The 137,967-nt window shown below is 37.3% G+C and overlaps 2 protein-coding genes across 9 annotated transcripts; one reads left to right on the top strand and one right to left on the bottom strand.

Annotated features, from left to right (window-relative positions):
• Window positions 1-19,986: 19,986 nt before the first annotated feature.
• Window positions 19,987-85,740, top strand: PPP4R3B (protein phosphatase 4 regulatory subunit 3B). Of its 6 annotated transcripts, none has more exons than XM_045446099.1 (16): window positions 19,987-20,635; window positions 21,988-22,043; window positions 31,990-32,088; window positions 40,561-41,184; window positions 47,214-47,291; window positions 48,556-48,672; window positions 50,065-50,181; window positions 61,593-61,724; window positions 62,787-62,889; window positions 66,378-66,419; window positions 68,467-68,625; window positions 72,043-72,212; window positions 74,750-74,889; window positions 75,290-75,474; window positions 77,321-77,523; window positions 84,083-85,740. In XM_045446099.1, exons 1-16 carry the CDS (start codon window positions 20,494-20,496, stop codon window positions 84,176-84,178), a joined length of 2,463 nt encoding a protein of 820 aa, XP_045302055.1. In that variant the 5' UTR covers window positions 19,987-20,493; the 3' UTR covers window positions 84,179-85,740. The 6 variants fall into 6 exon arrangements, with proteins under 6 accessions (XP_045302055.1, XP_045302061.1, XP_045302058.1 ...); XM_045446100.1 differs by having other exon boundaries at window positions 20,045-20,635; window positions 75,311-75,474; XM_045446105.1 differs by lacking the exon at window positions 84,083-85,740 and having other exon boundaries at window positions 75,290-75,473; window positions 77,319-77,431.
• A 2,121-nt stretch (window positions 85,741-87,861) lies between these two features.
• Window positions 87,862-117,420, bottom strand: CFAP36 (cilia and flagella associated protein 36). Of its 3 annotated transcripts, none has more exons than XM_045446107.1 (10): window positions 117,074-117,420; window positions 113,929-113,993; window positions 113,079-113,180; window positions 99,834-99,948; window positions 96,299-96,386; window positions 94,515-94,566; window positions 92,643-92,742; window positions 88,923-89,020; window positions 88,582-88,728; window positions 87,862-88,028 (listed from the first exon to the last, which is right to left on the bottom strand). In XM_045446107.1, the coding sequence occupies exons 1-10, from the start codon at window positions 117,186-117,188 to the stop codon at window positions 87,927-87,929; spliced, it is 984 nt and encodes a 327-aa protein (XP_045302063.1). In that variant the 5' UTR covers window positions 117,189-117,420; the 3' UTR covers window positions 87,862-87,926. The 3 variants fall into 3 exon arrangements, with proteins under 3 accessions (XP_045302063.1, XP_045302062.1, XP_045302064.1); XM_045446106.1 differs by having other exon boundaries at window positions 88,923-89,062; window positions 117,074-117,402; XM_045446108.1 differs by lacking the exon at window positions 113,929-113,993 and having other exon boundaries at window positions 88,923-89,062; window positions 117,074-117,339.
• Window positions 117,421-137,967: the final 20,547 nt, after the last annotated feature.

The following is a 137,967-nucleotide window of genomic DNA, read 5'->3' as shown; positions in this document are numbered from 1 at the left end:
TACCCTATGACCCAGCAATTGCACTATGAGGTATTTATCCAAAGAATACAAAAATGCTGATTCGAAGGGGCACATACACCCCAATGTTTATAGCAGCACTATCAACAATATCCAAAGTATGGAAAGAGCCCAAATATTCCTCAACTGATGAATGGATAAAGAAGATGTGGTGTGTGTTATGTGTATATATATAATGGAATATTAATCAGAGATCAAAAAGAATGAAATCTATTTGCAACAATGTGGATGGAACTAGAGTGTATTATCCTAACCGAAATAAGTCAGAGAAGGACAAATATATTATTTCATTCATATTCGGAATTTAAGGAGCAAAACAGATGAACATAGGGAAAGGGAAGGAAAAAATAAGAACAGAGAAGAGAAGGCAAACCATAAGAGACTATTAAATACAGAGAACAAACTGAGGGTTGCTGGAGGGGATGGACTAAATGGGTGATGGGCATTGAGGAGGGCACTTGTTGGGATGAGTACTGGATGTTATATGTAAGTGATGAATCACTGGGTTCTACTCCTGAAACCAATACTATATGTTAACTAACTTGAAATTAAATAAATAATTTTTTAAAAAGATGAAAAAAAGAAAAAAGCTACCATTTTAGATAAAATTAACCAGAATGGCCTGAGTAGGTAACATTTAAGCAGACACCTGAATGAAGCAGAGGAAGATGTGCCACTATTCTGGAAAAAGAATTCCAGATAAAGGCACTAACAACTTCATATTCACTCGGTATTTTATGTTATAGAGTAGCCTTTTCATTTTATAAACCAATTTAACATAGTCTTACTCCTTAATCTGTGCCTTCTCTTCACCAGAATTCACAAATTTTATTAAAGAAAACAAGTCAAGAGGAGGCAAGTGCAAAATGATATTTCAAAGCATTTAATCAGGCAAGAATATGTTTGTTTACTTACAAAAAGAAGGTAGACAATGAGATCATGTTAAAGCTCAAGAGGCTGTTACAAAATTCTAGGCTAATGAGAGTTGAGACCAGGTAGGTAGACAATGTAAATGAAAAACTAAGAATATGTCTTGGTATCAAAGGACAGAAACCAACATAAGCTAAAGCAAAAGAGGGAATTTATCCCAGGGACAGGAATTTGTTTCACAGAAGCCAAGTCACACTCCCTGTGGCAGAATGGCACCAGGACTGCTAAGTCATTATGAACTGAGGCAGTTCTCTCTCTACAGTTGTTTTGGAGTCTCCTGGCCTTATTTGTACTTTACACACAATAGCTTATTCTTCTATGCAAATGTTAATATGATGTATCTATCATTAATTGATTTGTGGATATTGACCATCCTTGCATCCCTTAGATAAATCAACCTCAGTCATGGTGTATGATTTTTTTTTTTTTTTTGGTCTATTTATTTTTGAGAGCAAGAGAGACAGAGCATGAGCAGGGGAGGGGCAGAGAGAGAGGGAGACAGAATCCGAAGCAGGCTCCAGGCTCTGAGCTGTCAGCATCAAGCCCGACATGGGGCTCAAACTCACAGACCACGAGAATAACCTGAGCCAAAGTCAGAGACTTAACCAACTGAGCCACCCAGACGACCCTTGTGTATCTTTTTAATGATGTTGAACGTGGTTTGCTAATATTTTGTTAAGGACTTTTGTATTTATGTTCATCAGGGTTATTGGCCTGGCCTGTAATTTTCTTCTCTTATGGTATCCTTGTTTGAGAAGGCTAGTATTACATCTTCTTTGCATGTTTGTTAGAAATTCACCAGTGAAGCCATGTGGTCCTGGACTTTTGTTTGTTGGGAGGTTTTTAATTATTGACTCAATCCCTTTGCTAGCAATTGGTTTATTCAAATTTTCTATTTCCTCAAGATTCAGTCTTGGATGATTGTATAGTTCTAGGAATTTATCCATTTCTTCCGGATTGTCCAATTTGTTGGCACATAATTGTAGTAGTCTGTTAGGATCTTTTGTATTTTCATAGTATCAGTTGTAACTTCTTTTATTTTTTATTTTATTTGAGGCCTGTCTTTTTTTTTAATTTGTGAGCCTACCTAAAGATTCATAAGTGTTGCTTATCTTTTCAAAGAACCAATTATTCATTTCATTTATTTCAACTCTGATCTTTATTATTTCCTTCCTTGTACTAACTTTGGGCTTCATTTGTTCTTTTACTACTTCTTTTAGGAATAGAATAAGCCAGATCTACAGGTAGCAGCTCTTAAGGTATATAAATATATAGTCTTGTGGGTCTGCAATCAATAAACCGTGCTGACTTTCAGACCAGGAAATCTGGAGGTAACCCCAGGGTAACAACTGCAAAACTCGTGGCTATAGACTTACATAAGCTCCTTTCTGGGAGGTATCAGTGAGCTGTTATGTGGCCATGGGAGAGCACTAATATGGTTATCTCCTGGCCCGTCTTCTGGGGGCATCTCTATAGTTTTTGAATATATGGCAAACCTGAATCCTGCACCTCAGGCTAAAGCTCTAGGACAAGAAAATATGCCTTTTTCACATGAACACTGGGGATATATTTCAGTCTGCTGTTTGTGCAGTGCCTTGGAGGTGGTAACCTGTCAAGGACTGATTATTTCAGTCCCAGGGGGTCCAGAAACACCGTCTCACCCTGGCCACCCGAGCCAGGTGCTCAAGGAGTGTCCCTGGTGTGAGCTATACATGCCCACTGCCTGGCAGGGTGGGCCATGGAGGCAGGGCACTAGCTAGAGCAGGGTAGGCCTTGGCTGAGAGGAGGGGGTATGTGTGCAAAAATGGCCATGGCCAGCACCAGTCCCAAGGCAGAAGGAGAATGCAAAAATGGTGTCTGCCAGCACCTCTGTCCCGAGAGTCCCAACAGGTTCCTGTCTCTCTAGCAGATGCTATAAGATTAGCAAACTTACTTTTGTGCTGGGTCCTAGGATGAGTGGGTCTGTGCATGAGCCCTTTAAGAGTGGATTTTCGGGGCACCTGGGAAGCTTAGTTGGCTAAGTGTCCGACTTCAGCTCAGGTCATGATCTTGTGGTTCATGAGTTCGAGCCCTGCACTGGGCTGTGTGCTGAAAGCTCAGAGCCTGGAGCCTGCTTCAGATTCTGTGTCTCCCTCTCTCTCTGCCCCTCTCCTGCTCATACTCTGTCTCTGTCTCTCAAATATAAATAGACATTAAACCAAAAGAAAAAAAAAAAAAAAGAATGGATTTTCCATTCCCTAAAGCCCTCTGGTTTTCCTGAAGTTGATTTTCAAGTGCTTTGGGGGCTCATCTCTCTGATATAGTTCCCAAATACTGGGGTGCCTGATAAGGAGCACAAACCTCTCACTCCTCAGGGACAAGCTCTGTATTAGGAGATCCTTTCCAGTTGGTGGTCTCTGTGCCTGCAGGGGGTGGAGGGGGGGGTGGTTCTTGCAAGACCATGTATTGCCTCTCCTACCCATCTCAATGTGGCCCTTTTATCCTTTCTTGTAGAGATGCTGTTCAGCTAGCTTTCAGGTCCTTTTCAGAGAGAATTGTTTCATATGTAGCTATAAATTTGTTGCGTTCATGGGAGGAGGTAAGTTTAAGATCTTTGTTACTATCTTGAACCTCCGCCCTATAAATTATCGTAATAAAATATTGACAAGATCTATTGGGACCAAGTAGATCTATGGGAATATAAGGATGGTAAGAATAAGAATATACAGTAATTCATTATAAAGATAAGAAAAGAAAAACTATATGATCACATGCAGAAGAGGCAATTTATAAAATTTGCACAAGAGAGTTTAAAATATTAGGAAATGTCCGTAACTTAAGTGGTATCTATCAGAAATTAAGAATTTGTATACAACACTGGAGACATTACCATTTAAGTAATGTTTTCAGGAAGAAAACAAGAATCACCACTATTACTATCATTAGTATTCTCAGGTCATAATCCACATAAGATTAAAAAGAGGTTGAGAAGAACAAACACATTTGCAGGGGATCTAAAAACCATTTAAATTGTTACAAAACAACTAGTTACAAATAATAAGGAAGCAGTAATCAGATAAGTATGCCAAAACAAAAAGGTTATCTTCTCTAGAAGTCAAAAGCTTCCATGGTGTAAGCTCATTTCTATTCTCCCATTTTCCAAGCTTTGAAGAGCTATGTTAGCAGTTAAGTATGCCCCATCCCCTCAGGTCCTGACCAGGGTTAAGTCTTCTGTTTCACAGGTATCCCAAGTCAACAAAATCTTAATTATCCAATCTTAACCTCCAGCCCCCTTGATCAAGGACCCTCAAAATCCAATCCCAAGTGTACTCCTCTGGCTCTTTGCTAGTACATGCTAGATGATTATTTCAATTCCTTCAGTGTGTAATCTCTTCCTCCCTTATCAGTCCCAGCAGTCCCTGGGCAGATGATGCTGAGATTTAACCCTAGCTACCACAGTCTCTCAGCTAGGAGAAAAAATGAGACCAACTATAGAAAGAGGTCTTTCTGTAAGCAGAGGGAATTGTTACTTCTTACTAGGATGTATGAGCCACTTCTGCAATTCCTGAGGGCCCAGAGGTGTCTGCAGAACAAACTTTTCAGGGGTACTCCCATTGTAGCTGTGACTCACACGGAGTCAGAACACTGAGGCTTTTCTTTCCAGGAAGCAGCTTTACTCATGTCAGCACAGGCTCAGCAGGCTAAGACCCAAAAGGCTGAGTCCCCAGCACAGTGGAGCTGGGCGGGGGGGGGCAGAATTTGTACAATTTTTGCCCCTTTGTCTCCCATATATGGTAATATACAGTCTGAATGGGCAGTCTATGTTACAGAGTTGTGAGGAATGTCACGCACGCACACATAGATTGACTTATCTTGTCTTGAGGTTTTCCCCACATTCCTTAAGAGGAGGGGCTCTACCGAATTCCCCCCCACCGCGCCTTAGATGCTCAGATACCCTATTTTGGGTCAAAGAGCATCATCTTGGTTTAGAGGTTTGTATTTCTGTAACATCTTAACATGCGGCCGTTTTCCTTTCAACCATTACCTCAGTGAGGCTGGCGATAGACCGTATAACCAGGGGAGCTACACAAGCTCTCAAAATCAAGAGGATAATACCTATGAGGGTTTTGAATCCCCCGAGAGTTGAAAATAACCCCCCAGGGTCCCAACTTTAGCAATCTTTCATTCGATCTGTGATCTCCTCTAGACTTTTCCTTTATCACCTACCTGTAGGCTTAGGTTAAACTTTCCACAGACTCCTCCCTCAGAAGCAAGTAAGTAATCTAAGTCCAAGCGATTTTGATAGACAGCATTGTGCATTTTCAGTTTGCTGCTTGGCTAGTAAGTTAAGAGCTCTGGCAGTTTCATTGGTTACAATTTCTATAATTGCTTGTAGTCTGATTACACAGTTTAGCATAAATGGGAGTGTGGTAGCCCCAGGACCCATCCTGTGCCCAGGGCTGTAATATTGGATTATAACTCAGGAGACCATTCATCATCTTTCCAATTGCCAATTTGTAGGGCACATCGTTTCCTTTGAGTCTCCCTGTCCCCATACATTTGGACTCCCAAATGTTCCCCTTTGGCAAGTGGGAGCAGGAAGATGGATGAATAGTTCCCAGCACACATGACCCTGACAAGACTAGGGCAAGTACTGTATAGGCTGTCCTTCCACCTGGGGCCTGCCATTTGATGGCTGTGTCAACATTGTCCCAGGCCTCTTGGAGATGAGAGAAGTTGGAAAAGGGGTAGGGATCTGGCTCAAGGTGATCTGGGGACCCCACCATTGGGTTTTCCAGGTGGTTGCGTTATAAAATCTTTGGCCTAGGCATGTTAACCTTCCAACAGAGATGGTAAACTTTCTTCCCCATCAAGCAAGGCAGTTTTTCTCAATAACAGGTTTTGAGGAGCCAAACCCTGATAATAGGACTTATTCTGTTCCATTATAAGGTTTCCGGGGATCTAATTCTCTAGCCTCCCATGGCCATTGACCCCCCAGGTTGATTCCCCTGCATACATAGCAAGAAGAGATCTTTAGAGTCTGGGCTAAAGTCTCTTCTAGGGCTAGAAACAAGTTGGTTCCTTGCTGTGACTGAAATGGGAAGGGGGCTACTTCTTATTTCTTCATAGAAGGAGTGGAAGACTTGATGGGACATGGTTGGATGGGCAGTAGTGACTCTATTGAAATATAGCACAGTTCCCTGGGTGTCTGCCTCGCCCATGGATCCGGATGCCACTTCGGGTGCCCCATTACCACTTGGAATCTCCTGGGTTAATGATGGTAAAATTAACAGGGTTATAGGCCTTTGATTGACAACCTGATGTAGCAGCCCCTTCTGAAGGAGCACTGTTGTGCTTTCTTGTTTCCAAGTAGCCCATGAAACACACCTCCAGCTGGGTCATAAAAACTCAGGTGTATAGGCACATAAACCATTTTCCTCACACATATATTTGTCATTGAGTTGTTATTCCCACTCCCAATCTAAGTCTCCACATGGTATATCGAGTCGCTGGGCCCTTTGTGACATGTGCCTGCTTTTTTCGTATGACAGATGCCTCTGGGCCAATACCTATAACTGCACATACGTCAAACAGCATTGACACCAGTCATTTGCAGTTAGTAATTTGTGTCCAGCTGACCAACCCACCCCTCTCCACCCCGCCCCGAGGGGGCCTTGGTAGGATCGGACTTCTAACCAATCTTCACTGGGAGAGTATTGTGGATCAAAGCAAGTATATTGACTCTCCCACTGGCAGATAAAATAGGTGGTCTGCAGGTCCCCAGGACTTTTCCTTGGCATGTGAAGTGGGTATGGTATAGTAAGGTCCAAGTGATTCCCTGCCCTGACCTGGTTTTGTCAATACATGGGTCATATGATGAAGAATCTAGGTCTACAGAAGAAGTCCAGATTAGAAGCAACCAATACCCAACGAAGCATCCTATCCACAAAGAGGTGAGTGCTAACAGAAATCTCTCACACTTCCAGCCAGCCGGGACAGCCTCTGCCAATCCTATGGTGAAAAGTAGAGCAAGAATCACAGAAACAGTGAGAAACAAGGGGTGGCAGTACATCACAGTAAGGAAACAGATAAAGAAAATAAGGACAGTCTGTTTGTTCCACCAGACCGTCAATTCCTCAAGCTTCTGCCATGTGTAGATTAATCAGGTTCCAGAGTGACTAAAGCAGGGCTGCAGTTTCCCAGAGCCTCTGTTGTTGCAGACTGCTTCCTCTGTGTGGTCAGCTTGCACAGCGTTGAAGGATCAGGAATGCACTCTCAGTTTTGAGATGCCAGCTTCCCTCTGCTGTGGTGAGGGACCCACCTTGGCTACCTTTACTGCAGTAGGGGGTGGACAAAATGACAGTGAACAGGCCCCTACAGAGGGGTTTTAGGGGTTGGACACTTCACTCCTTCATGCATACAGCATCTCCTGGTTTAAAGGGATGAGGGTCTGTGGTCAGATTAACAGGTAATCGCTCCCTAACCCAGTGGTGTGAGGTGGTCAGGGTAAAGCCAAGGGCCTGCATCTGTTGCCTCAGGGTCAGATTGCCTATCTCATTTAGATCCCCCTCTTATGCCCTTGATAATGTGGTAAGGGTGCCCATAAAGGATTTCATAAGGGGAGAACCCCATTTGCTTATTGGGGCTACACCTGATTCTTAACAAGCCGATTGGCAACACCTGATCCCAGTGTAGGTGGGTTCCTGACATAGTTTACTTAATTGCAGCTTCAGGGTTCAGCTCATTCATTCCACCTTCCCAGAGGTCTGGGGTCTGTATGTCGGTATGCCGTGTGTAACTTCCAGGTGATCTTTAACCCATTTGCCACCAGTCACACCACCTCCACCATGAACGCTGGCCCATTATCTGACCCCATAGTGATAGGGATCACAAATCGAGGAATAATTTCTTTTAGAAGTCGAGGGACTTCATGTGCCTTTTCTGTGCAAGTAGGGAAGGCTTCCACCCAGCCTGAGAAAGTGTACACAAAGACCAACAGATATTTACAACCTTGGACCTAGGGAAGCTCAGTGAAGTCTACCATCATATTTTCAAATGGGGCTCCCCCGACACTCTGCACAGGGGTCTTGGGTCCCTGACGTGGGTTAATCTGGGCACACGTTCCACATTGCTTGCATACTGCTCAGGCTATGGAGAGTTGAAGGATGTAGAAATGTTGGCTGAACGTAGTCTCAAAAGCTGTATGGCCAATATGGGTTTCCTGATAGAACTGCTTGACAAAAGCTGGAGCCAGGGCCTCAGGAATTGCTATTCTGCCACCTTCAAATTTCCACCATCCACCTTGAAGGTAGCTTCCATTTTCAGTCTTAAACCAGGTACTCCCGTGTTGTGAGTAATTAGGTTCCCATTCTACCAGTGGACTAGGGAACAGTGCAGCAGTTAAAGCCACTGATTCCATTGTTCCTTTGGAGGCCACAAGCTTTGCTTCTCAGTCTGCCTGGTTTCCCCATGCAGCCATGGTATCTCCCCTTTGATGTACCTGACAATACATGACTGCCACTCTTTCAGGGCCCCACACAGCGTCTAAGAGTTCAAGGATTTCCTTACCATACTTTGTCTTTTCCTCCTGAGTTTATTAGACCCTTCTCTTTATATAAAGCCCCATGTATATGGAGGGTGGGGAAGGCATACTTAAGAGTCTGTGTATATATTCACACTTATCCCTGCCGCCAGTTGAAGGGCTCGGGTTAGCATGATGAGCTCTGCCTTCTGTGCCAAAGACCTCTTTGGCAGGGGTTTGGTCTCAATGATAGAATTCAGGGTTACCATGGAGTACCCTACAAGGCATTCTCCCTCTTTCACAAAACTGCTACCATCAGTGAAATCCTCAGTGTTGGGGTCCTTGAGGGACTGGTTCCTCAAGTCTGGTCAGCTGGAGAACACCTCATCCATGATTTCAATGCAGTCATGATCTGGTTGACCTGGCCCGACAGGCAGTAGGGTTGCAGGGTTTAGAGTCCACACTACTTCTAGGTGAATGCACAGGTTCTGACATAGCATTCCCCAAGATCTGATCATCCAGGTGTTGGTTAGCCAGTATTGTCCCTTGTACTCCATTAATGTCAATACTGAATATGGCACTTGGACTGTCAGTTCTTCTCCCACAGTTAATTTGTCAGCAACGGAGACTAAGAGGGCCATGGCTGCAAGTGCCTGTAAGCAGGGTGGTCAGCCTTGGGCAACAGAGTCAAGCTGCTTGGAGAGATATGCCACTGGGCAATGCCATGACCCCAACATCTGGGTTAGGACTCCCACCACGATGCCAGTATGTTCATGAACATACAAGGACTTGGACATGTCTTGGAGCCCCAGACCAGGCACGTTGGTGAGGGCCCATTTGGTCCCTTCAAAGGCCCTTTGCTGTACTTGCTCCCATAACAGAGGTTCCCACTCTCCCCCTTTTGTGGCCTCATAAGGCCGAGAAGTTAGTTATCCAGATTCTACAGAAGCCTGCAGCCCCAAGAAACTCCTGAACCTGACGTCAGGTCGACGGGACCAGGATCAAACAAATGGTCTATTTTCTCTCTGGGCCGGGTTGGCACTGCCCCTGTGAGAGACGAAAGTCAGGGTACTTGACTTTCTTTTGACTGATTTGGGCCTTTTTCCTTGAGACCTTATCGCCAGTTTCCCATAGGATGGTAAGTTCCTTCCATGCAATCCTCCTGAGACCTTCCAGCTAGCAGTAAGTCATTTACGTACTGAAGCAAGACAGAGCCATGTTGATCTGCTGGGAAGGCTCTTAGGTCTGAGGCTAATGCAGTGCCGAAAATAGCTGGGGAGTTTTTAAACCTCTGGGGCAAGCTGGTCCAGGTTAACTCACCCTTGTCACCATTTTCAGGATTCTCCCACTAAAGGCAAAGATCGGTTGACTCTGGGGGGCCAGGCAGATGCAGAAGGCATCACTGAGGTCTAGGCATATGAAGAAGGCAGCTTCAGTGGGGATAAGACCCAAGAGAGTGTATGGGTTTGGGACAACTGGTTGCAGGGTGACAGCAGCCTGGTTTATTGCACACAGGTCTTGGACCAACCGATAGTCATCAGTGCCTGGCTTCTGGACTGGTAGGAGAGGCATGTTCCAACATGACTGACAAGGGTGAGAGGATCCCGTATTTTACAGGTCTCTCCAGGTGCTTCTGTATCCCCATCTGTGCCTTACAAGGGATGCAATACTGTTTTTGGCAGATGGGCCCTGCCCCTGGCTTTAGTTCTACAATTACTGGAGGCCAGTACTAGTGGGTTGTCCTCAGCTCACACCCCCGGTACTCTGAAGGGCAGCTCAGGTCTCTGTGGTAGCTCCTCCACGAGACTATAGAGATGCCATTCATCCCCTTGGGGAATCATGACAGTCATAATCTTTGCTTCCAGCTTTCGTAGGATCAGAGCAGCTTGTCCATGGGAGTTGAAAGTTCTCTTGGCCTGCTACTTTCCCAACAGGTCCTGGCCCATTAAAGCCACAGGGAAGTTGGAGAGATTGAGGAATTCACGGATGACTTCATGGCTGCCTAAACTGCACCCCTGGGGCAGCAGGAAGGGACAACGTGTCCAATTGCCCATGGACCCCACAATGGTGGCTTGTCTCCGTGAGAGGGGGCCCACAGGTTGGGTCACCACTGAGCGTTCTGCCCCAGTATCTACTATGAAGTCGATGGATCGGTCCCCCACATTCGTTTGGACCATAGGCTCTTGGGGGCCTAATAAAATAGAGCCCGGTCTGTCATAGTCCTACTCATAGCCTTCCATGGCATTTAGCCCCACAAATCATCTTCGGGGGCCCCATGAGGCAGTGATGCTGGTTGGTACTGGTCCTGGACCACATGGCCTTTTTCTTTCTGTTTGGGGCCTTGTTGAAAATTACCCAGCCACAGGGGACACTCATTTTTCCAGCAGCCCTCCTGATGACAGTGACCACATTGGTTCCATCCTAACTGTGGTCCTGGGCTAGATGATCCTCCCTGCCATTTCCCTTTTTGGCCCCTGCCCTGTCCCTGCAGGGCAGGCGTCTTTCCAGGAGCATTCTGACCACTCCACCAAGGCAGCAACTAACAAGTCTGGCTTTTTCTGCACCTTCTGGCATTCTTGCCTCCATGCCACCTGGTCACGGTCAACAAACACCTTAGTTGCTACTTCCAGCAACTGACTGGCATTCATGCCGGCGAAATCCTCTAGCTTTTACAGTTGTGCTGATGTCCCTTGGGCCTGACCTATGAAAGTCACATTGACCATCTGCTGGTTAACGGGCGCCTCTGGATCAAAAGGGGTGTAGAAACGAAATGCCTCACATAGTCTCTCATGGCATTGGCTCCAGCTCTCCTCAGGTCCTTGGAGCACTTCTTATGTTTTATTCATATTTATGGCCCTTCTTCCTCATTCCTTCGTGCCATTTAGAAGGGCTTCTTGATACGGTTCAGTCCTTGCAAGCCCTACATCTACACTTGAGTCATTTGGGTCCCATTGGGGGTTCTTCCCAGGGAAGTGAGACTGAGCATAAGCCTGGGTGTCTAGTGCCCCAGCCGGGGCATTCTCCTCTAACCATTTTAGGGCTGCCTGAGTATTTTGGCGACACTCCTCCATGTTGAAGAGGGTCAGGAGGAGTTGGCAGCAGTGCTTCCAGGGAGATTTGTGGGTATCAATTTTGGACTGCATTAGTTCAATCATAGCCTGGGGCTTCTCTGTATAGGAAGGAACACGGTGCTTCCAACTGAGGAGGTCCATGGTGGTAAAGGGTTGGTATACAAAAACATGCTGGCCTTCTCAGATCTGGCCTTCCTGATCATAATAGGTCCTTAGTTTCCCTCAGTGGCATCTGTAGGGCTCCCTGGTGTTGCTCCAGGGAAGGACTGTCTCCGCCGTCTGATCTTCTAGTTGCCTTCCAGGAGGGGTGTTATGGGGTTAGGAATGGTAGTCCGGGCGAGCCGGTCACATCCAGAGAGGCCAGTGGTGCTAGAGGTGGCAAGGCCTCAGGACTAGGGGCAAGCTCAGTGGGGTTTCAGTAGCTGCAGTGGCTGGAGGCACAGGTGGCCGTGAGGGGTACAGTGGGCATATGGTAGTGGGGTTCTCTCAGGCTCTCCCCCAACAGTATGGATTTTTCAGTTTTTGGCTGGCATTTGGAGAAAGCCATGACATGAGCTATCTCTTCAATACAGACTTTTAGCCAGGGCGGCCAAGATAGGACCAGGTCTTACCAACGGTCAATGTAAGGAAATTGGTCAGAGTGGCCTGCATCCCCCACAACGACCCTGAACACTCAGCCAACTAGTTCCTTATCAAGTGAGCCCTCAGAGGGCCAGCCCACCCCGAATGATGGCCAATCAATTTCACAGAATGTCTGGAGCTCTCCAGGAGTTAATTTCACACCATAATCTACTGAATATCCCTTTTTGAAATTCCTCAACATACACTCTAGGGGAGTCGGTTTACTCTGCTTTCCACTCATTTCCTTCCCCTATCAGACAACTTTCATGCACAAGAGAGGAAAAGCGGGGAAGGGAGGGATTAATTTGGAGAGGACGCACTCGCTTTGTCCGTTTCCAGCCGCTCTCCTCTCGGAGATATTTCAGGTGCCTCTTGACACTGTTGGGTTCAGTATCAAACCCTGACCCAGATCAGACTCCCAAGTCTGATGCTGCCCTAAGCCATATGAGGTCACAACGGAACCATAGATCAGGGCCAAACACTAGCTTCAGCCCATTGGTCAGGTCAGAACCTTTCCACTCTCCGTCTCATTCACACACAGTCACACAGTGACTCCAACCCACTGCCCAGCAGCACCTTGGAGTTGTGGTTTCGTTCTTCATGGAGGTGATCTGGGAGGTGATCAGGCTCCCCTTCTGCCTCTCAGGGGCAGGTCTACCAAAATGAATGCTGGCTCTTACCGGTCTGATGGGCAGTGCTCCCTGAGGTGGTTCCTGGGCCTCACCAGGTTCCTTTGTGCATTCAGGACCCCCACCCCAGCACACATGGATCAAGCAGTCCATTGGCACCAGGTGAGGTTGCCTCTCCTGGTTCATACCCCTGCAATAAGAGAGGTAAAACACCATCTCCACCTCCTGGATGAGAGGTACACCCCACGAGATGTAGTGGTGAATCACACACACAGAGAGTCTGGACACCAAGGCTTTTCTTTCCAGGAAGCAACTTTATTTGTGCCAGCACTGGCTCAGTGGGCTAAAACCCAAAAGCTGAGCCCTGAGTGCAGCGGGGGGGGGGGGGGTTGCCTTTTCTTCAATTTTTGCTCCCGTGTCTCCCATATATAGTAGCATACAGTCTGAATGGGCAGTCTATATTACAAAGTTGTGAAGAATATTGCACATGCACACAAAGCCAGATTGCCTTCCCTTGTCTTGAGGTTTCCATCACATTCCTTAGGGAGGGGCTCTACCACACCATCCCATATTTCAAGCTTCAGGATTTCCCAACCAGGGCCCTAACTGCACAGCAGACCTCTCCCCAACTCCCCCCGCCCACGGGCTAAGCATTCAAATATCTTTAGAGCTCTGTAACTCTGTCAAATCCCATATCTGTTCTTACACTGAAGGAAATAAGGGCCTTTTTATGAAGCCCAAAGAGGCCTCCTGGCTCCCAAACTTAGCTTTAACTGTGTGTTAAGTGTCAACTCAATATCCCCCTGCAAGGCAGTTGTACAACTTAAGTGGCCAGCTCTGCTATCCTTGTAGGCATTGTTTTCCCCATATTTTTCAAACGCCTAAATCACTGTCTAGACAACAGCATTCCCCTCTTACGGAAAGTTTTCCTAGGTCACTACTGGTCAAATCATTAGTCAAGTGGCCACCTTGTGCCAAGGACTGAGTCAACTATTCCCCAAACCCCATCTTACTGCCTGATTTCTTACACCACTCCCTGTACCACATATGTCAGTTCCAGCCCTCAGAGACACAGATGCCAAGAAGGGATTAAACATGTAAGATAATGACTGGAGGAAACATCTGTGAAGAATAAAATAGACAGGAATTGACAGAGAGAGCCTACAGACCATAATACAAGTTTGACCTCTGTAAAAGAAGGAAGGGAAGGAAATACTGAGTGGAAAGAGCTTCAGATTATAGTGTAGTTCCAAGAAAGTCTCTTCCAGACTGCTAAGAAGTTCCCCAAGCCATAGTTGCCCACAGAGAAGTTCTACACTGGACAGTAAAGGACAAGTATAGTAGTACTCCTGCTGTGCTCAGTTACTGGCTAGGAGCAGCTCAAGGTTTTTACAGCCTCAGCTCAAATGCAATGGACCCAAAGTAGTGGCAGCTGGCTGTCAGTCAAGTATGTTCCCCAAAGTAGGTCCTCTTGAAGGAGATCTGAATAGTGCACTGATATGGCCACCATATCAATTAAATACCAAAACAAGTAATAAAAAACTATGGCAATTAAAACTGTCACACTACAGTTAGCCAACTAAAACAATGAAAATAATGTAGTGAGTTCAGACTCAAACCCAGATACAGAGGCATCTGGGTGGCTCAGTCGGCTGAGTGTCTGACTTTGGCTCAGGTCATGATCTCACAGTTCATGAGTTTGAACCCTGCGAAGGGCTCTGCACTGACAGTGTGGAACCTACTTGGGATTCTCTCTCTCTCCTTTCTCTCTGTCCCTCCCCCACTCATGCTTTCTCTCTCAAAATAATAAAATTTTTTACAAATTTAAAATCCAGATATATTTATGTATATGTGACTGTAAACTTAGTAAAGAGTATGATTAAAATAGCACTTCAAATTATTTAATCTATAAATGATATTGACAAGTGGCTCTCCATTTGGAGGAAAAATTTTAAATTAACATCCTACTTCACATATACAAAAAATCCAAGTGGAATACAGAATTAAACATGAAATATGTTAGAATACCTTTGTCAAAAATGGAAAATTAGCCACATACAGTTAAATAAAAAAAGTTTTTAAGTATAGAGTCCAAAGGGCAAACATAACAAAAGAGACAATAGCCGATAAGATATTTTAACAAATGTCATTTGCATGGCAAGCAAATGGTAGGAGCAGTAGTGGACCTTAGGAGAACAGAGGAAGTTACAACCTAATTTACCACAGAGATGATCAGAGAAGAAGAGAATTAATTATCTCCACAACAAATCAGAAAGGATCAGGGCTGAGATTTTGAGGACAGGGTCAAACTATATAGAAAGGGTTCCCTTCCCAACCTCACATAACCAAAGGACTACCATCTCCCTCTACACACACTCATACCCATATAAGCCCTTTGCCTGTTGCCACCACCACCTCAGGAGACTGAGATTTATTTTCCGAATTAGGAGAGTCTTTTGACTTGGAGACACTAGTCACATTAGTGGGCCACTGTGAAAGCAGGGTTAAAAGGAGTAATTAAATGAAAGCCTGAATACCAAACAGATGGACCTCTTGCCACCTTCCTCTGCCTCTATTCTGTCAGGGTATGAGGGAACACCTGGAGAAATGACAATCACCCAGAGAAAAGGCTCCTAAGAATATTTGGTAAATGGTATGGGAAGAGCTATGATTGAAAAAATCACCCCAGGGAAAATCACAGTCCATAGCCTTGCTTTTGAGAGTAAAGAGCCAGGATTTGGTAGGGGCTAAACCATGAAGAGCTTTATGCCACCCTACAGAACTTTATCCTACAAGGAATCAGAAACTGTTAAAAAATGTAAAAAATATATCAGGTTTGTTTCACAACTTTCAGTAGTGCGTCAAAAACTGACTACTTAGAAATTAGACATACCAATCTGTAGCTTTCAAAGATGTAATTTAATCTCAGTTGATTTGATAGGGGAGTTATTAAATTACCTTCTAGGGAGCATGTCAAATTGAGTAGTAAACTTCTAAGGAAACTTCAATCTTTGAACAGTTATTTGAGTTCATGCTATATTCCACACCGTCCGCTAGGCACTACAGATAAAATGGTAAGAAAAAAACATAGATCCCTGAACTCAAAGAAATTTGTCATCTAGATGAAGAGACAATTATTAATCAGAAATCATACAAATAAAGCTACACATATGACAAATGCTACAATGGAAGGGTGCATGGTCCCGTGAATATGTAATAAGAAAATAAAACGGATACTCTGGTTGTCTTCCCACATGTTTTACCCATTATCACATGGTATATCCATGGGATTTGGGTGGGATTAAACCCATCCCCAGCCCCCAGGATGGGCCTTGATTTGCCTCCACCAATCAGTGCTTGACATTCCCTAGACTTCAAATCTCTAGGTTCAGGAGTAGACATGTGACCTATATTAGTCTAATTACAATGCAACTGGGAATATGTAAGGAAACTCTCTTTTGCTGTGAATGAAGAACTGTGGAAACTTGGGAGCTCTTGGCCACTGTCTTAAGATACAAAAGATCTTAAGCCTTAGATGAATTTGACAAAGCAGAATATAGAATTCAGAGGGAGAAGGAAAACAAGTTCTCACTGTTCATGTTGAACCAATCGAGTCTATCTGAGGTTTCCCTTTATCTCCAGACTTCCCATTCATGAGCCAATAAATTCTCTTATCATTTAAACTACTCTGGGGGCGCCTGGGTGGCTCAGTCGGTTAAGCGTCCGACTTCAGCTCAGGTCATGATCTCGCGGTCCGCGAGTTCAAGCCCTGCGTCGGGCTCTGAGCTGATGGCTCAGAGCCTGGAGCCTGCTTCCGATTCTGTGTCTCCCTCTCTCTCTGCCCCTCCCCCGTTCATGCTGTGTCTCTCTCTGTCTCAAAAATAAATAAACGTTAAAAAAATAAAAAATAAAAAATAAAAAATAAAAAATAAACTACTCTGAATTGGGTTTTTTGGTGTCTGTAACATTCCAAGAGGATATTATCTAGTCAGGGGAGTCAGAGGCTCCTCTATGAAAGTGGCAACTAGCAGCATCTGAAGGATAAAGCAAGAGTTGTCATGAGATGACTGTAGGGAACAAAGTTCAGACAAAAAAGTGTCAATTTTAACTTGGATCAAGTATGGGCGTCTGGTGACTCAATCAGTTATGAGTCTGATTGTTGATTTCATGTCAGGTTATATGATCTCACGGTTAGTGGGATGCCATGCTGACAGCACAGAGCCTGCTTTGGATTCTTTCTCTCTCTCTCTCTCAAAACAAATTAGCTTAGTTCAAGTAAAATGGGTTGAAAAATGTCCAGTGGCATTATTAACATAGATATCTTCAGTTAGTTTATAAAGAACTTTATGATGAAGGCAAGGCAGGAGGATGGAAGGGATAGAAATCAGAATAGGTTCAATTGAGGAATAAGTGAGAGGTGAAGAAATGAAGGGAATATAAACAACTTCAACACTTAGTTTGGCTGTAAAGGGGAAAAGAAATAGGAATGTGGTTGAAGAGGATATAGGTTATTAGTTTGATGGTTTATTTAAATGGCAAAGACTGGGGCGCCTGGGTGGCGCAGTCGGTTAAGCGTCCGACTTCAGCCAGGTCACGATCTCGCGGTCCGGGAGTTCGAGCCCCGCGTCGGGCTCTGGGCTGATGGCTCAGAGCCTGGAGCCTGTTTCCGATTCTGTGTCTCCCTCTCTCTCTGCCCCTACCCCGTTCATGCTCTGTCTCTCTCTGTCCCAAAAATAAATAAACATTGAAAAAAAAAAATTAAAAAAAAAAATAATAATAAAAAAAATAAAATAAAATAAATGGCAAAGACTTAATCATCCTAAAGAAAAAAAATGAGTGAATATAGCAAACTCTTGTTTATTAAAACATTTAACAGAATGGGAAGGGTGAAAACAGAAAGCCTCACATTTCAAGGGCATGAGTCAATCAAACGACAACCTAATTGTATATATTAACAACGTAATTTTTTAAACCTTCAAGAATTAAAAAATGTAATGTGCCTCTCAAGGACAATGGCAATGATGGTAGATGATTTGGGTGATCACAGCTGGACGAAAGGGTGCAATACTACTGGCATCAGATGGGTGAAAATAAGGGATGCTGCTAAACACCTTGTAATGCACAGAACAACCTCTCACAACAAAGAATTATCTAGCCCAAAATGTTAGTGCCAATGCTGAAAATCCCTGCTCTAGGAATTTAACTTCAAATATATTTTGAACACATGAAATAATTTCTGTAAATCACTTATTGTTGAAGGGTGGAAACTACTGGAAATGACACATACATAGAAAACGGTTTAAACTGGGGTACATCTGTACAACAATATGTATAGTATTACAAAATTTGGTTTAAAGACACTGGTTTCCTTATTATCCCTCTCACTCAGCATGCTACAGCCACAAGGCTTTGTACTTTGCTGTCCGGCTCCCTCATGCTCTCTTCCCTTGAGGAAATGCATGGCTGACTACCTCCCTCAGAGGCCCTCCTCAATAAACACCATTTTCCTTCCCAAGCTCACTGACCTTTTGCTACTCTTATTTTTTTGTACTCATATTTATCAGTATCTGGCATATATTTGTTCATTGTCTTCCTACACTAGAATGTAAGCTCCATGACAAGAGGGACTTCTATTTTTTCACTGTATGGAACAGTGTCCTAGCACATAGTATATGATCAACAAATACTAGGAATGATTGAGTAAATACAGGAAATAACTATTATTTCGCCGTTTTATCCAGAGTTAGTAGGGCCATTAACCTTGACACATATAGTATTAAAGAGACTTCTTTATAGTTGTCATTCCTTTAACTTATATATTACTTAGAGAGAAGCTCTTTTAGGCCAGTAACATATAATGACTTTGTTCCTCCTGTCCTCTCAGCCTTGAACACCTTCCCAAGCCAAAATGCAAATTCCCATTCAGGGATCCTCTAACATCTGGTTCAAAACTTCTGTGAAGCTTTCTTTGACCCATGACAGAAATATTATTTCCTCTGGGCTCAAAATGCATTTTGTCCACATCAATCACAGCAATTAACGGGTCCTATTATTACATATAACTACTTAATTCAAGTACATTTTCTGAGGTCTCCTTCGGATTAAAAAAAAAAATCCTATGTATTCAGATTTTGCAATTAGAATTTATTTTGTATCAGGCGTCTGTTCTTCTTAAGACTTTTCACGTTTTTAGTACACCTCCGAAGGGTGTCTACGTAGAAGATCTTGTCAAAACCACAGGTAAGTACTGACGACAACTCCCAAGATGCGCCGCAGGGGCTACGTGTGCAATTCGTCTGTTTTTCACTTTTCAGACTAATGGGTTAGAAAGAACTAAAGACAGAACAAGCTGAGAAAGTCTTTAAAAACGAATAAAAGGATTCCATCGAGAACGAACGTGGACCGAAATAAACGACTGCCTAGCAAATGGCTGGTAGCCACCCGGCAATGTTTGACAATCAATGTGAATGCCGAGAGAATTCACCTTCCGCTTATTCAGCGCAGAAGACCTCCCGATAGATAACGCAAGAAATGCCCGTAAGAAAAACTCAAAAATATCAAAACAATTATTTTAGATGTGTTAGGAACGTAGGTCCGCGCCACTTCCCTCAACTTCTCTGAAGATTTCTTTTCCGAGCTTACAAACACGGAAAGGCCACTGTATTTTCGTGAGGGGGAAAGGATGCTTTTCAATGGCCAGCTACCAAAAGCCTAACAGTGAAACGCTTTGGCGGGAAATAGGAATTTGTCAACACACTCCGTACCACGCACGTTATAATTGCCTGGAGATCCACAGAACACTTCCTGAGGAGATGCTTAACTTTAACAGATTCCATAATAAGTTTTGGTGGGTTTCGGGTCTCCTTAAAGGGATCACTGTTCCTACATGTTCACAGAAATTTAAACTGTTTTTCTCCCATAGGCTGACAGGGTTAGCTTCCAATTAACAGTGCGAGCACATTTCCTTCCCTCTTGCTTAGGGTTAGTCCCGCCCGAGGATGCGTACCTCCCAAGTTTGCTCTACTTTTTCCTCAGAGCTGGGTCCCACGGCTCGTCACACCCTCAGGGCAGCCCGCAACCACTTCAAGAAAAACCCAAAGCTCGGCTCTCGCCGCTGGCTCAGAAAGCAGTCTCGCGGCACTAAAGAAGACACAGAACTCGCGAGAGCCGACCACCCGGCCGAGATCCCGCGCCATCAGGCAGGGCCGAGAGAAGAGGAAGTTGCACGTAGACCCTCCCACTTCGGTCCAGTAAACTGCCTCGCGAGAACACCGACCACTGCGGGCTCGGAAGAGCGTGCGGAAAGCAGAAGTGCAGCGTGTTGGACTCGTCGGCCGCCGTAGCCCCTGCTAGGACAGCCCGTGCGAGTCTGCTGGAGGAGGAAGAGAAAGGCTTAGAGAATCGGGTTACAAGATGGCGGATCTGTAGTAGTTACCGCGGCGGCGGCGGCGGCGGGAGAGCGAGCGAGCTCTGGGGGGCAAAGGGAGGGAGGGTGGGTGTGTGCGGGGGTGAAGTGAGAGGTTACCGGGTCTCCGGGCGGAGAGGTCTCGGTGACTCTTGTTGCCCCTTCCCGCGGCTGAACCTTGGGAGCCATGGTGAACTCGGGCCTCTCTGGAGCCGCCGCCGCCGCTGCCGCCTCCGCCGCAACCGTCTCTCAAGAGTGAGGGGCGCGGACGACGTGAGCGAGGAGGCAGCGGCTGGAGCGGTGGGGACAGCAGCCACCATGTCGGATACGCGGCGGCGAGTGAAGGTCTATACCCTCAACGAAGACCGTCAATGGGACGACCGAGGCACCGGGCACGTCTCCTCTACTTACGTAGAGGAGCTCAAGGGGATGTCGCTGCTGGTTCGGGCTGAGTCCGACGGTAAGGTTATTGGAACATAGAATAGGGGACAGTCAGTGCCTCCGGTTTGGGCAAAGCCCTGGTGTTTAGGCCCTGGGCCGGGTACTGTTACTGCCACATCTTGGGACAGCGCATTGGTTTTGTGCCTGCACTTCTGTACGGTAAAAACAAACTACTTTGTCCGGATTTACCCTCAGTCAGACGCTGATGCTGTTCCCCCGCCTCCTATCCCTATTAAGGATTTGACCCCTTCCTCTCCAGTCTCGCCTCCTTTGAAAAGGGGCGAGTGAGAAGAGAGGAAGTAATGAGAAGACAGAGTAGTTATTTACTCGCCCTAGGGAGCTGACGACACCCCCCCACACACACTTAATTTTTGCTTTCTTACCCAATTACTTGTCTATTTCAAAAGTCTTAGTAAAACTTTACTTTCTCAGTGTTGTTGTTGTTGTTGTTGTTGTTATTGTTTTTAACCCATTTTACTAACGAATCCCGTTCGCCCCAGTCGACAGGTGCTAGGGAAAACCAAAAGGCACCTTTTCCTGCAGTTATTGCAGACTGTTGCCACGATACATGCACGCACAAGCATATCTATGTCGGGGATCCCTCCAGGCTGCCTTTGTAGAGGTTGCCATGAAAAAGTGGATACTTTACAACCTAAACAAGTTAGGACACCAGAGCAGATTGTAAACGTTTATCCGTTGATTTTTTTTGTAGGAGTCATGTGAAGTATTTTTAAATTATAAAATGTAGAGTCGTAATTAAAACCATTCTCGTTGTAATCTGAACGCCTCGGTTTGACCAGCTGTGTCCAGATAGTAGAAAAGTAACAATCTTAGATTTATTGTATTTTGAATTCTCGCACTGTCCCTATTATTTTAAATAGTTGTGGACGTTTATTTCTACATGAAGTGTCCTTCCTTTTGTTAAGGAGAAAAGGATAAATGCAGTTCTGTAATTTATGTACTAACTACTTAGATTCCTGTTGTCCTTTGTAATTTATTTGTTAAAATGGAAAAGCAATAAAATAACTTTGTTAAAAAGAGTTTGGCTTCAAGTAGTCATTTAGATCTTAAAATTTTCATTTCAATAAAACTTGAATGGACATCTAGCCTCTTTACATTTTGGGTCTGAATGTTGATCCTAAGAGGATTTTTTTCCTTTAAGGGCATATGGGGATAAGATGGTGTGTTCTAAATTAAATATGAAGCCCAGATCTGGAGAGAAAAATGCGAATCATAATACATTTGATTACTTCACCTCTCTAAATAAGGGAAGAGAACAGAAGTTTTTTTTTTTTTTTTTTAATTTATATTCTGATACTTTAATAGGTTTTATAAATTGAAACTTATAAATATTATTTTTTTATCTTTCAGGATCACTACTCTTGGAATCAAAGATAAATCCAAACACTGCATATCAAAAACAACAGGCAAGTAGTTTATCTTTAATTTGAAAGACTTCATCTGTGATCAAGAAAGTATTAATGTTACAAAGATGGGAAAATTTTCCTGATAAGATAAAACATGTTTGGTAAACAGAGTTACACACTGTATTTCCCTGGTAGGTCAAAAGTTTGAAACAAAAGTGAAAGTTTTTGTACTGGCAGTAATTTATTACCTTTGAATTGAGCCAGTGTTAGTTTATGTTAGAATATAGTGTATTCATTAGTCTTATTTAACTACAGATAGCCAGGTATCTTTTATACCCTGTACACTAAGCCTTTTTATTCTCAATCACATTTAAAGAAAATGGCATATAAGAAAATTCAAAGGGACACTCTTTAAAGCGAGGAAAACCTGTTTGTGGTGTGAAATTTGATCGTTTGACTCCAGCAAAAGTAGAGTTTTTGAAGTAGAAGCATTTAAATCCTGTTCTTTAATTCTATATTTTTAATATAAAAAGTGGTGTGGTATTTTATAAAAGTGTACATTGCCAGTCATGTAATGTTTTCTCTTAATATTTATTGTCTTATTGGGAAGAGAAAAACCTGTGTTTTTTTTTTAGTGTGTCCAGGTATTTAATCTGGAATTGGCAGCAGTGCTTGAACCTTTTCTTTTGTGAATATTTGCATTTTTATTATTATATATTTCAAAACTGAAAAGTACAGAAAATATAATGTGTGTCCATATAACCACCAAATTTAAAGTGTTAACATTATACCATATTTGTTTCAAATCTTTGTAATGTTCAACATTGTGGATAGAGTTAAAGTCCCCTTTGTACCCCCATCTCATTCTATCCATTCTCCTTCCTAACTGTAGGTAATCACTGTTCTGAAATTGATGTATTATTTCTGTACATGCTTATATACCTTTTTTGCATATGTATGTACTCATAAATAATATGTAGTCTTTTATGTGTTTTTAAACTTTATACAGTTGATCTCATACTCTTACATGTACTCTGGATTTTCATTTTTCATTCAACAGTTAATTTGAAGATTTGTTGATATTAACAATGTAGATCTAGTTTTTCGGGTTTTTTTTTTTTTTTTTTTAACTGTGTAGTATTCCATATTAGACATTTAGATTATTTCTAGGTGGGTGTGGGTGTGGTGTGGTGTGTAAAATGAATGTGGCAGAGAGTTTTCTAGGAAAATATAAGTTACTTTAGGATTATATTCACACCATCAATACCTACTTTCTTCAAGGTCAGTGAAAATTTGGATGCCCAGAAATAAATACTTCACAGTTGGAGGAGTGACAACATGTCTGTTGCACAGCTCATTATTAGTAAAAATCTTACTGTTAAACTGTTGTTTTGCATGTGCAATATATTCTTAACCACGTCTTTGAAATACTTAATTTTTCAATATTAATGTTTTTTTCTTATTGCTTAGAAAATATTATGTGTCTTTGTGATGGAGAACCAAACATTTGTCCTGTATTGAACACTTGAAAATGTTTCCTACAACTTGGATACTTAAGTAAATTTAATTTTTAAGTCAGCCAAGCAGATGATTGTCTTTGCACTGAATTTTACCAGATAGTTACCTTTTTTGTTTTGTACTTTTTTTTTTTTTTTGCTGCTTTGCTTGTGAACAAAGAAATTCCAATTTGTAATCTTTTTCCCTCCTATCTGTATGAATATAAAATATTCAGGAACTATGTTTTTAATGTGACTCCCTACAAATTAATTATAATGTGGATTCTTTTCAGATTGTGTATAAGATTCTTTAACTGTTGTTGCTGTTGAAAAGATCACATGTGATACTGGTTTGTGTATAAAATAGTCCTCCAACATTAGTCCAGAAATACATGATGGTTCATTAGAAACTTTAAAACATATCTTTCTTTGTAATATTACTCTCCTAGAAAGCTAAAGTATTGGAGAAAAAAGTACTTATTTTAAAAAATTCATGCTGTTGGGAAAATGTTTTCCATAATTCATCACGTTTAAATATATAACGTTAGGATTTTTAAGAACCTTTTTCTAAGTGAATTACTTTTACTAAAGAACATTAAAGTATAAGAGAACACTGGCACTGACAGTAATATGGAAAAACTCTGTATCTAAAATTGAAAAATGTGTAAATAGGGTCACTTGTTTTATTTTCTTTATTTTTGTTTAAATTGAGTACACTTTTCTAATAGAATCAATGAGCAATTTAGGGATTGTTTTAAACTTAGTTTGTTGTACATAACGGTTTTTCATTTTTTCACCAAAACATTGTTCATTTTGTACTTTTTGCCAGATTATACAAATTGAGATTTCCAGACACATAGATGTTTTTCTGTGTTCATTAGAATTATATTTTTTAATGTCATCATTTAAGTTATTCAATAAATTGGCCCAGAAAAGTATTCATTTCCAAAATTTATATGAAATATATTGATCAGTAGTGGGTTTTTAATTTTAAAAAGACTAGAGTGAATGACATGCTCATAGTTTATAGGACGTATTGCTACAGAATGCATTGGATAAATTCAAAGAAAATTATTTAACATTCTTTTTTTAACATTACACAGTTCTAAAATGAGCCAAGTTCTGATTTATGGGCTCAAAATAAGTTAGAATGAGTTGAGTTGAATGTGAAATGAGTAGGTCATCATTGATTCACAACACTTTCTTGATTACTGTAGGCAGTAGAACATGAAATAAAGTGCCTGATGATACATATGAAAACTTTAAGTTATTTAGAATCAGCCCTACTGATGTTGACTAAATCAAAAGCAGAGTCATAGGGATGTGTACCCTTTTATATGTAATACCATTGGGTGTTAATTGGGTTTAGGAAAGAAGTGTAAGGAAGTCCCCATGGGTTTTTTGGGAGACAAGATAATAACAGGTGAAACATTTACCTTATGATAATAAAACAACTGGTAAATGGTTTTAATCTAGTCCTTATTGAAAGCCCATGAAAGCATTCCACAGATAAGGCAGTTAAGGCCCAGAAAGGTCAAGTTTCTTGACTGAGATTATACAGCATGTATATGCCAATACAAAATTTATAAAAACAATTTATTCCACAGACTCAGGCAGTAGAAAATTAAAGAAGGAAGATTTGAGCTAGAATCATTAAGAAAAATTTCACTCTCCCTGGTCCTGTCTGCTGAAGGAAATGGTACACCTGACACAAAAGTTATTAAGCCTCTTTGCAGCAGAGGTTTATTATTTTTACATTTGTTTAGCTAAACAGGAGCTATTATAGATTCTTGAGGAGGGGGTTTAACATGATGAAAGTGATACCGTGTTTGGGAAGCAAGTGTGGCAGTGTCGTGGATAATGAATTGGGGGTGGAAAGGGAAACAGCTTTGGAGTAGCAAGACTATTTACTATAATTCAGATGCAGAAAAAATTAAAGTCTGTTGCAGTATAGTAAATGGAATTAGAAGAAAAAGAGCTCTAGTATATTTCCAAGAAAGTGCTGGAAGATTTGGTGAATGATTAAATATGAAAGAGAAGGAATCAAGGGTCACTAGAAGTGTTTAGAGTCTTGGGGCCAGGAAAATGATGGTTCTCTCCAGGAACTGAGAAGTTGAGAAGAAAGGTTTACATTAATGATTTGGTTATTGGCTTGTTTATTTAAAAAGAAAAAAAAAAGAAAAGCAAAAAAACTATTTTGGGTAGATAATACAGTCACATCGTTAAAAATTCAGAAAGTATTTGGTGAAGTCTCTCCCACCCTGGACTCCATCCATATGCTTTCCGTTGCTAGAGGCCACCAGTGTTACCAGTTTCTTGCATATCTTCCTAGAGGTCATGCATGTGTGAATGAGTAGGCATGCAATCACATATATATTTTCCCTTTTACTGGCATAATTGGTAGCATACTATATACTGTTTTATACCTTCTCTCCCCCCGACTTAGGCTTTGAAATGATGATAAGATAATTGTAAATGTCTTAAAATGAACAACTGAACTAGAGACAGTAAGAGTTGGTATGAAAGATTCTAATTTGAGAATCATTGCTACTTTTAGCTGTAAGAGGGGACCTCTTTCAAGGGAGTAGATAGAAATCGAGAAAAGAATAAAGCATAAGACCGAGCCTTGTTGAATTGTCCACATTTATTCATTCATCCAGTAATACTTGGTTGAGTGCTGCTTACGGGTTTGTAACTAACTGGTTTAGATTTTTAAAGTGCATTTGAAAGTTTTTGAAAATTTTCAGCAGAGCAGTGACATGATCCAAACTAAAGCAAAAATGTGTGGAATTGAAGAGGTGCAATAACTGGTAGAGTAGCTGAGAGATTACCATATAATTCAAGCAAGAGGTAATGTTGAATCAAGTTAGGGTAATGTCAGTGGAGATAGAAAGAGGTGGATGGGTTTGAGATACATATTGAAGATAGAGTTGACAGGGTATGCTGCTGGGTTAGGTGTTTGGTAATTAGGAAGAAGATCTAGTTAAGAGGAAGAATACACAATTGGAAGAGTAGAAAATCAGAAAAATGTGTTGTCTTGAAACCAAGGGAGAATAGAATTTTGGTAACAAAAGGAGGGTCAATGAATGGCTGTTCATATCCTGCAAGTGAAAGATTGAGACTATTTCTAGGTTGTAGTTAGAAGAACATCTGTGCTAAAGGTAGAGGTGATAGGTCCCTGGGTGGCTCATTTGGTTAAGCATCCAGCTTCGGCTCAGGTCATGATATCAGTTAGTGGGTTTGAACCCCACATCAGACTCTGTGCTGACAGTTCTAAGAACCTGGAGCCTGCTTCAGACCCTGTATCTCCCTCTCTTTCTGCCCTTTCACTCACACTCTCTTTCTCTCTCTCTCAAAAATAAACATTAAAAAAATTTTTTTAAAGTTAGAGGTGAGGGGCGCCTGGGTGACTCAGTTCTAAGTGTCCAACTTTGGCTCAGGTCATGATCTCACGGTCCGTGAGTTTGAACCCCGCGTTGGACTCTGTGCTGACAGCTCAGCTCCTGGCGCCTGCTTCAGATTCTGTGTCCTCCTCTCTCTGCCGCACCCCTGCTTGAACTGTGTCTCTTTCAAAAATGAAAAAACATTAAAAAAAGGTTTTTTTAAATGTAGAGGTGAAAATTGTCACAATGTATCTCTTAGTTGGCAAAATAAACCAATAAAATTAAGGATTTGGGGTTTTACCTGAGAGGCACTGTGGGGAATAGACTAACGTAAGGAGTATAGTATATAATGTAAGGGATATTTCTATCATATTGAATGCTGAGTTAAGATAATAGCATGAATGTGTAATGAATAGAGCCCACTCTGGCAATAGATTAGGAGCACAAGTGGAGGACATGGATTATTATGTTGGAAAGATTGGGCAGTCATGAGTACAGGTATATTCTAGGTGGTGGTTTGGAACGAGACTAAGGAATCCTTGGAAATCAGATGGAGAGGGATTTTATATAGAGGTTCGGACAGGTAACCTACATAAATATAATGCTGCAGGGCAAAAGGTTGGGAAGCAAGTTGTTAAGAACTTTGTGTTCTTTTAGAATTGTTCACGTTTTGGGGCGCCTGGGTGGCACAGTCGGTTAAGCGTCCGACTTCAGCCAGGTCACAATCTCGCGGTCCATGAGTTCGAGCCCCGCGTCGGGCTCTGGGCTGATGGCTCAGAGCCTAGAGCCTGTTTCCGATTCTGTGTCTCCCTCTCTCTCTGCCCCTCCCCCATTCATGCTCTGTCTCTCTCTGTCCCAAAAAATAAATAAACGTTGAAAAAAAAATTTTTTTTAGAATTGTTCACGTTTTTTATGGGGCATAGTATCAAGGACATGAATACTTTTATGGTATTTATTTCATTATTATAATTTTGAGCAGATTTTCTCTGAATCTTATCTTTTAAATGGAGGTACTACCTACATCATGTAATAGTTGTGAATTAATGTATAAAAAATGCTTTAGCATAGTACCTCACACATAAGCTCAATGAAAGACCTATAGTCATAATAATCTCATCATAATCCTCTTTTCCAATGAGGAAAGAAGAATCAAAGGGGTTAAATACTTTGCTGAAAGTCACAGAAATAGCGGACAGTGAAACTGTGAGTGATGCCCAGGTCCTAATTCTAGTCTGGGGTTATTCCCATTATATCCAAATATATCACAGATTTTAGGAAGATTTTAGTACTGTTTTTTAGCAGCGTCATCATGTGTACCTTGGACTATATGTTATATATACGATAGTATAGTTTAAAAATCCATCTCAGAACAAGTTAGGGTCAACTACTGTTAGGAACTACTAGAGAGCTAGATGTTATGTTGCACTATATGTCTGGTTAATCTCACTCATTTTCAGACTTCTAAATTGATTTTAAATCTGCAAATTGAATTCTCCAAATCTGGTATTTCTATTCTCCTTTTTCTTAAAAAATAACGTTCCTTTTGAAAAACTTCAGCTCTGTGTATATTGAATTTTGTCATAGCTGTTGGGGCAAAGATAGGGTTAGTCTGACAAGCAATAGGATCTCAAATATTTCATGAGCAGAGTTTATTCATGTTAATGTACTGGGGAGGAAAACAAACCAATAATTGGTTTGTTAGACTGTTTTAAATGTGTCACAAATGCCTTTGTGAATATAATGTAAAAACTGATAACCCTTTCCCTAGAAAAGATGTTAAGCACCAAGTTTTAGATAGAATTCTAAAGTGTCATTTAGGCCTTGGATTATTAAGAAATTTTGACTTAAACAATATTCACCTCAAGAATGTGTTTTTAATATTTAAGATTGAAAATGAGCATTTCTCATAAAACAACATTGTGAAAATCTGATTCTGTAAATGCTAAATTGTCAAGCTTTTCTAGCTCATGTCTTATTTCCATCTTGGCTTAGACATAATCACCTTTCTTATTTTTTTAAAGGACCAAACCAAGTATAACTGACTTTTTCTGTTCTCCCTGCAGGCTCATTTTAAATCTGATTTCCATAGGGACATAGTGGTGACTAAATGTTTCGTTGGTAGAGGAAAACTCTAAGCTTCTCTTGGTTTAAACAGGCATTAATAATGTCCCAAAGATATGTGTGCTACATACAAATGAGCAAAACCTAGAACACAAAGAGCACAGCAGTTGAAAACAGACGTTATTACAAAAATTGAACATGACTTTTTGGATGTGGGAGACTTTTTGGATATGTGGAAAACTCTGCCATTTAACACTTTGTATTTTATTTTAACTAGTCTCGTGCCAGCCTTGTGCTCTCTCACCTAAGAGCTTTTACTATAATACTCAAAACAAGCAGTTCTAAGAAGTACTTCTTAGGGTTATTTTTTGACTGAGATAGTAGGGTTCTGGGAGGGGAAGAAGGAAGGATGGGATTTGCTACTCACTTTGAGTAGATTTCATACAGCCAGAAGGTTCCTGCTGTGATAGCAGTTTCCCATCCTCTGTCAGCCAACCAGAGATACGCTTAGGCGCTTAGGTGATGTTTTCAAATTTGACTTATCAAAAGAATAACCTGAGGCCCTTCTTAAAAATAAGGATTCTTGGGATTCACCCAGACCTGTTCCCGAGGGAGAAGCATGAGAGTCTGAATTTTTAAGCATCTCTCAATGTCAGTCCTCTTTACATTGAAAAAGGATTCTGAATATAAATCCCATTTAGTTTCTGGGTTTTGCCTGGCTTGGGGAAGAAACAAACAAACAAGAAAATGATGGTGAAGAAGGGACTCAATTAATTACCTTAAATCAGACTTCATTGCTTACCTAGACTTTCTTTCAGAAGATAGATTGAAACCAAATTGGAAAGGGCCTTAGATACCTGGATAAAGGATTTTGGATTTTATCCTGTTGTACTAGTGATCTCCAAAATGAATGTACATTATAAAGTGTGGAAATATAAGACGAAACCTGTTTATGTATTTTAATCAAAAAAAGAAACTAAGTTTTGCTAATATTTGATAAGTGGTCAGAAGTAAAAAATATATGTAGAGATACCTTTTAAGGGTAACACTTCCATGAAAAGTGTTCCATAACTACTGTGAATTATAGTAGCCGGTATGCACAGATGTTTTTATTTACGAATTTAAACTGACGTGTAACCCTAACAAAATGAACACATGTCGTAAAAAGGGTTGAAAACAGTGATAAAAGTGCAAATTAACATGGTAATGGTAAAGCCAACATTTATACTCCTAGTTTAATCTGTGAGCCGGGTGACAATGCAGAAACAGTGGTAAATAGATCTCACAAGAAGTCGCTCCTCCCCCAAAATTCAGAATTATTAAAAGGGTGACATTAAATAGGAGCTTGTATCTACTGTCATTTGTGGGTTTACTGTGCTCTAGGTACATACTGGGTCTTTAAATGTTAACTAATAATGGTATGGAACCATAACCATTCAAACATTTAAAAATAGTGCTTATTTTATCTTTATTTAAGGCTTTTTATTTCTGTTTTACTGTATATTTTGTAAAGTATTGGTTTGCTGATATTGTATTTCTGAATATAATGCTTAAGTAATTTGAGAGACAAAAAAGTATTGGAGATCGTTGTTCATGAAGCTGTTTTGAGGAGAGCTCTAAGAAGTTGACTTGGGTTGAGGAAAGTACATGGAGCCTGAATGTGTGTCCTAGTGCTTTAACCAGAGGAGTTCTGTCTTTATCTTTTTCTACATGAAGATTCTTAGTAAAATTTTGTTTCTAAAAAGAGTTCTGCTGGATTTTTTAAAATATTTCAAAACCTCTTTTGTATATGGTGGGAGCCACAGAAGGTTTTTAAATGAAAGGAGTCACATGATGAAATTTTAGAATACCTGGTGGCAAATTTGACTTCCAGGAAGCATAGCTAGGCAGAAGCGAGAACCTTTCCAGCTGTTCTTCTTACCTGATCACACAACAAAAAACCTAAGGCCTGGGTTAGTTGAAGGATATTTTCACTTACAGATTAGAGCTATCAAAGTATTGAAGTGTTTTCATTCTGAAGACTTTGTAAATCTGCAGCTTACTTTGAGTTTTACATTTTTTTCATATCACATCATAATCAGAAGTATTAGGTGAATAATTCTTAATTATAAAGTATTTTTGTACATTATTGTACTTGACAATTGGGATATAAACTCATGTATTTTTTCAATTGTGTATTTTCTAAAAATCAAAGTTTTAGCCATATTAAACTTCGATTATTATATATCTTTTAAAAATTGGCATTTCATTTGAGTGTTGCATTATGATTTTTGTGTTTAAATTTGTCCATGTTTTAATTTAAACCCAAACTTTAGTTTTAATAAAGGGGTTGACAGCTTTTTCCAAAAAGTGTAATTAACTTTTTGGTAGGTATACAATTAAGAACATTTGTAGAAAAACACCTAACCCTGGGGTTCTTAGTTTTTCTACAACCTAAGCTGCTGAAATAGGTGCTAGACTTATTAACAATAAGAAACACCTTACTGGTAGGACTTAGAGTATCTTCATTTCATCATTGTTTTGAATTCCTTCATATCCTGAAGACTTTTCCAGATTCAGGAGAGGGGGGCAAAAATAGAAAGGGTTAAACTAAATTGTTCTCAGCTATTAGTCAGTCTGCTTGCAACCAGTTGACAACCAGGTTAAAGGAAAAGATAAAGTTGTAGGTGGTTAGTGGGTGAAATAGCTGACTTTCTAGAAACCAAAGATGTAGATGATTAGAATGTCTACATTACAGTTTGGCCAAAAGTGGCTAGACTTTCTGTTAAACATGATCTTAGTACATGAACCAGATTGCTAACCCGTTTTCATATTTTTTGTTTTAGAAAATTGCTCAATATCATTTTAGTACCAAAGCTATTCCATTGCCAGTATATTACTAAAGTTTCAAAGGATAACAAAATACAGTTACATGATGTCAATTGAGTATGCATTATTTGCACTTATCAGAGGGCATTTGTCATCGCTGTACTGTTTCCTGTCCTCTTGATTTCTGTTTATACTTAGTAGTTATTTCTTTTCTAGCTTTTCTAGTATGGTGATGTAGAAATCTTTGTTTTTAAACAGGATACGTTAATTGTTTGGTCAGAGGCTGAGAACTATGATCTGGCTCTAAGTTTTCAGGAAAAAGCTGGCTGCGACGAGATTTGGGAAAAAATTTGTCAGGTAAGGTTTTTTTGTTGTTGTTGTTGTTGTTTTAATAATGTTTAACTTAAGTGTGCATTTTTTATTTTTTTTTCTTGTTACCTGAAGATATATATTAGAATGTGGAGAGAGGCGCCTGGGTGGCTCAGTTGGTAAGCCTCCAACTCTTGATTTAGGCTTGGGTCATGATCTCATGGTTTGTGAGATTGAGCCCCATGTTGGGCTCTGTGCTGACAGAGCAAAGCCTACTTGGGATTCTGTCTCTGCCTCTCTCTCTGCCTTCCCCCCTTCCGCACTATCCCTCTCTCTCTGTTTCTCAAAATAAATAAATAAACTTTTTAAAAAATGTGGAGAGAGAATGTTTTACCACTCTAGATTTTTATAGTATATATTCATAATAAAAGGTCAGGATATTTTAAAAAACAAAAAAAAGATTAATTATGTTCTAAATCCTTGAGGTTTTTCCTTAATATTTGGTCACCTGTTTGCCTAATGTTTATGAATACTGTGTGCCAGACACTAATCATCAGAAGTACTCATGACTTCTGGGGTGCCTAGATAGTTCAGTTGGTTAAGCATTCAACTCTTGATCTCTGGGTTGTGAGTTAAGCCCTGAGTTGGGCTTCCTGCTGGGTATGAAATTTACTTTAAAAATTTTAAAAAAAAGGGGCGCCTAGGTGGCTCAGGTCATGATCTCCCAGTCTGTGGGTTGGAGCCCCGCATTGGACTCTGTGCTGATGATACTTCAGAGCCTGGAGCATGCTTCAGATTCTGTTTCTCCTTTCTGCCCTCCCTCCCCCCCACCCCCCACCCCTACACTCTCTCTCTCTCAAAAATAAATAAAGATTAAAAGTATTTTTTAAAAATTAAGGCAACAAAAGTGTTCATGACTTCAGTTCTTAAAGAGCTTACAGTATAGCAGAATATAAGAGGTGATAACTCTCAGGTAACTGGAACTTATTTTAATTAAGTTTTTATTTTAGAAGTTTCATATTTGCAGAAAATATGAGTAGAAAATACAGAGTTTCTATGTACTCCCCTCCCTAACACCTTCTCGCACACTTTCTCCTATTAGTAGTCTCTTATACTAGGATACAGTAGTCACAATTAATGAGCAAATATTCATACATTATTATTCATTATTGTTAGTCATACATTTATTAGCTAAAGGCCATACTGTATTCAGATTTCTGTTTTCTCTTGCAGGATCCCATTCAAGATACCACATTACATTTAGTAATTATGTCTCCTTAGGCAAACTAGTCTCTAATATCTGGTAACTGGAATTTTAAGTTAATCATAACATTAATTTTAACTACTATTCTGTAAATGGAATCACTGTGTTTTAGTGGTTGCCTAGCATAATACTCTCTTACAGTGTTTTTTATCTATTGTCATTTTCACTTCTATCAGCTTTTCATTCTAGTGATTCTGATCCCTGAAGGTTCTTAAGTTAGTTTATGCATCTGACCACAGTCATTTTTTTCCTTAGTCCTCCTAGGAACAGTGCCACACAGTGCAATAAAGTAGCCCAAGAAAGTATAATGTGAATCTTCCCATTCCATATAAAGCTTATTTGATGATGGCTCTGGGTCACAAAGGTAAACTGGAAGTAGATGGTTTGTTTCTTTCCACCTCATATTTTACTATGTGTGTATCATGTATTACGGGAGCATTATTGGTATATGGTTTTAAATAGAATTTCCATTGATGAATAGAGGAAAACACTGCTAAATATGATTTTTGCTTTAATTTGTAAAATATACATAAGAATATAATCCAGATTGGTTTGCTATATTTTGCTGTCATGTTTTCCCATTTTTAAACCTATAGATGGTGATGATGAGAAGGTCCTAATATTTACCTTTTTTTTCTTGTGTGCGCTCCATAGATTGAGATTGAATTTTATGTTTGCAAAGTTTTCTTTGAAGTGAAATGTAAGACCTAAAAATGACCTCTATTGCAGACTTAGACATATGCAGTCCACTAATATTTGCTGCTCTGTTCTAGATTCAATAAATTTGAATCCTGCAAGCACTTATCCACAAAATGGAGGAAAAAACTGATCCATAAAAATAATGAAAGCATAACAAAGGATATAAAACTTTCAAAATAAAAGGACAAGATTACTTTTCTATAACATTTATAACACCGTTCAGAATATTAATAGTATATAAAAACTAACCTTTTTACTATAAATTCCTGAAAAGTGGTATTTTGTATTCTCCCTCCTCCAGTATACCAGCATGGCACCTGGCACATGTTATGTGTGTACTCCATACATATTTAAAGAATAAGTGAATAAAATAGAAGGTAAACATCTTCTTTAGAACTAGAATGTTGAATTACATTTCTTCTAGAACATAAATTTGTGTGGTAGATAATATTTTCCAGTGATCATCACATTAGGTTATGCATACTCCATTTCTCCCCTCCCCTCACCTCAGAATGTACTGTGTAATATATGTTTCTGGATATATGTGTATTCTTAAAGACTTTGTACATTTGTCCTAGAAATTTTTGCTGAAATTTATTTTTTTACTGTTTTCACTCATGCAGTTCAGGAGGTCTCTTGACCAGGCAGGTTCACTAATTCACTAGAAAGACTCACAACTCCACAAAGCTGTTACATTCATCATTACAGTTTATTACAACAAAGTGATACAGATTAAAATTACCAGTAGGAAAAGGCACATAGGGCGGGGTCTAGGCATGAACTTCCAGTTTTCTTTTTTAGGATACTTAGGCAGACAGCACTTTCTTCTCCCTGCACTGATGTGTGGCAACCTGCACATAGTATCGCTGACCAGAACAGCTTGCCTAAACCTTTGTGTCCAGCATTTTTATTGGGTGTTATTCCTATAAGCAGGCTGACTGCCCTGTGGCAGACTTTAGTTTCCAGCACCTCCAGAGGTTGAGCTGATACTACGTGGCCCAAGACTTCCACTGTAAACCACCTAGTTACCCACACAGAGCATATCTGGCATAGCCCAAGGCTCCCAGGTACACATCAAACAGGATATTCAGAGTGCTTAGAGATTACCTCTTAGGAGCTAGGCAAGGGCCAGATCCATTTAGGCAAGACTAATCCTTGATTGCAAAGGACACCCCTTGGTCCATTGCCAAGACTCTCACAACAAAATGTTCATATTTCTCTAAATGTCTGTATTTAGTATAGCATTTATATGACAGAGCAACTATCAGTATGAATATGCCTAGTTTTGGAGGAGTAGTCCTGGAGTAGAGCTGGATTTAAGAAACAACTAATTTGTCTGATAAAGCCATGATTTACCTTTTATATTTTTATACCGATTTGATTACTCATTTTCCTCCTTGATCTGTAATTTGTACCTTATGATATACTTGTACAGGAGTGTTTCACATAGAAATTAACTGGTGGTTTACAAAATCCATTTCTTCCTCCTGCCAGTCATTTTCTATCAGCATTCATGTTGAGCAGCCTTTAACTCAGTCTCCCAATACATTTGATCATTAATACTAATTTTACCATGAGGCTTATGTACATAGGGTAGTTGGATCAACAATGCTAGTATTACACCATATTGTGGTATGGTAGTAGATGTATCTGAAAAGTACAAGTCTGGCACGTTACTAGAATCATTAATTTGGTCACTAACTATTGTTTCAGTGTATCATTATATTATATGACAAAATGTCTCCCAGAGTGGTGTAACTCATCAGGTTTAATTACAGGCCTCCATTCAACTTTGTCAAGTCCCAAGAATAGGTGATCTTGGCAAACATGGTTTTCACCCTTCCAGGCATCTGATAAAATTGAGCTAAGAGAATATCATCTCTTGCTCTGATCCTTTCTTGAGGCAGTAGTATTAATATTGGATGCTTCTTATTGCTTTACCCATTATTCATTCCTTTGCCCTTAGTTACTATTTCTTCTACCCATTTGCCAGTGATTTTTACTCATGCTTTTCTGCCTTTGGAAACTTCTGCCAAACGCCTTTGGAAGGGGCATTAGATTTGGCCACTCTCCTGGTCCAAGAAGTTTAATTTTTTGCTAAGCAACTGAGTTGTACTGTACTTTTTAAATCTATGCATGTTGCTGAATATACAGCTAGTTTATTGCTCCTCATTACTGCATGGTATTCCACAGAACTATATATTTTACTCTTCAGTTCTGAGATGTCATTGCTGACCTTTGAAAAAACAATTTCTTTTTTTTTTTTTTTAATTTTTTTTTTTAAGTTTATTTATTTTTGAGACAGAGACAGAGCATGAATGGGGGAGGAGCAGAGAGAGAGGGAGACACAGAATCGGAAGCAGGCTCCAGGCTCTGAGCCATCAGCCCAGAGCCTGACGCGGGGCTCGAACTCACGGACCGTGAGATCGTGACCTGAGCTGAAGTCGGACACTCAACCGACTGAGCCACCCAGGCGCCCCGAAGAAACAATTTCAACAAAAACATTACACAGTTATTTTTTTAACACCTTATAATGAGAAAGTAGAACTCCTCTCTGAAAAGTTTGACGGCTCAGAGAGCAATAAATTATAAGAAGAGCAAAGATAATTTCTGTGTGTGTGTGTGTGTGTGTGTGTGTGTGTGTGTGTGTATCTTTCAGAAAACATAAAATCAAAAGTGCATAGAAGTTTTAACCTCAGAAAATGGTAGGATAGGGACATTTTCTTTGAAAGAGATGATGGAAATGAGTGAAGATAAGTTTTAAGATGGAGAAGAAGGATGTTGGGAGTATGTTGCGTACTGGTGATCTCTTTTTCAAAGGAGAAAAGTCTCTCTTCTGAGACTTAAAGGGGAAAGTAATAGTGTTTGACACTTAAAAAGGGGAAAAAATTAAAGCAGCAAATGTAAGGATGTAGGATAGGAGTGTGGAAAAAATATTTTTGTTGAGAACCCTACTGATAGTGTAAATTTTTTATGCACCCACTCAGCATAGTAGTTGACTGACTTTAAGAATGTTAAGGTTAGATTGTGGGTTTTGTTTTTCTTTTAAAGCTTTTCTTTCCTTTTTTTTTTTTCGTTTTTTGTTTTAATATTTACTCAGAATGAGGAGCAAGAGCAAAGGAGGAGCAGAGAGAGAGGGAAAGAGAGAATTTCAAGCAGGCTCCATGCTCAGCACAGAGCCCGATGTAGGGCTTGATCTCACGAACTGTGAGCTCATGGCCTGAGCCAAAATCAAAAGTCAGACACCCAACCAGCTGAGCCACCCAGGCAACTCCAGATTGTGTTATAGTAACAAAATCCTAAAATAGTGGCTTATCACAACAGTAGTTTGTTTTTCCTTACTGCTATTTGATGAATGAGGGTTAGAGTTGGACAAGAGGGGGCTGTGCTTATCAGAGCCACTCAGAGACCCAGGCTGATAGAGAATTGATTTTGATACTTTCAAGCTAATTGCAATGTGAGAATGACAGGTGGCAAATCAGAACAATGGCTTTTAGAAGGTCTTCCCAGAAGTTACACATGACACTTAGCTCACATTTCATTGGCCAAAATAAATCACACAGCTACATACAACTTCATGGAAGCAAAGAACTCGTGCCACAAAAAGGAGAAAACCAGAAATGCTTAGTGAGCAACACTCTTGATATCCAGACAAATACTTTGATGTATGTGGGATTGACAGATCTGTCTGATATAATCTGTCAGTGAGAGTTAAATTTAGGAGAGATTCCAGGAAGCTTGTAAGGATAATACTAGATAATGTAGAAACATACTATAACCTAGTGAATGCTTCTGTAGCTTTGCTTTTGTTCTTAAACATATGCAAACTATTCATTTGCAGTGTAAGTTGAATCCTCCTATTTCCTCTTTTTGTTTTTGTTTTTGTTTTGTTGTTATTCCTACGATTTTATTTTTAAGTAATCTCTACACCCAACTTGGGGCCCAAACTCCCAACCCTGAGATCAAGAGTTGCACACTCCACTGACTGAGCCAGCCAGCCACCCTTCCTCTGATTTCTTCTTATTCTTTCCTTGTAACATCTGATTCTTCTTCCCTCCCTACCTCATGCTCTACTTCTGTTTCTATGGTTACCCTTAGTTACCCTAATACCAAATTTCTGTTTTCTGTCCTATTTTTCCTGAGTAGTAGGCCCACAGATTTAGTTGCCAGCTGGGTATTCAAACACCTCAAACTTAACAAAACTGACCTTCTAGTAACCATTCCTCTCCATGCTCCCAGTTTTTGTTAAAGGAGCCATAATCTTCTTAATGACAGATTTAAAACTATAGAGTTATTTGTGGTTCTTCCTCTCTCTTACACCTGTCCCTCATCTGTCTCAACATCACTATCTAAATTCAGTTCTTCATGTAGACTTCAGAATAACACCCTAATTTGTCTTTATTCTCAAATTTTTTCCATACAACTGATGCCTTACTTTCTAAAGGACAGTACTGCACATTCACTTCCCTTGACTTTCCATAATCTGGCTTTAGTCTGCATTTCCAGTTTTGCTGTTGGCCATATGCATACCACACATTTCTCTCTCTCCGACTCTATTCCCTTTGTACTTTGTATACCTTTATCCCCATCTGAATCTTACCCATCTTTGAAGGTCCAAATGCCACTACTTTTATGATTTCTTCTTATATTCTCTCTTCACCACCCCCTTTACTCCCAGGAGTGGGAAGGAATTTCCCTTCCTCTGAATTTCCATGGCATTTTATCTGAACTGCTCTTATGACCTTGTTACTTAAACTTTCTCCTACATTTACGTGTCAGTCTCCCTAAGCCCAGCTCCTCTGTTGAGAACTCAGAAATAAAAGAAGTACGCTCATGCTCTAGGAGAAAAAGTCTCTTATATGCATCAGTATATCTACTTTCTCTAATAAGTCCTTGGATCTTTTTTCATATGTTGCTTTAGTAGATTTGGAAATTTGTGGAGCTTTTTCATCTCAGGATATTTGGATGTTTTGAGGTGAAAAAAGGATAATTGCACTCTTGTGTTAAGAATTAGGGAAAAATTTATGAAGTGTAAAGTTTTTATGTTATATAGAGTCATTATAGAAATCATTATAGGGGCACCTAGGTGTCTCAGTAGGTTGAGCATCTAACTTCAGCTCAGGTCATGATCTTGCAGTTCAGGAGTTTGAGCCCTGCATCAGGCTCTGTGCTGACAGCTCAGAGCCTGGAGCCTGCTTTGGATTCTGTGTCTCCCTCACTCTTTGCCACTCCCCTGCTTGCATTCTGTCTCTGTCTCTCTCAAAAATAAAACATTAAAAAAAAAATTTTTTTTTAAAGGTGTCATTATAGGAAACTTGTCCCAAGTTTGCCATGCTTTTCTTGAGCTATCAACCTGAATCATAAAACAGTTGTTTATTCATTGTGTTTTCTAGATACTAGAACTTGGAGGCTTTTATCACAGATGTTAAATAAATGCCAATTAAAAAAAAAAAATCTTTGTTTTTAATTTTTAAAATTTTTTTATTTTTTTTTATGTTTATTTAATTTTGAGAGAGACAGAGTGCAAGCAGGGAAGGAGCAGAGAGAGAGAGGGAGACACAGAATCCAAAGTAGGCTCCAGGCTCTGAGCTGTCAGCACAGAGCCGGTTGCGGGGCTCAAACACACAAGCTGTGAGATCATGACCTGAGCTGAAGTAGGATGCTTAACCGACTGAGCCACTCAAGTGCCCCAGTATTCTTTGTTTTTTAAAACAATTGCAGGCTCTTAGCAAAAGCAAGTATTTTTTCAAAAGTGAATTTCAAAAGTAATATGAGGAAATCTTCTCACTCTTGAATATCCAAGAAGTTGGGTTTTAGTTTGGTTTAAACTTAATAGTGTTTTGTCAGGCCAATGGGATGATGCATTAAGAGCCGTCCCTAATTTGGGGGCCCCACAGAAGAGTTAACCTTCAGCAGAATTCAAAATTAGTAGATGTAGGGAAGTTATTAAACTGCACATGGTTATTACATAACCTCAAATAAATCAGTGTAATATTAGCTGAAATAAATATATTGTCAGGGGTCAGAGTTAATTAACCTCAAGTTATAAGTTGGGAAATTTAGAGGTGAAATTGAGACTCTTCCAATAATTGACTCTAAACCGGGTGTGTTTTCCCCCTCTAGACTTCACTTTCTTTCTTTCTTTCTTTCTTTCTTTCTTTCTTTCTTTCTTTCTTTCTTTCTTTCTTTCTTTCTTTCTTTTTTTTTTTTTATAATGTTTATTTTTGAAAGAGAGAGAGAGAGAGTGGGCAAGCAGGGAAGGGGCAGAGAGGGAGACCAGAATCCGAAGCAGGCTCCAGGCTCAGCTGTCTGCTAGAACTCGATGCGGACTCAGACTTATGGACCATGAGATCATGACCTGGGCCGAAGTTGGACACTTAACCGATTGAGCCACCCATGTACCCGTGAACTTAATTTTTAATTAACAGTGATTATGTGGCTAATAATGTTTCTTTGCAAGGTATTTTTTACTTAAATCCAGTGGTCAGTGATTTGATTTCCAAAATTTTGAATTCTTTTGTATTTTAAGGTAACCAGCTGTACTTGGATGTTTTTAGGTTCAAGGTAAGGATCCATCAGTGGAAGTCACACAGGACCTCATTGATGAATCAGAAGAAGAACGATTTGAAGAAATGCCTGAAACCAGTCATCTGATTGACCTGCCCACATGTGAACTCAATAAACTTGAAGAGATTGCTGACTTAGTTACCTCAGTTCTCTCCTCACCTATCCGTAGGGAAAAGCTGGCTCTGGCCTTGGAAAACGAAGGCTATATTAAAAAACTACTGCAGCTGTTCCAAGCTTGTGAGAACCTAGAAAACACTGAAGGCTTACATCATTTGTATGAAATTATTAGAGGAATCTTATTCCTAAATAAGGCAACATTGTTTGAAGTAATGTTTTCTGATGAGTGTATCATGGATGTCGTGGGATGCCTTGAATATGACCCTGCTTTGGCTCAGCCAAAAAGGCATAGAGAATTCTTGACCAAAACTGCAAAGTTTAAGGAAGTTATACCAATAACAGACTCTGAATTAAGGCAAAAAATACATCAGACTTACAGGGTACAGTACATTCAGGACATCATTTTGCCTACACCGTCCGTTTTTGAAGAGAATTTTCTTTCTACTCTTACATCTTTTATTTTCTTCAACAAAGTTGAGATAGTCAGCATGTTGCAGGTAAGTAAACGAAAGTGTTCTTATATTATTTTAGGTATTCTCCTTAATAGTTAAAGCTGGTGTTCATTCCTTTTTGAAAGTTTTCTTTTGTTTACTTTAAATGTACTATTGAGCATAGAAAATAGAGCTTTATCTCATTTTTTTTTTTTTAAGTATTTTTTATTTTGAGAGGGAGTGCGTTTACTAGTGGAGGGAGGGGCAGAGAGAGAGAATATCCCAAGCAGGCTCTGCACTGTCATCACAAACCATGGGGCTCAGTCTGTCGTGGGGCTCAGTCTCACAAACCATGTGATCACAACCTGAGCCAAAATCAAGAGTTGGATGCTTAATTAACCAACTGAGCCACCTAGGTGCCCCAAAGGAAAGAATCCTTTCATAATGTGACCTTTTAAATTTTTAAGTGTCCTATCATGTAAATTTTTTTAACTTCATTTTTGCACACATTTAGAAAATTGTAAAATATATATGACAAAATATTCATCATTTTAACCTTTTTTTATGTATACAATTCATAGCATTAAGTACCTTCTCAGTGTTATGCAACCATCACCATTGTCCATTTCCAGAACTTTTTTATCATCCCAAACCAAAGCAGCTGTTTCTAAGATTATTTTTAGTCCATTTTGTGAGATCTAGTTATTATTGGGGGGATAGTACATATGAATGTGTGTGCTTAAAGTTTTCCAAATAATTCAAATGTGTAGTCAGCACATCTAAATTAACATTTGTTAATTTTCAGGAAATGATAACTAGATTATTTGCTGTGTGAGGTTGGTTTTAATCTGTCTCCTTGAGTTGTAAAATAGTTTATACCATGTTTAGTATGTTAATCCTTTATACACTAACAGTGTAATAAGGAGGAATTTGAAGATTTTCCTTTACTTGTGGTAGTATACTATACCCACAGTTTCCTGCATAACTGTCTTTGTTATGTCCATATCACTGAATAAGTTTCTTGAGCAGCTTCTATATACATAGTGTAGTAGTGGTTCTCAAGTGTGTTCTAGGGGCTCCTAAAGCCCTTTCAGAGTTCTGTGGGGTTTTTCCTTTTCCAACTTCTTGTCACTGTGAGGCTGTATTTTCTTCTTGTACTTCAAAATATTGTATTGCAACAGATTGAATGTCAAAGAAGATGTGAGAATGTAGTTTTCCTCTGTTAAGCCAAACATTACAGAGATTTGCAAAAATGTAAAACAGAGCCACTCTTTTTTCTAAATTTATAAAATTTTTCATAAATATATTTACATAAACTTATATCTTATTTTTAAAACAAATTAGTAAATGTTTCTAAATGTCTCCGTTTTTGTTGTCAGTATTGCCAAACATAATCCACATAATAAAACTCTCTGGGGTACTCCATAAGGTTTAAGAGTTTAAGAGATCCAGAGACAAACAGTTGAGAGTTTCTGACTTAGTACTTAGCTCTTAGTTGTGAGATTCCATTTTATGATGTTAACAGTCATCATTCATCTTTCTGTTGTTACTTTACTTTTTGTATAGGGTTTACTTCTTTAGATCATGCTTTCACCTAGCAGTTTTCCTTATTCCACAATAATAAGTATAAGGGAAAATAGACTTAAGCATCGGGTTCCATTTGTTATACATGAGACCTGCTTTTTAAAACCGTTTGTACTATACAATTCAGGGTGCCATTTCACTTGCTGACAGAAAAACAGTTACAGTCTCAGGAGTTTGGAAATAGACCTACAGTCAATAGAGCTGATGTAAAGAAAAGAACTCAGTAACAGAAGCTTAAGTGCAGAAGCTTTCAAATGACTGCTTTGACATCAGAAAGGGTTCCAAATCCATAATAATAAATCATAAATGCTTTATATGCTTAAAAATTATGCAAACTAATCTGTAAGTATTTGAACTCTTTATGTCAGTTTATATATTTTCTCATAGATCTATTTGTAAAGGCTATAATTATATAAATCCAGCATAGCTTTAAGAAAAGAAAGTCTTACTCATTTCTGGTCCGTGAGATACATTTATGAAGTAGATACTGTGAACTACCTGTTGCATATCTAAGGTTTAGCACTTAGTTATCTCTTCATTTCAGCAGTGATGCTGAATTCTGTTTTCTGTTCTCAACAGTATGTGAAAAGAAAAGAATTATGATTATGGTGAGTGACCTCTAAAGGCTCATTTCCTAAAGCGCACCTCTGAGGTTTCCATGTAGAAATTTTTTGGCTAAGTATTAGATGTTTCCAGATACCCTTCTAGCTAACTAGGATATGTATCTATAGCTTCTTAAATGAGTATTGGCCTACTGTTGTATGAGTTACATAAGCAAGTGCAAATGTAAAGATTGTATCTATCTGGACCAAAATGAGTTAGTGCAAAGGTACATAACATAACTCCTAGCCTAAATTAGGGTAATTAACTGAGAAATTACATGAAAGCACTTAGTGTGGTCACTGGCTCCTGGTATGTACTTTAATACATGTTGAGATTCTCTAAAGCTTGATTAGGGCATAAGAGTTTAGTTAACCTGAATTTTCTAGCTAATTGCATATCAAAATCCCGTGTGCCCAGAATTGAAATTTATACTTAAAAATGTTTTTTATGAATTAAATCCCTAAAACCAATAAAGTGAGGTTATTTTCACACAGCTACAGATTAAAGTCCTTTTCAAAACAAAAGTTTTAACTTCCTTCACTAGAAATGATTGAGGATAGGTATGTCAAATGTTGACATTTTAATACATTACATGTTATCTCCACTATTCCATAAATAAGAGTTGAGCTGAACACAAACCCAGTAAAATCAGTGGTTTTATTTCTTGTTTAACATATTTTGTGGATTTCAGCTTACTAAAAAAGAAATTTCTAAACTTTCATCCCACTTACTAAGGAGATATGGTAAAATCTCTTCATGTCTTTAAGGAAAAATTTACAATAATTTGGTTCTTCATTTTGTTTCAGAGGTGTTTGGATTCATGTAAGAATTTAACATATTACATTTTATCTTACTAGATTTGGCGTAGTCTGGTTTGTGTGTGTGTTTTACTTTGGTTTGTTTCATTACTTTGAACTAGTTAGAAATCTGTCCTGTAGTCTATTTTACATGGTGAGAGTAACAAAAACCAGATCGTGCAGGTGACCTGGATTCTAATAATTTTTTTTTTAATGTTTATTTATTTTTGAGAAACAGCACTAGTGGGCAAGGGGCAGAGAGCGGGGGACACAGAATCCGAAGCAGGCTCCAGGCTGTGAGCTGTCAGCACAGAGCCCGACACTGGGCTCAAACTCACAGGCTGTGAGATCATGACCTGAGCCTAAGTTGGCCACTTAACTGACTGAGCCATCTGGGTGCCCCCGTGACCTGGATTCTAAATCCATCTCTGTCACTAGCCCTTTAGATAATGTCCACTCTTTGGGCATCAGTCTTTTGAAATTTAAAATTGGACTAGGCAATCTCTGTAATGTCTTAAAGTCTGATCTAATTCCAACTTTCTGTCTTTACATGAGTCTAGTAATGGTGGATGGGTTCTGGGTTTGGGTTTTTTGTTTTTTAAAGTAAACTCTACACCCAATGTGGGCTCAAACTCACGACCCCAGGATTAAGAGTTGCATACTCTACCAGCTGAGCCAGCCAGGTGCCCCCGGGATTTGGGAGTTTTGAGCGCATGCCTGTTTAATTCAAAGAAAAGTTTGATTCACTTTTTTAAAAAAGGCCCCCTTTTTCCCCATAAGGTTTTGTTGTGTAATTCAAAAAAACAGCCACACACAATTTGACTGAAAATAGTTACAAAGGCTTTTCGGGGTGCCTGGGTAGATCATTCGGTTAAACTTCAGACTCTTGGTTTCTGCTCAGATCATGATCTCATGGTTCGTGGGTTTGAACCCTGCTTTGGGCTCCACACAGTGCAGAGCCTGCTTGGGATTCTCTCTCTCCCTCTCTTTCTGCCCCTATCCTGCTTGCTCTCTCTCTCTAAAAATAAACTTAAAAAAAATTTTTTTTTAAACAAAGGCCTTTATGAAAAAGAACTGAAGTGATTTAAAGAGACTAGTTTAATTGGAGAACCAGGTATTTAGGGGGAGACATTACAGTTATATTTATGAAGCACTTTAAGCAGTCAATTAATTGCTTTTTTACTAGTGCACTGAACAGAGTGCTTTTGTAGAGTATTACAAGAATAAGATTAGAAATCAGAAAAAATATATATACCAGGAATTAGAAAACATTCTCCTAGCAGACGGTAATACTTGAAATTCCCTCCATAATACATTATGCAGTTCTAGCTTTCAGCACACAAATAATGAATCATGTAAGAAATTGCATTTATCAAAGAAATGGAACTATTTTCCTATGAAAATATTCTTTAAAAAGTTAAAGATCCTTAGAGAAGAAAAGAGGACTTAATCTGAGAAAGATACAAGAAGAAAAAAATTACAAAAGGTTTAAGTGGAGGTAAATGTGTATTCACCAAAACCTAAAATATTGAGATAAAAAGTATTTAGAAAAAGTGATTTGAGGGATAAGTATAAGATTGCATATGCAGTTGAATTCTCTCAGAAATAGATGAGTCAGGCCATAGTATATAAGGTCTAGAAGTCAGCAAAATAGAGAACAAAACAAACACCATTCTGAGTCAGACTAATGAATGGGTTTGTCTCTCAGTATTCTTTAAGTAACACTGATGGATGGTTAGTGGGAGAGTATGTTACATCTTCTGTGATTGTATCTAGTAGTCTTCATTTTTTTATATATGCTTTATCTTATTTTTTTTAAACTTATTTAAGAGATTGAAACTGCTTCACAGATAATCCAGGCAAAAAGGCAGGTATTTAAGGTACATCCTTAACATGTTATAATTTGATTTTTTTGTCAACCACTAAGTCAAAAATTCTAAGAACATGCTACTTTAATTAAAGTTAATACAAATTGTATTTCATAAAAGTGAATTTTAAAAATAAGTGAAATTTAAAAACACAATATTTTTTAGCAGTTCTTGATAGATCTCCAGAAAGTGGATTTCAATATTCATGTCATTTTTTTCTTTAGTAATTTAATAGTCCACTCTTATTGTGGAAAACTAGAAAATAAAGATAAGCAAAAAAATTGCTCATAATCCATCACCAAAAGATAATCACAATTAATATTCTAATGTTTCTCCCTTTTAGACTTTAGACACAAATTTATATTAAAAATAAGATTATACAGTATGTACTATACTGTATTTTTGTTTGTCCTTGTAAACAGTGCTTAGAGAAATTAACATATATCTGCCTTTTAATACCTCAGAGTCATCATTATTGTAGTGCTTTATCATTTCACTGTGTCCTTGGGGACCTCAAGAAAATACAAGCCTGTACCCCAAATAACCCTAAATTATATTTCATGAGTTCTTGTGTTTTAAAAGGTTTTGCAGTCCAGTCTTACTGCTGCCAGAATTCTGTCTCCTTTACTGTTGTCCCTGTGTCGTATTTGTAATTCATTTTTCTAATCTGCAGTGGACCGACAATGAACTCTTCAAACTTGTTTGAATTACATTTAAATTAAGAATAAATAAATAGACCCTGAGAAGGAGCTACAGTGTCTCTCATTTAAAATGCATGAGTTTTGGGGCACCTGGGTGGCTCAGTCGGTTAAGTATCCAACTTTGCCTCACATCATGATCTAATGGTTCATGAGTTTGAGCTCCACATAGGGTTCTATCCCCCTCTTTCTCTATCCCTCCCCCGTTCGTGCTCAGTCTCTCAAAGATAAATAAATATTTTAAAAAACTAAACTAAAATAAGTGAGTTTTCATGCATTACCTAGAACAACTGGTTATTTTTGGTCTCCAAAGGATTCTTCATAGCTGAGGTTTCTGGTTAAATGAGTTATTAGTGTATGTATAATAATAAATGGTATAATCAGGGTTGAAAACTATAACATGAATATGCCCTGGAATTTTAAGGTTTATGATGAAACTATTAGGTTTTCAGCTACTTTTATTATAATTTGTGTAAATCATGTAAGTGAGTATAACTTTATGCTTTTGTTAGACTATTTCATAGTAATTATTTCTTCTCGTGTAGGAAGATGAGAAGTTTCTGTCGGAAGTTTTTGCACAATTAACGGATGAGGCTACAGATGATGATAAACGGCGTGAATTGGTAAGTTATTTATTCTTGAAATTCAAACCTTTATTTTTTTTTAAGTTTATTTATTTTGAGAGAAAGTGTGAGTGGGGGAGGGGCAGAGAGGGAGAGAGTAAGAATCCTAAGCAGGCACTGTGCTATCAACACAGAGCTTGATGCAGGGCTCCAACTTGTGAACGATTAGATCATGACCTGAGCCAAAGTTGGACACTTAAACCAACTGAGCCACCCAGGCGCCCCTAAATTCAAACCTTTGAAGTACACTTACTCTTGGCTAATACAACTTTTAATATTGAATTTGTTGAGAGAATTTTTTATAATTAAGATGAAAAGTACACATTTATTCTATAAAATGATTACTCAAAGTTTCTCAAACTTATTGTTTTGTATATTTGCCAGTTTCTTAAAGTATTTTGATGTGTGTTTTTTTCCTCCAGTGAGGGAATTCATGTGCTTAAAAATCCCCAAATTAGATATGGGGTTTATGTTAGGACACAACTACAAACTCATAGATTTTTATGGTTGTAGATATATTATAGAACGGCTCTTTTCAAAAAACAAAACAAAAGGTAAGGACAGTACTTCTTGAATACATGAATGATAAGTAATTTGGTTCTTGGAAATGTTTTTTTCTTTTGAATGTATGTATTTTCTGAGATACGAACCATGCTTTGGAGGAAGAGAATAATGATTGCTCCTTACCAGCAGTTTGTCATTTTCTTTAAACATTATAATCAGGTACTTGGGTTTTAAAAAGTAATGAGAGATTACAGGTTTAAATTAGCCAAGTCATCTTGGTGTAGGTAATAGCCTACTCAGTTTTCTCATTTATAAAATTAGGCCTTTAAACTCGGGAATCTTTTAATGTCCTTTCCAGTTCTTATAAATGAAATTGTACTTTTGAGAGCTGTCTGAGAACCCAGCTACCATTTCTACAAAAATACATGCTCTAATTCAAAATACATACCTTCCATGACATTTTTACAACTGAATCATGAATTGAAAATACTATATGTGTATTCACTCTGAGACTCCACATACAACATGTACACTGTATGCCTTGGGAGAGTTCATCATTCATTTTGTGGAAATAATGCGAAGTTTAGTTTTAGTGGGATGCTAGTTTTTAAGATGTTCTTTACAGGTTTGAGGGGCTAAGATACCCTGAAGAGGCAAGGTCCTTCAGAAGGGCATATCATGCTATGGTATATCACATTAAAGTGAGCCCAAGTTTGCTGTTATGTGTGTCAACTTCTCACTATACTTTCTAACATTGCAGGTTAATTTTTTCAAGGAATTTTGTGCATTTTCTCAGACATTACAACCTCAAAACAGGGATGCATTTTTCAAAACTTTGGCAAAATTGGGGATTCTGCCTGCTCTTGAAATTGTAATGGTAATTATCCAACTTCTTTTCATGTTTTTGAAGTTGTGAATTTCTCGTACCTTTATATTACATATGTGAAAGTATTTATTATAGTAATGCATATTGAATTGTATAGTTTAGGTTATGATTCACTTGATAGTGAATTACTACAAATGTGCTCCATCTTCAGATTTTTATTAACTTGAATTTGTAATATTAATATGTAAGCACTTGGATATAATATGGCTTCAAGTGAATTAAAATCCCACGTGTGTTTTCAAGACTATTATCTCTTCTGTAGCAATATTAAGTATGTTTTATAGAAATTTTTAAAATGTCTTTCCTTTTTAGACCAGTGAGAGTAGAGTAAGGGCAGACTGGACCAAGGCAGCTCATTCTGCAATATGGGTTAGGGCAGTGGTTCTCATATATATCTGTTTATGATTTTTATCCATTGGTATTGTATGAAAAATTAAAAATATTTATTATTTCATTTTAAAATGATAAATAATATAACTTATAAAAATAATTTTTCAGAACAAAAAATTTTAGTGGAAGAGTGGCATTTCATTTTTTTTTTTTTTTTTTGGCAATCTCTTTAACATTTGGTTTAATAGAAGACAGCTAGATTCTCATAGCAACTTCTGCATTTAATTTGTTGTGATATCATATGTCTTATAGCCTCTGGAAAACCCCACTATACTTGTGATATACTGAGAGTGAAAAGGGCTGATAATGCCCTAGGATTATTTATTATTATGAAAATAGTTTTTAATTTCATGTGGTTCCTGAAAAGGGTGTTGGACACCTCACCAGGATTCCCTGGACAACACTTAGAGAACTGCTGAGTTAAGGAATGTGTTCAGAATCACTTGGGAGATTTTGTAACTTGTGAGTCATGTATCCTTCATGTTATGGATCAGTACCTTAGAAAACTAAGTTGTGGAAAAAGAGTGAAAATACCCAGTATTTTCAAAAGCATCCTCTATTAGGAGAGTCATAAAAGAATCAGTTACTAAGGAGTAACTGGCAAATAAATCCAGGACCAAAGATGGATTCTGGAAAGTGATGGAGTCTTAACTAGGTAACATCATTCACATTTTGCATATATTTAAATCGAAAAAAATTTCTGTATAGTATTTGTAAAGTATTTCTTTATAATCTCATGTTGATTCTTACATTTAAATTCCCTGAATATTTATCTTCGTGGTGGTAAAAACTGGCACAAACTAATCATTGAGCTGCTTAAAAGTTTTTTATATTTGTAAAATAAAAGGAAGTATAGGATGGAGAGATTATACATTTTGAATCCAGTACAATGTCTAATTCCAAAAAGTTGGTGTGTATAGATTTGGGAAAGAAAAGGAACACAGCACAGTTTTTGTTAACAGTCTCTAAGTAACCTAATTTTCCTTTTATTAGGGCATGGATGATTTGCAAGTTAGATCAGCAGCTACAGATATATTTTCTTATCTAGTAGAGTTTAGTCCATCTATGGTCCGAGAATTTGTAATGCAAGAAGCCCAGCAGAGTGATGATGTAAGTAATAATGCTGTGATTATATGTGAATTACCTGTAGAGTAGTGTTGGCATACTATTGAGAGAAAAGGTTTAACTACAGTCTTAATCTTCAGTGAAGCAAAATAGTAGATTTCTGATCATTTGTGACATTAGCAAGCCCAGAATATGTGGCATTTGATTTATTTTACAAACTGTATTCAAACTCATATTGAGATAAATATATTACAACAGAATCGAATTATTTAAAAAAGTTCAAGTGCTAATGAGGTATAATTTCAAACCCTTAGCTCAGACACTTACCTGGTAAAACCAGCAAATTGTTTTCCCTTGTTTAAATGTGTCTTTTTTTTTTTTCCATGTGAATGAATGTTTAATAATGAGACCAATGTGTTTTCCCACTATGGAAATACTTAAACTTTCCCTTTAAACTGTTTAAGAACAAAATGAACATAGAACTATAATTTAAAGTAGTTTTCTCATATCAAATACATTTTAGTATTAAGAAGAAAATGAGTATAATTATGTTCCTTCTTAAAGAAGATTTTGATTCCCATTGTATGATTTCTCATTGCATGAGTTACTTTTGAATTAAAATACAGTTGCTGTTTTGTGTTTAATCTTTTAAATTCTCCTTAGATTTTTACATTCTTTGTTAGACATTTCCAGGGTATTTCTTTTTATCAGTTTGAGCTAATGCTACAGTTTTAGGCAGTAGAAGAAAGAGGAAAAAATCTTTAAGTATATTTTAAGGTTTTTTTTTTATTAAACCCAAAAGGTGTTAAATCTGACTTTAAAGAAAGTCAGATACCTAGTTTATTAGTTTATAATCTCACTATTGGTATGTGTATCTTAGTGCCAGCTTTACAGAAAGTAACTGAAATTAACACTCTTAATTGCTGCATCCTCAGTGATATGCATTGATTAAGGACATCCATCATAAAATCTCTTCAGACGAAGAGAATAATAAACTAATTTTTTGAATTCTTTACTCTGAAAGTTTTTATTTGTTTTCTTTAGAAATACTTCCTTGTTTACATTTAATTGATGGATGAGACTTAGAGAAGCACTTACTAATTTTTAACTATGAAAAGTCCCTTTCTCAGTTTTTCATGTTGATAGAATCCTAATCTTCAAGGTCTTTCATTTCTCCAAATTTTCTGAGATCTAGCAGTTTAACAAACAGTTTAAAAATGTGTTGCCTCCAAATAGTTTAGTTAGCCCACAAAAGAGGATAGATTTCTCTCTTTTTTTTTTCCTTCAAAATTGAGGATTCTACAATTCTACATTGGGTTCCTGGTAACCTTTAAAAAGAGAAGACTTAAACTGTGTATTTGGTGGGCAGTTGATATTTTGATGGCCTTTTAAAATAAATGCACAGCATTCAAACTTTTCTTTCCAGTATTATGGAGCAGATTTGGTTTTAGAACTTGGATTACATATTAAAATATGTGTTGAGACACAGGAAATATTAACATTTTTTACCATAGTCATTATTTCTAAGCTAGAAGGATAGATTTAGTGATAATTGCTGTCTTTTTATTCTGCCACAGATTTCACATATTTTTATGTTAATGCCCTCTGAAACATTTAGTAAAACTTATTTTAGGATATGACTGGGTAAGTAATCCAGCTATTATTCAACCACTTATTTTGGCAGGTATTTGCATTGTATTTCTCACTTAGGAATATATTCATATTGTTAATTTTTTTAGGTATGATAATAGCATTGAGTTTTTTTTTTTCTTCTTAAGAGTCCTTATCTTGTAAAGATTTATACTGAAATAATTATATATAAGGAATTTACTTTAAAATAATTCTGGGAGATATAATTTGCCTTAATAAAGTTAAAAATACATAAGCTAATCTCTTAGAATTAACTGTTCAATATTTTATTATTTTTTTTTTAATGTTTATTTATTTTTGAGAGACAGTGTGAGCAGGGGAGGGTCAGAGAGAGAGAGAAAGACATAGAATCTGAAGAGGCTCCAGGCTCTCAGATACCAGCACAGAGCCCGACATGGGGCTTAAACTCACAAGCCGTGAGATCATGACCTGAGCCAAAGTCGGATACTTAACCAACTGATCCACCCAGGCGTCCCAACTGTTCAATATTTTATATTGAACATAATCATGTTTCTTAAAATTGCATCCATTTTTTAACTTCTTATTTTGAAATAATTTTAAATTTACAGAAAATTTAAAATTCTGTGTTAATTCACAATTAATAGTATGAAGAACTCCTATATACTCTTCATCCAGGTTCCCCAAGTTGTTAATATTTTATCTCTAATTTGCTTTATCATATTCTTTCCTCGCTTATGTTTATATGTACACATTTACATACAAACATAATTATTTTTCGTTCTAAACCATTGAAGAATAAGGTACAGAAATGATGACACAATGCCTTTTTACCCCTACTTCAGTGTCTATAATATAATTATGTTTATAGTGATCAAAATCAAGAAGTTAATATTTTTACGGTGGTATATCTAACTGCAGTCCTAATTCAGATTTTGTCTTTATCCCAAAATGTTCATCTTAGCCAAGACAAAAATGAAAACTTTCTGCTCCAGTATTCACAATTTGGGTTTATCTAATGTTTCCTCATGATTCGAGTTAGGTTATTTATTTGTGACAGGAATGGTGCAAAAATAACGTTTCCTTCAGTGCATCCCATCAAGAAATACCCTCAAATTTAAAAACTGAACTTACAGGTATTTTTGTTCAGACTGTTACGCCATTGCACAGACTTAAGGAGTTGGACCATTTAGTTCTGTAGAATTTGAAGAGCTATTTTTGCATTCTTCTAACATGTCAGAATGGATTAAAAGAAGTATTATTTCTCTAATACTTGCAGGCCTTCAAGTTGCAGAACAAATTTCACATGCATTTTTTTCTAATAATTCTTACATTCACATTTTAAAAAAAATGTTTCCACAATATCCATCAGTTATTTTTATTCTACTTCAGAATAATGTTCCCACTCCTGTCATTCTTTTTTTCTTGTTTACTATATTCATGGAATCTAAGATACATGGATGCTAATATTTTTTTTATCTTACCAGAGAGTGCTAGTGGAAAATATTTATTTGACTTTGTCGTGGTTGCTACTTGGCTGATAGTGACTGTCTAATACCGTGGATTATAAAATGTATTTCAATATCATACTTTAAAAACCAGTATGTGCTTCTAAGAATAGTGTGAGGTTGAAGTGTGGTAATGAAACCAATGAGGATATCATTTCTCTAAAACTTTGATTTAGAAATTATTAAAACCTTGAAAAAATCTCCCTGAAACCTTGGTTAAATTTACTTAAATGTTGCTATTTAGGTGAAGGATAGCAAAATTTTCTTAAAAGGCCAAAACATAAATATGACTTGGTGGGCCTTATGGGCTCTGTTGCAGACTCAGCCTTGCCGTTGTAGTATGAACTGCCTGTAGATGGTTTGAAAACGAATAGTATAGCTGTATTCTAGTAAATGGTTTACTGTAAAAATTTATTTACAAAGTAGGCAACGAGCAAAGTAGTTTTGTAGTTTGCCAACCCCTGACTTACACCCCTTTCTTAGAATATTGTAGGTCAATGATGGTGGCATTTAAAGGCTGACTTTGAATTGAAGGTTACAAATGCAGAAGCTTCTATGGCAGTGTAAAAAGAAGTAAAAAGAAAAGAAAAGAAAAAAAGACCATAGGAATAAGCAGGTTTTAATGGGGAGGGAGTCACTGGGCCCTCTTAATTAAAACTATAAGTTTAAGGGGGAGCAGATTTAAAAAAATGTGTATCTATAAATTTAAGACCGTGTTCTCTTGAATAGATTTTGGTGCTCCAAGATTGATACATATTCACTGGAGTTACTATGTGATGGTTTATTTGCGCATCAGGTCATCATTTAGATTTTGAAGAAGGAATTTTCCAGTAGTTTTTTTGTTTTTGTTTTTGTTTTGTTTTACATCTTCCATTATTTTGCTGCACTTGTTTGAGCATGAGTTTTTTGTTTTTTGTTTTTTCCTAGCCTAATAAATGCCATTGTTGGAGAAGCAGGTTTAGGAGAAATGGATTTGTACTCACAGTATTTTAATGCCAGTGAAGAACTCTAGCAAACAGAAACTATACAATTCAACTCTAGCTGGCTTGAATTTTGAAAGAGTCATCCAGCTTACAGTGATTTTCTGTTCCCTTTGTTCTGCCTTTTGGAGAAATAATGGGCCTTGGTGGGAAAGTTAATAAGGGAGAGTTGATAAGGTCACTTAGATAGCTACTTATTGGCTATACCCCAGTTAGACTGGGTCCTTTGATTCAGCTATTCCTTCTGTTCACCAGGGCTTGCTCTATTGTATTAAGAAATGAAACATGCCTTACAGACAACTTACAATGTTGGTGATACTTTTAGTTAATTGATGAATGTTCAATCATTCATTCTTTTGCCTAGGAGCTATTTGTTCATTGTTTCTGAAAGATACTGTTACTTTTGAGTGGATACAGTCATGCACTGCAGTAGACTAATTTTAATTGTTTACTGAGATGGGTATACCTCTGGAATAAGACTGTCTAGCTGTTCTATACTGCTCTGTGAGACAGAATCTCTAAATCTGTGGTTAATTCTAAAATTATAGAAATTGATTTTTACTTAGTTTGGCAGAATCCGGTAATATAATAAAATAATAATAATAGAACCTAACCTGTATCATAAGGCTTTTTTTTCCCTGTCTCTCAGTGTCTTTCACTGGCTGATGTATTACCACTTGTAGCTTCATATATTTTGTCCAGCTTTTTGTTGTTGTTCCAGGTAAAAGACAAAAATTTAGTTCCTATCACTCCATCTTGACCAAAAGCAGAAGTATGGTTTTGTTTTTATTTTCAGAGCAAATTTTAGTGCAAAAGTCTGGCCCTTATCACAGAATTGGAAAGTTTGTGGATTCATGTCTCTTCTCTGTTTTCTTTAATAAATTATTTTTGTTTCATTAAAGTGACACATGGTCACATTAAAAAATAAACACATCTCGGGGCGCCTGGGTGGCGCAGTCGGTTAAGCGTCCGACTTCAGCCAGGTCACGATCTCGCGGTCCGTGAGTTCGAGCCCCGCGTCAGGCTCTGGGCTGATGGCTCAGAGCCTGGAGCCTGTTTCCGATTCTGTGTCTCCCTCTCTCTCTGCCCCTCCCCCGTTCATGCTCTGTCTCTCTCTGTCCCCAAAAAAATAAATAAACGTTGAAAAAAAAAAATTAAAAAAAAAAAATAAACACATCTGACACAAGGATTCAGAAGCCAACTTGTTTTAAGACTTTTCATTGTATGTGGCAATTAGTATTCTTGATTGTGAGAAATTCCCATGTTTTGCCATTTTCTCCCCTGCATCTTTTTTTTTTTTTTTTTTTTTTTTGTCTAAGTGTGATTGTTTTTTTCCTTTTCTTTAACAATGAAACTGTAATAATCATTTTAAAGAGTACTCTCTAGTTTCTGTGATGATGGAAATGTTGAGACCTGTTACAGAAGAGGAGGATAAGGAATTAATGTATTACTTAAAAATGGCTTTGGCTTCATATATCAGAAAAACCAGGAATGGCATCAGCAAGATGACAGAATAGGAAGTTCCAGGTCTCATCCCCACAACAGAAACCAGTTTAACAACCATTAACAGATAAGAATGCCTCCATGAGACTTCCAGAGTCCAAGTTAAAGGTTGTAGCATTTTAGTGGAGCACGGAAATTAGAAAAGATGCATTGGAAAGAGTAAGAACTGTTTCACTTTACCATTGTCACTTCTCAACATAGCACAGCACCAGAAGAGATCCTCTGGGCCTCTCTGGGGAAAGGGAGAGCAAAGTGAGTGAGAGTCTGACATCCCCAGCCTTTCAGAACATTACCCATGAAGGTCATTTCTTTCATGTCCTACCCAGATTACTGAAAAATCACTAAGAACAAAGAAAAGGAGCAGGGGCTCTCAACATCACCACACAGATGTCAGTAACTGGTCCATTACCCAAGTAATGAACTCCATCAGCTGACCCAGCCAAAATCTCTGGCTAGGCTGACTAGTGAAGAACTTTCCCTGCCAAAGCCAGTCTGCAAAGACTGAAAGAAATAACTACTTCTTTAGATGGGCAGACATTAGTGCAAGATTACAGCGATTAGGGAAACTTGATACCACCAAAGAAACAAAAAAAAGTTATGAATAATGGAAAACTGTGAACTGCCTGACAAATAATTCAAAATAATTGTCATAAAGAAGCTCAGTGAGCTGTAAGAGTACACAGAAAACTAAATGAAATCAGGAAGACAGTACATGAACAAAATGAGAGTTTGTAGCAAAGACAGAAACTATAAAAAAAAAGCAAAAGAAATTGTACAGCTGAAGAATAATACATTGACTAAACTGAAAAAAAGTAATAAACAGCTTCAGCAGCCAACTCAAGCAGATAACAAAAATCATACAACTCAAAGATAAGCCATTTTAAATTATCCAGTCAGAGAACCAAAAGAAAAAAGAATGAAAAATAGTGGAGGAAACTTGTATCAATTGTGGGACACTATAGAGAAAAACAGTATACACATTACGGGAACCTCAAAGGAGAAAAGAAAGGCAGAAAGCATATTTAAAGAAATAATGGCTAATACCATCAAGTCAGGGGAGAGATACGGTCATCCAGGTGCATGAAGTTTATATGTCCTCAAATAGATTCAACCCAAAGAAATCTTCACAAAGGCACGTTACTATAGAACTGTCAAAAGTGATGGAGCAGCAAGACAAAAAAACACCTCTAATCACATACGAGGAAACTCCCTAAGTCTCAGCAAATTTCTCAGCAAAAACCATGGAAGTCAGGAGAAAGTAAGGTGATACATTCAGAGTGCTGAAAGAAAAAACTGCTGAGAATACTTTACCTGGCATTACTAGACCTGCCTTACAAGACATGCTACAGAGAGTTCTTTTTTTTTCCCCCAGTTTTTGTTTATTTGAGAGAGAGAGTGCACATGCACACAACCAGTGGGGGGTGGGGAGAGATGGAGAGAGAAGAGAATCCCAAGCAGGGTCCGTGCTATCAGGTCAAAGCTTGACATGGGGCTTGATCTTACAAACTGTGAGATCGTGACCTGAGCCGAAATCAAGAGTTGAATGGTTAACTGATTGAGCCACCCAGATGCCCCTAAAAGGAGTTGAAATGAAAGAAAGAACACTAAACAACTACAAGAAAGCATATGAAAGTGTAAACATCACTGGTGAAGGTAAATATGTAGATAAATACAGAATAAGTAATACTCTATTGGTGTTATATAAATCAGTTTTAACCCTAGTATAAAAGGTAAAAGACAAAATATTAAGAATAACTGTATTTATAGTTTATATCTATTTTTAATAGCTACACAATATGGAAAAATAGATTCTGATGTCAATTTCATAGTATGTGGATTGGGAGTAACTGTAGAATTTGTTTGCAATTGCTGGTGAGACGTTAATATTCAGAATATGTAAGGAATTCCAGCAATTCAGTAGGGAAAAAATCAACCCAGTTTGAAAATAGGCAAAAGAGCTGAATAGATATTTCTCCAAAGTACACATACATCTTTTAGAATGGCTGTTACCAAAAAATAAAAAGATAAAAAGTCTTCACAAGGATATGGAGAAAGGACCCTCTTGTATACTGATGATGAGGATATATTGGTGCTGCCATCAGAAAACATTATGGAAGTTCCTCTAAAAATTAAAGTAGACTACTATATGATCCAGCAATCTTGTTTCTGTATATAAATCCAAAAGATCTTGAAGAGATACCTGCACTCCCATGTTCAGTGCAGCACTATTCACAATAATCAAGATATGTAAGCAACCAAAGTGTCCATCTGCAGATGAATGGATAAAGAAAACTTGTTATACATGTACAGTTGAACATTATTCAGTTTTAACAAAAACAAGAAATCCTGCCATTTTTGACAACTTGGATGAACCCCAGTGAACACTTTGCCAAGTGAAATAAGCCAGACACAGAAGGAAAAATACATGATACACCTTGTATGAGGAATAAAAAATAAACTTGAATCAGAGAGTATAATGGTGCTTGCCAGTGGATGTGGAAGGTATTAATCAACGAATTTATACAGGAAGAGTAAGTCCCAGGATATATATACAGGATATAGAATTTATACAGGATGAGTAAGTCCCAGAGACCTACTGCACAGTATAGTACCTATAATTAAGAATATTATATACTTAAAATTTTGCCAAGAGAGTAGATATTATGTTAAATGTTGTGTTTTCATCATACAAAAAAAGAAAACCCAACTTAAAATAGTTTTACTTAATAAAGGTTTTATTTTGTTAATGTCGCAATAAGTTGAGAAGCAACTCCAAGATGCCCTTAGATCCCCATCTCGTTATGCCCAATCACTTTCATCTTCTGAGCTGGTCATTCTCATTTTCTGGTTTTAATGTCTGTTACTTTGAGGTTGTAAGATTACTATTCCACCTCCAGGCAAAAAGAATATGAAAGCAGAGGGCAGAGTAATGGAGAAGGCTAGTTAGCTTTTGTGTTTCATTTTAAAGCACTTTCCTGGAGGTTCCACTTAGCAATTCTACTTGGATTTCATAGGCCAAAAGTGAATTATCCTTAGCAATGAAGGATGCTGGGAAATAGTGTTTTAGCTAAGTACATTGCCTCTCTGAACAAAATTTGGGCTCTGCTAACAAAACAAAGAGAGTAGAGACTAAGTTGGCATCTCCTAGTATCAACTGCAGTCTACTTCTATACCTACCTAACATTTATATACATTTTTCTTTCCTCATCCACCCTTCCCTCAAGGGAGACAAATCAAGTTTCCATTCACTTTTGTATCCAGTGCCACATCCAGAGTATTTGGGTATTACATAGTCCTTCAGGTCCAGATAAGGCTCCTAGTGTTTCAATGACCTATAAACAAAAAGATAATTTATCGCCCTCAACATCAAAACTAAACTGCTTTTGTTTGGAAAAGGGAGAACATACATACAGCAGTCGTTCGTTCACAACTGTGATGCATAGGTCCATCAGTTATTTGTTGAATAAGAATAGCAATAGCTCAGACTTCTTAACCAAACCAGCTGTCTCTGAAAAATCTCCCTTGCCTGTTTTCTTCCAAAGCCTTTCTTCTCTCAGGACACAATCAGCTGTGGCTACATCTGGGATGGGCAGTAGAGGATGCCTTTCTTACAAGCATCTGTATAATCTTCATAGCTTACTTTCTGTTGGTATGAGTTCTCTGGCCCAGTGGTGGTCTTAAGAGATTGAACAGTCATGGACTGTTCTTTATTTTAAAGCTTTCTTGACAGTTAAGCTTCCTCAACTATTTAGTAGGCTTCCACTATTTGCTTCTTCTGGATTCTGAAGATCTTACACCAAGCATAATCTTTAAACCTAGAGATTGCAATTTATCTACTGACCTCTGTGCCCTTCCTAGGTGAAGTTTCAGTATCTTAAAACATTCTGAAGATAGCATTCAGTGGTGCATATACCTGTCTCTAGCAGGGAGGTCTTACAGGCCTTTGAGAAAGGCAGTTCTTTTCTTATCTCGTAAAAGGGCTATAGTTCTCTATAGCCATCTGTTTCTCTATGAAATATATAAATTGGCTTTTTTCACCTCCACAAGTCACTAAATTATGCGACTCAGAGTTTGGCATTGATATTGATGGAAGCAGGATTTGTGAGACATTGCATGTAAGAGAGAAGAGCAGAAAGTTTGAAGACTATTTTAAAATGACATTTCAGTGTATGAGCTATACCATAAGAAGTCTGTCTTGCCACTGTGGTTTCATTTAGATGTAACTTAAATTCATCATTTATGATTTGTGTGTGTGTGTCAAGTTTTAAATGAATGAATTTATGAAAGAAGATTGTATATAATTGAGCAAATTATCTGAGGCCCTAATTAACTGGTAGAATCCAATTTGTACATATTTACAGACTTAAAGTAAGTAAATACCATAGCATTGTTCTGAAGAAAGTTTATTAGCTGACACCTTTTTGCAGTATCTTGATATTTTACATGAGTTATGCTTTGCCGATCATATCAGAATAAGAGCAGCAGATTAATGTGTAATCTTTCCTTCTAATTGAAATGAGGCTTGGATCTGAATTTATTAATGTAGGTCTGTGAATTTTATTTCATAATAACTCTCTGAAGAGATTTTATTCTGTTCCTAATGCCATGACAATTGATTTATTGGTGTTCAAATTTTGAAACATGGTAGGGGTAGGGTTCTAATTTTGAGCAGTTCAGTTGCTGTGACATGGTTTTGTTGGTTCTTCGCTGAATTTAAGGAATTTTAAGGAACTTTACAGGGAAATATTTTTGGAAATCACAATATATTAAGTTCGAGAGGGGCTAGCAAAACAGAATAATAACAAAAAGTGCTTTATACTGAAGATTTCTTTTTATTACTTTACAGAATTCTCCCAATTTAAGTTCATCTTCATTCCACGCAGTTCCCTAGTTCATCTCCTTTAGTTACTACCTTTCTTCCCCCAGTTATAAACATATTCTCAGATCCACTGAGTTGATGTGAAAACTTTTTTCTTTGACATGAACAGTCGCTTTGTATTGTATTTTAATTCCCAAGATTTCTTAAAAATATATGCCAAAAGCAGATTTTGTATCTTCAGGCTGCTTTGTAGTTTCATAATCTAGATGCCAAAGCATGCAACTAATGTAACAACAAATCTGTGTAGCTTTAGATTATTATGTAACACAGTGCACACCCACTTGCTTCCTGTGGAGAGTTGTACTGAGTTTTCCCCTTTTTTTGCCAGAAAGGATTTTCTCGTTAGAAGCTGAGACAATCAGGGCACCTGGGTGGCTCAGTCAGTTAAGCATCTGACTTCAGCTCAGGTCATGATCTCACAGTTAATGGCTTCAAGCTCTGCATTGGGCTCTGTGCTGACAGCTCAGAGCCTGGAGCTTGCTTCTAATTGTGTCTCCCTTTCTCTGCCCCTCCCCCACTGATGCTCTCTCTGCCTCAAAAATAAAAATGAACGTTAAAGAATTAAAAAAAAAAAAGCTGAGACAATCTGTGTTTTAGGGTCACAAGATATGTGGTCTTACTCAACTTCTAAACTCATAACTGAGGCTGAAACCTAGAATGAGCATCTGTTAGAATTTCCAGTGAACAAGAATCACTGGTAAATTGTTTTGTTTCCCACTTCCCCTATACTGAGGTTATCATAAGCTGTAGTGTGCTCTGCTTTTTTTACTAGGTTTTTTCACTCATGTGTTTATAGAATTTTGAAAGATATTAGGTGCCTAAAAGTTTAAATATGTTTTGCAAAATATTAGGAATGTAAAAGCTTTAAAAAGTTTGTTTATTCTTTGTTTTTTTCTGTATAATTCTGATTTTATTCTTTCAGTTGGTATATTTGTCTTATCTCCAAACCAGGTCTAATGGAAATATGTTTTCTTTCAGGATATCCTTCTCATTAATGTAGTAATTGAACAAATGATCTGTGACACTGATCCTGAGCTAGGAGGTGCTGTTCAGTTAATGGGACTTCTTCGTACTCTAATTGATCCAGAGAACATGCTGGCTACAACTAATGTAAGAAATTATTCTGAGATAAAAATGTTTTAGTCTAGTCAGTTTTAAATGATTTTATGTATAATAAATTATGTATAAACATATAAATTATATGTAAATATAAAATATTTTAAAATTTGTACAATTTTGAAAAACAAGTATTTGTACACTTGGCATTCAAGTAGCAGTGACGGTCCTGTAGCAGTTTATTTTTGGCAAAATACAAGATTGTAATCTGCTAAAACCTTAGTAAAACTTTAGCCTTTCTATTTATGGCCCTTGGCCTCTCTTAAGTTCTTCGAAGTTAGCATACAACAGTGTGTATATATGTAGCACTGCTGAACTGTAAACAGTAAAATTGGCGAAAATGATAAGTTTTATGTTAATGTGTTATTTAATCATATTAAAAATTAATATGTACTGAATGGTCTCAACCGCGTAGTAAGACAGAAGTCATTAAAAAAAGACTTACAGAAATATTCCAAAATACTAATAGTTGTCTCAAAATGTTGGGATGTTTTTTCTTTATAAAGTTCCCTCATATTTAGAGAATACGTATGTTGTATTTAAATCATGACTTATTTATGAGACCATTTGTATAAAAAATAGTGGCCAAAATCAAAAGCATTATTTTCCAAATAATAAATTTAATTTAAAAAAATAGGTCTAAATTCTGCCCTGTTTCAGATGGCTTGATAAATCAATTTGGTGTTTTTTCATATTTGGATATGCTATGAAATCTGGAATTTCAAAGTTTAAGCAGTTAAGTTGCTCCTCCCACATTGCTTGATAGATATTCTTCATTGCATTGCAGATCACAAGCGTATTTGAAGAAAAATTCTTCTGAATAATTTTCCTCAGATAAACTTTTTATCATCATTTTCTTGGCTTTCATTTTAATTTAATAAGTAATACGAAATAGATTTGATTTTTTAGTACTGCAAAATATCAAGTTGAACATAAAACTAGTTTTTTGGGGTATCTTAAAGTATCTGTTATTTGTGTATGACCTACACTAATTCTTAGAGACATTTTATTAATTAAAAGATAATAAAGTATTTTTTTTAATTCTGTATATTTCAGAAAACTGAAAAAAGTGAATTTCTAAATTTCTTCTACAACCATTGTATGCATGTTCTCACAGCACCACTTTTGACCAATACTTCAGAAGACAAGTGTGAAAAGGGTACGGTCTCTTACTTATCTGCTTATGGTTTCTGTTTTTGAAGACTAAAATGAGTATTAAATCTACAACAAGATGTCTCCTCAGTGCTTTATATGTCAGGGAAATTAATACTGAAAAATTTTAACTGCAGTATAAAATCATGATTTCCCTTGTTTCAGAGTGTCTGTGTTAGAGAATGATACAGAAAATGTGGCAAAAATCATTGCACCTTGAGGAAGAGATTTATAAACACCTAGCAAAAGGAGATTGTTCCCAGAGTTGTTAGAGTTAGTATCGAGAATAAGAGTAGACAGTATATTACCTATATTGGAAAATCCAAGGGAACCATCATTTTGGAGGATAATTTGGCAGTATAGTAAAAACTCTTTAATTTTACAACATAAGGATCAAAAGTTGATGGGTTAATCAAAAAAGTTGATTAAAGCAGAGAATGGTTTAAAAAAATTAACTCTGTATGTGGCACCAGGGTGACCCAGTCTGGAAAGCGTCCTACTTTTGATTTTGGCTCAGGTCATGATCTCATGTTTTGTGAGATCGAGCCCTGCATTGGGCTCCGTGCAGACAGAACAGAGCCTGCTTGGGGTTCTCTCTCTCTCACTCTCTGTAAAGTTAAAAAAAAACTCCGTCAACATTTATTCTTTTTTAATGTTTATTTTTATTTTGAGACACAGAAAGAGAGAGAAAGACAGCGGGAATCCCAAGGGGGAAAATCCCAAGCAGGCTCTGCATTGTCAGCGCAGAGCCCAGCGTGGGACTTGATCTCATGAACCACAAGATCATGACCCGAGCCAAAATTAAGAGTTGGAGGCTTAACCAGCTGAGCCACCCATGCACCCTTGCAAATATTTATTCTAAATTCTGACTCATTTGCTGATATTTTGTAGAGGGGCAAGCCTTTTTTTTTATGTACTTTTTAACATCTTTCCATGTCCTCTATCACACATAAACTACACCTGTAATTCATCAGCTACAACTTCTGGTTTTTCTACTTGTACTGTATTCAGCTTAGCCATAGATACTACATTTTTATGATATTACATCAGTCTGCAGTATTTAAATTATGTATTCATACTGCCAAAAATAACTAGCATAAACAAAGGACTTTTTGATAAGCATACAACTCATCTGGTGAAATGAGAAATAGGGGGGACACATTCAATGAGTCAGTTAAGAAGTAAGTGAAAGAGAGTGTTTACTAAAGTAATAAAATTGTGAACTGGGCACACCTTACATAATACCATCAATTCAATTTCTGAGTGTCTATCCTAGGGAACACTATTTATTGGTTTTTATTTAAATTTGAGTTAGATAACATACAGTGCAGTTGTGGTTCCAGGAGTAGAATTCAGTGATTCATCATATACAACACCCAGTGCTTATCACAACTGCCCTCCTTAATGCCCATCACCCATCTAGCCCATCCCCGACCTACCTCCCTCCATCAACCCTCCATTCTTCATCGTTAAGAATCTCTTGTGGTTTCTTTCCCCCTCTCCTCTTTTTTTCCCCCTTCTCATATAGCCATCTGTTTTGTCTCTTAAATTCCACGTATCAGTGAAATCATATGGTATTTTTCTCTGATTGACTTATTTCACTTAGCATAATACATTCTAATTCTAGCTCCATCCAGGTCATTACAAATGGTAAGATTTCATTCTTTTTGATGGCTGAGTAATGTTCTATCATGTAGATAATAGATACAGATATATAGACACAGATACACACATGCACACACACACACCACATCTTCTTTATCCATTCATCATTCAGTGGACATTTACTAATGTTAATAATGGTGCTATAATCATTAGAGTGCATGTACCCCTTTGAATCTATACTTCTGTATCCTTTGGGTAAATACCTAGAAGTGCAATTACTGGATCCTTGGGGTAGTTCTATATTTAGTTTTTTGAGGAACTTGTATACTGCTCTCCAGAATGGCTGTACCAATTTGCACTCCCACCAACAGTGCAGGAGGTTCCCCTTTCTCATGCTTGCCGGCACCTGTTTCTTGTGGTGTTAATGTAAGCCATTCTGACATGAGCGAGGTAGTATCTCATTGTGGCTTTGATTTGTATTTCCCTAGGGAACATTTATGCATGTGCATGACAGGTACAAGGATGTTGGTGCCTTGCTCATGGTAGGAAAATGAAGAATGTATGGTATATTCATATAATGGAATACTATATAGCAATTAAAATAATTGAATTTTGATCTATCATCTGACTAGTTCCCAAAAATATATAGTTGGGTAAAACATGTTGCAGAACATTTTCATGCAGAATGGTTTCACATGTATAAATTAACATAAATTTTTAATCTTTATTTTAAAATACTTACAGCCATACAAAAATATTTAGATAATTGTATAACAGACCCCCATATATTTCCTGTTGGCTTTATCAAAACTAACTTGACATATTTTTCCAAATATTTTCGAAAAGAAAATAAGTTACAGATTTGTTGGAGTTTCCTGTTCTCCCCACATTCTCATTTCTCCCCCATCCCTCAAGAAATGCTAAATTTGAAGTTTATCACCCCATGTCTGTTTATATTATTATGACATGTATAATGTATTATTTTTCATGTTTTCAAACTTGATAAGAATTAATTTCTGTTTTTCATATTCTGCAATTTTTTTTTCTTTTACTCAGTGCTTTTTAGAAATCTGTCCATATTGATAGCTAGAGTTCTTATTTTTAATCCCTACATAATATTCTCTTATGAGTATGTTGTAATTTAACCTTTCTGCCTCTAATGTACATTTGTTTCCAGATTTTTTATCATACACAATGCTGTGTGATAGTCTTATTTTTTTCTACACAAATGTACTGTAAGCCATGTGCCTAGAAATCAGAACTTATAATGTCTTATTTTCTCAAAATTCAAAGCATAAATGACTAATTGTTAACATATGTGTTATTCTGGAGTTGAAGAAACTCCTCCGTAGAGAGACCTGTCCTAATTGTTGGAGGATGGCTAAGAGAAGTAAAAGAAGTATCATTCTTTTCTCTGGTTGTAACCTCACTTTCTTTTATCAGAATACTTGTGATATTGTCTTTTAATAATTCCTCATCTGCACCCAATTCTGTAAACAATTGCAGATACAGGTATATTTGAAGCAACTAAATTTTTTAAATTGAAATATAATTGATACACAGTGCTACGTTGAAGAGTCTGTGTATACATTAAGCTGTGCTCACCACAAGTTGTAGTTACCATCTGTCACCACACAGTGCTGTTACAGTACCATTAACTATGTTTCCTGTGCTGTACCTTTTATCCCTGTGACATACATTCCATAACTGGAACCTTGTATCTCCCTTTACTTATTTTGCCCACCCCCGTACCCTCTCCTCACAACTAATTCTTAATGATTATTATCCAGGTAAAATGAGATTATGATCAAAGACATGCTTTGTATGTTGTAAAGTACTAGGAAAATGTGATCTAATTATTACTGAACTGACTTTAACTTTTTTTATTAGATAATATAGTTGGATCTAACAAGAACAGCACGATTTGCCCTGGTAAGTATAAATTCTTATTTTATGAACTAATACAAAGTGAAAGCCTTTTTTTCCTCAGAGTATAATGCATTTATTTATACAAGGCTAGGAAAGGCATATTTTCAAACAAATGAAATTAAAAAAATATATTTCCTTTTTTCTTTATAATAAAGAAAAGGGTCCACTTTCTCCAATATAAAAGATAGAAAACCAGTTGGAATTTTTTGTTTTTGTAAATTTAGAGCTTATTTTCTGATATTTTTTTTTTTGAGAAGATATCTGAAAATTGAGGATTTTAGTTCATTCTTATCTTTGAAATCCTAAGACCAGTTAGGAACTAGTATTGATGACAACATTATGCTTAGGTATTGTTTATGAATGTGAGTGTAAACACTGTTGCTTCTGCTTGGAACATGCATAGCAGGTGTGGGGCTGGGAGTATGGAAAATATGCTGTGTGCACCTAGCATCCTATCTTTTCTGCCAGGCTCATCAAAGGTCTAGGAGAGATTGGATTCAAGATATCATGAGTAATTTCATGTCCTAATTTGAGAATGTGAAAACAAGACATTTATTAACACTGCAGATCATTGGTACAAAATCTTTGTAAATAAAATTTGGGAATTGAGAGTTTAAGAGAGTTTTTTTAATGGTGAGGGACTAGTTCATATATTGGTTGTGGTGTTGGTTACACAGATTGCTCTGAAGCAAGTAAAACTCTTTACTTGCATTTAAAGTAGGAGGGATCTTTGAAATACCAGAACTGTATTTTGTATTTCTGTTTTAGTTTATTTATTTATTTTGAGTGTGGGGGAGGGGCAGCGAAAGGGAAAGAGAGAATGCCAAGCAGGCTCTGCACTCTCAGCACAGATCCACCACAGGACTTGATCACACAAACCATGAGATCATGACCTGAGCCAAAATCAAGAATCAGCCACTTAACCAACTGAACCAGCCACTTAAAAACTGAACAGGTGACCCAGTTTTTAATGGCTATTCTGTTATCAAAAGAATGCTGATTTATTCCTGATAGGATCATAGTTGCATAAAATATTTATTTATAATTGTAATCTTCTTCAAAAATACAATAGTTGGACTAGATTTACTCTGTAAAGCTGTAATTACAAAATTTCCTCACGGCTTAATATTTCTTGCCTAAAACATTTGTAATAGGTGTGGGTAATTGTTGACATGAGCCTTTGACATACATTCAATTTTGATGTTCAGGAAACAATTTGAAATCTCATGAATGTAGACACCAAAGCCTCTTGAGGGAAAAAAAACAGTGTAGTTTATTTCAGTAGGCATCTCATGGATATCATGATTTGATGTTAAAATGATTATTGTTAAAAATAAATATTGATGTAATATTTTTCACTTGATGTTCAAATAGCCAAAAATGTCCTTTCCTTAAAGGTGTCTTTAAAGAAAGCATATTGGGGTGCCTCGGTGGCTCAGTCGGTCGAGTGCCCTACTTCGGCTCAGGTCATGATCTCATGGTTCGTGAGTTTGAGCCCCGCGTCTGGCTTGCTCCTGTCAACACAGAGTCTGCTTCCAATCCTCTGTCCCCCCTGTGCCCCTCCCCCACTCGTGAACGCACACTCGCTCTCTTTCTCTCAAAAATGAATTTTTAAAACATACTTATTTTACTGGGGAAATTTATATTGCACCATGTGATGGGGAAAAAGTTTGAGCTATTTACTGTGGACTCTTTTTATCGGTTAATTAATAGTAATAGCACATATTAAGGAAACACTACTAAGAAGATCTCAGTGCAATGACGGTTTTCTTATCATGTTTGTAGATTTTTATTTAGACTTTCTTTCCTCTTAATATTCATAAATATTTTATACAAGAGCCTTAGAAAGTATCCATTTAGTCAGTAAAACTGATAATACTTTTGGGGAGTCTGCTAATGAAAAAGTAAAAATCCGTAGCTTCTTTAATTGATATAAAAATGAGGAGCAAATAGAATTTTACTGTTGCTCTAAAATCTAGGACATAAGCTTTATTCTATTTAGATGAATTGCGATATTTATTTTATTTTCATATGATGACTTTCTTTGTAGATAATTATCAAACAGCACAGCTGCTTGCCTTAATTTTAGAACTACTCACATTTTGCGTGGAACATCACACATACCACATAAAAAACTATATTATGAACAAGGACTTGCTAAGAAGAGTCTTGGTCTTGATGAATTCAAAGCACACTTTCCTGGCCTTGTGTAAGTAACACTTTAAATGAATGTTCTTGTAAAATATCTTAAGGAACAACATTTTTAATAGAGATAAACCCTGAAGTTACCCATTGGACTTTATTTTTTTTAGCAGTATATATGCTATTAAAGAGATGATTTTATGAGAAGTACTAATCTTTTATTTAAAGGACAGGAGGAATAGGTCATGGTGCTTCCCACCCACATATTACTCACATTTGGATTGAATTGGCTTAAGTCGTGATACAATAGCATGTACAACAACAGCGTTTCACTAATAGAACAAGTCCTACTGTCTTTTACATCCGCTTCATTACACTGTCATTCATTGGTGACTTTTTTTTATACTTTTGAGATATAGCCTTGAAATATTTTTGCGTAACTCGGGTTATTTATTGAACTTGTAAAAATAATTTAGGAGTAGTCCCCCTCAGTAGACCAATTGAACCGGTAGTAATCAAACTTAAATGCCAATATTTGCTTCAGTTGATGGTTGCCAAACTTTTAACTTCCCTTTCCTCTTCACAATTTTACCTGCAAATAGAGATAAACTAACAACTTCCTCTCTCCAAATAAAAAGAGCTTTGGGTGGGGCGCCTGGGTGGCGCAGTCGGTTAAGCGTCCGACTTCAGCCAGGTCACGATCTCGCAGTCCGTGAGTTCGAGCCCCGCGTCGGGCTCTGGGCGATGGCTCAGAGCCTGGAGCCTGTTTCCAATTCTGTGTCTCCCTCTCTCTCTGCCCCTCCCCCGTTCATGCTCTCTCTCTGTCCCAAAAATAAATAAAAACGTTGAAAAAAAAAAAAAAAAAAGAGCTTTGGGTGTTTTTCTGAGCATAAAAATCATAGATAAAATGTAAACATTTAATATATAGAGAAAATATTAATCCCCCAACCATTATTTTTAAGACCTTAAAAGTAGCCACCATTAACAGCCTGCACAATTTTTTTCTGTATCCGTAAAAATTTATATAAACATATTTACACAGTTATAGGCATTTTTTATTTTTATCCAAAAAAGGATCATATTAACATACTTCTCAGTCCCTTAGTCTTACTCTAGGTGATTGAATATAATCTCAACTAAGTTGTTTTCCTAAATGTAGCTGAGTAACATTTGATGGAGTGGCTCTTCCACAATTTATTCTGCCATTCTGCAGTGTACAGATTATGGGATTGTTTTGGTATTTTGCCACTCCAAACAACATTGTAGTAAATAGTCTAGTATATGAATCTTTTAAGTATTGGTTTATTTCCATAGTGTAGATTCCCAATAATTCTATTGCCAGAAAAGAATGTTTATATAGTTTTAATGTATCCTTTCAAATTTGAGTTTAACATACAGCCTCCAGATAACTTTCCCAAAAGATGGAAGCACTTGACACTCTAGCAGCATTCAGTTTTACTGGCTCCTAAAATGTTAGGAGGCAGATGATGGGAAATGTGGTATTCCACTTGTGTTTTAATTTATGTTTTCTTTGGCAACATACTTTCATGTTTTAGTGTTTTTGAATTTTATCTGTTGTGGATTGTCTGTTACCTTTTTCTTAGAGCTCATTTTATATTAGAGGTACCAGTAATATATCATGTTTGGGGGGGAAAATGTCCCAGTCTCATTTGTCTTTCCCATTTACCTTTATTTTATTTTTTGACGTAACAATTTTAAAATTCTCCCTGATGAAAAATATGTCTTCTTTTTATGAGTTTTGAGGAATTTGTCTTGCTTAGGAACATCTATGTCCTAAGATTATACAAATAAAATATTCTCCTCATTTTACTTCTGATATTTTTATTATTTCATTTTTTACTTATATATGTAATACATTTGAGGTTTGTTTTTGTATATGGTTTGGAGGGTCTTGGTTTGTTTTCTTCTAGATGGATAGCCAATTGTGCCCATCCTCTTATTAAATAAACTATATTTCTCTTACTGAATGAAAGTTTCTCTTTTGTTATCCAGTAAGTTACCACATATATCTTGTGTCTTACTTCTGGACTAATATTTTTAAATCTGTTACTTTACTAGACGAAATAAATGGGAAAGTTTATTCTTAGTCCACTATGGCATCTTTGTTGTAAAGTTAATTATCCGCTAAGTCCCTCCTCACTTTTTGTTTTCATAATTTTCTTGGTTCATGGATACTTGTTCTTCCACAGTAACTTAAAAATAATTTTATCTAGTTCATCCTGATCACATTTACATTAAATTTTTATATTAATTTTCAGAAGATGGATGTTCTCATGATAGGTGTTCTTATGTGGCTTTCTGTAGCCAGTGCTTAGGGATGACTGCAGAGTCATTTCTTTATGTGGATGTGCCATAATTGAACAAATCTCCAGTATTTACATGTTTACATTGCTTCAAGATTTCCATTATAATTAGCAGTGTAGTTGTTACTATATCCTACTATTCACCAGCAGTGTATGAGAGTGCTCACATCTTTACCGGTGCTTCAGTCTTTTTAATCTTAAGTAAGTATTTCTTGTTCTGCTACAAAGACTAGGTGTTGTTAGAAGTCTAGCACTTCTCTTCACACTTGTTTAGTGTTACAGTCATCCTACATTTAGACCTTACGTGGCCTGTTTCTGTTTTATTCTCAGATAATATTAGGAACCTCTTTTGACAGACAAAACTTCTTTTAATGACTTCCATCTGTGAACAGTGGGTTGAAATGAGAGACTGAACATTTCAGTATTCTAAAATGTGAAAAGCCAGATGATACTGCTTATTTGTTACTCTGTTGTTCTTTTACAAGTACAGCCTGATCCGCTATGGCAAAACAGCTCATAAGCAGTTGGTAAACAAGGAAATGACATTATAATGTGTAGGTAGCGTCAGTTCACAGATGCTTTTTCCAAGGCAAAGAGAACTGAAATGGTGGGAGTGGAACTGTAGCTTTCATCAGAAAAGTAAAAGACCTTCAGCCCTCCTCTTAAGCTGGCAGCAAGAACCCCTTTGGCTTTATTTTCAGGAAATCACAAAGAAGTACCTACCTTCAGAGCTCCCTCCTGCAGAGAGGCAAGGCCGTCGTGACAGGCTACACCGCTGCTCCGCCCACCTTCGTGACGGACAGCCCTGCGCTGGTCCTGAGCTGCTGTCACTGTACTGTCTTCATGTCCACCAGCACTGCTCCCAGTACTGCCGGCATCGGCAGCCTGTGCTTTCTATATGTTTTTTTAATCTCTATATCATGGAGCTACCTGCCTGAATAGTTTATTTATCTCCTAAATACGAATTATTGGACTTTTTGCTAGCTACCAGAGAAGTTTATACAAGTTTAAGTGGTCTTTCCCTAACTTATTTTTTCCCTCAAAACCCAGTTATTTTTAGTACACAGTGTTTACTTTTTATTTTAGAAGTATACATTCTTTATACTTCCCAATAATTATTAATAAATTATCAATTTGTTCCCTGTATTATTTTTAATTAGGTGCTCTTCGTTTTATGAGGCGGATAATTGGCCTTAAAGATGAATTTTATAATCGTTACATCACAAAGGGAAATCTTTTTGAGCCAGTTATAAATGCTCTCCTGGATAACGGAACTCGGTACAATCTGTTGAATTCAGCTGTCATTGAGTTATTTGAATTCATAAGAGTGGTAAGTTTATAGTAAAGGCTTCTTAACAAAATAATTATATGTTTAGCAATGTTAATATTCTAAATTGTGAAATTGAGCATAGTATTTTAACCCATGTTTACTGTGTATTATTTTTATTGGCCAAATGTTTTAGGATTATATTTGGCATATGTATGTAGACTTTTCAGTCAAGCATGCCATTCAATGATGTGATCTCTCTGATCTGTTGTAGGGGTAGTGATAAATATAGAAAGGTTGAAAATAATTACTTTGGTAAACTTTGATGGAAGATGTAAAAAAGGTAGGCTTTTATCATGGAATTTTAAGTTGAAGAGACCAGGAAGTAGGCAGACCACTCCAACTGCCTTATTTTATAGATGAGGTACTTGAGTCATCCAAACTGATTTGAGTGATTGATTCAAGAGCATCCATTTGGTTAGGAGCACAGTCAGAGCTTGAAGATAGGTCACAGCTCGCTTTGGGGCAACATAAGATTTGTCATAAAAAGATCTGGAGAGAACTGTATGTGAGCAACAGGGATAAGACAGGTAACTGTAGAACCAGTACAATAAATTTACCCTCTCCCACACAATGAAATCATTCCACCAGGGCAAATGGCCACATGGTTAGAAAGAATTTGAAAAAAAGAAAATCAGAGCTAGAAATTCATTCTCTAGTTGTGTGTGTTACAAATCACATTTCTGCTCATGATATGCTATTCTCAGATAAAGATGATTTGGCTAACTGGATTATTTTTCTAATAATAGTCACTTGCTAAGAGTATGGTTTTCAAAAGGATGAAGAGGATAGAAGTACTCTTTAGCCTTAGAAAAGAGGGAACATAGTTAACTAGCTCACCAAGTATCTGAACCCCAGTTCACAGTGCACTGTTCTAATGAATAGAGATTGACTTTTGTATTTTTTTCCTTAAAATTTTTGGTGAGATACTGATAAAATGAGTTGTAGGGTAACAACCCCATCCCTATTCCTATGATTGAATTTGTTTTTCAGAAAATAATTTTGGGTAGTTGATAAATGTACATTGAATCCCAAACCTTGACTCATCTTTTTGTTCAGGGTATAGTACAGAACCATTTTACCTGGGTTTCTAATATTTCTTAATTGAGATTTACAGGAGAACTAATTTAAAGACTTAAAATCCTTAAAAGAAACAGTTTGTGGTATATCTTTGTTTTTTTAAAGCTTATTTGAAAGCGAGAGAGAGAGAGAGAGAGAGAGAGTGCCCACGTGTGCACACCTGAGTGGGGGAGGGGAGGAGAGAGAGACTCCCAAACAGGCTCTGTGCTGTCAGGATGGATCCTGACTTGGGGCTTGATCTCAGGAACCATGAGAATCAAGAGTTGGGCACTTAACTGACTGAGTCACCCAGGTGTCCCTATTATGGTGTATCTTTTTTTTTTTTTTTTTTTTTTTTTAATTTTTTTTTTTTCAACGTTTATTTATTTTTGGGACAGAGAGAGACAGAGCATGAACGGGGGAGGGGCAGAGAGAGAGGGAGACACAGAATCGGAAACAGGCTCCAGGCTCTGAGCCATCAGCCCAGAGCCTGACGCGGGGCTCGAACTCACGGACCGCGAGATCGTGACCTGGCTGAAGTAGGATGCTTAACCGACTGCGCCACCCAGGCGCCCCTATGGTGTATCTTTTAAAGAAGTGGCATGTATATTTTTTACTAATATTAAATTCCTGAATGACGACTTTTATTATTAATAATAAAAATATTATTCAGGCACCTGCTTGAGATTCTGTCTCTGTTTCTCTCTCTTTCTGCCCTTTCCCCACTTGGGCACACACTCTTTCTCAAAATTACAAATAAATAAACTTTTTTTTTTTTAATGAGCCTGCTTCACACTCAGGTATTTGGAATGATTATTTAGAATGGTTCATATAGAATTTAGAAGTTATTGCTGTCAGTTTATTTCACAAAAATTATACCATTGGAAGACTGGAAATAGGTGGAATTCAAGTTAACAGTTGATCATATCTGTACATGTAATATAGTCAAAGGAGTCTCTGTTTATTATTTAGGTAAGGCTTCTTACCAGTTAAAGAAGGAGTCATTAAGTAACACCTAACATTTTGTTGAAAATATAATTTAAAAAAAAAAGAATATAATTTTCTAACTGGCTGTGTGCTCTAGATCAGGCCATCTAACCTCTGAGATCTTCAATTTTCCTTCTCTGTAAAATGGGAGTGATGAACCCTATTTCATAGAATTGTTAGGGGGATCAAGTGAAAGTATATGTTAAAGTGCTTTTTAAATTGTGAAGTGCTACATAAATGGAAAAAATAAACAAGATATAAACTAAATCTGTTTACTTTCAGATGTTTAGTAGCCCCCCAAAAAGGCTTCTTTTTTATTCCAAGTTTTCTGAGGAGGCCTGGCTCATGTATAAAGAAACTAGGACACTTATTTTTGGAATGCGATTTTGAAAAATCTTTTTTGGTCAGCTTTGGAACTGTAAAAAAGTTTCTTTAAGTTTTTCTCCTAACAGTCATTGAATTATATTTGAATTGTAAATTTTGTCCTTATACAGGAAGATATCAAGTCTCTTACTGCACATATAGTTGAAAACTTTTATAAAGCACTTGAATCAATTGAATATGTTCAGACATTCAAAGGATTGAAGACTAAATATGAGCAAGAAAAAGACAGACAAAATCAGAAACTGAACAGGTATTGTTTTAAGTATATTACATCTATAGTTTATATAATTATATCCAAAATCATCTTTTGTTTGGATCTGACATAATAAATTTACCCAGGAGCATTCTTTCCATCATTAGATAGTACAGAGTCTTATAGAAGGGTAGGATATTCTCCTTACCAGAATCTTTTATGTGAAAAATGACTGCTTTGTATCATAACTCAAGGTAAATTTTTAGTTTAGTTTGCAATATCCTAAAATATTTTGGGATATTTTCTGGTTACATCTTGTATCACAGTTGAGGTGGTTATGATATAAATTATACTCAGTTAAAATTACTTTAGCTCCTCTTGGTTATACATATTTATTCTCAAATTTAATCTGGTTACAAACTTTAAGTCATTAGTATTTGTGGTATGTTTCTTACAGTGTACCATCTATATTGCGTAGTAACAGATTTCGCAGAGATGCAAAAGCCTTGGAAGAGGATGAAGAAATGTGGTTTAATGAAGATGAAGAGGAGGAAGGAAAAGCAGTTGTGGCACCAGTAGAAAAATCTAAGCCAGAAGATGATTTTCCAGATACTTATGAAAAATTTATGGAGACCAAAAAAGGTATTAAAATTTTAAGTTTTTGAATAGTGCATCATTTTTAAATACAGAAATTATTGAGTTGTCTGTGAAGATTTGGCCATAGTATATAAAGTATGAAAGATACGAATTTTATAGTGAAATGTGACCTTTTAAAACTTCCACATCTTTTTCCAAAGCTGGGACTTATTTTCATGTTTAAAATGTTTTTCTTGAAACTTGTCATTTTGTGATGCCCTTCATTTACTATTTAGAAATTATTATATTTTCTGAAATTATTATATTTTCTACTTAATACATTGTCTTCTGTGAATAATCTTGGATTTATTTCTGTACTGAAATCCTCAATAATAATAGAGACCATATAGATCCATAGAAACTTATATCCAGAGCACTCTGCCTTTTACAGCTGAGGAAACTAAGCTGAGAGAAGTAACTTTGCTCTTTGAAATTTTAAAATCATTATAAAAATTTAATAAAGATACGCTATCAAGGGAAGAGAAATGAAAGTAAAATTTCCCATCCTTCAAATAGTTTAACTTGTTTTTAAAACTGAGATCTTACTTAGCTTTCAAAAGAACGAATCACTTTAATTCTATGGCCTAAAAAATTACCATTATTGGAGTACTGCCCTCCATATATCATATAAATGTTTAATACAAATCTACATTTTGAAAAAGCAAAGCATTTCCTGGACTTCATATAAAGTTTGTGATTTTGAATGTGAGGTATTCTAAAGGCAATTCTCCTTAGATAGTGTTTTATTGATTTATTACATTTTTCCTGAAACCGTTGTTCCCAGCATCATTCATCATGTACTCGTTAATGCTCTTAGTTCTGTTTACTTCAGCCTGGGGGAGCAAATAGCCCATTAAAATGTCCTAAGGAATAGGTGGTAAATTTTGGTGACCTAATTCTTCTACCTTTACTCATTACAGGCACTACCCTGACTGCCGTGGAAAGGGGCAGTGAGGCCGTGCTTGAAGCACCACATCCACTCAAGAATCATACACAAAAACAGCAACCAGATATGAAAGGATAGTAGATACCTATGTCATAAGAGAAACAGATAAAGGAACCTGGAATATTCAGGAAATAAGAGACTGATAGATATGATCATATCATCGTCTTTAAGCATTTAAAATACTGACTTGTGGGAGGGATTATCAGGTTTTCACAAGGACTATAGGAGTATAGGATCAGTGCAGTGAGTAGAAGCTGCAAAGAGACCGTAAAAGGAAGTCAGGCAGGTAATGAATCCTTGATGTGTCCTAGATACAGCAGTGTAGAATTCTAGCCTAGGATGGCAGATTCTGGTATATAATTCTTAAGATCCTTTCTAATCCTGAGATTTCTAAGATTCCAGCTAATTAAAGACTTAACTGTACACATCATGCTGTACTCTTATAAAGCAGAGGCAATGATTTATAAGTTTTATTTTTTTTTTGAATTTATATTTTTTTCCCAATATATGAAATTTATTGTCAAATTGGTTTCCATACAACACCCAGTGCTCATCCCAAAAGGTGCCTTCCTCAATACCCATCACCCACCCTCCCCTCCCTCCCACCCCCCATCAACCCTCAGTTTGTTCTCAGTTTTTAAGAGTCTCTTATGCTTTGGCTCTCTCCCACTCTAACCTCTTTTTTTTTTTTTCCTTCCCCTCCCCCATGGGTTTCTGTTAAGTTTCTCAGGATCCACATAAGAGTGAAAACATATGGTATCTGTCTTTCTCTGTATGGCTTATTTCACTTAGCATACACTCTCCAGTTCCATCCACATTAATGATTTATAAGTTTTAAAGTTACTGTGCTTTTCAGATGCTTTGCTTAGGAATCTTTACTAAAAAAGATTTAAAATTTTGCTTTAGCAAAAGAAAGTGAAGACAAAGAAAACCTTCCCAAAAGGACATCATCTAGTGGCTTCAAATTTACTTTCTCCCACTCTGCCAGTGCTGCTAATGGAACAAACAGTACAAACAGTAAATCTGTAGTGGCTCAGACACCACCAGCAAGTTCTAATGGATCCTCTTCCAAAACTACAAACTTGGCCACATCAGTAACAGCCACCAAGGTATGTGAAACTATTCTATACACAAACTTTGCTTTTTCCATCTTTAAAATTATTTCATGTTTACTGAAGGAAATTTGGATAATAAAAATAATTTCAAAGAAGAAAGTTTTGCTCGCTGTCATCAGAGAACATGACTGCTAATATTTGATTCTTCTTTAGGTATATGGGTTTATCAGACATGTAATTAAACAGTTTTGTATCTTGCTTTTATTTATTTGTTAAAGAATTTTTCTTTGTTACTTAAATACTGTTGATGACCACAGAATTTCATTTTATTTATCTGTATCATAATATTTGTAAGCAACACACCCAGTAATATTTTGGAGCACATAAGTTGATTCTGCTGTTTCATTGATGGGACTGCTGGATTGTTGCATTTTAAGCTATTTTCTTGGATAGATGCATAAAGGAATGTTTTCATACATATTATCAGATACATCCAGAATGTCTATACCAGCTTATGTTACTGTAAGCATTGTATGAGTGTGCTTGGCTCACTGCAGCTTTGCCAGTGTTGTTAAATTTATTTTTATCTTTGCCCATTAGGTTGCATAGACAGAATAGATCTCTTTCCCAATTGTGTGTTTTGTGTTAGTAGCAACGTTGATTACTAGCCTTTTGAATTTGCTCTTCTGCAAGTTGTCTTTTCATAGTCTTGTCTTTTTAAAATTGGCTTATGTTTTTCTTTATATGAATGAATCTTCAGTTATAAGGATATTAGCCTTTTTGTTACTTGCATAGCATATGTATTTCCCATTGGTTACTGTTTCATATAAACAAGTTTAAATTTTATATAAAACTCTTTCATTTATATTGTTATTATACACAACCATCCTTTTCCCCAAAAAGGAGTGGCATAAAATAAAAAGGCATAAATATAAGACAACTGTTAGGAGAAGAGTAGAAGGACAAGAGGAGGGAAATGTTATAGTAGTAGAAAACCTAATCTTAAGTGATGCATCTAGTTTTGAACACAAAATACAATTTGAATTCATTGTTTTACAAAAATGTGGAGTCTAGTCAGTATTGCATTGAGGTAGGCTCTTGACTAAAGATCACAGAAGTAGCATTGTCAGTGAGATTCTACTGCTTTTGAAACATTTTATGTTTTTTAACTAGAAGTTTTAAAATTAATTTTCCCTTCTTGATAGGACAATTTAATGTAATATTTGTGATACTATAGTAAGAATATTTGCTGTGGAGTTCAATTGTTTGGGTTCAAATCTTGGCTTTGCCTCTTTCTAGGCTGTTTGACCTTGAGTAAATTATTAAATCTCTCACAACCTTAGTTTTTTTTCATTATAAACAAGGATAAAAGAGCACCTACTCTAAAGGCATGTTGTAAATATTAAATTTTTTAATAAGTGTAAAGAGCTTAGAACACTATTTGCACCCTCTCAATATAGACTTTTTTTTTTTTTTTTAATCAAAGCAATACATGCACTTACTGTCAAAAGTCAAAGTAGTATTAAAATGTTGAGGGAAGGGGCGCCTGGGTGGCGCAGTCGGTTAAGCGTCCGACTTCAGCCAGGTCATGATCTTGCGGTCCGTGAGCTCGAGCCCCGCGTCAGGCTCTGGGCTGATGGCTCAGGGCCTGGAGCCTGTTTCCGATTCTGTGTCTCCCTCTGTTTCTGCCCCTTCCCCGTTCATGCTCTGTCTCTCTCTATCCCAAAAAAAATAAATAAACATTGGGAAAAAAAAAAAATGTTGAGGGAAACAATCAGTCCTTTTTCCTTTCCACAGAGATAGCTTAGAACTCTTGTACCTTCTATTTCTAAGTAGTATGTTAATACTTCTGTGTTGTTTTGCCAAGTTTAGACCTAATTTATTCTTGTTACGGTAGGTAAGAATTTAGCATGTGAACAGTCCTTACCACACCCTCACCCTTATTTCCTCTCTCACAATTTTTGGTTAAATAATTGATAATTTTATTGCTGTGATGACAATATAAATATTCTTTGTGAATTTTTTCCTGGTCTTTTTTCCTATACTGTATTTTTCTTGGTAACTTTTCTCTTTCTAGAGTAAATAATGGCCACCATTTTTTCATTTGTTGCAGTAGTTAGGTGCCTGTCAGTAATTCTTTCACTACCTCTCAGGTTAGTTTCCACATAGTATCCCCTGTGGAGACCTCTGTCTTGAAGCCTCCCTTCCAGTTCCAGCTTAGATCGGTTGCTGTCTAGATTTGCTGCACAGCTTTTGTCTTATGGCTGCCTCAGCCATCATCCTAGTACTTCTTTTGCCTCTCTGTTTCTTGGATTGTTTCCTGCATCTCATGTCTCTGGACTCTTTCTTGATTTTCCCTCCCATTTTGGTGGAACATATCCTCTAATTGTTTTCTAAAAAAAAAAAAATGCCATGAGAGGTAAAATTTGAGACCTTCATGTATGAAGATATGTTGATTCTGTCTTCATACTTGACTGACAGTTTAACTGAATATAGAACCAGGTTGGAAATAATTTTCTTTTAAAAATTTGAAGTTACTGCTATCAAGTAATCTGAAGACCTTCTTATTTATGATCCTTTGTGTGTGCTATTTTATTTTCTTCTTGGAAGCAGCCAAACAGTCATGTCCTTCAATTTGAGGACATTTTGTGCTATTTCACTATTAACTTAATGTTTGGATGTTGGGCCTTCTAGGTTTAGCTTACAATTTTCATAATTTTCCTCGCTTATTACTCATTTTTTAAATCTTCTTGTTCTACTTTCTGGGTTATTTCTTAGAGTTCTTAATTTATTATCCTTCCAGATAATTTTTTATTTATGACTGAGCAAAATGAAATGTAAGCACTAACACATTTTTTACCCTTCTGACACTAACAGCAGATTGCCGCATCTGTCTACATCTTTTTGGGGGACAAGGAGAAAACAGTGATTGTTCTTGGAAAATAAATTGTTCAGTCACTCTAGACTATAACAAAAGTTTGAAATTAAGCAAGATAGGAGTTTACGGAAGTGAAACTAGTTAAATTGGCTCTCCGCCTTTTTCAACAAAGTGTAGCCACATTTCTAAGTGGTGGCAGGTTCTTTATCAGCAGTGCCCTGTTTAACCATTTTCACTGTCTGTTTATTGCTGTAATCAAATTGATTGGTTCTTAAATAGATCAGATGTGAACTTTTCTAATTCTCCTGTGCAAGGCATCCTAAAGTTCTAATATATTTTTTAAAATTGCATTCTTTGAGGGGTGCCTGGGTGGCTCAGTCTCAGTGGGTTAAACGTTCACCTTCAACTCAAGTCATGATCTCACAGTTCCATGAGTTCGGGCCCCACATTGGACTTCCTGCAGTCAGGACAGAGCCTGCTTTGGATCCTTTGTCTCCCTATCTCTGCCCCTCCCCTCTCATGTTCTCTCTCTCTCCCTCTCTCAGAAATAAAAAACATTTTTTAAAAAATTGCATTCTTTGAAAACTTGATAGTTTTCAAGGCTGGTAAGACATTAGCTACTAATGAAATTACAAAGTTTTTTTTTAGCTGTAGAGCTATAAAACATGCACGTTTTCCTTGAAGAAAAATAGTTACAAAAAAAAAATGAAATCAGAATGGGAAACTATTAGTAGGTGGCCAAAACAAACACTTCTTTTGCCCCAGATTAACAAAAGAGAACACTGCTCTTGCTTTTTTCACATAACACATAACAGACTTATCTGGGTGAGCTTTCCATATCAGGATATAAAAGAACTTCCTCCATAGAATTCCAGCGTATGATACACTTCAATTTATAACTAACCCTATTGACGCATTTAAAAAAATTTTAATGTTTATTAATTTGGGAGGGAGGGAGAAAGAGGGAATCCGAAGCAGGCTCCAGGCTCTCAGCTGTCAGCACAGAGCCCCACACGAGACTTGAACTCACAAACCACAAGATCATGACCTGAGCTGAAGTCGGAGGCTTAACGGACTGAGCCACCCAGGCGCCCCCCGCCCCCCATTGATGCATTTTAAACTTGTTTCCAGCCTTTTGCAGTTAAAACAATTGTATGTGACTTTCTACACAAAATATTTCATATATACATGTGTATTTTTTTTTTTTTTTTTTTTTTAGTTTATTTAGTTTTGAGAGAAAGCGCAAGTAGGAGAGGGGCAAAGAGAGAGAGGGAGACATAGAATCTGAGGCAGGCTCTAGGCTCTGAGCTGTCAGCACAGAGCCTGAAGCAGGGCTCAAAACCATGAACCAGGAGATCATGACTTGAGCCAAAGTCAGACACTTAACTGACTAAGCCACCCAGGCACCCCCTTATACGTATTTCTGTATAGAATGTATATTTACAGTTTATCAAATTTACTCAGTAAAATGCAAATAAGTAGGTAGGTTCTTAACATGGTATGTATGGCTGATACCAAAAGCTAGCTTTATACTTAAGAAAATATTAGCAGTGTTCCTACCAGAGTTGGGGACAAGGTAGGATACCACTATGATTGCTGTAATTTAACCATTGTTCCTGGGTATTAGCCAATCCAGTTAGGTGAGATAAATTAAAGCTATAAAAATTAGAAGATGTAAAAGCTATCACTCCTGCTGATGATTTTTAAAAATTTTATTAATCATGTTTATGGAAGATCTGTCCTTTGTTTTTTGCATAGAGGATAATTCTTGAATTCTCTCTCCTTAGAATTTTTTAACATGATGAATTATATTAATAGTTTAAGTCCAGAATCTGTCAAATTGTTTACAGCGTGCACCTCTGGATTACAGGTCTTTTTACTTCCAATATTTCACATTTTATATTTTTATTCTTTTCAGTAAACATGATTTTTTTTTACTATATAGGAGTTTGTTTATGGTATAGATATAGAGATAAAATTGAAATTATGTAGGTGAGTGTTTCAGATAGACTATTTCTTTTTTTTTTTTTTTAATTTTTTTTTTTTTTCAACGTTTATTTATTTTTGGGACAGAGAGAGACAGAGCATGAACAGGGGAGGGGCAGAGAGAGAGGGAGACGCAGAATCGGAAACAGGCTCCAGGCTCTGAGCCATCAGCCCAGAGCCTGACGCGGGGCTCGAACTCACGGACTGCGAGATCGTGACCTGGCTGAAGTCGGACGCTTAACCGACTGCGCCACCCAGGCGCCCCAGATAGACTATTTCTTAAAAAGTCATTTTAAATGTTACCCGTTGGGAACTGAAATATTTGTACATTATGATATATAATCTGTAATCCCTAAGCATAATTAAAACTTTCCTCGATAACTTGTTATCTTTGTGAATATCAGACTGGTGTCTTTTTATAAGGTAATAATGTCTTCTATCTCCTCTCATCTAACTTGTTTGGCTTGAAACCAAATAAATAAGAATGATATTAGTAATAGCAGCTAATAGCAGTTACTGAACACTAACTACATACTAACCACTGTGCCCAGTGCTTTTTATGTTTTATTTTCAATTTAATTTTCAAAATAGTTCAGTGAGGTGTAAGTACTATTAATACCAATTTTACAGATAATGAAAATGAGGCATAGAGATACTAAATCACTTGCCCACAGTCATGTACCTAAAAAATGGTGGCCTTGGAATTTGAAGTCAGGCAGACTACAATCAAATACATTCTTAACAATTTAGCCATATTACCTCTTGCTTATCAAACTTAAGACTTGTGTGTTATTAAGCTGAGAAGACAGCAGAAAGATGCTCACGTAAATATATGTTACAAAGAAGTTTGATTTAATTCCCAGACTTTCTGATAACTCTTTCTAGCTGCTCAGAGACCTTTGTTGATTAACATTACAGTGGTTCATTTATATTTTGGCAAAGTGTTACTGCCAGATGTCTGGGTTCTTTAGACATGAAGCTATGTAGCTGTGAAGTAGGAGTTATTTCTATTGTGTTTGAGGTCTGAAGGGTTTAAACTAAATTCATTGTTTACAGCAGCCTTTTAACCTGTGGGACATACATACTAACTTCATGGTGTCGGTGCAAAATGAACACAGACCTGAGAACATGTAATTTTCTGGGTAGAATGTGTAGAGCTTTAATACGATTTTCAAAGGGATCCATTACGCATAAAAGACCAAACACCTGAATTACCTCATCTTTTCTTTTGGTTAGAGAAAGGTAGCCCTAAATTTTTTAGTTATTAGTTGTATGACCCACTTCATGTGTTCTTTATCATCAAAAGCAGAATGAAAACAGTGGTGTGCACATAGTGATGAAATACATGAAGAACAGAGGCAAAAAGGCGGCTACTTGTCACTATTTTATAGTTTAAACATAGAGATGAACTAGTTCATCTCCAAGGTCCTTCCAGCTCACTCCTTCCAGTATCCTGATGATTTGTGAGTCCTACTTTTTGGAGATAATACTTTTCCACAGTGAAATTTTGCTGAATTGAATTGTGAGGTGTCATTAAAAATCCAAGGGCTGAATAAAAAAGTTGAGGGTAATAAGAGTGCCATCAACTAGTACCAAGTGTTCATAATTTTCAAGCAGTTACTATATCAAATTTATGTTTGAGATATATATGATTAGAAAAGTTGTGATGTCTTTAAAAGCAACTGCACTAATAAGCTCTTTTTCCCTTAAGTTATGTATTTTTAAAAAAGTCTTTTTATTCTTCAATAGGGCAGTTTGGTTGGTTTAGTGGATTATCCAGATGATGAAGAGGAAGATGAAGAAGAAGAAACATCTCCCAGGAAAAGACCTCGTCTTGGCTCATAAAATACTTACTGGGGACCCTCAAACGTGTGGTCTTACTAAAATGCTGCATCTGTTCAATGAGCTGAAAATCTGAATCAGAAAGCTTTCTCACTTGAACTTATAAATATACAAGGAGTAGCAAAAGATACTCAGTATATCAGCTAGGAGAGTTTAGTTCTGTAAAAAGAAAAACAAAAGGCTTCCCAGGAACTTGATTGCTTGCTAGTAATTAAGGGGTTTGCCTTTCAGGCTGTCAAAAAAAGGTTAGTGACCTGAACCTGGGAGATAGCCTCTCAGTGAGGAAACTCTCAGGTTTGGGAATGGCTTGGGGAGGGACAAGGTTGATAAAATATTAAATGCAGGGTTGCTCCAGGGGGGGGTATCCGATCTAGAAACAATTGCAGAACTTTAGTTACAAACCCAATAACATTACTTGTATAATGGTGCTGGCCATGTTGTTCTTTTAATCAGTTGCCTCTTTTTAAAAAAATTTTTATGGAAAACAAATTCAACTATCATAAAAGTGAAGTTATGCTGTTGGGACCATTTTTTGAAGTTTTAACAAATTCAGCCTTATAGGTAGTTGGAGGGAAGTACACTCTGTGTTACAGTACATGTTGAGTTTTCTACACCATGAATTTTCAGTATGTATTTTGATGAAAACAAGCTGGATTCAAAATGGAGAGTTTTGTCAGTAGAACTTTAAAATCAGCACTTTTAGAGATAACTGATGCCAAGTATCAGTACAGTAGTATTTCGAAATGATTTTTTCTAGAAACTTGGGAGTGGGTTGAACAGAATGTTTCCAACTGTCTCCCTCCCAGTCACTCTTTGGTGGAGGATACTTTGAAGTCACTTTCTGTTTTGTTGGTTAAGTTGTCTCTGTCCAGAGCTGCAAGCTAGTTTTAAAGTGTAATTTATAAAGACTTCCATACAAAGAATAGTGCTGAATTAAGTGGCATATCTAGAGGCCATTTTGATCCAAGAAGTTACTTCAGTATCAAAGTCAGTATGCAGCACATGAAGTTTTTCCATAAACAGGGGTGTAATATGAAAGCTGCTTTTTTTTTTTTTAAAGAATAAAAGCACATTCCATGTACGTAAATGAACTTAAAATAGTAAGATGAGGCAAACAGTTAAGAAGTTTTATTTTTAGAACAGCAAGTTAACTGTAAATATTTTAATGTTAGTTTTGCTCATCTATGATCTGAGATCATGCTGAAGTGAGAAAAACGTCCCCCAAACTACAATTTAATGCATTGGGAAGAAAAGTGAAAAATAGTAATTCCAGCTACAATCTTCAGATCACCCTTGTAATGTGTTATGGGTCCATTTTTCCTGGAATAGCTTAAACTGAAGCAGTTTCCCCTGTTTTGGAGATTTTGTAGTTAATTTTAATTTTGGCTATTGTTTGGAAAAGATGGGCTGTCTGTGTAGATATGAAGTATAGTTTTTCCATAAAACAGATGTTTATTTTGTATTAAAAAATACCACTGTACTTGTTTTACACCATTTGTATACATGTGGTGATATTAATGCTGACCTGTAAAATTCAGGAATTAAAATGTGACCCTGTAATTCTATGATTGTTGCTTTTGTTTGGTTTGTTGTAAATATAAGTTAACTCCATTTTGAGATATGTCCATTTTATAATATCTTTTAAAAGTCAATAAATTATCCATAGATATTTATTATAAACCACTAAGTCATACACCAATCTGAATGAAATAATTCTAACAAAGGTTGACTGCACTTTAAGTATTACTGATTCTACTTACAGAAGGTGTGCCTTGGGCAAATAAAGTCCCAGCACCAAAACATCACAGCATGGGGCTAGTCTTATCTCTTTGATTAAAGGTTCATATAATGAAAAAGACCTTCCACTTTAAGAGGCAAGTGACTCAGGATAATTTAATATCAGTAAAATCACCATCTGAATACATTTTCTTTCAAGAAAGTTCTGTGAAGCCCCTTTCACTCCTCTTAGCTCTTAATAAATTTCCTCTTGTCATCTAAGAAGCCCAGGTCTAAAGCATTTCCCTATTTACTCTTGACTCTTACTGATTAAGTAATTTTAAAGTTCCAGTAGGAAATATTATTATCTCCATACCTTATGGAGAGTTTCTTTAATTTTCCTTTCTGAAGAATTGCCACGAGTCAAACATTTAAATCCTCATCATCATAGATAGGAACCATTCTTATAGCAGAAATGTGAATGTTTTGTTGACTTACAGAATAGTCTTCATGGTACCTAGGCTCACCCACAATGATATGAAAAGAGGGCTTAAAGTATCCTTTGAAAGAATATTAAGTTTCCACATGTTAGCTACTGTCTTAATGACTACCCTCACTCAGGCAGATCAGGATTTTTATATCTTTATCTTCACTCCTTGAAGCAAGCCAGAGCCCACATTTGTATGCCTGAGGTTCTCTTAAAATTATATCTGTAAACATGTATCCAGTATAAAAACTATTTTTAATAAAAAGTTACATGAAACATTTCTGTGTTTTAATCACTAGTTTTTCCTCTTGTCCATCTAAGTGATGAAAATGTAACAAATGTAAAGTAATGCTGGTTTTTCTCTGCAGGTTGAAGACTGGAGCTAAGCGAATTTTGGTATCCCTTTTTAAAAGTTTATAACTGTAGATTTAAAGAGATAAATTGGAATTATAAATTCAATCTCAGGAGTAACTAGAAAAGGGGGTGCCTGTTGGATGACACAATACAGGAAGTTTCTGAAAGAAAGGTCTTCTACTATTCTGGTTATCTGTGAACAACTACAGAAGACCACCCAGGGCCACTTCACACAAAAGACCTATACCCAGGGCCACATTCCCCCCTGGAGGCTCAATCAGTTATTCCCTTTATCTTTTTTAATGGTAGGCTTCCTAGAAAGAGTAATTGAGTATTTTTAACATCCCCCACATCCATTTTCCAAGTCCCATTTGCTCCTGCCTCACATGTAAATGCCAAAATCTATCTTAACACTGCCCATGATAATTAGTCTTTTGATTGGATTTCCTTATACCTGGTATACCCACAACTACTCTTAACTCACCGAGTAGTCTCCGTACAGCAGCCACACTTTTTTTTTTAAAACTGAACAGTTTGATGATGTAACTTCCCTGCTTTAAAACTTTTCAGTGATTTCCCACTGCCATTACAAAATCGAAAATTCTCACATTCCCTACAAGGCCATGCAAGTCAGTACCCCACCTACCTCCAATTTCACACACTAACCCTCTCCCTTCATTCTTTGTAGACTCACCATACTGCCCGCTCCTCACAAGGTGCTTTATTCTTTTCCCGGTGGCAGGACCTGAGTTGTTTCTTCGCATTTCTCCCCATAATCAGCCTTACTATCAGCTTGAATATTCATTGCCTTCTCAAGGAGGCTTGGCCAGCCCTGCTTAGAACACCACCTTTCCCTTTAAACACTTTGCTCTTTGGGCCTTCTTCGCTAGCCCCATGAAGGCAGGGGCCTTGACGATCTAGTTGACTGCTGTATCCCTGACACTCAGCACAGTGCTTAGCACAAATAGGTAGCCAAGTTTGAGTAAATAAATGCGCTAGCAATTGAGTTTCTATACCCTCTCAGCTCAAGTAGCTGCCCTCCCCACCACCCTTTACCTCAAAAGTTTAATAAAGTAGTAACAATGAGCTTCTATTTGCATTTACAAACAAATATTTGAAACTAACAGGCTCAGTTTAAGGATTAAATAATTTATTTTTAAGAAAATTTGAACTTTTGCTAAATTGCCTTTAAAATTACTTATTAATAACTTCTTCTTTAAGTTTCTCTGCAAGCAATCTCCTCTTTAGTAATGTTTGCTTCTCCTCTGCTGTCATTTCTGGTTTCTCTGTCATTTCCTTAAAAAACAAAAAACAAAAAACAAAAAAAAACAAAAGAAAATAAAATAAAAGGAAAAAATTGGCTATAGTATAAGATGGGTTCATTAGTCTAGAATTCCCAACATACTGCCTCAAAGAGCACTTTCAGTAAGTAGAAATTTTAAAAGCCACATGTGGACTGGGTTCCCTAAATCTCTTCTTGGCAAAAATCTCTTCTTAGAGAAGAAAATCTCTTGGAGTTTGTGGCCACTGTATTGTTGCTTTGTGATTAAAGTATTTCCAAAGGCTTAGGTGAAACAGACTGCTGATCTTTAAGCACTCAGCAGGGCAAGTAAAGAAACACAAAAAAATGTTTATAATGAAATTGCTGTCACCTCAACCTCACAAAATGTTCGTATCATGGCCATTTCACTGTAGAAAAAAACTTGGCAGGTGCTACACTTGCAGGGAGGTTAATAGGAATGGATGGACTACAAGCAACATTCATTATCAGGACTGTCTTGCACACACTCTGATTTTGAGAATTCCACCTCTAGATTTGCAAATTTTGACACAGTAAAGCCATCCATACCTCTGCTTCCCCAGCAGGTTTTCCCTTCTCAGAATTTTGTATCTGCTTAGTCTTCATATCCTTTCTCATGGACATCAACTGATCTCGCTTCTGCTTGAGATAGCGCTCTCGTTGCCTGAGCTCTTCCGTTCCAAGTGTTGATAAATTCTGGGTCAAAAAAGAGAAGGAGCTATTTAAATTCAAATCCACACAATAAGTGGCACAGATAGCCACTGGCTTATTGAACTCAAAATTGAGTTCAAGATCATAACAAAAGCCAAGTGTATGGCTGTTTACATTGTTTGTTCTTAGTACTTTGCCATTTTGCTCATAGTTCTTAAAAAGTGGTGCTTTTTACTTACTGCTATTGGTCCTTCAATGCTTGCATGTTCTAAGCCAGGAATCTTCAGGCCTTTTTGTGGGAAGGAGGAAGTTTCAGGCAGCATTTCCAGCTTTCTTGCTAAAGGTTGTACTGACTGATTAGCAAAATGCATTTTAACTTCTGGCAGTAATTAGATAGAGACCAATTAGAATACTGTAAGAAATATTCAGTATGAGACTAGGTTCACCAAAATGAGCTAGTGTTTTTTTCTCACTGACTTTTTTCTTATTTTCCAATCAACACACACTGATTCAGTGCCTATATTGTGTCATATACCTGGTAACAGCAATAAACATGGTTTCTGTCCTCAAGGAGCTAGAACTACTCTTTCTCATGAATGATGACATTTCAACAAATACCAAGCTCCTGCTGTTTGGTACTACAGCTACAAGAAGTATAATTCTTGTCTAAAGATTAGAATTACCACTATAATGTAATACAAGGCTGACACATAAGCTAAATAAATAGTACACTAAAATCCCTTCCTGGTAATGTAATTGGTTGTCAAACTTTTGCTTGCAGGTAAAAACTGTTAAGTGAACCTTTATTTTCAGAACAACGAACTTAAAGCTATAACTTTTTGTATTGGCAGAGTGCATGCCAGTAACATCATTTTTTGTTTGTAATACATACTGAAGAGAACTACAAACCTACCAATTCTTTAATAAAATGTAAAGATTTTAGAGTTAAGGTAGAACTCAGAAGAGAGATAAGAGAGCACTCAATATTTTCCAGTTATTTGGTGACTGCTAAGAGTAAGACGATTAAAATGCTAATTGCTTTTCTGAGCAATTTGTTACTATAAGATAAGGTGATTTTTAAGATAAAACATTTTCAGGGTAAGTATGTGAACCATGAAAGACAGCAGAGTGAGAGAAGAAAAGACTCAGATAAAGATGATACCAAGAACTGAAAACAAGATGGGACAACATGATCTATGTGTCTCAAAATGCTTGAAAATCATGGCAGCACAGTAAAACCAGAAATAAGTCTCTGTATGAACAAAAAACTTGCCAAAGGACCACTGCTTTAGCATGGAGCGAGTGGAATGCTGGCAGGGCCAGGGAGGCTGGAAGAAGAAAAGCTCTTCAGGCTCTTGGACATAAGGGAAGCCTCCAAAGAAGAGATGAGGCTGGAGCTAACATTCCAACCAACCTAGACAGGGAGCTACAAAACTAACTTAGAAATAAAGACCCACTTCAACAAATTAGTCGTGATTTGCTCACAGGAGTTAAACATGCCATTCTTACTAATAGTGACTTTACACGGAGGTACGCTTGGCCCCCAGATATGGAAGCAGAGAGCTGGAGAAGGACAATTCCATTCATTCTGAGGAGGGGGGCACATAAGTATCTATTTCTTATTTTTTTTAATGTTTACTTATTTTTGAGAGAGCACACACACGTGAGCAGGGGAAGGGCAGAGAGAGGGAGACAGAAGATCCAAAGCGGTCTCCATGCTGACAGAGCCCAATACGGGGCTCAAACTCATGGAACCACAAGATAATGACCCGAGCCAAAGTCAGACACTTAATGGATTGAGCCATCCAAGCGCCCATGCACATAAGCATTTATATTCAACTCATGTACTTGCTCTGGATAGTTCTTTCCTTGACTTTGTTATGAACATCTTGTATATTCTAACTCAGACCTAGAGAGGAAAGTACTTGAAACCAAAATACTTAGCTTCTCTATTTCTAGGAATAGACTATCAGAAAACCAAGAAGCTAAAAGATCATCTTATCTCTGGCAACTCTTTGCCTCTATCTGAGAACAGATGCTTATCCATTTCTAGCAAGAACCAAGGAAACACATGAACAAAAGGATTAAAAAGGAAGTCAAACTGCTTTTTGATTCTTCCCAAATTAGGTCTTCAAAATGGATTTCCATCACTTTGCATAAAATGATTTCCCAGAATATCAGATATACTCATTTTTTAAAAATAGAATAGTTTTTCAAAACTAAAATCATTACTTTAGAAATTATCTGCCATTTTTTCTGTGCACTTATGTGCATACTTGAGTTATATGTAGTTTGAGATTAAGTTTTCTATAACTTCACTTTAACAGATAAAGAACTAGAGGGGCATCTGGGTGGCTCAGTCAGTTAAGCATAGGAACTTGGCTCAGGTTGTGATTTCACAGTTTGTGAGTTCGAGCCCCTCATTGGGCTCTGTACTGACAGCTCAGAGCCTGGAACCTGCTTCAGATTCTGTCTCCCTCTCTCTCTCTCTGCCCCTCCCCCGCTTGTGCGCACGCTCTCTCTCTCTCAAAAATAAACATTAAAAATTTTTAAAAACAAAAAAACTAGACAAAGCAAATTTATTCAAATTATGTCAAACACAAGACTGAAGCAGTGTGCACTTAGGTCTGTATAAAACAGAAAGTTAAATTTAGGCCAACAAATTAAAAAAGAACTCAGACAAATCTAAAGCAGGTACTTTCATAAATATAATCAAATGAAGTTTTTCTACCTAGAATCTGAATATGAAAAAAGAAAAATGATTCCATTTGCTAGGAATAAAGAAGCAAGGCAATTTCATAAACTTGCTTCTGTTTCCTATACCTCACTGTTTTATCAACTAAGAGTACCGTAAAATCAATCAATGAGTAAACATCAAACCTATCCTATCTCAATTATAAAAGTTCTTTTTTTTTAAGTTTATTTATTTTGAGAGAGAGAGAGAGAGAGAGAGAGAGCATGAGAGAGTGCATGCAGGTGCAAGCAGGGGAAGGGGAAGAGAAAGAGAAAGAATCCCAAGCAGGCTCTGCACTGACAGCATGTGGCCTGACTGGGGCTCGAACCCACAAACGGTGAGATCATGACCTGAACCGAAATCCAGAGTCGATGCTTAACCAACTGAGCCACCCAGGCACCCCAATTATAAACACAAGATTTGGAGGCAGAAGACCAAAGTAAGTTACGGTTTTACCATTTAAGTGCTCAGTGATTTTGGACAAGTCACTCAACTTCCCTGAATTTCTTATAACACAGTAATAATAAGACAGCAGAAAAATAAGGATTGCAATATCTACCCGACAGTTGTGTGGGTTTTTTTAAATAAGAAAAGGACATTTATTTAAAACCATAGAAATGTAAGATAAAATGAACTGAATTCATGCTCTTGGCTCCAATTCTGTTTCAGAATTACTTGTTTTCTTATAAAAGAAATCAGAATATAGTAAAAATAGATTTGCTGTACAGTGAACAAGTTCATCCACTAACATTTCCCACAAGGATTCTCATCAATTTTAGTTTCAATGATATTTCCTGACTAAACATCTGCATCAACTGGCTACTTCTTGTTTTCTAGTTATGCTTGAATTCATTAGTAAAATAGTATTACCTTTCCAAGTTCAACTTCTAATTCACAGACACTATATAACCGTGGTCAAGGAAAACAACAGATGTGATGTGAACATATGTTGGATGCTGTAGCCATGGCACAAAGGCCGGTGTCTCACTCAAGGAATTTGACTCACTCCCCTGGATGCCAGGCTTCACTTAGAAATCTGGGGACTACACTCTGTCAGCTGAGTGTTTCCCACCTGCAACTTCTATAGCTAAATTAAAAGAGAATTGTAAATACCAATGGCCATTCAGTCATTTTGAAGGTTAAGTATGCACAAGAAAGTAACACACTCTTTATAATGTTTATGTATTCATATTATTAAAGAAAGTTCAGTACACTTCAACCTTACCTACGGGTGGGTGTGCAAAATGTTCACCATCCCCTTGGGAGTTCATTTTTGCAGTTTCACTTGCATGCACTGGAGGCTCTTCTGTTTTAGTCTCTGATAACTTCAGGAATTCATAACACAATTAAAAAATTTTTAGATTAATTTTGACTAATTCACTACTTAAGTTATCCAAAGATGTCATTAAATATTGTCTACTAAATCGATAATGAACAAGAGATTTTCCAAAGTTTTCAGCACTTTACATCTTTTACTTTTTGAGGTAAACATTCTCATTTCCGATCATGAAGTGCTAAGAGTAACCAACCAGTATGCTTTGTACTTCAGACTTAGCAAGAAGTTAGGTTCAAATCCAGGCTTCACCCCTTACTACTCATGTGACCTGAGTAGTCATTGATGTCATTGATGAGGACACCAATAGTACTCTAAGAGAAATAAATTCACTAAATTATAAGGTGCTTTTCCACTTAAAATAATCTATATAGCACTACCATGTTATGCCTGAAGAAACCACAGACTGGTTTATTTCCATTTCTAAAATGGGAGAGTATATTTAAACCAAATAAATCATTTAAATCTTAGAAAGAACTTAGTAAACTGATAATTTGTTTTTCTTAAAAACACTAAAATCTAATCACATGTAGTTTGTTAGGAAGCTCATGACAGAAGCCCCTACATGCTGGTAATGAACACAGGAAGATTCATTATCATACTATCAGCTCCACTTTTGTGTGTTTCAAAATTTCCATATAAAAACATAAGAAAAGTTTTTAAAAAACCCAAACATGTACACCTAAAACATAGTATTATTCAAGAAGCCAAATATAGTTTCCTTATAAACCAAAGTGTTCATACTAATGTCTTCTAATAGCAGTTTTGAACTTATTTCTGTTCTAAACTCTTACATTAAAAATATTAATATCTAAGAACTGCACATTCATTCACTAAATGGAGATTTATTTAAAGATAAATAAATCCCTCTTAATCCTAAAACATCTCTATTTCTCCTGCTCTTCACTGGGTACCTTGGGAGTGAAATAAGGTTTTTCAAAGACAATGCATGATACACAAGCATGTGTCATAGTGATTGAAGGAAAAAAAGGAAAATGACTTTTGAATGATTGAGAGAGAGTTTATATTCGGTTTCCCCTTCCCTTCAGAGAGATTTGGGCAAGTGTAGAAAGAGAAGCAGCTAGAAGAAGGAAGAGGAAAGAATAAATATTAGCTTCCTTCACCTTAGCCAGATACATGTTTAATCTATCCTTAGGAAAGATTAGGTACTTTATGGAAATAGTTCTTAATGGAAGAACAGTATGCCAGGAAATATAATAACTAAACCATTCTGCAGCAGGCTGATAATGTTAAAATCTTCAGGAGACCCTCAGGAGTAACTATAGCTGCTGTTTCAAAACAGTAAAGGAATTAAAGAGAGTGGGAAAGTAAAATATTTTTCTTAATTGTCTCCATTCATAAAATTAAGGGAAATTTTTAAAGGAGTCTCTCAAAATATGAATGATATTACAGTTTTGGGGAGTTAATAATCTCAATGTTTATTGGGTGTTTAAAAGGTAGGTTGCTGGATGGGTTATAAAGTGAATATGGTTATAAAGTTACACATAAATGCTTAGAATTGCCAAGAGAATACAATACTCTGAGGAACTGTGTGGTTCCACATAAGCAGCAAAACCCTGCCATATAAACCTAAGAGATAACAGCAATGAGAGAAACCTGGCTGGCTCAGTAGGTAGAACATGAGACTCTTGAGCATGAGGTAAAGTGTTCGAGCCCCACGTTGGGTGAGTTTACTTTAAAAAAAAAAAGAGAGAGATAACAGCAATGAAATACTTCTACTATACTAATATGCTCTGTGGGCACCTGCTTTTTTCTCTTCCTTTCTTCTTCCTGGTCATATTCCTCTTTTGATTTTCTGAAATATACAAAAATAAGGTAGGAAAGTAAATTTTCTTTTTTGGTCAAAGAACAAATATTCAACAAACAACATTCTAAACTAAGCTCACAATGTGTTTAAGGAATCTTGGAAACCAAGGCGGAAATAATCAGGCTTTTCTTAAAGCAGCTTAGTCAACTGAGAAAGACATATAGATATACACGGCATAAAATGGTAACATAAAATATGGGTTTACTCATTTCTTCTGGAAATGTGAATGCCCCAAACTGAACAAAGACCTACAGATTTGAAATCCCAAACCCAAATTTGAATGGCAAATCTGATCTCTCACTTTAAAATTATGAGATCCATCTCTCCCCCCATTCTAGTTTTTCCAGTGGCATGGGAGTTACCACAAAGTTCTCCTGATATCATTATGCCAAAGCCCTATCAGCTTTTGTAAAATGCTCACTGAGGCCCTCTGATTTAGAGAAATAACCAAGTCAACTCTCGTACGTGTTCATAACTAAGCTCTACTACTCTATAATAGTACATCTCCCTCAAAAACCTAAGGGCTTTTTAGAAAATAAAATCTAAAAGTACAATGTTGATCAATTTTCAGACCACGAATCAACCAACAGAAGCAACCAGTACAAGTCAAACTACCAGTCCTCTAAACCTATTACCAATATCCTTAACTCTTCAAACCTATAAACTCAAAGCATCCTGTATTTTCTCAGGCTCCCATCTGCCCCTGCTGTGGGAAGTACGACCTGGCCAGAAGAGGATGGGTTCACCTGCACGCCTGCCTCCCTCCCTACAACCACTCAAATCCCCTGGAAATAAGCACTAAGTCATGGAGGTCCTTCCATAGTTCCTCACTAGACCCATCCTCCTACTGACCATCCTGCCTGTCCTCCCTTCTGCTTTGAAGTTGAAATGAGGGGGGTAGGGCTGGAACTACAGGATGTTAGAAGACAGTCATGTGTGTGGTTAGGGCTGAAGAGAAAGGAAGGGCCCCCAAAGGACAAGGCCCCATTCTGTAGGGGACACACTGGCCACAAGTATCCTTTTGCCCTAAGCCTATACATTCTCAAAGGAGATTTAAAAATTAGGTGCTTCAATTGCCACTCCCTTCCAAATCTCCCAGAGGGGTCAAGAGACAATAGACCCAAGAGAAAAAGAACTACACTTTTAGTGTGCTGCACACTCCATGCCAGGCATTTGGCAGAGAATCATGTAACTGGGGCAAGGAAGAGACCCACAAGACAGTCATCTGGGATGAGCACTTCCCACTGTCTACTTTTCCCTTGCAGGGTACCTGCCCAGTCAGCTATTCTGCCTGTGGAGTCTGAATGTCCAGCTTCCTACTGTTAGACACCTAGAACGAGCCATCTCAAATACCAAGGTCCAGAAGCCATGGAATGTCTTGCTTACTCAGGCCACTACGCCCCTTTCCAGGCATCAGGATGGGTCTACTGCAACTTTTCCCACTGGTGGCTAGTTTCCTGTTCCCATGATGAAAGGAGAAAAAGACCCTCCCATTTGGCCTGATATAGTATGAGGCATGTGAAAATCATTTTTTCTGTCAATTAAAAAAAAGTTACACATAGTTATAAACAAGTACAATGATAAATCATTTTTATGGTTTTCAGTAGAGAATATAGATATTTTTTACTAGTTCATAATATTTTAGAGATAGAAAACATATATACAGATCATATCACAATATTACTAATGATTCATTCAAAAAATAATTAAAGAAGGATACCTAAGAACTTCCCTCAGGATTTTCATCTCTTCCTGTTCAAGATCACTGACCACATCAGAACCATCTGTTAAGCAGTCAGGTAATACACCTGTTCAAAACCAAAGACCACACAAAAGAATATAAACTCAACTGAAAACATTTATTTCTCACTACTCTAACTCACCAAGAAGTACAAATCAGTTTATTCATATCTTTTGTTTTAAAAATGTTCTCAGCTATTATCTAATTATGGTCTTTTTAACTTTTTCTTGTTTTAGAAAATCAGCCCCACCAAAAAACCCACAATTTTACCTAGAATTCTCTTAGTAATTATTTGTATTACCTATTAAAAATAACCATAATATAGCAATTAAAATTAGTTAATATAAACTATCACCACCCCTAATCACATACTGAGTATATACCACTGAAATCATTAAGCTCCTAATAATAAAACTATGCTCTTAAAAGTATCCCTTAAGTGTGAAAAGAGTTTACAAAACAAAATATAAAATACTTTAATTGAAACAGTATGTTAATACTCTTCATTCATACTATAGCAAATGCTACTGAAAAGAGCCCTGCTTACTACATGGGAAAAAGCACAGTGCTAAGCACTCAGGGACAATATAAAGATGAATAAAACAATCTCTGCCCTCAGAGCTTCTATCTAGATATTGGGCCAATAACTATAAACCAGGGCAATACCAACTTTGGCCCAAGAAAATAATAACTCATGGAAAGTAATTTTAAGAATTGGTTGAATTTGCTTTATCTTCCTGATAAGCAGGTAGACTGGTAATCAGTGTTGTGTTCATATCTATAATTAGTATATTCCCGCAACATCAGCAACATGTCTCTTAATTTTTACCTTCCATTTTCTCTATTCACAAATGACTATGGGATTTTGGATCTGCTCTAAATTAAAGTAGCTATATGATTCTAATCCCCTTGGTGTTTAAATACATTTTTAATTAAACTTTTTATTTTGAGATAATTGCAGATTCACATGCAGTTTTAAGAAATAATACAGAGAAATGCTATGCATGCACCTTTTTTCAGTTTTCCCCCAATGGTAACATCTTGCAAAATATGGTATAGTGTCACAACCAGAAAGCTGACGTCGATAAAACACATCGATGCATTTTGCTCAGTCAAGATATACAATTAGTATTCTCTAATAATATTTCTAAGGAAAATTCAAAGAACTAAGGAAAGAATAATGCAATAGTATGCAATACTTCAAAGCCATCAAAATAATGCTCTGATTTGCATTTCTCCAAAAATTCTTTGATAAAATACAACTAAGAATCCAAAGAGCCTTTGAATGTTTCTTACCACAAAGACAATTTTCAAATGACCTGCAGTTTTTAGTACAATCAACATTGCTCTAAGGTACTAGCTACCGGATCTAAGCTAAGCAACATTCTTAAATCCAAGTATTAAAAATACTATGGCAGAAACTAAGTCTTAGTTTTTACCTAAAAGTAAGCAAACAGTCCCACTCTGTAGTTTGACACCAGCATTAGTCTGCATCATTGTCTCATCCTCTCTTGCTAACATAAGCCAGATTTGCTTAATTAGCAGGTAGCCAAGTACTTAGAGGCTGAGCCCTACCCCACCACAGCAGAGTGATTCATGAGTGACTTAAGCCAATCATAACAGTCTCATTTCCCCTGCTAGATGGTTTAAGAAAGGCATGTGACCCAAATCCTGACCAATAGGACCTGAGGGGAGAATTCCTAGGAGGCTTCTATGCAAGTGTTGTCTTGCTAACAAAAAGAGATGCACAGGAAGAAACACCCCTTTTCTTCATGAGATGTTGCTGAGTCTTATTCAATGCAGTCAGAGTACAATTATGAGAGAAGATCCTGAGAATAGCAGAGTATAAAGATGGAAAGCGTCAGCATTCTTGATAATATCACTGAGTCCTTAACTTAGCCAACATGGACCATCTTCCTTTCCTCCTTTTTCTGGACTTCTTGTTCTGTGAGATGATAATTTCTTATTGATTAAGACATTTTCACTGAGGCTTCCTGCTAATGGCAGCCTGAGGCATCCAGCCAATGTACTTGTTCCCTTTCTTTATATTAAATCTAAATGAGTTTCCAGTTAAATTCAAACTGGAAACTACAGAGTGCCATTATCAAGTTCACTATCTCTTTTATCAAAATTGAGCCCTCCCAAAACAATTTTAACTAACATAAAATAATTATTCACATTCTCTATCCAATAGGTCAGAATAAAGCATAATTTCAGGAACATTCAGAGAAAAGGATTTTATACAGAAAACCATGGTACAAAGACAAAGAAAGAGACTGTTTTCCAAGTTTCTTTACATCAAAGTCACAGCACAATGTCATGTGTAGTTCAGGGTTAGGGTGGTGTTATCTCCTACCCACAGACAACACCTCTTTCACCGCTGTGAAAAGCATCCCAGGATCTTACAGGATAGTTATGGTGGTGGTTGACTCTAAGAGATAGTCTCTACTCACATCAGACTAAAAGAGGACAATCCACAAGGGGCCCTGCAACACTCCAATGTTTGCCCTGCAACAACAGAAACCTCTTGTTGCGTGTTCCAGATCTTTAAAAGCAAATAGTACAACAGAACTATAGCTCTCACATGTTCAAGAAACAATTTTTACAAAAAGGTCCTGCTGCCAAAGAAGAATATATAGGCATGGTCAAGAATATCAGTGTGGTCCACTGAACAAAGGAACATATAGGTATCAAGGTCAGGTTATTAGAGCCAGAAATCTGAAAGGAGATAAGAGTCTGGATTGAAAAGGACATAGTACAATAATAAGTATGGTTAGAAACTCAGATGTTTTAGGTCAAAATGTCAAATGTAATTCAAACACACAAAAAAGGGAATAAAAGCAGGAAAAGCTAGAGAGAAACTGAGATTAGGCAAGAGAGTCAGAGAACAGATAAAACTAAAAGAGGGTTACTGGGGCTTTGAATTCTGTTTTCCTTTCCACCTGATGGTAGTGCAATCATACCTGCCCATTTCCCTGGAACAGTTCTCAGTTTGGTCCCAAGACCAAAAGTTTTACCATCACCTGGAAACCTGTTAAAAATGCAAAGTATTCAATCCCACCCCAGACCTACTGAATCAGAAATGGGAGACAGCCATATGGTTTCAACAACCCTCCAAATACTTCCAAAGCTCACTAACTCTGGAGCGCCACCGTCTCTCACAAAGGTCCATAAGCCAGAAGGAAAAGAGAAGTCCCCTTCTCTCAACAGTAACTATAACTGTGACCACTCAAAAATACTGAATTTCATAAACAAAATGGCTAGGAAGAAAAATCAAGCTCTCTGAGACCTAAATCATCATTAAATTAGATTCTAGTCTGCTTTCTTTGAGATGGCAAACACACACTGATCAGGAAGATTACATTCTTGAATCTCTTAAGTCAGCCACAGATTTTCAAACTTGAAATAAATTTATACAAAGCAGCTACACTTAAGACCATAATAGAATCAGAATAATCAAAACTGAAAAAACAAAATGCATTTAGCAATTCAATTTCTAAATTCAACACTTTACCATTTCTCTCTTGAATTATTCGAATGGCTTGCAGCTGCATTTCAATGTTTTTCTGGACCATCATTGCCTTAAAGATAGTAAAATCTTCTGCTGCCAATACAGGTTGCAAAATGGCCTATGGAAAGAAGTCTGGAAGTTAAATGAAGATTCAAGTTTTAAAACTATTTTCCACACAGATCATTTCTATGGCAAATCATTTCTATCAACTCAGGAATGCTGTATTATTATTTATGGTCAGATGACTCAAAAGGAAAATTTTAAGATTCTAAAAACCTTTAATGTAGGCTCTCAAGAGGCTAACTCTCCCAACCCCCATGCCTCCAAGAAGCTAAGGCTGATGGCGATGATACATTTTCCAAATGAGCCAGTGCTGAGTAACTCTGAAAAACAGCACAGAAATTGGACTTAATTTTTTAAAGTTACAACTTCAGTATCTGGATTTGTTTTTCAGCCGAAATAAAGATACCTGTTTGGTTTTTATTCTGTCACTTGAAATTTATAGTTAAAAAATCAGTAATTACAAAATTATCCCTTAATTAATAAAAGTACCAAGTTAAATAAAAGTAAATGCAAAAAAATGGAGTCTGGATATTAAGTGTAATGAGGTATTAGTAATATGAAAACACAATTATAGTTCTCCTGTATGTAGAAGGCTTCATATAAGAGGTAATTAGAAATTGTAGTGTGAAATAATTTTCTGGATTAAAAAAATATGATAAATTAGGGGAAAAACTAAGGTGTCTACCTGGAGTACCCAAATTAACACTTTTTTAACTACAGGGAACTATTGCTATATTAAAGAGCAAACCAATTCCCAAGCTAATCAACAATAAGTAAAATAAGATTTGAAATGTGTGAAAACCCAAAACGCTCAAATTTTATGCACTTACTAAAATCTTATTTCAAGCTTTACATGCTATTGATGGAAAAATTGAACACACAAAATCATGCAGAGGCAACCAAGGGTGTGCTATTGTTTACCAGGTGGGCAGCAGCAATAATGTCAGACATCTCAACAAAACCTCCATCCAAGAGCTCTAAGCAGAGAAGGAGCCCTTCTCCCAGCAACCAGCTCCCACCCTAAACAACCACAGTATATAGGAAAACAAAACAAAATGCAAAAGCAGCTCTCTGTGACATTTATAAAGAGTCAACTGAAGAAAAAAATGATGGAAATTCTTTCCCATTAAATTCATATACACTGTTCAAAAGGCCCACAGCAGGGCATAGCAGATAGGCTTGACTGAAAGTTTCAGCCGAAAGCTCAGTATTGAAAACACTTGTGGACAGTCTCTGTGATAGATTAGTGATGTTTGCCAAGACATCTTTCTATGATTATGCCCCCACAAAACATTGTTCTGGGGCTTCCTAGACTTCTTATTAGTGATATCAAGGACCTTATCCTCATCACTAATAAACTCTTAAAGGGCAATGCTACTGAATAGCAATGTATCAACTGGGGCTTCTATCAGCAAGTCAGAGTTTGAGTTGATACTTAAGTATGTTCCTTGATGCATCTAAGAAATGCATATTCCTAAACCCTACCATAGACATAATGAATCTAAATTTCTAGAGGATGGGTGTCCATGTATCCCCACAGATAATTCTTACAACATTAAAGCTTGAGAACTACTGAAACATTGGAAAAAATTAGCCCTTAATATCACAAGCCCACTTCCTGCTTAACCATGTACTAGTTGTGTGACTCTGGACATATCATTTAGTCTTTTGAGCTTCAGTTTCTTCCTCTGCAAATTAGTACTCTAATAATAATAGTAATACAGTATTTTGTTGAATCTAAGATTCCATAGATGAGTAAAATAAATCATTACTTCATGTACCAACAAGAAAAGAAAAAAGAACCTTCCAATTACATTATGTCATTCATTATAAAATGCATTCTCATTTCAGAGATATTACAACAGGAAAAATTTTCACTTTAGCATGAAATAAATTTAATAATAACTTTCTGGGGTGACTGGGTGGCTCAGTCAGTTAAGCATCCACCATGCCATATTTTGAAAGGTACAGGTGATTTCATGTTCTCACACTGCTCCATTAATAGAACTACAAGGAGAAACAGGTGAATTCATGATTACATTCGGAGACTTCAATACCCTCTATCAACAATAGATCCAGCAGGCAGAAAATCAGTAAGGACATAGTTGAACTGAACAGTACCTCAGTCAACTGGATCAAATTGATATTTCTCCAACAGAAAAATACACATTTTTCTCAAGCACACATGAAAAATTCACCCAAATAGACAACATTCTGTGGCATAAAACACATCTTAATAAATTTAAAAGAATAGGAATCATACAAAATATCCTCTTAGACCACAACAGAATTAAACTAGAAATCAGTAACTGAATGATAGATGGAAAAAACTAAAATTCTTGCAGATTAAGCAATACACTTCTAAATAACACATGGATACAAGAAGTACAGGGGCTTCTGGGTGGCTCAGTCGGTTAAGAGTCCGACTTCGGCTCGGGTCATGATCTCACCATATGGGTTCAATGACCACGTCGGTCTCTGTGCTGACAGTTCAGAGTCGGCAGCCTGCTTCAGATTCTGTCTCCCTCTCTCTCTGCCCCTCCCCTGCTTACACTCTGTCTCTCTCTCACAAAAATAAACAAACATTTAAAAAAAAGAAAAAGTACAGTTGAACAACCTTAGGCTTGGGGCACTGACCCCTGTGCAGTCAGAAATCTGCATATGACTCCTGACTCCCCTGAGCTTAACCACTAATAGCCTACTGATGACCAGAAGCCTTAGCAATTATATATTGCACCAATTAACACACATTGTATATGCTATATGTATTATATCCTGCATTCTCAAAATAAACTACAGAAGAGAAAATGTTATTATGAAAATCATAAGGAAATTAAAAGGCAACCTACTGAATGGGGGAAGATATTTGCAAAGGACACATCCAATAAAAGGTTAGTATCCAAAATATATTAAAAATTTACACAACTCAACACCAAAAAACCACATAATCCAATCAAAAATGGACAGAAGACATGAACAGACATTTCTCCAAAGAAGACATGAATAGATGCTCAACATCACTCATCATCAGGAAAATGCAAAGCGAAACCACAATGATATATCACCTAACACTTGTCAGAATGGCTAAAATCAAACACAAGAAACAAGAAGTGCTAACACAAAAAAAGTAAAACACAAAAAACAAAAGAAACAACAAGGATGTAGAAAAAAAGGAACCCTCATGCACTACTGGTGGGAATGTAAACTGGTGTAGCCACTGTGGAAAAATAGTATGGAGCTTCCTCAAAAAATTAAAAATAGGATAGGATCCAGTAATTCCACTACTATTTATTCAAAGAAATGAAAACATTAATTGAAAAAGATATATGTACCCCTATGTTTACTGCAGCATTATTTACAATATTTACAATAGCCAAATTATAGAAGCAGCCCAAGTATCCAGTGATAGATGAATAAAGAAGAGGTGTGGGTTGCCTCGATAGTTCATTGGTTAAGCGTCCAATTCTTGATTTCAGCTCAGATGATCTTGCAGTTTGTGGGTTTGAGCCCCACATCAGGCTCCATGCTGACAGTGCAGAGCCTGCTTGAGATTCTCTCTCTCCTTCTCTCTCTGCCTCTCCCTAGCTCTCTGTCACTCTCAAATAAATAAACTTAAAAAAAAAAAAAGAGTTGGTGTGTGTGTATAAACATGCACACACACACACACACACACACACACACACACACACACACGCTGGAATATTAATTATTCAGCCACAAAAAATAATGAAATCTTGCCATCTGCAGCAACATGGATGGATCTAGAGAGAAAGACGAATACCATTTAATCTCATTCATATGTGGAATTTAAGAAGCAAAACAGATGAACAAAGAGAAAAAGAGACAAACTAAAACCACACTCTTAACTATAGACAATAAAGTGATTGCTACCAGAAGGGAGGTGGGTGGGGGTTTAGGTGAAATAGATGAAGGGGATTAAGAGTAAACTTATCATGATGAACATTGAGTAATGTATAAACTTGTTGAATCACTATATTGTACACCTGAAACTAATATAACACTGTATGTTAACTATACTAGAATTAAAATTAAAATTAAAATTAAAAAAAACAAAAAGAATGGGCGCCTGGGTGGCTCAGTTGGTTAAGCATCCAACTTCGGCTTAGGTCATGATCTTGCAGTTCGTGGGTTCAAGCCCTGAGTCAGGTTCTGTGCTGACAGCTCAGAGCCTTCAGATTCTGTATCTCCCTCTCTCTCTGCCCCTGCTCCACTTGTGATCTGTCTCTCTCTCACGCTCTCAAAAATGAATAAACATAAAAAAAAATTTTTTTTTTAAATCTGTGTAGAAGAGGACCCACACAGTTCAAACCTGTGTTGTTCGAAGGTTAACTGTAGTCTTAAGGGAAATTTCTTGTTAAAAGAAATTTAAAAAAAAATTTTTTTTTAGAGAAAGAGAGCACACAAGTGGTGGAGAAAGTGGGGGGAGGGGCAGAGAAAGAAAGAGAGAGAACCTTAAGCAGACTCCACCCTTAGTGCAGAGCCCAACATGGGGTTTGATCCCATGACCCTGGGATTATAACCTGAGCCAAAATCAAGAGTTGGACACTCAACCAAATGAGCCAGCCAGGTGCCCCTAAAATATTTCTAGCTAAAAGAATATACAACTTATCAAAATTTGGGGAGTACAGTAAAAGTAGTGCTCAGGGGAAATTTATAGCATTAAATGCATATATTGAAAAAGAAAATTACCTAACATCAATAATCTAAGCTTCACCTTAGGAAACTACAAAGAGCAAATTAAATCCAAAATAAGCATAGGAAAAAAATAGTAGAAATTAGAGAAGAAATCAACTAAATTTAAAATAGAAAATCAATAGAGAAAAATCAACAAAACTAAAAGTTGATTCTTCAAAACTATCAATAAAAGTGATAAACCTCTAGCCAGGTTAACTATGAAAAAAAAAAGAGAAAAGACATAAATTACTAAAATCAGGAATGAAAGAGGATACATCACTACAGATCCCAGGGACATTAAAAGGATAATAAATATTACTGACAATTCTATGTCCACAAATTTGATAACCTAGATGAAATGGACCAATTCCTTGAAAAACACAATCTGTCAAACTCACACAAGAATAAATAGACAATTGAAATTTGTCTATCTCTATTAAAGAGAAGGAATCAATAATTAATAACCTTCCAAAACAGAAAGCACCAGGCCTAGTTGGGTCCACTGGTAATTTCTACCAAAAATTTAATGAAGAAATTATAAAATTTCTCTACAAAAAAAAGATAACATAGAAGAAAAGTTACAGATTAATATTATTTCTCAAAAAAATAATGATTAAATATTTGCAGAAGTTAAATAGCATAGCCTATAGAACGATGTAAAAGATGTTCTATTGATTCAAATTATTGAGAAAAAAAAGTATGACTTTGAAATTCCCTATCTCTTCCATATATAACTTACTCAGTGTGTATGCTATTTTCCTACCACCCCTCCTTGCATGATTCAGATTAGGATTTTACATGTAACTGAACATGCATATGCTGCCCTCAGATAAGAATCTTCAAAAACAGGGGAAAAAAAGGAATCATACCAATTCTTTACAATCTCTTCCAGAAAATAGAAGCCGAAGGAGTACTTCTTAAGCTATTTTATGTAGCTAGCATTATACTAATACCAAAACTAGACAACGACACTACAAGAAAGAAAAGCACAGAACACTATCTCTCATGAACAGAGATACCAAAATATCCAACAAAGTATCAGCAAGTTGAATCCAACAGTGCATAAAAAGAATTATACACCATGACCAAGTGGGATTTATTCTAGTTATGCAAGGCTGATTCAACAGCCTGGAATTAATTAATGTAATCCATCACATCAAGAGACTAAAAAAGAAAAAAATCATATAATATCAACAGATGCAGAAAAAGCATTTGACAAAATCCAACATCCATTCATGATAAAAACTCTCAGCAGATGAGGAATAGAGAGGACTTTCCTTAATCTGATAAAGAACATCTACAAAATACTGACAGCTGGGGCACCTGGGTGACTCACTAGGTTAGGCAACTGACTTTGGCTCAGGTTATGATCTCACATCTCATGAGTTTGAGCCCCACATCAGGGCTGTCAGCACAGAGCCCAATTCAGATCCTCTGTCCCCCGCTCTCTCTGCCTCTCCCTCACTCACTTTCTCTCTCTCTCTCTCTCTCTCTCTCTCAATCAAACATAAACATTTTTTTTAAAAAAAGCAAAAAACATTTTAAAAAAAAAACCTGACAGTGAATACCATACTTAATGGTGAGAAACTAGATGCTTTCCCGTTAAGATCAGAAACAAGTCCCCTCTTCCCACTCCCATCCCATTCCACATAATAGTGGAAGTCCTAGCTAATGCATTAAGAAAAGGAAATTAAAGGTACAAAGATTAGGAAGGAAGAAATAAAACTGTTTTTGTTCACAGATGACAGGATTGACTGTAGATTATTCCAAAAAATCAATTTAGAGAAACTTCTGGAGGGCTCCTGGGTGGCTTAGTTGGTTAAGCATCCGACTCTTGGTTTCAGCTCAGGTCACGATCTTGCAGTTCCTGAGTTCAAGCCCTGCATCGGGCTCTGTGCAAATGGTGCGGAGTTTGCTTGGGATTCTGCCTCTCCCTGTCTCCCTACCCCTCCCCTGCTCATGCTCTCTCTCTCTCTCAAAATAAATAAATAAGTATTACAAGAAAAAAAAAAAAAACCTCCTGGAACAATTAATTATAACAAAGCTGCAGGATAGGTTACTGTACAAAAATCAATTGCTTTCCTTTATACCAGCAATGAATAATGGGAATATGAAACAAAAAGACACATTTACATTATTTCTACAATAAAATAAGTACTTAGGAATAAATCTAACAAAATACACAGAAGATCTATAGTAGGAAAACTAAAAAAACTCTGATGAAAGAAATCAAAGATAATCTAAATAAATGGAGAGATATTCCACGTTCATAGATAAAAAGACTCAATATTGCTAACATGTCAATTCTTCCTAATTTGATCTGTAGATTTATGCAACCCCAAACAGAATCCAGCAAGTTATTTTGTAGATATCAACAAACCAGTTTTTAAATATACATGAAAAGTCAAAAGACTCCGAATAGCCACACAATATTAAAAAAGAAAGTCAGAGCACAGACACTAACTTCAAGACTTATTACAAACAACAATAATCAAGGGGCACCTGTGTGGCTCAGTCACTTAAGTGTCCAACTCTTGATATTGGCTCCGGTTATGATCTCATGATTCATGAGATCGAGCCCCATGTCAGGCTCTGAGCTGACAGCACAGCTCTCTCTCTCTCTCTCTCTCTCTCTCTCTCTTTCTCTCTCTCTCTCTCTGCCCCTTCCCTGTTCGTTCACTCTCTTTCTTTCAAAATAAATATACAAACTTAAAAAAATAAACTACAATAATCAAGACGTATGGTATTGGTGAAAGAACATACAAATAGATTAATAGAACGGAAAGAAACTGAAAACAGACTGACACAAACATAGTCAACTGACCTTTGACCAAGAAACAAAGGCAATCCAATGGAGAAAAAATCATCTTTCCAGCAAACGGTGCTACAATGACGGGTCATGCAAAAAAATGAATCTAAACATTAAACTTACACCTTTTACAAAAATTAACCCAAAAGGGAACACAGATTTAAATGTAAAAAACAAAACCATAACACTTCTAGAAGATAGTGTAGAGAAAATCTGGATAACCATGGGTTTGGCAATGACTTCCAAAGATACAACACCAAAAGCATAACCCATGAATGAAAATCGATTAAATCGTGGACTTCACTGAAATAAAACAAAACAAAACAAAACAAAACAAAACAAAAAAACTTCTGCTCTGTGAAAGACTTTGTTAGAGAAGGAAAAGATAAGCCACAGAAGAAAATTTTGTGAAATATTTGCAAAACCCGTATCTGATAAAAAAAGACTTGTATCAAAATTGTATATAAAAAAGCCTTATAATTCAAGTACTAGAAAACAAACAACTCAATTTTAAAATGGGCAAAAGTAAACCACTACACACATATTAGAATGGCTAAAATGCAAAAAACTGACAATACCAAGTGCTGCCAGAGATGTGGAGCAACAGGAACTCCCATTAATTGCTGGTGAAAATTAAAAATGGTACAACTACTTTAGAAGAGAGTTTGGCAATTTCTTACAAAGCTAAACTTAATCTTACCATATGACCCAAAAGTCTTGCTCTAGGTATTTGCCCAAATAAGTTGAAAACTTTTATGTCCACACAAAACCCTGAATATTAGTATTTAAGCTACCAAAATGTCCTTCAAAAGGTAAAGTGATAAACTGTGGTACATCTACATAATGGAATATTACATGACAATAAAAAGAAATGAACTATCAAACAACAACAACAAAAAAAAAACATGAAAGAACCTTAAATGCATATTGTGTAATGAAAGAAGCCAGTATGAAAAGGTATATACTATATAATCCCAATTATATGACATTCTGGAAAAGGCAAAACTAGAGAGACAGTAAAATGCAGTGGTTGCCAGGGGAAAGGATGGAAAAGATAAATATGTAGGACACAGCGGGATTTTTAAGGCAATAAAACTATTTTGTAACATACTGTAATGGCGGATATATGACATAAAGTATTTGGCAAAACCCATAGAACTGGACAACACAGAAAGTAAACCTTATTATAAACTGTGGACATTAATCAATAATAATATATCAATGCTGACTTACCAATTTTAACAAATATACCACACTAATGAAAGATGTTAATAAGGGACACTGTATAAGGCAGCTGGGTGGCTCAGTGAGTTAAGCATCTGATTTTGGCTCAGGTCATGATCTCACAGTCCGTGAGTTCAAGACCCATGTTGGGCTCTGTGCTGACAACTCAGAGCCTGGAACCTGCTTCAGATTCTGTCTCCCTCTCTCTCTACCCCTCTCCCACTAGCACTCTGTCACTCTCTCTCTCTCTCCCTCTCTCAAAAAATAAACATTAAAAAAATTTTTTTAAACAAGGGACATGGTATTATCTGCTCAATTTTCTGTAAACCTAAAACTGCTCTAAAAAATAAAGTATTAATATTTAAAAATCTTACTAGCACTCATACAAAATATTGTTTATTATCCTGTGTCTATTTTAGAAAATGAAAGTTACACTACATATATAATCTCTTCAATGATACAAGTTATTGGAAAAACAGCATAATTTTGCCAAATTACTATCATAATACGAAAGTATTAATGTTTATATTATAAAAGTCAAAGCAAATCAAGTAAAAAACAAAAGTAAAAAATACTGTTGTCTCTTGCCATATAGAAGTCTTCTGCAATATGGTACATAGAAATCAATGATGTACTTTATCCTCAACAAAAAATCACAAGGAAGTCACAATGAAGGAAGTCATTTTTGCCTCCTTCAGTTGTAAAATACCACAAAATTACAAAATTCAACTGAAGATGACTGAGATAGTAAGTATCTCAGTAGTTATTATATTATCATATTTTCTGAGGTTAATTCATGAGAATTTTTTAAGAATCACATACATAACAGAAAAACATGTCCTCACAGATTTTTTATTGTTGTTGTTTTAAACTAGAGTTCTTCATCTGATGCATTCCTTGCTATTCCTGCTGACATCAATAAACAGAGTATGGCAGAAGCAGTGGTCTAGGCATAACGATGACCAAACCCGATGAAAAGAAATTTGTTAAATGGGCTTTAGCAGTCAAATTCAGTGGGAGCTGGTTAAAACAACTGAAACCAAACCAAGCAAACCAAACCAAAATAAAAATTACCTCCTAAGTAACCCAGGGCAAGCAACTGGTTTCTTGAGTTAATTCTTAGGCACCCTATACTGGCATATGTAATCAGCACTCTGATCTTTCTGTGTAAAGATTAGATTATTGCTGCAAAGCAGTAAATAACATAGTTTTGAGCTGTTCTTCTGGTAATGGTGATGGCCTTGTGCTGACTGAATCAGGTTACTGCTATTCAGTACCTGATGCTAAGTGTTTGCTCCATAAGAGAATACAGCTAACTAGTCCACATGGGGATTGAACCAGTGACCCTGGCCTAATTAGCACACTGCTAATCAACCACCAAAATAGCTAGTATTAATTGGGAGGTGCTTCCATTTATAGATCACTTTATAAATGTCAGGTATTGTGCTAAATGCTTTGTGAATATTATCTCTTAAATTTTGCAAAAACCTTCCAAAGTAGATACTACCCATATTTTACAGATATGGAAACTGAGAATCAGAATGGATAAGAAAGGAAAACAGTACAACAGTCTCCATGGTCTTGTAGCTAGCAAATGAAACATCTAGGACTCAAATCTAGGTCTGTCTGTATCAAAAGGCTTGTCTCCTACTACATAACAAGACTGTATTACTAATCAACTCCAAATAAATCAAAAGGTCTTATATGACAGAACAAAAGAGAAAGATGCATTACTCTTGAACTAAAAACAGTATCTTAAAATTCTGAACATCTTCATTCACAAATAATTTAAAGTTATCCTAATAGTGAAAACAAAAAATGGATGAGTCTACCATTAGCATGAATATCTTTATTCACAAAGTAATTCAGGCTAATTCACAATGGCTTAATTAAGAGGTTGACAAATATTAACTAAAATAGAAAATATTCCTGAAAAACAAGGAAAATTAAAACAAATATCAATGTCTTAAAAGAAACCTAAACACTAGTTAATAATTTTCAAATTATTCCTGTTCAACTAAAAAGGAAAAGAAAATATTGCCCATTATTACACTTTAAACTTGGGGCGCCTGGGTGGCGCAGTCGGTTAAGCGTCCGACTTCAGCCAGGTCACGATCTCGCGGTCCGTGGGTTCGAGCCCCGCGTCAGGCTCTGGGCTGATGGCTCAGAGCCTGGAACCTGTTTCCGATTCTGTGTCTCCCTCTCTCTCTGCCCCTCCCCCGTTCATGCTGTCTCTCTCTGTCCCAAAAAAATAAATAAATGTTGAAAAAAAAATTAAAAAAAAAAAATAAACTAAACTTATGGTACATACAGAATAAAATCTATTGGTGAACAACTTTTGCTTTACACCATTATTAACTAAAACCAAATGTTTATTTACATTAGTGCAGCATACCAATAATAGTTAAATATATTTTTCAAAATGTCATGTTATATTAAAGATGTTCTATCTCTAGAGTTAGAGATGATCATTAAATAAGCAAAACTTGTGCAAAAGAGAACTATAGTAGGAAGTGCTGGGTTAAACAGTAGTCAAAGCAACCTCTTCTAGGCCCTGATAAGAAGATAATTTAAGTTAACAAACATTTATTAAGAACCTCCTGCTAGGAACTAAGTTCTCATCTCTGTGCTAGACACTGGGAATGCAAAGATACTCAAAACAGTTCAAAGGACTTACAATCTAGAAAGGCAAACAGACTTTTAAGAAACTGTAATTCTACCAAAAATGTACAAGTGTCTAGTGAGGCAGAATGAATGCTAGTCTACCCTAGCATAAGAGGGATCGGGGCGCCTGGGTGGCGCAGTCGGTTAAGCGTCCGACTTCAGCCAGGTCACGATCTCACGGTCTGTGAGTTCGAGCCCCGCGTCGGGCTCTGGGCTGATGGCTCAGAGCCTGGAGCCTGTTTCCGATTCTGTGTCTCCCTCTCTCTCTGCCCCTCCCCCATTCATGCTCTGTCTCTCTCTGTCCCAAAAATAAATAAACATTGAAAAAAAGAGGGATCAGGAACACTGCTACAAAAAGTCAGCAAGGCCCTTATGTAAGAGGGATTCTCTGGGTAAGGGAAAGATAATGCGGTAGGAAGGTGAGGGCCAAACTTTCCAGGGTTACAGAATGGCATGAACAAAGCCAGATGCATGGCTGTTTACAAGAACAAGTGGCCTGTAATGACTATAGTACATAATATATTAGAGAACTATAGCAGAAGAATGAACATATAATTTAGGGTCACATCATAGACAATCCTCACTATCATCTGGCTAAGGAATTATAGTTTATTTGGTGGAAAATGGGAAGCTAAAACAACTTGTGAAGAAGGCTATTTGGTCAGTAGCAACAGATCCCCATCTTGAACCTCTGAGCAACAGCTCACAGTTGGAGTGCCTGGACAGGCATCCTAGCACTACTTACTTAGTAGTGGACTTTGCACTGCTTAATATATATGTGCATTAGTTCTTTCATTTCTACGTGGAAATAAAATAGTGCCAATTTTTTTTTAATTAAAAAAATTTTTTTAAGTTTATTTATTTTTGAGAGAGAGCAGGGGAGGGCCAGAGAGACAGGGAGAGAAAGAATCCCAAGCAGGCACTGAAATGTCAGTGCAGAACCTGATGTGGGGCTTGAACCCACAAACCAGGAGATCACGACCTGAGTTGAAATCAAGAGTCGGACACTTAACCAACTAACCCAGGCACTCAATAGTGCCAAATTCTTTTTTTTTTTTAATTTTTTTTTTCAACGTTTATTTATTTTTGGGACAGAGAGAGACAGAGCATGAACGGGGGAGGGGCAGAGAGAGAGGGAGACACAGAATCGGAAACAGGCTTCAGGTTCTGAGCCATCAGCCCAGAGCCTGACGCGGGGCTCGAACTCACAGACCGCGAGATCGTGACCTGGCTGAAGTCAGACGCTTAACCGACTGCGCCACCCAGGCGCCCCAATAGTGCCAAATTCTTAAGAGGCATCAGGAAGATTAAATGCTAGAATATATGTCAAGTGCCTAAAACAGCAACTAGCATGAGCCCTCCGTATATATTAATTATAAAAACACATAATACTGAGTTCAAACCAGTACTGCAGAACTAATGAGACAATAGAAGTAGTTCCAAGGGAAGGAATTCCAAGAAAGTGTTTACTATGAAACTGCTGAGATAAAAAAAGGAGCAACTGAAAACCTATCCAAGATCTATATAAATAAAACAGTAGTTTGGACAAACCCTGTGATCTATTATAGTTCTGCATTCAGAAAGTTCCTTTTTAACTGCATTAACTCATTAATACCTCAACTGATCATTTCTTGAGGTAATTATAAAAAAGAACCCATATATGATGAATTAGCTTTTCACTCTTACAGTGTCTAATATAGTATACTTTGACAATCAAACATAGCCAAATGCAAGCGAAACCCTGGACATTTTTGTTAAAATTCTATGTCAGTAGAATAACACAAAAGCAAAACCTGTGATGTACGTGTCTTTGCAAGAGGAGAAGTGCATGCTTCTTGAAATTGATCTTCATTAATTCCCATCTCTTTGAGGTAACTTTCCAACAGCTTTTCAACCTAAAAAAGGGAAAGTTTAACTTTTATAATTTACATAGAAAAATTCCAAAAGACAGTTCTCATGTTAAGTATTGAGTTTAGAAAAGGATAATCAAATTCTTGCTTGCAATTATTAATTTATAGCAAATTTTATTATATGGCAATGACAATGTCTTTCACCAAAAAAACAAACAACAAAAAGTTAAAATTTTTGCAGAGAATCAAATGAAATTTTATTTCCTCTGCTTGAAATAATGGAAGTCAAGGTTATGATGTTCAATGTGGTACAACTCTTCTGCTACTCAGAGCCAGTTTTTAAAATCACAAGACAATCATGTCAAATTAATAATTAACACTTCTCTGGATTAATCATAAGAATAAGAATAAAATTTAAAGATTAGAGGCAAGATCTCTTAAAATAGCTACCCTAAATCCATTCTTTAGATTCTACAGTAGAAGAGATAAGAAGTCAAAAGGATGAAATACTCAGAGAAGCTTTGCAGCCTGATGGAACTGGTAGTACTATTAGGATAGATTGTATGTTTTAAAAAACAAAAGTTTTTAGGTAGGCTCTATGCCTAACGTTGGGCTCGAACTCATGACCCCAAGATTAACTCATGCTGTATGACTGAGCCAGCCAGGTGCCTCAAGGTGGGATTTTTTTTTAATTAAAGAATTTTAAGATGGAAAAATCCATGTGTTTAATTTAGAAAAGCTAAAATTAACATTATTCTAATTACCTTTTAAAATCAGTGGAAAAAATACTCACTAGTTCTTTGTATTCCTGATGAATCTCTGTATAGGTCAATTTGCTTTCTTCTTCATCATCAAAAACTAAATTTAAAAGAAAAATATTGTATAGTGTAAAAAAGAACAAATCATTTGATTAATGCAAATATAAAACTCCACTCCTTATATCTTACATTGAACTCTCGTTCTTATAACTTAGCTTTTAGGCTTTGAATTCTTGAATTTAAAAAGAAACTGTGTGTGTGTGTGTGTGTGTGTTTACGCACACATATACATATATTAGTAGTAATATATGTTGTATATATATAACATATAACAGTGATAATTGGAAGCAAGTTTTTTCCAACTTAAGACCTACTTCATGGATAAGACAAATGCTAATTTTCTACTTTCAATAATAAAAGGCAGCAGTTTCTTTATAAACTTTTAATGGAATATTATTGTTAATAGTTTTAAAATATTAATTCTTTTTACAACAGGCTCCAGATTATGTTATCATACTCAAACTTTGCAAATGCAAATTTTACTGAAAGTGACTAGCTAGGCCACTTTTGCTACATATAAATCAGTAATGAAATTAAAATAAATAAAACCAAAACAAATGTTTGCTCAATGATCATATATGTGAAACAATGTGTATTAGAAAGATATATATTCCAAGAAGCTACAATCTAATTAGAGAAACAGGACAAATTCATGAATTGTCAACAAGAAACTTTTTTAATTCCCCCTAAGTGATCTAAAATGCAAAACTAACTCCTTTAATTTTCTATCTGAAGGTCTTCAATGACTGTTCTTTGCCTAGATAAAAATGCAAAATCCTTAGAAGGCCAGACAAAACATCCAAGATTAGATCCCAAGTCTCACCTCCCACCACTCCAAAACCCAAACTTTCCACTCTCAACAGACACAATTACTTGGAATACCACCAAACATAACAACAACAAGTGGTGCTTCAAACTCCTGTATATTTGCCCAAGTGTTCCTAGATCTCTTGGCCTTTACCCAGTCCTCTTCTCCCAACTGTTCTTAAAGACATTGCAAATGGCACATTCTCCCAGACCTGCCACCCAATCCCAAATCCTAGGCTGGTTAGATCCCTCCCTCTGAGCCCTTAAAAACTGCACTACATGCCTTCCTTTATTATGACACCTGCCACTTTAGATTTAAATTTCCATTGACCTTCCTGTCTTCCCCGCTAAATCATAAACTTCTCAAGCACAAGGCTTTTATTTCATTCATCTTTCTATCCCCAGCTTCTGGCCCACAGACACTAAATAAATAACCTCAATAAATTGAAATAAATGCTGATATCACAGGCAGTACAAAACTAATATTTAAATTATCTGAGGTAGTGGGGCGCCTGGGTGGCTCAGTGGGTTAAGCGTCAGACATCGGCTCAGGTCATGGTCTCACCCTCCGTGAGTTTGAGCCCATGTCGGACTCTGTGCTGACAGCTCAGAGCCTGGAGCCTGCTTTGGATTCAGTGTCTCCCTCTTTCTCTGCCCCTCCCCCACTCACGTTCTGTCCTTCTCTCTCTCAAAAAATAAATAAATAAATATTAAATTATCAAGGTGAAGAACAGCACACTGAAAGCCACTCAAGTATTAACACTGTTATTTCAACTGACGCTGGGATGTTACTTCCACTTCTACTGCCATCTGCTCTATGTAACACAGGGCATACACACAATATAATAGCTACTTAAACTGTTTCCAGTTAATTGTAAACCAAATTACTACCTTACATGTGTATAAGGCTAAGGATTACTGCTTCCCTGTAAAATTACACAATCAGATGTATTATTACCGAGATGCACCACTTTTGATGTTTGGGGATAAAAAGAACGATGCTTTAATTTTTTTTTTTCATTTCAGCATTTAGTCTCAGAGGCATAAATAGAATCAAAAGGTGAAATAATTCTTTATTCTCCTAAAGGAGAGATCAGAATTCCACATGCTTCATCGGTCTCAGAATTTTAAATTCTTAAAAAGATCACAAATAAAAATAATTCTGAACTTCTTTAGAAATGACCCATAAAAACAAGACTTAAATATTATCTGAATTTTGATTACGGTGTAATTTCTATTATAGTAATGAAAAGATCCAATGGTCAAACTAAATTTTATCTTTACCAGAATCATGGAATCTCAGGGTTGAAAGGACTTTTAAAAGGTCACTCAGGATAACTAATCATAGTTGAATTCCCCTCTATAACATCTCCATTAAGTTGCTGTCAAATCCACTTAAACACTGCTAGCTCCTGGGAAACTCATTACCTCCTAAGGTAGGCTAACTTAACTGGGATACATTCTGTTAGGGAGCACTTCATAGAAATTTGTCTGTAGCTAGTACCCACTGACCTTAGCTCTATCCCACTGAACCTTACAAAACAAGTCTAATTCATCCAACATAAGGCAGACGTTCAAATGATTGATGGATATTACTACCTTAAAAGTCCTGCCTAGCTAAACAACCACCATAACAGTTAGGCATTCATTCATATGACATGGTTTCTAGTTCCTTCTCTGTAAATGAGCTCCAATTTGTCTCCGAAAACTGAATGCAGAACTCAAAGCGTGAATGATAAGGACCTGGAGGTCCTTGTCCCTTACAGGGAATATTATGCCACATGTATATAGTTCATTTGTTAGAAAATACTCTCCCCGCCCCCACCCCAAATTTTTGTACAGCAGAGAGTCTGAGTGTTCAGTAAAGGCAATACAGGCCACTGGGTCGCCAGCTCTGGGCCTGCTGGAGTAATAGCATGCCCTCCCTTTGCGATCAACTGCTTAAATAATAAGGAACATAGGCAAACTGACATCTCTCCTCCCAAGTCACTGGGGAAGTTGCTGAAGCCCACCCAAACAGTCCACCTGCCCAAAGAAGAAACGTGCAGTATCGGGTGTAAGACCCAACAACACAGGATTAAAGTCTGATGATTTTCGGATGTGCTCGGGCTCAGGGAAGGGGGAGTCCCCGTCTTCAGTTCCGTGAAGGAAGACTGGCGCAGTGCCAGCAATACCTCCTACAAACCAGCTCTAAACCTCGCCGACAAAGGTAAAAACCTAAGAGATGAGAGGTGGTTCGTGGTGACCACTCTCCGGCCGATGCTGGGGCGAGAGACACAAGAAAGTGCTGTCGGTTCGGGATCTGGGTTTTACCTTCACATTTCTGCTCCACAAAGTCCAAGATGGGGATGGACCAGTCCGGGCCTCGCAGGAACCCAGCGATGCTCTCCACCACCCATTCCACCTCATCCTCTTCTTCCGCAGCCATCCCGCTTCGTGGGACGCCGTGGAACCCTAGGCCAGACCGCCGGAGCCTGCTAAGGCCCTAGGGCCGCAGCGGGCCGAGACAGAATGGGAGAAGAAAGAGTTGTTCCCGCAATCGCTCCGCTACCTGGACGAAACCCACAAACCAGTTAACGTAAAATGGTCGCTATGGAAACACGCGCAGCCGCCCCAGACTGCCTCCCGGAAGTGAAGCCAGCTTCCCTGGAGCCTGCTCCTCTCTGAAAGGGCCATTTGAACAACGTTTTCGATTGGCTGGGAAAGGACAGTACTGGATCAAAAGATAGCCTTCCGCCTATTGGCCCGGAGTTGCTAGGGCTGAGAGCAAAAGTGTAGCCATTGGCTGGAGGCCATAGCAGGAATCTCTACATTCTCTTTTCCTAGAAGTGCGTGGGGGCTCACGCTTAGAAATGGTGCAGTGGCGTACGCGCAGTGGCTAGTCTTCTCTCGGTAAGGCCTTCAAAGGCTTCGGTTCGCCGTTGTATACTTAGCACCTCAGTGCCAACGATATTCAAACCCACTGGGCCAGAAGCGTTTGTAATTAAAGGGTTTGAAAATACAAAGATAAGCAATGTAGCTCTGGCTCTATCTGGAGCTCAGAGCTCCAAGTGGGTCTTTAACCTTTCATGCGTACATAGAAAACACTAGAATTAGGAGATTTTCAAGGGCAAAATGGAAGTTAATATTCATTTAAATAAATGTTTACATAGCCATTTTTTTTTTTTTTTTAATGTTTTCTCATCATTGAGAGAGAGTGTGAGCAGGGGAGGGGCAGAGGGAGAGGGACAGAGGATTTCAAGTGGCTCTGTGCTCCCAGCAGAGAGCGAGATGGGGCGGAATTCAGGAACCCTGAGATCATGATCTGAGCTGAAATCCCACGCTTAATGACTGAGCCACCCAGGTGTCCTGCATAACAAAATTTTATGTCAGATAACACCAACTCAAATTTTAAATTAGGGTCCATTATGGAATGGGTCTTCAAAGATCATTGCCAAAGTGCTTGGCGTCCCAAAATATCTTCAGACAGCCTTATATATTGTTGCAGTAAAATTTCGAGATCTAATTAGCTATATCAGTTCATGAATCAGGCAGCATCCTATATGTCAAGTAGAAGAGAGCTCCAAAGGTCTACAGGAAATTAAAGATTTTTAAGGTAGAGAGTGGAAAAATGGAAATTGTTGGCAAAGAATCCATTGTTTGAGGCAAGGTCACCCTCCTAAGTGGAACGGAAAAGATGTATCAGTAAATTTCCTAATGCTGACCAAGAAATTCCCATGTTAACTAGTTAGAGGTTACATTTCTAGGGAGCTGAAACTACAGTTTAAGTCTTGGTTTACTGACTTGGGACTTAACCTAAGTGACACCATTTGGGGCCTGTGGCTTTCTTTTTAACAACATATTTACATAAAAGGGATTATATTATATGTACAGTCATGGAACTTTTTTTCACTATGAGGTCACTTTTCATATAAAAATACAGAACTCCTTTCTTTGCAGCTGCAAAGTATTCTATAAACTACCATTTCATTATTTTTAGCTTGTGTATATATACACACACAATATCTTAGTGAATGCAGAGATATGATGATTACTCTGCAGTCTTTTTCTTTTTTTCCCTCCCTGATTGGGTGTACTCTACCATTTTTTCCTTACAAACTGCTGAAATAAATATATTTGTGTCACTAAGAACGGTTGATTTTATTGACTATTCTAAGGAATAAATTCCAGAAGACTTGCTAAATGAAAGTATATATGTCTTGATTTATTTGACTAATCTTCAATTGCTAGATTAAATTACTTCAATTTTTTAAATTCATAAATAGTCTGTAATGAACATCAATTTTTGAACCCAAGTCTCATTTTTTCCTTTGAGTAAGTTCCCAAATGGAAAATTACTGAACTTCTTTTTAAAATCTTTTTGAAAGGGGCGCCTGGGTGGCTCAGTCGGTTAAGCGTCCGACTTCGGCCCAGGTCACGATCTCACTGTTTGTGAGTTCGAGCCTCACATTGGGCTGTGTGCCAACAGCTCAGAGCCTGGAGCCTGCTTCGGATTCTGTGTCTCCCTCTCTCTCTGTCCCTCCCCTGCTCATGCACTCTCGCTCTCTCTCTCAAAAATAAACATTTAAAAAAATGTTTTTTAATCTTTTTGAAAAATGTCTTTGCCAATCTACTAGGTTAAAAACAAAACATAATTTTAATTTCCATTTTTAAATTTGAAATTGAGCATTGTTTGACATTGATTAGCCATTGCATTTGTTCCTGGGTTATCTTTCCATATCCTATGACCATTTCTTATTGGGATTTCTTTTTTATCTATTATTGATCTATAAGAGCTTTTTATACCCTTTGACACATGTTGCAATGACATGTTTGTCATTTGTCTTTTCATTTAGTTCATTGTGCATTTTGCTGTATAGAAGTTTTGTATTTTCCTTGTAGACTTTAAATGGGAGGTTATAAGTTAATTATTTTCCTAAGTGGATAGCCATGTTCCAAACACCACTTGCTGGAAATGGGTGTGATAGAGTGCTGTTTTTTTAACTACTGAGTAGAGGAAAAAGGAAAGGAGGATATCATCATTCTTAGGCTAAACCATTGTGACACCAGACAAGGATTTCTGTGGTGTTTATTATTCTCTTTTTCTGTTTTCTAAACCAGCTTAAAATAGAAATCCCACTTTTGTTCTGCCAATTCTCTCTTTTCATAAAGAAGCTGCTTGTATGGTTTCTAATGAGCCTAGAGGCCACAGAGTGCTATTCAACTGCACTTGGCATTACTTAGCATTAGAGCCTTCATCTTCAGTCTCTTCCCAGTGCTCTCCCATTTCACTAGAAGCAGACAATAACTGGGATGCACAAGCTCTCCTTTCGTTTATTTTCTTAGCATTATTCCTGAAGGTGGGTGGGCTGGATTTCTTCAGGCCTTCAATTTCTCTCATTTATTTCAAAACATTTTATTATTTCAACTTTCACTTCATAACGTAAGGCTTTTCATTTCATTCACTAGTTGGGATTCTTAAAGCCAGTATGCTTATACAGTTTAACAAAATATGTTCAATATGTTCATCGTGAAATAACACAAACTCAAAAGAACAGTGCACATACTCAGGGCAACCCATGTGGATGCACTGGAGCATGAATTAGAAGATGATGTGGCGGGGGGGGGGGGGGCGGTGCAGAGGGAGGGTGGGGAGCCTGGGTGGCTCAGTTAAGCCTCCAACTCTTGATTTCGGCTCAGGCCATGATTTCACGATTTGTGAGTTTTAGCCCCACATTGGGCTCTGCATTGACAGTGCAGAGCCTGCTTGGGATTCTCTCTCTCCCTATTGCTCTGCCCCTCCCCTGCTCACTCACTCTCTAAATAAACAAACAAATAAATAAACACTTTTTAAAAAGAAGAAAACAATGTGGATATTTGTTGTGTGTTGTGCATTTTACCATAGGTCACTGTGTTCAGTCAGGTAGTGTTTTTCATGCTTCATAGTAGTGCAAAGCATAGTCATCTTTTGAAAAATCACAACTAAATTTTGGCAGTTTTATTACTTTTTATCTACTACATATGAACAGATTTTCATACTGAAGACATGTGTTGTAGGAAAAGAGACCAAAATAGATAACACATACACACATAAATATATATGTACACTCCTCACACACACACAGACATATGTATACAACCTCCCCCACAATAAACATACACATATATACATACATCTACAGTACTTGTACCCGAGGGGTGATAGGGGTTTAATTGTGGAACACATATAAAAAGCACTTGGGGGACGCCTGGGTGGCTCAGTTGGTTGAGTGTCCAACTCTTGATTTTGGCTCAAGTCACGATCCCAGAGTTGGGATCAAGCCCTGCATTGTGCTCCATGCTGAGTGTGGAGCCTGCTTGGGATTCTAGCTCCTTCTCCCTCTGCACCTCTCCCCTGCTCGTGCTGTCTCCCTTTCTCTAAAAAATAACAATAAAAAGCCCTTGGGACCTTGGGATGCTTGGTAGTTAGTAAATTCTCTGTACATATTAGCTATTCTCCTTATGTATAGTCTTTTTCTTTTTTTTAACCACTTGCAACGGGGGTGGGGGGCGGGTGAGAAACAATTCTCTTTATTTTGCCTTTCTCCTTTCACTGCCAAGTCATTTGTGTTCTTCGCTACAGTTCTGCTGAAATCTGCTTCTTTCCATCCTCTATGGGAACTGAGCCTCTGCCTTACAAAGTGGTTAAAAAGTCCAGTCTTAACATGACTGCGTTCCCCCAGGTTTTTCAGGGACGATGTAACAACTAGTAACATTTGTGTAGTGCTTTGTAGTTTACAAAGGGATTTGCATCTGTTTGACTCAGTGCAACCTTGAAAGGTAAGTAAAGATGTTACTAAGATTTTCCCCGTCTTGTAGGACTGCTAGGATTGCTGCAACAAAGTGCCACAGACTAGGTGGCTTAGATGACAGAATTTTATTTTCTTGCAGTTCTGGAGACTGGAAGTCTGAGATCAAGGTGTCAGCAGGGTTGCTTTCTTCTAAGTCCTCTCGCGTTGTGTCCTAGATGCTGCCTTCTTGTTGTGTCCACATGGTCTTCCCTCTTTACCGTCTGTACCAAACTTTCCTTTTCTTATAAGGGCATCAGTTGAAGGGGAGCCTGAATATAGTATCCCAAAATATGGCACTTTCAGGATACTGATTATTTTGAGCTAAAGTCAAGTGAGAACTCTCTGCTCTCTCACCATCTGCAAAGCAGGGCATAAATTTGCCCTGAGAAAGGTACTCTCCCCATACCAGTAAGAGGAGAGGTGAGGAGAGGATTCTTGTCGCTAGAGATGAGGAGTCAACTCTGAGATGACTTTGCACAAACAGACTTTACTAAAATAACCCTTGTCTTACATTAAGAAATCTGCATCCCCCGCACATATTTCCCAGTCACTTTTGCACAAGTAATGCAGTCTAGAAGCCCCAACCCTCTTTTCTTTGTCTAGTCACTTCTCCACAATTTATCACCTTTTGTTAAAAAGGTATATAAGCCTCCAAGTCTGTTGCCTCTTTGGCTTTTTTCACTTCTTTTTTGTGAAGCCACCATGCACATACTTAAAAGTTAAGTATTGATAAAATTGGATGCCTCCTCTCCTGTTATTTTGTCAATTTAATTTGCTCAGCTACTAAACCGAAGAGAGTAGAGGAAAAGGTTTTTCTTTCCCTCTGTAATCATACTGGATTAGGGCCCCCTGCCAGTGACCTCATTTTAAATTAATTAACCCATTTAAAGGTCCTGTCTCCAAATACAGTCAAATTCTTAGGTAGGGGGTTAGGAGATAGGAATTTGGGAAAGACACAATTCGACCCACAACAGGTGGGAAAACTGATACTTTTGGAGGTCAAATTTCTTGCCCAGAGTTGGAGCAAAGTCAGGGCTTACACTTCCCTGTACTTGATACTTAAGCTACAAGGTACCTTCCAACTTTCACATTATAATATATCACAGAAATTTTCCCATACCAATGAAAATATTTCTACATGATTCTTTTTAATGTTATCTAGTGTTTTAGCTTGGGCTTTCACAGAACACCAAAGATTAGGTAGCTTATAAACAACAGAAATTTATTTTTCACAGGTCCTGAGGCTGGGAAATCCAAAATCAAAGAGTCAGCAGATTTGGTGTGTTTGGTGAAAGCCCACTTCTTGTTTTATATAGATAACTTGTCTTCGTGATGGGCCCTCACAGGTGGAAAAAAGGGAGCTCTCTTTGGATCCCTTTTATAAGAGAACTAATCCCATTCATGAGGGCTCCACCCTCATGACCTAATCACCTGCCAAAGGTCCCACCTCCTAATACATCACCTTAGGGGTTAGGATATCAACATATGAGTCACAAACAATTCAGTTGATATTTATTGCTTTCCCACTGTGTAAACATAACACAGTTTATTTCAACAATCCCATATTGATCTAGGCTGTTTCTTACACTAAAAAATAATTCTCCAGTGAGCATCCTTGTAACTAAGGCTTTGCACCTGATCTTTATCATTTTGTGAAGATGAATTTCTACAAGAAGAATTGCCAAATCACACAGTATGCAGTTTTTAAAGACATCTATACCTATGAAGGTTTTTTTTAAAGAGAAAGTATTGTGAATTCTGCAATAATCATGGTTAAATGCTAAGTAATTCTTACCCTTTTTATTATTGTTTTACATCCATGAGTCCACACATCCACACACATGCAAAAATATATCTCAGATACATTGGTGATTGCTAATCCAATCAGACTATGACCAGAGAAATGATTGTGAATTCTGGAGGAAGCAGACTCTTTAATCTCACAAATGCATCTCCCACACCAACACAATGCTTGGCAGTAAAAGACCCACACTGAATATTAGATGAATATGTGAATGATAATCTGCATACATAGTGCCTCATATTTGCCTAAGAGTAATCCATGTTTTTTTTCTGCCCCTGAGAGTAAGAGTATAGGTATGACTACTGGCAGAGCAGGGTTTTGCAGGTTTTTTAAAAAAATATTAACAAAACATGCTTGCAATGCAGATCAAGTAGTTTTAAGTTATTATTAGCAATAGGCATAAAAGTATCGATGCAATAGAAGTGTCATCTTCACATGTAATTTATCGAACATCTAAAACATCACTAATGAACTACCTAATTGCTACTCCAAATGGTACTATTTCAGCTTTCAAGTAAAGAGAGGGGGAAAAAAGGTCACTGCTTTAATCCTACAAATTGCTTTTATCCTGGCTATAGAAAGACTTTTTAGAAGTTCTAAATTATAGGTTCTTTGCAAATATCTTTTCTTGATTATTTGGTCTATGTAACAGCAAAGGGATGGAGGAAGTTTCCATGGTTTGGCAAATAAATAATTACCCACCATATCTTCAAATTCTCCAATGAATCCTTAGATTTTTATTATATTTGCAGGTGTAGCATCACAGATTTTTCATTCTCTTTCCAATGTCATTTGTTTTCTATTCCTTATAACCTATAAAATATTCAGCATCCTGATTTAAAATAGCAAAGAGGGAGTCCTGGATGTCTCAGTTGGTTGAGTGTCCAACTCTTGATCTCAGTTCAGATCTTGATCTCATGGTCATGAGTTCCAGCCCCACATTGGGTTCTACACTGGGCATGAAGCCTACTTTTAAAAAAGCAGCAAATAAATAACAAAAATACAAGGACTTTTTTTCAAATCATGGCTAAAAACATTCATTTGGTATAAAGTGGCATAGATTCAAATCCTTTCTTTATTTATTGAGTGCATACTATGTACCAACCCCTGTGCTCAACACTGAGAATAAAGAACTATGGATGTGGTACATTCTAAATTCCAAGGGCATGATAGTTCGCTTCTTTTCATTTTATCTCTAAATGTTCAAGGTCTTTTTGTGGCTTTTCTTTTTATTTCACCTCCCTTTCTTTATTCATTATGGGTTTTTTTTTTTTTCACTGTTTCATTTGTATGTGTGTAGATAATTTTCCTATGTGTTTTTCCTTCTTCTCTTTCCTTCTACCTTTTATTACCTGCTAAGCTGACCCTTGCATTTGTCTTCCATGTGTTTTCTCATCTATTTTTCTGTTTTGGTTTCTTCTAACTATTACTGGCTTTGCGGAGGATGACTAATTCCATAGAACATGTTTTTATGTGACTTATATCTGTTTTTCATTCTCTTAAAAGCAGCTGCAGCCTAGGTGAATGGCTTCTAAATTTTTTTGACCAGATAGTACATCAGTAAAAAATGTCTAAATATGCCCCCTTAATATATAAATATATATTTACTAATGAACTACATACATGTACATATACATATATGAGTATGAACAATTATATAATACATAATTTAAAAAACAAAACCTGAAAAAAATTGAAATAAAGGGTGAGATAAAAATATATAGGATGAATTCTAACACTTTCTCCTGGGTGCCAGTGGATCATCTTGTGCACTCACTGTGGAAACCTCTAGTTTGAGTTTTATAAACTTGATAGTTTGGTCTTTTCTCACTTTAAGGAGGGAACTGAGCATCCTGTTTACTCTCTATTACCTTTTAGAATATTCTGGGAGGAACAGTAAAGACAATTTTGTGAGTCCTATTTGCAGCCAAGGACATTGAGATCAAGACTCTCAAACAAAAAAGAGTAATAAAAGCCTCTTCCATCTTCAGAATAAGTTGAACCATCCTATCTGGGAACCTTGCTGATGTGGGAGGCAGTAGAGAATTGGGCATAATAATGGAACATTCCTTAAGTTTGGCAGATAAACACTCTTTTACTTATTTAATAATTCGTCTATTGCTTTTTCTGTTGGAAAAGTAATATATGTGCCCTGAAAAAGGCTCAAACATTATAGAACTATACAATGAAGAAGGTGAAAGTCTCCTATTTTTCCTACCACCTAAAGAAAACCAGGGTAATTGTGTGGTCATTGGTCTCCAGATTAAAAAAAGGTTTTTTGTTTTTTTTTTTAATTTTTTTTCAACGTTTATTTATTTTTGGGACAGAGAGAGACAGAGCATGAACGGGGGAGGGGCAGAGAGAGGGAGACACAGAATCGGAAACAGGCTCCAGGCTCTGAGCCGTCAGCCCAGAGCCCGACGCGGGGCTCGAACTCACGGACCGCGAGATCGTGACCTGGCTGAAGTCGGACGCTTAACCGACTGCGCCACCCAGGCGCCCCAAAAAAAGGTATTTTTTAATGTTCATTCATTTTTGAGAGAGAGAGAGAGAGACAGAGTGCAAGCGGAGAAGGGTCAGAGAGAGAGGGAGACACAGAATCCAAAGCAGGCTCCGGGCTCTGAGCTGTCAGCACAGAGCCCAACATGGGGATGGAACCCATGAACCACAAGATCATGACCTGAGCCAAAGTCAGACACTTAACCGACTGAGCCACCCAGGCATCCCCAGATTTTTTATTTTTTTTTTATTTTTATTTTTTTTATTATATGAAATTTATTGTCAAATTGGTTTCCATACAACACCCAGTGCTCATCCCAAAAGGTGCCCTCCTCAATACCCATCACCCACCCTCTCCTCCCTCCCACCCCCCATCAACCCTCAGTTTGTTCTCAGTTTTTAACAGTCTCTTACGCTTTGGCTCTCTCCCACTCTAACCTCTTTTTTTTTTTCTTTTTTCCTCCCCCTCCCCCGTGGGTTCCTGTTAAGTTTCTCAGGATCCACATGAGAGTGAAACCATATGGTATCTGTCTTTCTCTGTATGGCTTATTTCACTTAGCATCACACTCTCCAGTTCCATCCACGTTGCTACAAAGGGACATATTTCATTCTTTCTCATTGCCACGTGGTACTCCATTGTGTATATAAACCACAATTTCTTTATCCATTCATCAATTGATGGACATTTAGGCTCTTTCCATAATTTGGCTATTGTTGAGAGTGCTGCTATAAACATTGGGGTACAAGTGCCCCTATGCATCAGTACTCCTGTATCCCTTGGGTAAATTCCTAGCAGTGCTCTTGCTGGGTCACAGGGTAGGTCTATTTTTAATTTTCTGAGGAACCTCCACACTGCTTTCCAGAGCGGCTGCACCAATTTGCATTCCCACCAACAGTGCAAGAGGGTTCCCGTTTCTCCACATCCTCTCCAGCATTTATAGTCTCCTGATTTGTTCATTTTGGCCACTCTGACTGGCGTGAGGTGATACCTGAGTGTGGTTTTGATTTGTATTTCCCTGATAAGGAGTGACGCTGAACATCTTTTCATGTGCCTGTTGGCCATCCGGATGTCTTCTTTAGAGAAGTGTCTATTCATGTTTTCTGCCCATTTCTTCACTGGGTTATTTGTTTTTCGGGTGTGGAGTTTGGTGAGCTCTTTATAGATTTTGGATACTAACCCTTTGTCTGATATGTCATTTGCAAATATCTTTTCCCATTCTGTTGGTTGCCTTTTAGTTTTGTTGGTTGTTTCCTTTGCTGTGCAGAAGCTTTTTATCTTCATAAGGTCCCAGTAATTCACGTTTGCTTTTAATTCCCTTGCCTTTGGGGATGTGTCGAGTAAGAGATTGCTACGGCTGAGGTCAGAGAGGTCTTTTCCTGCTTTCTCCTCTAAGGTTTTGATGGTTTCCTGTCTCACATTCAGGTCCTTTATCCATTTTGAGTTTATTTTTGTGAATGGTGTGAGGAAGTGGTCTAGTTTCAACCTTCTGCATGTTGCTGTCCAGTTCTCCCAGCACCATTTATTAAAGAGGCTGTCTTTTTTCCATTGGATGTTCTTTCCTGCTTTGTCAAAGATGAGTTGGCCATACGTTTGTGGGTCTAGTTCTGGGGTTTCTATTCTATTCCATTGGTCTATGTGTCTGTTTTTGTGCCAATACCATGCTGTCTTGATGATGACAGCTTTGTAGTAGAGGCTAAAGTCTGGGATTGTGATGCCTCCTGCTTTGGTCTTCTTCTTCAAAATTCCTTTGGCTATTCGGGGCCTTTTGTGGTTCCATATGAATTTTAGGATTGCTTGTTCTAGTTTCGAGAAGAATGCTGGTGCAATTTTGATTGGGATTGCATTGAATGTGTAGATAGCTTTGGGTAGTATTGACATTTTGACAATATTTATTTTTCCAATCCATGAGCAGGGAATGTCTTTCCATTTCTTTAAATCTTCTTCAATTTCCTTCATAAGTTTTCTATAGTTTTCAGCATACAGATCCTTTACATCTTTGGTTAGATTTATTCCTAGGTATTTTATGCTTCTTGGTGCAATTGTGAATGGGATCAGTTTCTTTATTTGTCTTTCTGTTGCTTCATTGTTAGTGTATAAGAATGCAACTGATTTCTGTACATTGATTTTGTATCCTGCAACTTTGCTGAATTCATGTATCAATTCTAGCAGACTTTTGGTGGAGTCTATCGGATTTTCCATGTATAATATCATGTCATCTGCAAAAAGCGAAAGCTTGATTTCATCTTTGCCAATTTTGATGCCTTTGATTTCCTTTTGTTCTCTGATCGCTGATGCTAGAACTTCCAGCACTATGTTAAACAACAGCGGCGAGAGTGGGCATCCCTGTCGTGTTCCTGATCTCAGGGAAAAAGCTCTCAGTTTTTCCCCGTTGAGGATGATGTTAGCTGTGGGCTTTTCATAAATGGCTTTTATGATCTTTAAGTATGTTCCTTCTATCCCGACTTTCTCAAGGGTTTTTATTAAGAAAGGGTGCTGGATTTTGTCAAAGGCCTTTTCTGCATCGATTGACAGGATCATATGGTTCTTCTCTTTTTTTTTGTTAATGTGATGTATCACGTTGATTGATTTGCGAATGTTGAACCAGCCCTGTATCCCAGGAATGAATCCCACTTGATCATGGTGAATAATTCTTTTTATATGCCGTTGAAATCGATTTGCTAGTATCTTATTGAGAATTTTTGCATCCATATTCATCAGGGATATTGGCCGGTAGTTCTCTTTTTTTAGTGGGTCTCTGTCTGGTTTAGGAATCAAAGTAATACTGGCTTCATAGAATGAGTCTGGAAGTTTTCCTCCCCTTTCTATTTCTTTTTTTTTTTTTTTTTTCAATGTTTTTTATTTATTTTTGGGACAAAGAGAGACAGAGCATGAATGGGGGAGGGGCAGAGAGAGAGGGAGACACAGAATCGGAAACAGGCTCCAGGCTCCGAGCCATCAGCCCAGAGCCCGATGCGGGGCTCGAACTCACAGACCGCGAGATCGTGACCTGGCTAAAGTCGGACGCTTAACCGACTGCGCCACCCAGGCGCCCCTCCCCTTTCTATTTCTTGGAATAGCTTGAGAAGGATAGGTATTATCTCTGCTTTAAACGTCTGGTAGAACTCCCCTGGGAAGCCATCTGGTCCTGGACTCTTATTTGTTGGGAGATTTTTGATAACCGATTCAATTTCTTCGCTGGTTATGGGTCTGTTCAAGCTTTCTATTTCCTCCTGATTGAGTTTTGGAAGCGTGTGGGTGTTCAGGAATTTGTCCATTTCTTCCAGGTTGTCCAGTTTGTTGGCATATAATTTTTCATAGTATTCCCTGATAATTGTTTGTATCTCTGAGGGATTGGTTGTAATCATTCCATTTTCATTCATGATTTTATCTATTTGGGTCATCTCCCTTTTCTTTTTGAGAAGCCTGGCTAGAGGTTTGTCAATTTTGTTTATTTTTTCAAAAAACCAACTCTTGGTTTCGTTGATCTGCTCTACAGTTTTTTTAGACTCTATATTGTTTATTTCTGCTCTGATCTTTATTATTTCTCTTCTTCTGCTGGGTTTGGGGTGTCTTTGCTGTTCTGCTTCTATTTCCTTTAGGTGTGCTGTTAGATTTTGTATTTGGGATTTTTCTTGTTTCTTGAGATAGGCCTGGATTGCAATGTATTTTCCTCTCAGGACTGCCTTCGCTGCGTCCCAAAGCGTTTGGATTGTTGTATTTTCATTTTCGTTTGTTTCCATATATTTTTTAATTTCTTCTCTAATTGCCTGGTTGACCCACTCATTCGTTAGTAGGGTGTTCTTTAACCTCCATGCTTTTGGAGGTTTTCCAGACTTTTTTCTGTGGTTGATTTCAAGCTTCATGGCATTGTGGTCTGAAAGTATGCATGGTATAATTTCAATTCTGGTAAACTTATGAAGGGCTGTTTTGTGACCCAGTATATGATCTATCTTGGAGAATGTTCCATGTGCACTTGAGAAGAAAGTATATTCTGTTGCTTTGGGATGCAGAGTTCTAAATATATCTGTCAAGTCCATCTGATCCAATGTCTCATTCAGGGCCCTTGTTTCTTTACTGACCGTGTGTCTAGATGATCTATCCATTTCTGTAAGTGGGGTGTTAAAGTCCCCTGCAATTACCACATTCTTATCAATAAGGTTGCTTATGTTTATGAGTAGTTGTTTTATATATTTGGGGGCTCCAGTATTCGGCGCATAGACATTTATAATTGTTAGCTCTTCCTGATGGATAGACCCTGTAACTATTATATAATGTCCTTCTTCATCTCTTTTACAGCCTTTAATTTAAAGTCTAGTTTGTCTGATATAAGTATGGCTACTCCAGCTTTCTTTTGGCTTCCAGTAGCATGATAAATAGTTCTCCATCCCCTCACTCTCAATCTAAAGGTGTCCTCAGGTCTAAAATGAGTCTCTTGTAGACAGCAAATAGATGGATCTTGTTTTTTTATCCATTCTGATACCCTATGTCTTTTGGTTGGCGCATTTAATCCATTTACATTCAGTGTTATTATAGAAAGATACGGGTTTAGAGTCATTGTGATGTCTGTACGTTTTATGCTTGTAGTGTTGTCTCTGGTACTTTGTCTCACAGGGTCCCCCTTAGGATCTCTTGTAGGGCTGGTTTAGTGGTGACAAATTCCTTCAGTTTTTGTTTGTTTGGGAAGACCTTTATCTCTCCTTCTATTCTAAATGACAGACTTGCTGGATAAAGGATTCTCGGCTGCATATTTTTTCTGTCTAGCACACTGAAAATCTCGTGCCAATTCTTTCTGGCCTGCCAAGTTTCAAAAGAGAGATCAGTCACGAGTCTTATAGGTCTCCCTTTATATGTGAGGGCACGTTTACCCCTTGCTGCTTTCAGAATTTTCTCTTTATCCTTGTACTTTGCCAGTTTCACTATGATATGTCGTGCAGAAGATCGATTCAAGTTCCGTCTGAAGGGAGTTCTCTGTGCCCCTTGGATTTCAATGCCTTTTTCCTTCCCCAGTTCAGGGAAGTTCTCAGCTATTATTTCTTCAAGTACCCCTTCAGCACCTTTCCCTCTCTCTTCCTCCTCTGGGATACCAATTATGCGTATATTATTTCTTTTTAGTGTATCACTTAGTTCTCTAATTTTCCCCTCATACTCCTGGATTTTTTTATCTCTCTTTTTCTCAGCTTCCTCTTTTTCCATAACTTTATCTTCTAGTTCACCTATTCTCTCCTCTGCCTCTTCAATCCGAGCCGTGGTGGTTTCCATTTTGTTTTGCATTTCATTTAAAGCGTTTTTCAGCTCCTCGTGACTGTTCCTTAGTCCCTTGATCTCTGTAGCAAGAGATTCTCTGCTGTCCTCTATACTGTTTTCAAGCCCAGCGATTAATTTTATGACTATTATTCTAAATTCACTTTCTGTTATATTATTTAAATCCTTTTTGATCAGCTCATTAGCTGTTGTTATTTCCTGGAGATTCTTCTGAGGGGAATTCTTCCGCTTGGTCATTTTGGATAGTCCCTGGCGTGGTGAGGACCTGCAGGGCACTTCCCCTGTGCTGTGGTGTATAACTAGAGTTGGGGGGCGGAGTCGCAGTCAGACCTGATGTCTGCCCCCGGCCCACCGCTGGGGCCACAGTCAGACTGGTGTGTGCCTTCTCTTCCCCCTTCTCCTAGGGGCGGGATTCACTGTGGGGTGGCGTGGCCCGTCTGGGCTACTTGCACACTGCCAGGCTTGTGATGCTGGGGATCTGGCGTATTAGCTGGGGTGGGTAGGCAAGGTGCACAGGGGCAGGAGGGGCAGGCTTAGCTCGCTTCTCCTTAGGTGATCCACTTCGGGAGGGGCCCTGTGGCAGCGGGAGGGAGTCAGATCCGCTGCCGGAGGTTTGGCCCCACAGAAGCACAGAGTTGGGTGTTTGCGCGGAGCGAGGAAGTTCCCTGGCAGGAACTGATTCTCTTTGGGATTTTGGCTGGGGGATGGGCGGGGTGATGGCACTGGCGAGCGCCTTTGTTCCCCACCAAACTGAGCTCTGTCGTCCGGGGGCTCAGCAGCTCTCCCTCCCTTTGTCCTCCAGCCTTCCCACTTTCCGAGCAGAGCTGTTAACTTAGGACCTCCCAGACGCTAAGTCGCGCTTGCTGTCGGAACACAATCCGTCAGGCCCCTCCGCTTTTGCCCGCCAGACTTGAGGGCTCTGCTTGGCCGGCGAGCCGCCCCTCCGCCCCGGCTCCCTCCCGCCAGTCCGTGGAGCGCGCACCGCCTCGCCGCCCTTCCTACCCTCTTCCGTGGGCCTCTCGTCTGCGCTTGGCTCCGGCGACTCCGTTCTGCTAATCCTCTGGCGGTTTTCTGGGTTATTTAGGCAGGTGTAGGTGGAATCTAAGTGATCAGCAGGACGCGCGGTGAGCCCAGAGTCCTCCTACGCCGCCATCTTCCCTCCAGTCCCCCCCAGATTTTTTAAATGCACATTTTAACACATATTATTATCTTGTTCAACCAAAATGAGACCATTCCCATTTACACAGCATCTTTTACTTCATTTTCCAAGGATATCTTTCAATATTAGTACAATAGATTGTTCTTTTAAGTGGATGCATAGTATTCCATTATATAGATATGCCTCTATTTAATGAGTATCTTGTTTATGCTCATGTCCAATATTTTACTCTTATAAACAGTGCTACAATGAACATTAGTGTATATTATTTCTGCATAAGAATGCCAGAGTAGTTTCATAAAAGAGGAGTGGAATTCCAGGTGTAATGGTATGAAACATTTTTGGAACATTAAAATTTTCCATCAGTACTACCAAATTGCCCTGCAAAAGACAGTATCAACTGATACTGTCACCAAAAGATTATGTATTTATTTTTCCACACTAAAAACTATTAGTGTTTTAGTGTTTAATCTGAAAGGTAAAAAGTATTTACTTGTTTTAATTTGCCTAATTTTAAAAAATGTTTCTTTATTATTTTGAGAGAGAAATAGAGAGCATGAGCAGGGGAAGGGAAGAGAGAGAAGGAGAGAGAGAAATTCCAAGCAGGATCTATGCTGTCAGCACAGAGCTCGACGTGGGGCTCAATCCCATGAACCTTGAGATCACGACTGAGCCAAAATCATGAGCCAGAGGCTCAACCGCAATTGAGCCACCCAGGCACCCCTGCCCGTTTTATTGTTAATGAGATTGAGGATTCTTTTATATATTAACCAGCCATTTATATTTGTGAGAGCAGTGGTTCTTTGTTTGGTTTCTAGTTTTAACTTTTTATTGTACAAATTTGCGAATACACACAAAAGGAGCACCATGCTTCAATAGTAATTAACATTCTTAGCAAACTCAGACACCATGTCATTTCACATAGTAATGCTTTTAAATAACACTGGAAGATGTCATTTAGTGCCCTTTGACCCAGGCACTCACCTCTAATTCCGTGGCTAAGCAGAAAATGTGTAAACGAAAGGAGTAGCAAGAGCCAACCCTAGATGTCCTGCAGCAGTGGAAACCAAGTTACTGATTCAGACCACCAGATGGCAGACCACAGGAAAAGGAAAAAGGAGAGGAAGAAATGTCACCTACCAAGACCCAGCTCCAGGATGACCCAGAGATCTTAGAAAACTTGGTTTCCTATTAGTATTGAGGAGGTCAGGGGTCAGGGAAGATTACTCAGAGGCATTGTTTTAAACTATAGTAATGTACTTAATTATCTTATAGTAACATGGTTTATTATGTGATGTATTTTATTATCAGATAAAACATCTTTTGTTTTCTTTTTTTCCTCTGTAAATGTTATTCTCATTCTTAAGGCCTCCAGGAATAATGTCATAATTGGAATTGCATCAAACCTATAAGTTAATTTGGAAAAAAAATCAAGATCTTTATGATACTTATTTTTCTCATGAAAGAATGTGTTTTTGTCACTATTGAGGTCTCCATTTATATATCTTAGTAAGGATTGCAGTTTTCCTTATAAAGATCATGCATATCACTCATTCAAAATTTTACTTGGGGAGATATTTTATATATATTCTAACTGGATTTTGGTGATTTTACAGAAATATACTGATTTTTGCAGATTAAATGTTTAATTTCTGTATTCTTTTATTAAAAATAGCTATGAGTTAGTTATTCCTAATTTTCTTGCTATACAATTATGTAACCTGAAAAATATCATAAAATTCTTGTATTTTCCTTTCCACCATTTATTTCTGTTATTTCTATTTCATGCTTCATTATATTGGCTGAAAATGACATAAAAATATAAAAAATGTAATAGTAATGATAATATAGCTTTACTATGTGTAATTGAGTTTTTATTCGGAATAGATACTTGTGTTTATTTTAATTTTATACAATAATGTATTTTTATTAAGAGTATAAATGAGTGTTGGAGTGCCTGATTTCGGCTCAAGTTATGATTTCACGTTTGTGAGATTGAGCCCCACATTGGGCTCCACACTGGGTGTGAAGCCTACTTAAGATCCTCTCTCTCCCTCTTCCTCTGCCCTTTCTCCCACTCATGCTTTTTCTCTCTCAAAAATAGAATTAATAATAATAATAATAATAATAATAATAATAATAAAAGACTATAAATGGGTGTTGATTTCATCCAGTGGCTTTTCAGCATCTACTGAGAGGATCATATGATTTCTTTTATTGAATCAATTTATGTAGTTATTTTATTAATGTTTCCTTATATTGTCAGTTTTTTATGTCTAATATTCATAAGTAGGTTTTGTCTGTAAATGTTTCGTGTGTCATACCTTTATTGGATTGTAGTGTTAGACCTATATTTAGCTCATAAAAGAATGGGATAACATCCAATCATTTTCTGTGTTTTATGTTACAGAATAAATATATAATGATTTTTATCTGTTTTATTATTACTATTTTCCTAAGGCAGTTATGGAAACAAAGCTATTTTTAAATTTTAAAAATGAAAATAAAGAAATGCTTATATTACTGTAGAGACACTTTTACAACTCAGAACCTTAAAGAGCTATAATAAAGGTTATTTTCCCCACCCCAGCATGTTAAGGAAATGCCTGCCAAACCCATTATAAAAGATTATCTCTGTCTGAGTGTGCTATGGGTTATACTATTACATAAAGCAGACAAAATCCTTTATTTTTCTCAGCTGTTCTGCTCAGTCATGGAAAGAATAAAATTATACCTAGTGATTCAGCATCTGAAATGTTATACCAAGTCAAAAGTTGCTGCCTATATAGTTTTCACAAGAAGCTATTGCATTTCTTAGGTTCTGGTAGGTAATAATAATATTCCAAGGAAGTCTTTCTTGGTTGAGGGTGGAAAGCAATAAAGAATTTGACTCAAATTTTATCTGGTTGTATAACCTGTCTCTGTAAGTAAGTCATGGCTTGGATAATAAAAAAGTAATTGTGGTAAACTTCCAGATGAGTAATATTGATAAAGCTTCATTACAACTCTTCTCATCATGGATCACAACATTGTTTGACAGAACTTTTTGGCATGATGGAAGTGTTCTATTTCTGTGTGTGCAATGTAGCTATGTGTCCACTGTGGCTCTGAGGACTTGAAATGTGGCCAGTGCTGATGAGAAACTGAATTTTTATTTTTATTTAATTGTAATTCATTTAAATTGAAGTAGCTGCATGTGGCTAGTGGCTACCATAATGGACAATGCCGCTTCAAAATATGAAATGTAGGGGCGCCTGGGTGGCGCAGTCGGTTGAGCGTCCGACTTCAGCCAGGTCACGATCTCGCGGTCCGTGAGTTCCAGCCCCGCATCAGGCTCTGGGCTGATGGCTCAGAGCCTGGAGCCTGTTTCCGATTCTGTGTCTCCCTCTCTCTCTGCCCCTCCCCCGTTCATGCTCTGTCTCTCTCTGTCCCAAAAATAAATAAACGTTGAAAAAAAAAATTTAAAAAAAAAAAAAAAAACAAAAAACAAAATATGAAATGTAATCAGTATGGATACATTAAGAACCCAAAATGTTTTCACCACATTTCCTTATTACGCATAAATAAATTTCACTTGCCAATATTTTGACAACTCAAAATCAATATCAGTCTCTGCATTTATGCTTGCATTTTAAAAACTTACTTTAGTACTTTTCTCCTGTCTGAGACATCTTTGCCATTCTGAGAAGTATCTGTTTTTCCTTTCACTCGCATTTTGCTATTGTTGCTGTCTTTTGTCTACATGCTTTTAGCTCTGCCATTAGGTGTCTTTGTAATTTCACATCCAAACCTTGTGAATTTTTGTTAGTTTCTTTAAATAAAGCGATTTGGTTCAAATACTGACATGAACAAGGATATGACATGTATAATGATGGATAATTATATCAATAAACTGGACATGGGTAAAAAAATAGTCAAGTTGGCAAAAAAAAATTTAATGAGAACTTAAGAATAGAATTGGCACTTTAGTATGGAAATTGCAGCCATATCATTGAATTCCTTTTCAAAGATGAAACCATTTTACTGAATCCATTACCGTAATTACACTTTAAACTTGCTAAAAATGTGCACCGGTATACACCAGTTTTACGGGCAGTCTCCACATCTAGCTCCATTGTTATTAAAATTTTAAGATTTGGTGATTACGTTATTGTAGCAGTACTGCCTTGTGTTGCTTTTTGTATTTCTGTAGGAGTAATTTGAACGTATATTTGAAAAGTGTTACGGTTTCAAATGACCTAATAGGATCAAGGGATTATTTCAGTGAATTATCTTTTAATTAACAGATTGCAAAGTACTATTTTTAGAGAGGTTGGAACAACCATTCATTTGAAGCTAAAGCTTCATCATTTAATAAATTAATTCATCATTCAAGTCATAATCTTCAGCAGTTGAGAATAATGGTAGCTGCCTAAATATAAAAAACCAAAAGCTAATTTTAAATGAAATTATCTGTAACTGGAATCCAGATATATTTTTTAATTTGTTTAAATGTTTATTTATTTTTGAGAGAGAGAGAGAGAGAGCATGAGCAGGGGAAGGGCACACAGACAGAGAGAGGGAGACACAGAATCTGAAGCAGGCTCCAGGCTCTGAGCTGTTCACACAGAGCCCGACCCAGGGCTCCAACTAACGAATGGTGAGATCATGACCTGAGCCAAAGTTGGACGCTTAAGTGACAGAGCCACCCAGGCACCCTTGGAATCCAGATATTGAAAGCATTGAAATATTGGACTGCATGGTTCCTTAAGGACCCAAGTTTCTATAAAGATGTTGAGACTGATGGTGGAGGCTACCTCTAAGAAAGATGAGAGAGGTAACAAACTCTTCAGGAAGGAGCAGAAATGAGATGCTACACCTCACTCAGAGCAATAACTGAGATTAGACTAACATTTTGATTAAATATAATCTTACTTCCTTGATCCTCACCAACTCACAATTTATGATATAAAATTTAAGTTTGCATTGTTTCTTAGGAAAAATTTTGTTAACGAAATAATAGTGTGAACACAGGAAATAATATAAAACATGATACAATTCTTTTTATCTGTTTTTGCATGCTTACTTGATTTTAAAGATGAATGTAGTATAAAATCATTTTTTTATGATGGCTAACAATACTAGCTATTTTTGCCTGCTTCTTCTTTCAGGTAAATTTCAGAATTATATTGGGGCGCCTGGGTGACTCAGTCAGTTGAGCGCCTGACTCTTGATTTCAGCTCAGGTCATAATCCCAGGGTTATGGGATCGAGCCACATATCGGGCTCCATGCTCAGCTTAAGATTCCCTCTCTCTCCCACTCTGGTCTCTCCCTGCTCATGCACTTGTGCTCTCTCTCTCTCCAAAAAAAATTAGAAAATTAAAAAAGATTTTTTCAGAATTATTTTGTCAATTTCTTTCAGAAATATTTTTATTGGGATTTTGCCTAATAATTTAAAGTATATTATTTAACTGATAGGAAAAGTGACAGTATTAAAATATTAGTCTTCTAAAATATAGTAACACTTTTCCTGTACTTAATATCTTTCAGGAAAATCTTCTAGTTTTTTTCATATTAGTGATATAATTTTCATTAAAGTTCATTAATTCATGTCAGCTGCTATTGTAAATCAGGATTCCTTTTTAACTATATATATTTTTTTTAATTTATTTTTTTTTAATTTTTTTTTTCAA

This window comes from Leopardus geoffroyi, chromosome A3 (assembly GCF_018350155.1).
Source record: "Leopardus geoffroyi isolate Oge1 chromosome A3, O.geoffroyi_Oge1_pat1.0, whole genome shotgun sequence".
Lineage (NCBI taxonomy): Eukaryota > Metazoa > Chordata > Mammalia > Carnivora > Felidae > Leopardus > Leopardus geoffroyi.
Note: the sequence above shows the minus strand (reverse complement) of the source record. Positions and strands in the feature narration are given on the sequence as shown.

Excerpts from the sequence above, each read along its gene's own strand:
- CFAP36 (XM_045446106.1), bottom strand. The coding sequence starts at position 117,188 with ATGGCTGCGGAAGAAGAGGATGAGGTGGAATGGGTGGTGGAGAGCATC. Across the intron at positions 92,743-94,514 it reads AAAGGAAGAGAAAAAAGCAG|TTATCAGAGACTAAAACAGA; the intron begins GTGCCCACAGAG and ends GAATTCCTGAAG. Across the intron at positions 88,729-88,922 it reads GCATTGAAGGACCAATAGCA|AATTTATCAACACTTGGAAC; the intron begins GTAAGTAAAAAG and ends TTTTTGACCCAG.
- PPP4R3B (XM_045446099.1), top strand. The coding sequence starts at position 20,494 with ATGTCGGATACGCGGCGGCGAGTGAAGGTCTATACCCTCAACGAAGAC. Across the intron at positions 41,185-47,213 it reads AGATAGTCAGCATGTTGCAG|GAAGATGAGAAGTTTCTGTC; the intron begins GTAAGTAAACGA and ends CTTCTCGTGTAG. Across the intron at positions 48,673-50,064 it reads CTGCTCTTGAAATTGTAATG|GGCATGGATGATTTGCAAGT; the intron begins GTAATTATCCAA and ends TCCTTTTATTAG.